We start from the raw sequence: 120613 nt of genomic DNA, 5'->3' as shown, positions 1-120613 counted from the left end.
CAGTGTCTGTAAAAAAAAACAAACAAAAAAAACATTTCTTTCCATCTCTTTGAAAAGACTTCAGCCTTCTTGTGTTCCCTGCTCCAGCTTTCCAGCATCTTAACCTGTTACTGTGAGTCACGTTGGGCCAAAGTGACTGGTAAGCCTCACCTACAGTCCCACTCCAAAGAGTTGGAGATTGGGATGGAGGAGGCTTTCTGGGCAGGAATGCACTGCTTGTCCCATAAGACACTAAATGATGTACAAGTGCATTTATTACAGCAAGCCCTATAAATCTGAGCCTGGCCTGAACTCCGGGGAGAGGTTAATGGATTACAAAGGGATGCGGTATCGAACCTTTGAGAAGTTTATACACCACATCAATATGTGCAAGGCTATTGATCATTTAGACCTTGACAGACAAATTAAATTCATAAACTTGATAATGCACTGGAATATTTGTATTGCTTACTACAGTGGAACGGGGCCTTTTTTACATTTTTTAAACAGTGCTGCTTTAGGATCAAGGTTTATCGACTGAAATTCACTTAATAGAGTCCACTGAAAACGCCAAGAAGAATGCTTATCTAATGTGAAATTTAGAGTAAGATCAAATACATAGTTATGCAGACTTTACCCACATTCTCTTTTAGGCTGGTGACCATCTCATGTAAAAAGTGCAAATTATTTAAAAATAATATTATTATTTAATAATTATTTGTACTCATGTAAATTGAACTACATATTCGAAATAATTAATTTGTTTTTATAATCTTTTTGCCTATTTTGGAACAGCACATTACTTAATAAAAAATAAATGCATGTATTATATATGAATAATTTACATCAATGAATAATTCATTAATACTAACCTCCTTTCTTATATCTAAACAGATTTTTGCTCTTTTTTGTTACAATAAAACCATTTTACCAAAGGTAAATTTATTTCTGATCAATAAAAAAAAATAATCTACAGAAAATAAACAGGGAAATTTGTGTTAAATTTATTACAATTATGTACATTCATCTTTTCATACCAGAATTTCTCTCAGACAAATACCGGCAGGGTGTCAACAACAGCAACATCAACAGAGCCACATACAGCAACAATGTGCAGTTCGTACAAATTGTTACAGACCTTTGACATAAGCTTACTTATAAAACTGATCCAGCGCGCACGCACGCACACACACACGCACACACACACACTCTCAGCTCACATAAATGAGAACGAATGCTTAAATCCCTAAACTGAGTTGCTGAAACTGAGCAGCAGGATGTAGATTCTTAACAAAAATGTCATAAAAACAGTTGGAGATGAGAATGCAATATTAAAAGAGATATAGGCACTGAATATGTGGCTTATATCATGTTTAATTCAGTAGCCCTCACAGCGGCTTTACAATGATTAGCTAAAATTAGCATATTATGTTGTTTAAAGGCCTCTGCCACCACGCTACCAGAAACAACCTGCCAGTTGCAGGAACTCCAGAATGTGGTTTTAAGCAAAACTGATACATGCACACACACTCACACTAAAGCGGTCTCATTCTGAAGCCGATGGCCTTCCTTCCTCTCACTTAAAAAGCTAACTTATCGGTAACTCTGCAGTGACACTTCTGACACCAATAAATGCTATTTACTTTCAAGATTAAACAGGCTTTACTGATTCCTTTAAAAGGATCGTTCACCAAAAAAAAAAAAACATTTTCAATTTTATGTCATTCCAAACAGCATTTTTTATGGGACAAACAATGTTATATTTTGAATAGTTTTTGTGTGCAAGTTATTTAATGACAGTTCATAGTGACCAGTTGAGCTCTAAAAAAAGGCAAAAACACTTTGTCTGAACAGTTCTAGAACTGTTACTTGAGAACCACTTTGGTTGTACTGAGTTTAACTCAAGAACCAGTCAAATCAGTCAAATTTTGTGAATAAAATGTATAGTGTGATTTGTGAACCGGATCAACCGGTTAATCAAAAACCATTCATTAATTGGACTGATCTGGTTCTTTAATGGTGTTTCTGGGGTCATTTTTGGAGTTTTAACAGACATGGTTGCTATGAACTGTGGTTGTATGGAAAGGAGCAGTTTGATTTTTTTTTCGAAATGTATCCTTTTGCATTCCACAAAAATAAAAAAAAGACCGTATAAAGGTTTAAGTAAAGCCGCAGCTTTTGTTTTTTTGGGGGGTTGAACTATTCCTCTAAAGTTCACTTCACATTTGGATTTTTAACTTTTCAAATCAACGCCAAAGTTTTAGAAAAAAAAAATCACTGCATATCAAATGAACACGCGGTTTCTCTTGACATTGCATCATATGAATATACGCTTTTCTTGTGTGGGTTAGTGTTAAACCAACCCTAGTCTAGGAAGTAAGAAGACGTACACACATGGCTAGACATGGCTCTTCCGTTGTGCCTTCGCATTGTGCCGCCACAGACCCACAATTCACCTGGCTGTGCTGTAATCCGGTTACTCAGAAGGTCATTTATTAAAAGTGAAAATGTCACAATGGATCTGACACTCTAGTTCTCACTCCAGGATCTCTGGCTTTGTTTCTCATCAGCTGGTGAGTGAGTAATTTCATTAGTTAAATATTCATACGTTACTCTCCATTTGCATCACGGGAAATTTTTTTTTTCACCTTTTTTTTTAATCCTCTCAGGACTTTCTGAGAGAAAAGCCCCCAAAGAGAAAACTCAACTGTCAGCACCTCCGCTGAAGCATCCATTGTTTTACACAGTTTAATTACAAAACCCCAGCACCGTTTCATGTTAAGATTATTCACTGCAGGAGGCCTATATAATTTGGACTGGAGGGTTTGTCATGTAATATAATACAATATAACAGGCTTTCAGTATTAGATTTCCGATTTTAGCCTCCTTGACATTTCAAGCCGCATGAACTAATACATCTGTTATTTGTCGATCATCTGATTATTAACATACTTCATAAACCAAATCAGCTACCCTGCTGGAGACTGGAGAGATACGACCAAGCAAACACATTTCTCTTTCGCCTCGTTGTCTGCATTCTCATACGTGTTTTTGCTCTCTCGCTCTTTCTTTCTCCCACAGAAATCTCAAATTCGCCATCACACTAAACACAAAATACAAGGCCTCGTTGTTCCACAGACTGCTGAAGCCTGGTGTACTACACGTCTGAAGGAGAGTTGGTTCACTACGACAGATTACAAGGTCTGACCCAACAATGCTGGGACTGTGTGAACTAGTGTTTACTGCTGAACAAAACAAAAGAAATGGCATAGAAACAGATCTCAGATCACAACTTTCTGACTTCTTTGGTGCCTCTGATTTGTCTATAGACCTTACACTGCAATTGATGACGTTTGTATTGACTATTGAAGTGCTATGGTACACTTAAATGGCCTTTTTTTTTTAATACTACAGTCTCTAGTAAAACAGCTTGCTAGCATTTAGGGGAAATGTATGGATTGCAAAAAAAAAAAAAAGTAATAATTCTCTTGTCGTCTTTCTAGAACTTTCTGTTGCTGTGCTTGTTCAGGCATGCAGAAGGTTTGTGCCTTCACTCTGGTTTGCATGTTGAAAAGTCAAAAGGGTAAAGAACTGCAGTGAAAGGAACATAATCCACCTCACCTGCCGCTTTCGTACAGTTTTAAATGATGCTCACGGTAGCCAAGGGTGTGATATCAGAACTTAAATTAACTCTAAGGAAACCGAGAGAAGCCAATGGACGGATGAAGTCCACAATTTCTTTCTAATCGACCTCGCTCTCGTTGCTCGCGCCTTCTGGACGCCGCAGCTTCTCCACCTGCTCGTTTATCTGTCCGTCGCCTCCTCTCCTGTCCTCCGTCTGCACGCTCAGGTGGTCTTCCTCATCCGCATGGGTCACGTCGTCATCCTCGTCTTCGTCCTCATCGTCCTCTTTCTTCTCCTCCTCGCCTTGGACTTCCATACGGACCTGGTCTTTCAGGTCCAGAGGGAGAATGGAGCCCAGGCCCACGTCTCCGTTCAGGCAGTGCGAGCTGGACGGGGTGGTGGTCTGGGAGCTGTTGCCCTCTTTGATGGGGGAGGAGTTGGCCGACTCGTTGCTGACGGGCGAGATGTCGCTACTGCTGTTGGTGTGGTTGACAGAGGGCGGGTTGGACAGCGATCCTGGTTTGAGAGGGATTTGCCAGGATGGGATTTTGGGAACGGAGGGTGAAGCGGGGAACTGTCTCCTGAGAAGAAAGAGGACGTGAATAGAAAATTACAAGCGTTTTCTTCGAACTCTTTGCTGAAATCTCTCACAACAGAGTACACATTGTGCCTCAGGCTTGTGTCTGCCTCAAATATGCACGAACGACTCCAGCTATTGTGCTTTGGAAACACGAGCAGATTTGTCAGTCTGAAAGTACATGAGAGATTATGTCCATATGTACTCCACACCTGGCATCTGATTCAAAACAAAGCAGGTCCTCGCAACAAAGGTAAAATAAATTCAAAAGCGACTTCAGGGCGGTTTTGTTTGAATATATGAGGCAACAAGTTGAGCAGATGGTGAGCTTGGTTTGTATTTACAGCAAAGATCTCACATCTTGAGAAGGACAACCAGACACAACATTCAGACACTGGAAGAAAAAAGTAATTACAGCTTAAAATGTTTAATGAGAACGAAACAGCAGACAAACGAAAGCTTTTATCTGTGTGAATTTCAGATGTATGAGATTACTTAGATCTTAATTTGCATGATACATACATAATCAAGTAAACATTAATGAAAGTGAGGGAAGATCCATCTTGGGGCATTGAGGGAACCTGTTGGATGCATCAGGCCTCATTAACCAGTAATGAGCCGGTTCCAGCTACATGCCCCGGTGAAGAGAACGATAGGACACATACAGATCAAATCATTTCAGACACATTTATCTGCCAAATCGTCCCAAGGCATACTAATATCAGCTGCCCTGAGTGAGAAACAATGCTCTCCACTCATTTACACAGTGATATTACAAAACATGCATGTTGGAACATCTACTAAAGGTCTCTTTCAGGATGTTAAGTACATGCATCTTATTAGTTTTCAAGCACAAATCTATGGAAGTCCGTTTCCGCCAATGAATAAAAAATAAAAAGGTAATTGCGACTTTTTATCTCACAATTCTGACTTTTTTTTCTCGCAATTCTGACTTTTTTTCTCGCAATTGTGAGATATAAACTTGCAATTCTGACTTTTTTTCTCAGAATTATGACTTTTTTCTCGCAATTGTGAGATATAAACTTGCAATTCTGACTTTTTTTCTCAGAATTATGACTTTTTTCTCGCAATTGTGAGATATAAACTTGCAATTCTGACTTTTTCTCTCGCAATTGCGAGTTTATATCTCGCAATTCTGACTTTTTTTCTTGCAATTTGCTATAGATGAACTATATATTATTGTAACACTATTATTAATAGCTCATCGGCAGCTTTATTTCCAGAAATGCCTTTATGTGCTGGTACAGCAGAATCCGACTGTCTTTCAAGAGCATAATACTTCATTCACCAGAACTTTTCTGAGTAACTTACGAGTAGATGTTGTTACTGATTATGCCAAACCAGAACATCACTAGGCCTACTCTGTATACGTCATGCTTTATTTCATCTAGCCATAATAATCCTATAATACTATAATAGTAGCCTAACTCGTTTTATACTGCAAAGTTTAGCATCAACCCAAATACACACGGTTCAGCTATAAATCAGAATAAAAAAAAACCCCCCAACAATAACAGTGTTTTTGAGCAGGGTTGGAACTAAACTCTGCAGGGCTGTGGTCCTCAAGCAACTGAATTTTGCACCCCTGAATTAGATGGCATTTATCTGGAATATAGGCTATAGGCTTCCTGTGTTTGGACATTTTCATAAACGTTTTCCTGCATATGCTTCTAAAATTTTACACTACCTAGTTTACAGCCAGAACTGCAACCAGAACGAGACCAACTTACATTATTATTGTCTATAGCAATGATAATTTAATCACAGATGTATATTATATAGGCCTATATATGAAGAGTTCAGATGCAAAAGCCTCTAAATGCCATCTGAAATTTTCTTCTAAAATGAGCATTTTTCTCAGGTACAGGTTCTTTTCATTGTCATTAAAGTGAAATAACTGAGCATAAAATGCAAATTTTAGAAGAAAATTTCAGATGGCATTTAGAGGCTTTTGCATCTGAACTCTTCATATATAATTGACTAAATAATAATAATAAAAAAAACTTAAAATAATAACTAATACTAAATAATGAATCCTTAATTTATTTATAATTTTCATCGGGGATGTCTTGCTTGGTCGATATCTTACAACATTAAATACAGGAGATAATTCTATAGCAAGAACATAGAGATGAAAGCGCGCATGCGAGAGTGAAGGAAATCAACCTAAGTACATTCATATATATCCACTCTCGTGTTACAATAATATGCTCTTTACTTGACAGCTGTTATTAAAATAACGCGATAGAAGCTGCCTCAAACTCAGAACTATAAAGAAATGAAGCATGTTGTGTCTGAAAGCCCGGCGGTAATATAGCCTACTGTCCAACCGCGAGCGCAAAACACAGAAATAAAGAATGAGTCATTTTTATGTTTGTTCAAAAATCATATTCGGACGCAACATTCATCTAGATCAATATATAGTTCATCTATAGCAAATCGAACAAAGCACTGCAAACTCACAGAATTGCGAGTTTATATCTCGCAATTGCGAGAAAAAAAGTCAGAATTGTGAGATAAGAAGTCGCAATTACCTTGTTTTATTTTTTATTCATAGGTTGTTTGCGAACACGTGATTCTGATGACGCGCGAAATGCAGCTGGAGGGCAGGAAGTAATTTTTTTCCCATAGGAATCAGTAGCAGAAACTCAAGATGCCCGTGTTTTGCGTTGTTTATGAATGCTCAAATCGGTCAAACCGAGAAAACACAAGGAGCTTTTATCGTGTATGAAAATGTGTTGTTCATAAGGAACGAAAAGTCAAGAAATTGACAGAAAAATGCAGGAAAAATTGGCTTGTAAACCTGCGTCGGCGGTCGGGAAGAGCCGATCGGATTATGCCCGTGTGTGCAAATTGTTAATATAAGTTATAATATATTAATAAAGACATATAGATACAAGGTGACCCAGTCCGAATTCACTCAGTGCTAAACGCCACACATAGACACGATGTAAATAAGATGATATTTGCTCGTTTTCTAGGCTATAATTAAATCAGAATTTAAATAAAAGTTGTTTTACGTGCTGCTAACAGGCCCCATGGCCAACAGTCGCTCCTGTTTATAACATAAGGATCACCTAACTGTGTTTTTCTGTTTATAACTTTCTATTGTTACAGCACCTAAACCAGTACAGTACGGACTTCTACGGAGATCTCATCCGTTCTCTTTTTTTTCAGTCACTCCTGACACTTTGCAGCATACAGGGTTTGTGTACGTTGGTCCTAGCAGCACGTAAAGCAAAACTTCAAATTCTGAATTGTTTACAGCCTAGACAGCGAGTAAATAGTGCCTCTATATAAATCACTCAAAAGCTGTCACTCACTTCAATTTATTGCAATCTCACAATGTTCCGTTATAATCAATGAAGCTCTCTGAACTGCAAATAATATCTTATTTACATCGTGTCTATGTGTGGCGTTTAGCAATGAGTGACTTCTGACTGTCTCACGCTGAATGCTTGAGGTGGCAGCCTTATCTATTTATATCTGTATTGATATCTTAATATTATATCTTATATTAACAATTTGCACACATGAGCATTATCCGATCAGCTCCTCCCAACTGCAGAGGCAGATTTACGTTACAAGCCACATTTTCCTGTGTTTTTCAATCAATTTCTTGACTTTTCCCCCCTTACGAACAACACATTTTCGTACACGATAAAATCTCCTTGTGTTTTCTCCATTTGACCGACTTGAGCATCAATAAACAACGCAAAACACAGGGATCTTGAGTTTCTGCTACTGATTCCTATGGCGAAAAAATTACTTCCTGCCCTCCAGCTGCATTTGCGCCACAGCAATGACATCATGTGCCTACCCGATCTCATGAATGTGTGTATAAATAGTACGCCAAATAAAAACGAAAACTCGTTGTATTGAAACGCAAAAATGGACTTTGGCGTGTATATGCTACGCGATGGGTAGGGTTAGGGTTGTGGGGTAGATGCGTATCATATGTGCGCGAAAACTGCGTATCATATGCACGCCAACAATATATATATATATATACGCCATATACGTATATATATATATATATATATATATATACACACACGTCATATATACGCCAAAGTCCATTTTTTTCATATCAATACCACAAGTTTTCATTTTTATTTTGGCATGCTATTTATACGCATTTTCATGAGACCGGGCTGCATGTGCAAACAACCTATTGGCAGAAACGGGCTTCCATACAAATCTGAACACACTGTAAAATAAAGAAATTCATAATGGCAGGAAATGGCTTTTGGATGTCAGACTTTATTATACACAAACAAAAACGAGGCTGTGCGGGAGGAAAATATTGTTTGTTCAGTATGTCATATGTATCAGAAAATAGGTTCAAGGTCACATGTAATTTTTGCTTTTTTTTGCAATTTGTTGAAAACCAATTTGAATGTTTAGCAAGCTGACAGATTGACACCCAAATACACAAGATTCTAAATGAACATCCTTCATAGCCACATTTTCTCCATCAAATCAAATCTATTGTTAGAGATTTATTAAAAACGTGAAAAGTTACCTGCTGAGAAGAAGACCCTTAAGAGATACAATCTCAGCCTTGAGTTCACTGATGCTCTGAGACTCCAACATGCGGTTGGTGGTGGATGAGGCCTGAAGAGACAAAATTACAAATGATCATCATCATCATTTTCGTTTTGAACACAAATTTAAAACACTTATTATTTGCTACTATAGGCTTTCCACACCTCAAACCATTAACCAGGGATCATTCTGACACCTCTGCAAACGTAATCATGGTTATCTTTTAAAATGCTGCTAAACTGACCTCTTACCTGGGCTTTAAAAAAGTTATTTATTCTCTACTGTTGTTAAAAGTGAAAATCGGCCGCAGAATGTGAAAGCTCTATCATATCAGGCCTCATTTACCAGAACCTGTTATATTAGTATGCAGCATATGCAAAAAACTTCACAAATGTCAGCGATCTGTTAAAGTGTGACTTTTCTAATTTGATTTGTCAGAGTCACTCAATGAACACAATAATTTGATGCATTCAAACTGCCAATACGAGACAATGAAAGTCTTGATATCAAACCACAACTACACTGACGAGTCCCAGCTACTGTATTTTCACCACATAGAAGGCCAGGATCTTTCAAAAAAAAAAAAAGGCTTAGGGAATTAATCATACCATTTTTACATATTTTTCCATATTGCAGACTGCTGATTTGAGCAGGACAGAGGTGTTTGATAAGAGGTCTCTGGCACAACAATGGCAGTATTCATCAAGTCAGGGAGGTTTTTATTAAAAGAAGCCTTATCGCCAACTGCTTGCCATGGGATGAATTGCTGAAGGGAGTGATGGCCAATTGAAGTGGCCAGCAAACATTTGAATAGCAAATGACTTCAAGGGAAAAAAAAGCCCCAAAAAAATCCATCCATCATTTTTCCCCCCAAATAGACAGGTTGTTGGTAATGTCAATTTTTAAAAAGATACCCTTTTCACGTGAAAAAAAGGTTTGAAGCCACTCTACATTTCAATTTCAGTTCTCCAAACGTTCTGACAGATTAACCCGGGCTCTCAAGCCTCTCTTTTACGGCTACACGGAGCCAATGACTCTTTGAACCGTCCACAAACAAACAGCTCACATCTACCCCATAATTCCATTCCAGTTCTTCTTCCCGCTGAGGGCAGGAAGAGGAAGTGAAAAAAGGGCTGGGGGGAAAAGGAAAATAAAAGTGTAATTAAGAACATCGGAGTCACCGGGGGCGGCTAGTTAGAAAGCAGAGACCCCCTATCGAGAGGAGAGGGATAACTCGGACTCTTTCACATGTAATTAAATCTATAGTAAATTAATTGAATCACATCTGAAAAGAATCAGACTCATTTACAGCGAGGGCTGGGGAGGCACAGCGGTTTTGTCTCCTTTCTGCTCCTAAAGCCCTCAGATAAGTGCGCCGTTTTCGAAGAGGCCACATCTGATCCGAGTGAAGACACTCTTATTACAGGCCTCACCTCATTATGGACATCTTAATCTCACACTCCCCACGGCACCCGGTATAATAAGGCTGGAATGTACCTCTTGCTCATTTTACCTTTGTAACGGAAAAAAAAAAATTAATTGCTTCGGAGGCTTAGCTTACACTTCTCGGACATAAAATCTAAATAATATTTTAACAGAGGCTACAAAGCACCTCTCAGCTGGCGGTGTTTAAAGTTATGCTGTTGCAATTCTTCATTTCGAGAGCCAAATGTGCGCACATACATTTAGTGATGACCGTTTAATTGCTGCTAAAGGCCTTTCTCTGCATGTCTTTGACTGTGTGAGCAGCCATCCAGTCAGAGGGGTCAGTGCAGTGTGATCGGGGTCCGTCACCCTCTTAAGTGTGAACAAAGCTTTGCTACAGTCTGGGTAATTATTTAAGGAGGTGGAGTGTACCGTACAAGAGAGGTATATGCACGTACTTACACAGAAACAGCAGTCAGACATGGAATACATTAAAGCAAATGTCTGTAGAACATTAACAACGGATAATATCTTAACAAGGCAAGTTAAGAAACATCTGAATGCAAATTAATTCACTGCTTCCCTCTCAGATGCTCTTTTCATCGCTTAATGCATGTATATTTATGGTGGAATTAGTTTGAAAATAAATCCCAAGGGAGTCTTTTCTAGTGAAAACACTAGTACAATTTATTTGAGCCTGTTTATTCACTTTCCCAGTGGCAGGACGCTCTGCGGTGGAAGGGGGGAAAAAATCGAAGCGCTCCTAATCTTCCATATGCAGCCACTAATAAAGACAGCTATCGTTATATTCAAACAGCACAGCAATTAAACTCAACCAGTCAAGATGATAACGCTTTATATATGTGGAGAATGAGATGCAACATTCTGCCTGCTATTCAGTATTAAATATTATCAAGGAGAACAAGGTGCTTTGGCTTAAAAAATAAGAACTCTTACATTTTAATGAACTGATACAATACAGTTCAGTGATGGCAAATGAGTGGTACAAAATCTGTCTAAAAAAAAAAAGTACATACACATACAAACACACAGACACACACACACACAGTATGTATAAATAAATAAATAAATATATACACTCAAAATACACCAAATCAAAATTCAAAACAGAAACTGTCTGACAAAGCTGAGGGCAAATTTTGGAAAAAAACAAAACAAAAAAAGGGTCAAAAACATTCACTGACAATCTCAAAATAATAACGTCATATTTAAGTCCATTCCACAGAGAATTAGCTCAGAAAATCAAATAACAGTAATAAACAGTTCATAAAGATATATTATGTGTAAACAAACTTTTATTTTGGATTCGATGAATCACGATTAATTAAAGGGATAGTTCACCCAAAAATGAAAATTCTGTCATCATGTACTCACGCTCAAGTAGTTCCACACCTGTATGAATTTCTTTGTTCTGCTGAACACAAAGGAAGATATTTTGAAGAAAGTTTGTAACCAGGCTGTTTTGGGGCACCATTGACTTCATAGGAAAAAAAACTAATATGGAAGTCAATGATGCCCCAGAACTGCTCTGCTTCCCACATTCTTCAGAATATCTTCCTTATTGTTCAGCAGAACAAAGACATTCATACAGGTGTGGAACTACTTGAGAGTACATGACGACAAAAATTTCATTTTTGGGTGAACTATCCCTTTAATATGGCAGTACTAAAACAAAAGTATAATAATTTACAGCACCTGATAAAGCACTCGAGTATTTTGATCGGTTATCGGTAAAAAGACAATGCAAAAAAATTGCACTTCTTTAGAAGTTCCAACTGACTTCCTTTATCAGTCGAAGACTTTATCAATCGCCATTTGAATAACAGCTTCAGGTGAGCATGAGGAAATTTAATCAGGTGAGCACTGAGGAAATACAAAGTATGCAGCCAATCTACTGAGATGAAAAAGACAATATTAAACTATGAGCACAAACATATCCACAGTTTGAGTGACTGCTACAGAGAAACAGGCCCACTGTGCTCATAACAGAATATACTTTATTTGTGTGGCTTTGAAAAAAAATAATAATAAATATATATATATATATATATATATATATATATATATATATATATATATATATATATATATGTTTACTTAGCAGCTGAGGAAACAGGAGTCACCATGTGTTTCGGGTTAAATACACATATCCGCTTTAGAGAATTTAATTGCCAAGCTTGGCGCATTCTGCACAGAGTGAAGAACCCCAAAAAGGCAATTCAGAAAACCACACAATGAAAATGATACGCAGCCAAAAGGCTTAACACGTGTCCTTAATTTCATGCTCTGGACCTGAAAATAATTTCCCGAATTTCCCATATGGCTCTAGACAACAGGGCCCCGCATCTCTCAAAACAAAATTTAAGATCAGCGCAAAGTAGACTTTATGATTTGTTTAATGGGTGTTTTGATGTGACGTATAGTTTATACACTGCTGCTTTCCAGCAGAGCACTCATGACAAATTAAGCTTTTTAATTCAATCTGGAATTTGACAGAGAATTTCAGCCATTTTTACTTGACTTAGGGCAGCTGTTGTGGATGATGACCTAAACTGTATTGAACAATAGATAGATGTGGTGGCATTTTTGTGGAACTAGCGGAGGCGAGTCTCTTTAACAGCAGAGGTGAAGCGGAGATTATTTGGCAAGCCAGTTTATGGATGACGAACTTCAAGAGGGCGACGGAAGGCTGCTGAAGGGGGGTTGTTGTGGTGAGTCTGCAATTCTTGCAATCTTCAGAAGGGTGAGAGATTCATATTTTCACTTCAATTTGTTGCCAGGCCAGATGTGTTTGCATATGTTTTCCTGCGGAATCCAGATGCTTCAGTAAAACACCCATGTGCTTAACAAGCAGTGGACATAAAACATGCCCTCAGTTGAGATTCCAAAGCTCTTTTTGGAGCTGTTACGAGATGATATATCACAGTATTGTAAGACAAAGTACGTAGAGTTTCACATTATGAGGTATGGCAATGTGTTTTCAGCAGGCGATTTCCCTCAGATGACTATTCTTTATAGATAATAAGCACATGTCTTCAGAAAGGATTTGAAGGCCATATTGTCATGAACATTCTTCTGAAAGATAATGACATCATAATGCATTAAATTAGCATGTGATAAAGACAGCAACATCAGCACTGCCACAGAAGAATAACAAAGACCTGACTACTTTCTGTATTTTTCTGAGCATTCTTTATTCTTTTGCTGTTGGCTATCACTGTGGGTTGTGTGGCATAATTGTAAAAATAAATAAATATATAAATTAGCTTTTGTTAATGTTTCTCAAAAGTGAAAAAAAAAAAAAAAAATATATATCATTTTTTTTATTATATATTTAGTGCTGTCAAACGATTAATCGCATCCAAAATAAAAGTTTTTGTTTACATAATATATGAGTGTGTACTGTGTATATTTATTATGTATATAAAACAATGTTAATATATTAAATACATTTATAATAAAAAACATAATATAATATATAAACGTGCATATATGTAAATATTTTCAAAATAAATACTGTATGTGTGTGCATTTATATATATATATAAACAGTACAAATACATATATTATGTAAACAAAAACTTATTTTCGATGTGATTAATTGCGATTATTATTTGACAGCATATTATATATATATATATATATATATATATATATATATATATATATATATATATATATATATATATATATATATATATATATATATATATATATATATATATATATAGTCTTCTAGTTTCAGTATGAGTGGGGGTTAAATGGGGTTCAGTCCAGATGAAATTAGCAGAAAGCTAATGACAGATACAAGAGAGATCAGGAGGGGGCGTCAGCGTGGGTTCACTTCCTGTCCCTGGATGGCTTGCTTGAGTGTTCTGGAGATGGCTGAACATGTTATTTATGGAGCTCCCATGACATGCCTTGTCCTGCTGATGCACATTTTTCTCTTCTGAGCGGCATATGAGTTCTGTCACCACTAATATTCACATCAGGGTGAGGGCATCAGTCTCAGTGTCACTGAAAAATGCCCCGTGTTGTTTAAACCTAAAGTGGTCTTGTTTTACAGAGGCTGAACCCCTGAAACAGAGCACTGCAAAGAGACTTATGAAAATGCACACAGAGGGCTTTATTTAAACTCAACAGATCAACAAAACAAGTGAAGACTATCATTCATAATACCTCTGACAGGAATGACATAACCAGGGAGTAATACAACCAGTTTAGACAACCAAATTCCTTTTTACGTTTTAGCTGTGATATCTGTATCTAATCTATTTCAGAGGCTGAAAGGCAAATTATGCATTTCTGACCTGTTGGTTACGCAGTTTAAAAATAGTGCTTACGTAATGTACATGGAATTATTTTCTCTGATGATGTCTATGCAACACAAAACACTGACAGAAAAATAAATATATATATTTTTTAAATCTATCACTCACATGCACTATAAACGATCACATTCTTTCCTTAAATACAGGTCTGTAATGAATGTCAAAAACTAGAGGAATGTTCAGATTGTATGATTTGTTTGCTTGTTTTTTTTCCAGTCACTTCTGTTGAATCAAACCCCATATGGAAACTTAATGCAACTACAGCACTACTGGACAAATTTTAAAGGGTCAGCTCACCCAAAACAAACAATGTCATTTAGTCACCCTCATTTCATTCCAAATCCATTTTTTTACACCAATGTACAAGAAGACTAAAACTGTTATTTACAGGTTACTTTCCGCCACATCTCTCAAATCTCATTTGCATTTACGTTTAATTCAAAAATGAACAAACCAGGTTTAACATCAATGATGCCAAATGACACAAGTTGTCAAATTTGATGCAATATGCCTTGCTGCATGTTATTTGAATTTAAGTTTAAGAGCTGTTGCAAAGGGGAAGATTATCAGTGAACTTAAATTTTGCCTTGTTATGGACATAAAACTATTGTTTGACTTCATTAGATCCCTCTGTTTACCATTGTGGCACATGTTGTGCGATTACCTGTGAGTTAGCCAGCTCTTGTGTCAGCTCCTGTATTTTCTTCTGTTGCTGGACCAGCAGCTCCTGCACTGAAGCCAGGGTCATCTGCAATTGGGTGACTGCATCCAAAAACACACAAATGAACATAAGACTTCACCCAAAACAATTACCAGAACTTCACCAGCAAGGAAGTTTTACAGCTTCACAGTTTTAGTCATGATCCTGCGCTAACTGACGTATCTGTTTGTTTGAAAGCATTACCGACAATCAACACGCAGTGGTTTTCTCTTTGATTTAGCCTTCAGCTCAATCAGTAATATAAGACACCTCTATTTGTACAAGATTAATCACCAACGTCTGCTCTTATATCAAATCAGGGTCTCTTAACCTCCATTAGCATGGGTTTGAAACGCTGGCTCTATCAAACTCTCCAAACAATCAACAAGATGGAAAAAAAGCCGCTCATTTGGGAGGCAGGAGGGCTAGACACTACTGTCCTCACTAATCTTACTAAATACAGCTCATTTTCCTCCCTCTCTGAAGATTGAATTATTGTCAGATTGTGCTGGTCCCGAGGATTAGAGAAAGCCCAAGAAAAACAGCCCTAGCAGGGCCAGAGTTGGTGTTATTAATGGGGGTATCATTTCAAATAACCCAGAGCACAAGTTGCTCTCCCCCTGTTTCCAGTCACACATGCATTCCCAAACAATGCATTAAGTTTCCAAACTGATTATGTTACAGAAAACCAATAAACGCCTCTATAAATCATGCTCTGTAAAGTGTTAAATCAACTCTAATTGGATTAACATCAGCAGATATTATTAGCTGCCGACTGTTGGCTCTCCGGCACACAGTTCCAGGGCTCTCCTTTCATAGAAACAGCCTTTCCACTTTCTGCTTAAGAGCCGTTACATGTTTCTTTCTCTCGCAGCCTTTGTCTGTCTCATTAGGTGACTACTTACAGAATAACAGACACTGAACACTTTTTCCTAGCTGAATAATAATGATGATTCAAACTGGTCCTTTCAGATGACTGTATTAATATTAACGAGAGATCTGACATCTGATGTGTTAACTTTCTCCAAAACATATTTGAAGAAACAGTTAACTGAAATAATTACATTTTGCCATCATTCACCCTCATGCTGTTCCAAACTAGTATGATTTTTCTATTTCTGTGGAACACAAAAGGAAATATTTCGCAGAATGCACAATCAAACCTGGTTGTGTGGTTCATCCTTTACAAGTTTGAATGTGTGCTTTAATTTTTCAGAAAATATCCTACATTTCAGTCCCTAGACAAATCAATCATAATGCTATAAAATATGGAATTCAGAACAAGTATATGACAGAATTGTTATTTTTGAGTGATCTACCCCTTTTAAAGAAAAAAGTGAAAATACTACTAATTATAAATCGGAGTTTGATCATGGATGCATTGAACATCACATTTAAAGTTTTCAAATATTCTGTAGAAGCACATGGTTAGAGATTACATTAAGCCACGGTGCTCAAATGGGCGACGCAGGCTTGAAATCAGCTCACAACATCATTCTATAATTTTCTGCCCATCATTTCCTGTTATCTTTGAACTATAACTATGAATAAAACAGCCAAAAGGTCTAAAATAAAGCAAAAATGTGTTCTAAGCAGGAATGCCACCACAGCTTGTCAACAGCAATTCCTACAATATTACACTGAGAACGAGCAGCAACTGCACCAGACCTCTCAACCCACAAACACTCGCTTCATACTCAAAACACAAGAAATAATGCATCATTTAACGTGTCTCGGGTTTCCACAAACGTTCTCTTTGAAGAATTTGAGATCCTGCAAGTGGCTTCGCAGCTGCTGTGAGGAGGCAGACAGTGTGTACAGCGTAAATTATTCAGTAAATACCTCAATATAATGTACACTGCATATGTCCGGGCCTGTCTGAGCCTTTATTGGCCAGCTGGTCACCAATATGCTCTCCGCAGACAAAGAGACCAAGCAGCTAGCGCAATTCCATTACAGCCGGCACGAGTGTGGGCGCGCGCGTGCGACGAAATGCTTCCAAGACCTGTTCATTAATTGCGTGTGGAAAGTTGTTGGGAAATCATAATGGGAGTCAAGGCCTACACTCAAAAGGCTGCAGGAGTAATGGAGCCACATTCAAAGGAATACATCATTCCAACGCACTTGGCACTAGAGAAATACACAAACTTTAACAAAGGAGTGCGGGCAATTGGCAAGAGCGGCAGTCACTTGCTATTACTCACGTTGTGAGAAGAGGGGGAAACTCACTCCGTAATTGCAACCCTCTCCCAAACTGTTAACTGAAACAGTCATTAACTACAATAGAAACTTGGCTACTGCAGCCACAGCAAATTAGATCAGCGGCGTGACTGACTGAGTGACTGGGGGTAGGTACGGCTCTTCCAGGAGAAAACGAGAGAGTGGCGGAGGGAAGGAGGGAGAGAGGGGGAAAAAGAGATTGTCAGGAACAAGTGTTTCACAAAGGAAATATGAAAAGCAGCTTCAGCCCGGAACAATATAAATACTCTTATCATCTGAATCTGACGCTAAACAAAACAGGAATCCTGCTAAAAACCAAACAAAATGAGGGCCAGACAGACAGCGTAACACAAAGGAGGGTTTTTTTTTTGCATATGTGAACCAAAATGGCAATGAAGAGGCTCATTTGATAATCAGATAAAGAAACCCACATCAAGCTTGCACGCAATGGCTCACAATCGACTGGCTCAGTCACTCTCCCCAAACAAAAAACTGGGCAACGGGCAATGTAATGCAGAGACGCAGCTGACTAAAATCACTCGCCTTTATCCTATATGCCCCAAATTTGCTTATTTTGATCTCCTGGATAATGAAAACAATACTACATGCACAACAGAAGACTGTTGAGATCAGAAATCCAGGCATAGATCCAGATCATTTCCATGGTTTTATGAGGCAAATATTAATATGACTAAATGGCAAGCATACTCTGACAGTTTATTTCATTAAATTACAAGAAATCTTTTGTCTATTATATATAACGAGTGCCTGCTTTGCATGTACTGATTCACCTTTATAGACTGTGTTCTACATCAACAATTTTCAAAATTCAAATGTTTACATGGTATGCGCATTTTTGTAGCAGAAAAATGTTAGGCAGCTGGGGGAGGTACTCTCTAACAGTACTCAACACTTACTCATTACACTCAATTTAGACTGAAAATTTACAAGTGAAAATAAAATGTAATAATATGTAATACGATTTCTTTTAATGTGCTACTAAACAATGGTAGGGGTGAGCGATACAGCCTCAAAATTGTATCACGATATTTCAAGAATATTTGCGATATTGCGATAAAACAATGTTTTATTTGGTGATTGCAGCTGGCAGGCAGCAGCATTTATTAGTGCAAACACAATGAAGGACATTTTCCATCCCTTTACAATGAGCTACTGTCATTGATGACAGACTACCTAATTCGAAGTGTAACTCTATTGTCTTAAGGTGGCAGAAGCAGCATTATAGTGCAATAGTAGTGACCAGTGTTGGGCAAGTTACTTTAAAAAAGTTACTAGTTATAGTTACTAGTTACTAATTGAGTTAGTAATTGAGTTACATCATTATAAAAGTAACCAATTACCAGGGAAAGTAACTATTGCATTACTTTAAAAAAAAAAAAAAAGTTCTATGTCGAATAACTTGGATGCCTCCAATATTAAATGTTAAATGACTGAAATGGACACTACATGGAATAAATTAATATTTTTAAACATTGTACACCAATACAAAAGAACAATTTAAAAATACTTAACACTGAACTTTTTTTTAGCATTCTAGCAGACATTATACCAACAAAGCACAATTTAACTTCAAATTAATAAGTTAGTAAAATTTATATTTTGTGGCCATTTTTGAGACCCCCTTCATGCAAATAAACGCAGCCTTGCTAAGCAGAAGGGAATTCTTTTAAAACATTAGAAAATATTACAGATCCCAATTTGAACACTATGTGTGAACGTTATAATAAATGTATTAATAGAGCGGTTGTAATTATTATCATTATTATTGTCTTTTTCATTTTATTTAACAGAACAACAGTAAAATTACAATACTAACAATTATGAATGTTGATGGAGCGTTTATTTTGACGGAAACCTGCAGGAAGTCCTTTTTGTTGGTTGACAGCAGCAGATTTATCATTTATTCTCTTTAATAATTTGGGTAGATGCACGTATCACATTGTCACATGCCTTGTAATAAATCATAAAAGTGTTACTGAGCAACTGACGAGTAACAGTTTCAGCGCAGATTTCCCTCGCGGTTTGGACTTTGAACCCTTGCTAACGAGACTCCAGCTCCTGCAGTGCTGTCTGAACACATGCAATTCATGCGTATATTAGAAAACTTAACGTTCTGCAGTGTATTTAATTGTTTAAGCCCATTTCACGATTTTAATCATCATACAGTAACCAGCAACAACCACCCCTTCCTCTTCTCATCGGAGACATGAAATGCAGTAGTAAACAGTCTCTCGCTAGTAAAACAGTCTTTCACGGACAGTTTTAAATGCTTCCACACAGTCGTCATATTTGCTGCATTAGTGCGCACCTCTATTTGATCACGTCACGTCATTGTTCGGTACAATTTATTAGATATTTTTGCTTATTTTCGGCCGAATAATTTCGGCTGCCAAACAATCAGTGCATCACTAGTAAATACATCATTGCGTCGCTATATCATTGATATCGCGATATGACAATTTTTTTATGTAAAAATTTATACCGGTATTATCATGGACGGTATGATATGGCACACCCCTAAACAATGGTGCAGGAAACACTTCTTTATAGAAATAGAAATAAAATAAAACTTGTTTTTTAGAATGTATGCCACTTAGAAAAAAAAAAAAAAAAAAGCCTGGTGGAAATTCAGTCATCAAAATGACCTTTACACTAGTCTAAATGCTCAATCTTCAAAAACATTAATAAATTAATAACAGTTAAATGTTATCTTTACAAATCTCAAAATGAGTATCCATTTTTAATACTGTACATTATTTCAAAATAATTATTTTTACCGTATTTATACAAAATAATAATTTTGATATTGTTATCGAGAATTATCAGCTTATGTGTACCAGACAAAAATTTGAATACTGGTGCATCCCTATTTTTATGGGTTAAATATATGTAAGGAAGACAATACCATCTATTAAGTATGCAAATAGACATAGGAAAAAAAAGACCAATTGCATTTCAGCATGAAAAACTTGTCTAACTTGTCTGTTACATTTTGAATAGTGAATATTCCATAGTCACTTCTTTTTTAAGTATCAAAACAATAGATATTACAATTCGATTTTAAAAGATAATAAAGCACAGCTAAATCTGAAATTATCTACTAAAACCCCTTAGAGTTTCATGTGAAGTAATTCAGTTCAAATTAACTGTGAAAGTTTAGAATAAAACCTTAACCAGAGGAATATTAGAGTGCTGCTTTGTAAAAAACTGTAAGAAAATAAACTGCATGAGTTGTCCTGCACTGTCTTGCTTTAAAATAAAATAAATAAATAAAACTCTGCAAGAGTGAATTGTCATTTACACAAAAGGAGCCACCCAGCTGCAAGTCGACTGCGGCACTAACGAGACAAAGTTTCTTCGGGAAGTGTCCCGCTTTCATGGTTGCTGGGATGTTTAATTACACCGGCTGCGTAGTGGGTAAAGAGAGGGGGAGGAGAGAGGAGGAGAGGCATCCCTCTCTGACAGACTAGCTGAGATTCCTCACCTGTCCAAGGCGGGAGACGCACCTGTCACCACACACTTAATCACCAGCGCGCTCCGGGCCCAACCGGGGAGCCACACCACCACGTCGAAAATTAAAATGAACTTTCTTGCCACGCAGTTAAGGCAGCAAAAAAAAAAAAAAACGCTGTCATTCCTCTTCCCCTCATTAATATTCTGAGGTTAAGAGCTTTTCAGCGAAACGTAATTAATTGAAGCTGAGCTGACAGTAAACAAGCAATTTCAAATTAAAGCAAAATGACAGGACCGTCATTTGTAAAATGTGAGCAGATTTTGGGGACAGATAAATGAAGGAAAATGTTAAGGAGGAAAAAGTGATGAAGATATTAATCTTCACCTGTCTGTGTCAGCGTGCCACTCATATCCGCAATGTTGCTCTCGATCCGCTGCAGATGCTTCTTGTCCTCTTTGCTGCCCATAATGAGGGGAAGGATGTATTTCTGCAATTAAAAACACGGCACGCTATTAGAATTCCACTCAGGAACTGGGAAAACAGGCCAGTGGATCAGGACGCGCTCTGTCGCTACACGTCAACAAATAGACAAAGGGCTAATCTATTAGTGTTAGCGTAGTCAAACCAAAACTCAACTAAAATCCTCACTGAAGGCTTCTTGTAGTCCAAAAATGTCATGATTTTTTATTATTTTTTTGAAAGCTTTACAACATTTGTTTAAAAACAATGGCAAAGCTGAATTCCTTCAGTCTTCAGTGTCACATGATCCTTCAGAAATGATTGTAAAATGCGGTTTTGGTGCTCAAAAAACATTTTGCATTATTATCAATGTTGAAAACAGCTGCTTAATATTTTTGTGAAAAACGCAAACTGTTTCTCGATTTTTTGCTGAATAGAAAATGAAAAAAGAACAGCATTTAATTAAAACTCTTGTAACATCATAAAGACCTTTACTTTAATTTTTGATCAATTTCCATGCTTAAAGAATACATTTCTTTAAAAAAATAACAGTACTGTAAATCTTACGTTTTATCAGGGTCAATATTTTGACAATCTTGAGCAAATTGCATAAAACACAACTACAAATTTTAAGAATATTAGTAGAATACAGCCTAATTTATATAACAGAGTCACCATTAATCTAAATATTTCCCTAAAATGAAGAACTAAAACGACAAGCAGAGATTGTTAAAGCTATATTTAAGAGAGGCTAAATAAAGACAGAATGTTTTATTAAATATTATAACATATCATTACAATTGGACATTAAACAAGAAGAAAAAAATGAAACAGAAAATACTAGTGTTTGTGTTTGATTTCGCAGTCTCCAGTTCAGTATTGTGTTTGGCAACAGTAGATAAAACATCATTATATGAATTATGATTAATAGGCCTGCATTCATGCTGAAAAAAACAAGACCTTTTGTTTTTTTAATCCCTCTCAAAAGTCTTGTGGTTTTCTCACTTCATCCAGAGCAATTTGCCTCAATGGATGACACAGAGGACAAGAATTAAGCATCGGGGCATGACTCTGGGTTCAACATCATTAAGTCTTTTAGCCCACAGGCTGGCTTCTCCATTTGAACATGTCACCTTCTGAGGACAATTGCTTGTCAGAGTTTAAGCCTTGTAGAACAACATCTCCAAACACTGAGAATAAGCGGCAAAGGTCAGACGGCTAGCACTTCCACTAGCTGCCGGTTCTCACACCATCGCTGTTTTATTTCCAAACGCATGCGTCGATTCGTTTCCCCAGACAGACAAACAAACAAAGCACATAGACGGGGAGATTAACATGGCATTTGGTGAATAGCTGGGTGCCGTAAAGCGTAATGTGCGTGTGCCGGCTCTCCGTCTGGAAAACAGTTGGCCTTAACAGGTTTTCACAGCGGCGCAACCGTTGTTGACACTGGCATAAGTAATAAACACTTTTAAGTTGAAAAAATCAGAATGAGTGTCAACACCAGGGTAGTTAATAAGAGAGCTGCTGTGAGCGCTGTTTACAATGTGCTCTATAGCATAAATAAAGTGGAGGACGAGACCAGGGCATATGGTGGCACCGGTGAGCCGTTCCTCTGACATGACAGCAGTGAGAGCTCTCGCACCAGGGAACAGCACCCCCAACCATGGGCACAGATCCACCGAACAGCAGAGACGCACGCGGGGGACTGGAGAACCACGAACTGTTTGTGTGTAAGTTAGAGACACAGAGAAACGAGCAAGAGAGTTATAGGATTATATTTTTGCATTTTCTTGCCTGCACAAAAATCAGTATTGCAAACAGCTGCCAAGGCATCACTACTTGGTTGCTAAAGTGTTTCAAATAATGTTGCTAGAACATTTCTAGTCAAAAAACCCACACCAAAGTCTATTACAGGTATATTGTCATCACTAACCATGTATATTTTTTGCCCATTTTATGATCTGCCAGGCAGAAGTCTTGGTTTAGTAAATTTGCTTATGTTCATGGGTATTATACTACCATTCAAAAGTTTAGAGTTGGTAAGATTTTTAAAGTTTTTAAGTTTAATGTTTTTGAAAGGTCTCTTATGCTCACCAATGATGCACTTATTTGAAAAAGTAAGACTAAATAAATAATAACAACTTTATTTTAATATATTTAAAAAGTAATTTATTCATGTGCTAGTAAAGTTGAATTTTCAGCAGCAATTACTCACATAATGCTTCAGAAATCTTTCTAAAATGCAGATTTGGTAATCTAAAGACATTTCTTATTATCGCAAATGGCTGTGCTGCTTAATATTTTTCTGGAAACTGCATTCTTTTAATTAATAGAAAGTTCCAAAGGACAATGTTTTTTTGTTTTTTTGTAACAACGTCTAAGTCTTTACTGTCACTTATGATCAATCTAATGTGTCTCTGCTGTTTTTGAACAGTAAGATTTTTAATGTTTTTTAAAGAATTATCTTCTGCTCACAAAGCCTGCATTTATTTGACCCAAAATACAGCAAAATCAATAATATTGTCCAATATTTTTACTATTTAAAATAACTGCTTTCTATTTGAATATATTTTTAAAAATTATTTATTCATGTGATCAAAGCTAAATTTTAGCATCATTACTCTAGTCTTAAGTGTCACATGATCCTTAAGAAATCATTCTAATATGCTGACTTGCTGTTCAAGAAACAATTAAACATTATTAAACAATAATATCAATATTTAAAACAGTTAAGTATTTTTTTCAGGATTCTTTGATGAATAGAAAGATCCAAAGATCAGCATTTATCTGAAATAAAAAGCTTTTGTAACATTATACACTATACCATTCAAAAGCCTGGAGTCAGTGTTTTTTTGTGTGTGTGTGTGGGGGGGGGGGGGTGTTATAGAAATGAATACTTTTATTTAGCAAGGATGCTTTAAATTGATCAAACGTGATGAGAAAGACATTTATAATATTACAAAAAAATTATATTTCAGATAAATGTTGTTCTTCTGAACTTTGTATTCATTAAAGAAACCTGAAAAAAATACTGTTTTCAACATAATATTATATAATTTTTTTTTTTTTTTGAGCAGCAAATCAGAATATTAGAATGATTTCTGAAGGATCATGTGACTGGAGTAATGGTGCTAAAAATTTTGTTTTGAAATCACAGGAATAAATTACATTTTAAAATATATTCAAACAGAATGCAGTAATTTTAATTAGTAAAAATATTTCACAATATTACTGCTTTTGCTGTTTTTTGGATCAAATAAATGCATAAAGAGAATTCTTTAAAAAACATTAAAAATATTACTTTTTGTCTGATAATATATATTTATTATTATATTTTTTGAGCATGAGTTATGGTGCTAGTAAACTGCAAGTTAAATACTTGGTGTATGTTACTATTACTATTTAAGCAAACCTAACTAGATTTTGGGATTTGTTTAAATAATGATAGCAACAATGAAATAGCAATAGCAACAGTAATGGCTTACTAAGCAAGCACCAGTAATGAGAATGAGTGAAAATGAGAGTTGAAGTCACATTCTCAAAGCATCGCTTTAAGTACTGAACCATCTACAGTTTCAGATTGTTAAACGCAGACTCGTGTTAAAGGAAAAAGTGACTTTTTCTGTTAAAATGACATAAGTTTGGCTCACTACATTAGTAAGAGCAGTCATGTGGGCTACTGGAGATGGAGACAAGCTTTATAGAGCGCGTGTGCTGTCTGACTGAAGTAGCCGAGTGCAGACGGAAGCTTAGGAAGCTAAACATGCGTTCCTAATCATTACATCATGGGAGTTCCATACAATGTCATTGTAAATGCTCTCTTAAAGGCCACCGCTCCATTTTCTTTCTCTGTGAAACGCTTAGTTCTCAGAATAATAAACACATTTTGAGAAATTAGATATTGGTGGCACTTAAACACATACCCGGTAGAGATGATGGAAGCCAAAGGCCATTCCTGCCAAGATGACAGCCAGGGCACTGTAGTCTCTCCATCTGTAACCTGAGGGACCTGCAGAGACACACACACAAATACAACAAGCCCATCTATTAGTCCAACCCTGGGAAAAGCTGTTGTGGACTTCTGGTAGATGCCATATTTAATTTGACATGAACAAAACAAAACTGTGGTGTACAGAAATACAGAATATCCAATGGCCTAATTCTGAAACACAAGCAGAATTTTTGTGCAACTCGCTCACAAAACCATTCTTGTATGAATCTTTTGCTTAAGATGGTGCTGGTAACCCAGATCATTTCTGTGAATCAGTATAAAGTGTCCATTTTAATGAATCAATTCAAAACACTGATTCAGTGATTCGTTAGCATCATCGCTCAAAATTTTTCAGGGAAGACCCCTAATTTTTTATATATATATATATATATATAGCAAAAATATATGTAGGTAAACACTGCAGTATATAAATGATATAAATCTTGCTTTACTAAGTTATACTATATTTTACTTCTATTAAACATTTTAAATCTTATGCTCTGAAAGTGTTTGACAAAACAAAAAAAAACAGATTTTTCACTGATCATGGGTGAGAAAATATCCAGATGCATATTGAATATTATGAAAAGACTGAAAAATATAGCAACATATATTTTATACAAAAATATTTATATTAAATATTTGATTACAATTGTAAATATGAATATTAAAATATTTAATAATATTATAAATCTAAATCTAAATTTCCACAAGACAAAAAATAGAAACCACTGACTGTAAACATTTTATTAGACTTGGGACTCTGTGACTGCAACACATACTGCCTGTACTTTTACCCCTTTACAGCTTTATTGTTCACGTCAAACTACTGTTAAAAAAATGTGTCTACAATGACTAAAGTTTATAGTCTAAATAAGTCTATATGAATTGGTGCTCTTGTTCCAAGAAGGAAAGGGAAAAGAAAAAAATATGAATTCTGATTACACACAGCTATGGAAGTGCAAACTAGATCTGAAATTTTAGATTAAGTACTGCATTACTGTAAAACAGAAAATGAGAAATTTTATCAGCTATGACTGCGCATAACGGAAACTCCCACTTACAGTATTTTAGGGGAAAAATCTCTATGTTAAGGGTAATCGTGATCTTGAAAAAATGAAAATGAGAATCGTTTAAAAGATCACTCGTACGGTTTCTGCTCAGGCCTCGCACAAGTGTTCACTAGCGGTGAGATGGGGTGTGAATGTCGCATAAGAACAACGAGTACTATCAGGAAATGAAAGACCACATCAAAGAGTCCCTCTTCACCCCTCGCACTCATTCTCAGAGAGAGACAGTTGACCTGGAAGGCAGCAAAAAAGCTGAAAAAAACAACAATTCAGTGCAGTTAACACGTCAACATTTGGAGCAGAATGATAATTAAAAATCTAATTCTCAACCACTTTGTATTCAATATCAGAAAAAGAACAATTACATTTTAGGAAAAAAAACAAAAGAGTCATTGGTTGGCAAAATAGATAGTCCCACCCCAAACTCACACCATTGGTTGAGCCAATGTGTCAGGCTGGTCAGGAACCTCAAACAATCAAGAAATATTCTAAAAGTGCCTTTTCAGAGAAACAACTTAATAATGGCTTACTTACAGTTGGCATATTGAGCCTGGACATGAGAGAGTGAAAAAAACTGATACACTTCAGTTTAAGTTAGGCTTTAAACAGCTTCTGATAGCAAGAGCAGCCGTTTCAATTCATGCTGAGGCAATCTGGCAAGGCTCAGCCAACAGAAAGGAGGTAGAAATTATCATGCAAATGTTTAACGGCACACCAAACAGAGAAGTAATTAAAGCAAGCCTGGCTCTGGCAGGTCAACATGTCAGATACAAAATGCTCCATTTTGTAACATAGCGAGGTCTGCGGAACAGGTGTGTTACTGTAATTTGTTTGAATCTGCTCTACTGAATACAAATAGACAGGCTCTCTAATAGACTAGCAAAGCAATAGTACTTTTTCATTTTTTTTTTTTATGCGTAACTGAACAAGCAGTTTTTATCTGATTAATTGTACTAGAGGTCTATTAGGGAGACCCAAATAAAATATGGCACTGATTCTTAAGACATGGAACAAAAAATGTCCCTTAATTGTACCTGCCATTAGTTTTTAAAATAGCAGATTTTGCATTAGATCACTATACTGTTCTTTACACAAATGTATCATTTTATTTTCTCTTGTATTAAATTATCTTGTACTACTCCTACACCATGTTTTAAGTCTTGATTAAAATAAATGTATAGCAGAAAATACAGATAAATTAAAATAAAAAATAAAGTTTATATAATTTCATATATAAAGTAGTTTATAAAGTAGTGCATATTTTTTGTTTCTTTTTATTACACGTTAACAAATTGTAAGGAAATTGTTCAGTAGTTTTAGATATTTTTCCTCATTTTAAGTAGTCATATAGAAGAGAACAGATTGCTCCAAAATAATTCAGATTAGGTGTGGGAGATATGACCAGAATCTTATATCATGTTACATGTATGAGTTATTTTATTTCACAGTAACGATATACACTCACCTAAAGGATTATTAGGAACACCATACTAATACTGTGTTTGACCCCCTTTCGCCTTCAGAACTGCCTTAATTCTACGTGGCATTGATTCAACAAGGTGCTGAAAGCATTCTTTAGAAATGTTGGCCCATATTGATAAGATAGCATCTTGCAGTTGATGGAGATTTGTGGGATGCACATCCAGGGCACGAAGCTCCCGTTCCACCACATCCCAAAGATGCTCTATTGGGTTGAGATCTGGTGACTGTGGGGGCCATTTTAGTACAGTGAACTCATTGTCATGTTCAAGAAACCAATTTGAAATGATTCGAGCTTTGTGACATGGTGCATTATCCTGCTGGAAGTAGCCATCAGAGGATGGGTACATGGTGGTCATAAAGGGATGGACATGGTCAGAAACAATGCTCAGGTAGGCCGTGGCATTTAAACGATGCCCAATTGGCACTAAGGGGCCTAAAGTGTGCCAAGAAAACATCCCCCACACCATTACACCACCACCACCAGCCTGCACAGTGGTAACAAGGCATGATGGATCCATGTTCTCATTCTGTTTACGCCAAATTCTGACTCTACCATCTGAATGTCTCAACAGAAATCGAGACTCATCAGACCAGGCAACATTTTTCCAGTCTTCAACCGTCCAATTTTGGTGAGCTCGTGCAAATTGTAGCCTCTTTTTCCTATTTGTAGTGGAGATGAGTGGTACCCGGTGGGGTCTTCTGCTGTTGTAGCCCATCCGCCTCAAGGTTGTGCGTGTTGTGGCTTCACAAATGCTTTGCTGCATACCTCGGTTGTAACGAGTGGTTATTTCAGTCAAAGTTGCTCTTCTATCAGCTTGAATCAGTCGGCCCATTCTCCTCTGACCTCTAGCATCAACAAGGCATTTTCGCCCACAGGACTGCCGCATACTGGATGTTTTTCCCTTTTCACACCATTCTTTGTAAACCCTAGAAATGGCTGTGCGTGAAAATCCCAGTAACTGAGCAGATTGTGAAATACTCAGACCGGCCCGTCTGGCACCAACAACCATGCCACGCTCAAAATTGCTTAAATCACCTTTCTTTCCCATTCTGACATTCAGTTTGGAGTTCAGGAAATTGTCTTGACCAGGACCACACCCCTAAATGCATTGAAGCAACTGCCATGTGATTGGTTGATTAGATAATTGCATTAATGAGAAATTGAACAGGTGTTCCTAATAATCCTTTAGGTGAGTGAATATAACAACATTATTATACTATTAGTATACTATATATAAGTATTTACCCTATACAAACTAAAAGAATAAAGGATAAAAAAATACAACTATACGAATGCTTCACATAAATATTACCCTATACAAACTAAAAAATAGAAGATAAAAAATACAGACTATACGAATGCTTCACAAATACTGTACATGTGCAAAGAGAGACATTTGAGTCAGCAGCTGGTTGGGGAACAGTGCAGGATGATTTGTAGTGCATGAGCATGTAAACATACATATATTGCTGAGTCTTTTGTGAGATTGTGCACACGCAGCAGTGTGTGTAAGTGTCCATAGTGCACATAGTGTAAAGTGTAGGTGTCCATAGTGTAAAGTGTCCATAGTGCACATAGTGTAAAGTGTCCATAGTGCACATAGAGGAGAGTGTGTTACTACAGGTGGTTTGTACAGGCCCACTCACCTGTGTGTAGCACACTTTGAATTGCACAAAAAAAAAAAAAAAAAAAAATTAAAATTAAAGCTGTTACATGTTAAAATTACATGTTAAAATTACATTACATGTTAAAATTACAGTTACAAACATGAACCGCGTCCAAAAGGTCAAGGGGGAGGTGTTGCCACAATTTATAGCAATATTTTCAGTATTTCTCAGAGGTCAGGTTTCAAGTAAAATTCGTTCGAAGTAATGGTGCTTCATATAACGTTATCCAAAGAAACTAGTGTTAATGATAAATGCCCTGCGATGTTTGTACTGGCTACTGTATACAGGCCACCAGGGTACCATACAGACTTTTTTAAAGAATTTGCTGATTTTCTATCTGAGGTAGTGCTGGCTGCAGATAAAGCCCTAATTGCTGGTGATTTTAATATCGATGTTGATAATGAAATAGATTCGTTGGGATCAGCATTTATAGACATTCTAAACTCCATTGGTGTTAAACAACACATTTCAGGACCTACTCATTGTCGAAATCATACTCTAGATTTAATATTGTCATATGGAATTGATGTCAGTGGCGTTTAAATATTGCAGCAGAGTGATGATATCTGAGATCATTATCTAGTTTCATGTATATTCCATATAGCTAAAGCTGTAAAGCCAACTCCTTGTTACAAATATGGTAGAACCATCACTTCTACCACAAAAGACTACTAATAATCTTCCTGACTTATCTCAATTCCTCAGCATATCCAATAGCTCAGAACAACTTGATGATGTAACAGAAACTATTGACTCTCACTTTTCTAGCACTTTAGATACGGTTGCTCCTTTACGCTTAAGGAAGATTAAGGAAAAGAGTCCAACACCGTGGTATAATGAGCACACTCAGGCCCTAAAGAGAGCAGCCCGGAAAATGGAGCGCAGCTGGAGAAAAACAAAATTAGAGGCATTTCGTATTGCTTGGCAGGAAAGTACCCTATCCTACAGAAAAGCATTAAAAACTGCTAGATCTGCTTACTTTACGTCTCTTTTAGAAGAAAACAAACACAACCCCAAGTATTTATTTAATACAGTGGCTAAATTAACAAAAAATATAACATCAGCAGGTGCAGACATTACCCAGCAGCACAGTAGTAATGACTTTATGAACTACTTTACTTCCAAGATTGAAACTATTAGAGATAAAATTGTAACCATGCAGCTGTCAGCCACAGTATCGCATCAGATCCCCTGAGGAACAATTCCACTCATTCTCTTCTATTGGAAATGAAGAATTGCATAAACTTGTTAAATCATCTAAACCAACAACCTGTATTTTAGACCCTGTTCCATCTAAGCTCCTAAAAGAGGTGCTTCCAGAAGTAATAGATCCTCTTCTGAATATTATTAACACCTTGTCATTAGGATATGTCCCAAAAACCTTCAAACTGGCTGTTATTAAGCCTATCATTAAAAAAACACAACTTGACCCCAAAGAATTAATTAATTATAGACCGATCTCGAATCTCCCTTTTCTGTCAAAGATATTAGAAAAGGTAGTATCATCACAACTATGTTCCTTCTTAGAGAAAAATGATAAATGTGAGGATTTCCAGTCAGGTTTTAGACCATATCATAGTACTGAGACTGCTCTCATTAGAGTTACAAACGACCTGCTTTTATCATCTGATCGTGGTTGTATCTCTCTATTAGTGCTACTGGATCTTAGTGCCGCGTTTGACACCATTGACCACAACATTCTTTTAAATAGACTAGAAAATTATGCTGGCATTAGAGGAAGTGTTCTGGCATGGTTCAAATCGTACTTATCTGACTGCCATCAATTTGTGGCAGTAAATGAAGAGGTATCATACCAAATCACAAGTGCAGTATATAAGTACCTCAAGGCACAGTACTTGGCCCCTTACTTTTCATGCTTTACATGTTACCCTTGGGAGATATCATTAGGAAACATGGGGTTAGCTTTCACAGTTATGCTGGTGATACCCAGCTCTATATTTCTTCGCGACCTGATGAAACTTACCAATTTGCAAAACTAACGGAATGTATAGTTGATATCAAAAACTGGATGACTAGCAATTTCTTACTGCTAAATTCTGAAAAAACAAAGGTGCTAATTATTGGACCAAAAACTTTTGCACGTAATAACCTAGATCACTGTCTAATACTTGATGGCTGCTCTGTAAATTGTTCGTCATCAGTTAAGAACCTAGGAGTACTTTTTGATAGCAATCTTTCCTTCGAAAACATGTTTCAAGCATATGTAAAATATATCTTAAAAATATATCTAAATTACGACCTATTATGATAAATAATAAATTATGACATTTGCAATGTCAAATGCAGAAACATTAATTCATGCATTCATGACCTCGAGGCTAGATTTTTGTAATGCTTTATTGGGTGGTTACTCTGCATGTTTAATAAACAAACTCCAGCTGGTTCAAAATGCAGCAGCTAGAATTCTTACTAGAAACAGGAAGTATGACCACATTAGCCCGGTTCTGTCAACACTGCACTGGCTCCCTATTAAACATCGTATACATTTTAAGATCTTGCTAATTACCTATAAAGCCCTGAATGGTTTGGCACCTCAGTATTTGAGTAAGCTCTTATCGCATTATACTCCTTCACGTCCGCTGCGATCTCAAAACTCTGGCCATTTGATAATACCTAGAATATCAATATCAACTGCGGGCGGGAGATCGTTTTCCTATTTAGCGCCCAAACGCTGGAACAATCTACCTAACACTGTTCGGGAAGCAGACACAATCTGTCAGTTTAAATCTAAATTAAAGACCCATCTCTTTAACCTGGCTTACACATAATACACTATCGCATTTCTATCATTCAAATCCGTTAAAGGATTGCTAGGCTGCATTAATTAGGTCAACTGGAACCGGGAACACTTCCCATACACCTGATGTACTTGTTACATTGTTAGAAGAAAGGCATCTACGCTAATATTAGTCTGTTTCTTTCTTATTCCGAGGTCACCGTAGCCACCCAGATCCAGACTGTATCCAGATCAGATGGTGGATCAGCACCTAGAGATGACATCTACAGCCAGGACACCTAGATGAGCCCCAGAGACTGATCCCCAGTGAAGACCCTGTCTCCAAGATGGCCATCGGGACAAGACCACAGGAACCAGATGAGTCCTTTTCACAATCTGATTCTGCTTTAGCCTAGATTTAAACTGCTGATTTTGTCTGGCCAGAGGAGAATGACACTATTTCGACAAACTATTTCCCCTTCTAAATACTGTAAAGCTGATATAAAGCCACCCAGTTTAATATCAAGCCGATGTAAAGCTGCTTTGACACAATTTGCATTGTTAAAAGCGCTATACAAATAATATTGACTTGACTTGTTTTTAAACTGCAATCCTTAAAAAGTGTGAAAACGATAAGTTTTCATGACCATGTAGCACAGCAACATCACGTGTAACCGCGATAGAGATGATAGTCAAAAATCTCTACCGGTTAATAGCGTCTATCGGTATATCACCCACCCCTAGTTCAGATTTACATTGACTTTTATTTTTACACTTTTAACCTTTCATCGGCTAAAGCCTGGGACACAACAAGCCGACGGTCGACCAACGTCAGGCCGTTGGCGAGCGTCTGTCAGGCTAGTTTGTTTGGCGTGTTACACACATCGGCTCTCATCGGGTTCATCTTGATTCAACATTTTGAATCGGCATCGGGGCCGTAGGGGAGAGTGAGAACTGGATGTTCAGTTTAGCGAATGAGTCAGTGCCCGAGAATTAAAGCAAAAATGATGAAAACGAGTAAGTAAATGAAAGCGGCACAGAGAGAAGGCTGTTCTAATGTTATGTGATCTTAAGAGGATTGTAATATGCAAATATTTTCATAACAACATGAGCTGTTTAAAATGGAGAAAGTTATCAACATAAATAGTAAGCAAGCGTTGCCTTGTTTACATTTTGTATATCTGCGTTTATCTCGTTATCCTTGTTTCGGTTCCTCCTTTTAAATGACGAATATTTACTATTGGTAGCTGCTGATATAGACAGCTAATTCCTCTCACGCAGGCACAGAACACACATGTTAGTTTGTAGTCTGAGCGGTGTGTTCAAGCACAGCTTTTCGGTCCAGACGCTGCTGCCAACGCAAGACAACAACACTGTCAGCTTTTGTCGCAGCTACTTCTTTGAAGTCAGCTTGGTGTGTCCCGGCCTTAAGAAATACCCAAGAATCAGTTCCTTGTCACTCACAGGATCAAACCTGTCTGAAGACTGAAGCTCTGTTCTGCTGAATGAAGGTGACATTCTACACCAGAAAGTACATCAAAAACCTCAGCAAACCTGCAACTTCCTAAAACTTCCATTTTAAGAACTTCTGACAACATAGCTTTTTGTGTCAATGGTAAACAGCACATTAACTGAAGTGTCCTTGCGGGAGCATGGCGTGCAGGACACGCATGATGGCAGCTTGGGTGATTTCAGAGTCCTTGAGCTTAGCTGGTGGCCCTGACCAATCTCCTACTTCAACTCGAGGTCCAAACGGAGGTCCTTCTTCCACATGGGTAGCCCCTCCACCTCCACTTTCCACTCCTGCTTTTTATTTGGTCACTTAAGGTGTGAGCATGGCCTCCATTCCCCTTTTTTCCAATCTCCATTCAAATTTATTGGGTTCAGAAAAGGCCCTACTGTCCTTCTGCTGCTTGAAAATAGAGATCAGAGTATCCATTACTCCGACAGAGATGGATGCAGGTCCAGACGCATCGTCCCCATAACAAGGGCATCAAAGACAGGGACTCCCTCTTTCCAACCTGACCCCTGCGAAGATCTCCTCACTCTCCCCTCATTATGCCATTCTCTCATAGCCGTTTTGATATAAAACCCCCCACTCTAGTGGGGCTGAAGCCTAACTACATGGCCATCCCATCAACATCGCTTTCATTACAAAACATGAGATGGCGGGGAGTCAAGGACAGGGTGGCAATAAATGAGGGTGGAATACATCTGGAATCATTGTCATACAGGTTAAGCATTATGCGAACTTCATTCAGGATTGGTAAATCAGCGGCTGGCCTGGAGCTCATAACCCACGGAGGTAATAAAGATACAGGCTGCAGAAAGGCCCTCAGTGGGCCAACCAACCAGAGATCGTCGTAACGGTGCGGACATCATATCGCAAGGCCGTGCCAGAATTAATTGCATGCCTACGCAAATGGGATGCTCTAAGCCACTCATTTCCTTTGAAAACCACTCGTCTAAGATAATAGTTATGTTCGGGTGCTTATAAAAATATCAGCACGATATTCCAAGGTATTCCACACAGTTGGCCTGTTTTGAATTGATGTACGGGCGAAGGTTTAAACAAGATTACGGGAGCACAGAGGAGCTTGGAGGACTCATTTAATATAGTCACGCACCATTTGGTTGAGAAAATCTACTAGACTAGACTAGAGTAATGTTTAAGGAGCACATGGGCTGCAAAAATATACCCCTCCACTCGCCCACCCACTGTTATTGGGTAGACCCCCATCCTAGTAAAAGCGACTGTGGTAATACTCACTGTATGGGGCCAGTGGAACAGGGTGAGCGATGTGCGCGGGCCCGGGAACAGCTATAGTGAGCGGCTCCTCCGTACTACCGGACCGCTGGATGGCCAGATCGACCTCCTCATCAGTCAGACCTACATGGAGAGAAGGTGGTATGATTAAACATATTAACATATTTATCAAAAATGTAAGAAAAATTATTTCAGGAATATATGACCTCTCGGTCCTTAGTTCCACAAAATCATAACGACATGGCAGATAGCCTTTTCTTCGTTCCGTGGTATATATACTACGCCAATCTCCACGCATACCCCAAATCACAAACACTTGACACATCAATACAAACATCACCAACATGTTTGGTATTTTTAGAAAATTAGACTACTTCCTCATTTTACGTAGTCTAGCTACTATATATTTGTAATACATGCTTGACATTACTTTTGTATCTGACCGTGTTGATTAATATTGAGTGATAGGCAAAGGCACTTTATTTGTATAGAAAACTGTAGATAAAAACTGAACAGATTGTTCCAAAATTAAATAGTTGAGTAAGAACTCAAGAATCAGTGCCTTGTCACTCACAAGACTGAAGGCACAATTCTACTGAATGAAAGTGTCTGAAAACTCCAGAAATTACTAGAAAAACTGTGTAATCTGAGAGGATAAAGTGGTGATAATATGTGGAAGTGTGTCCTTGACTGTCCTTTGGAACCTGCAAATAGATCTAAATGTTAAAACTCTCGCTAAACTAGGTTAATAGCACTATAGGCGGCAGATATATACCAGGAGAAGCAGCTCTGGAGGTCCAAAGCTCTGAGCTCTTCTCCATTACAGTCAGATCTCAAGAACAGAGCCTGTCCATTTCCTGCTGCTATATTTCCCCAGGTAGAGCTCAGCGGAACCCCAGACAGATAAAATGCATTATTTTAATTTCTTCATTGTAATGTAAATGTATTACATAATTTTGCAAATGCCAATATAATTTAATCTTCAGATCTTTTTTAATGATTTTAGTGGTGATTAAATTGCATAGAGGTCCCTGATGGAAAATGACAGGAGAGGGGAAAAAAAATCTAATATTAACATTTCCTTTTGTGGAAAAAAAAAAGCTGGTTTATTTCCAACACTGCACGCAGTCATTGGTCTGCAACTTGTCTTGATTAAGCGACTCTATGCGGGCCTAAACAGAGCGGCGATGGAGTAGACGGCAACAAGAGCCCAGAGAAATACTGGGAAAAGAAAGACAGAGGCGGAAAAAGCCTGTTAGTCGAATGTACTTGTGCTTTGACATTTAATGAAGACATAAAAGCGGGAAAACATTATGGGCTTCCTCTACAATTGGCACATAAACCCAAATGCTTTAACATCTTCATTTAGAGCCAATGGTTTAAAAAGGCTCCAGTTTCTATTAAACTGTAAGTTACACATATCGATTTAATAAATCTACTGTATCCTGCAACACACACACTCCCTCTGACCTTTGTTTGTCCACAGTAGACTGGAGTGTGTCACGTCTGTCATTGCGTATTTAGTCTCTCTCGCGCACGCTCTTGCTCTGTTTACTGGAGATATCCCCTTGGGCATTGCGCTACTCTATTCCACATGCTTTCATACGGCACGGCTGCCTGCCAGTGAGCCAAAAGGCTGAGCTTTGCTCCAAATTGAGCTGTTTAAAGAGCAGACAGCAAGCTGTTTTTGCGCTGTAATACACACATCATAAATGTGGCAAATGCCAGTGCCACATGTGCTTAAATAGAGCGGAGAGAGCTGGGAGCTTGGCAGAGAACAGAGTCTGAGCCTGTTCAGCCCTGTCTGCTGTCTGCTGGGTATGAAATCACAGTCACACTTCATAGAGCCACATTAACAACAGTGCAAAACAATACAGGAGAACACAAACGCAGCAGAGGTAGGGATGCATGGTTTATCGCACCATTTTATTGCTGCGTTTCATGGATTTCCAGTAAAAGTTTCAATTTATAACTGTGTGAGAGTTTAATTACAGCAATTAATCATATAAAAATGTAAGCTTTTTTTAAAAGAAAAGTTAATGTTTAATGAAAAACAGAAATACATTTCTTTATGACACAAAAATATCATGCAAAAATGTTTTTATTGGGGACAGTGCAAATATAGAAAGCAAAAAAAAAAAAAACAGCTTGTTGTCCAGAGTAAAAAAAAAAAAAAGAATTTATATTATGACAAATCATACCTGTTTATATCCATAGCAAAATTAATTAGTGGCTACAGCCAAAAAGTGACCTTTATAAAACATGACTGATCAACAAATCATATGCATATTAGTTTTTATTAACATTTATTTTTAATATTTTTAAATTTATTTATTTTATTCTTATTTTTTTTCTTGCTTTTCTTTGACTGTAGAATTATTGTTATGTCTGTTATTCCTCCTTACTTGACTGTTTATTCTAATGATGCTCTTATACTTATATTTGAAAGACAATAAAGAGTTGATCACAAAAGGCATATTAGAATGATTTCTGAAGGATCATGTGACACTAAAAACTGGAGTAATGGCTGCTGAAAATGTAGCTTTGCCATCACAGAAATAAATTTGATTTTATAATACAATAAAATTGATAAATTGTAACAAAGTTCCTGTATTTGTTATGTATTTTTGATGAGCATACAAAGTTTCCTCTTCCACAGCAGCAAAACGTTAACATCCAGAATTTATGAAACAGATCTCTCTACATATAACCATATTCTCCCTTACTTGTCAAGAACGACATTAACAAAATTTATACCACCCATGTAGCTGATTTGACCTCTCTTGCAGAAATCTGTAGGTTGAGGTCAAAGGTAAAAGGAGGGCAGGTTCTGTGGAGGTTGAAATGGCCCTGATAAATGTTGAATAATTTAAGGCAAATATTGGTCATCCTGTCTTATATGGCATTCAAAGTGCCAGGAAGCAGCCATGGCCATGTGCTGAGCTGGTGCAGTCAGCCTGTACTGCCCAATAAGCAATAATGTGTCCCTGGACTCCCTATTCATCTGACCACACCAGACTGCATGGTGGCAGACTATTGAATGAGACTTGGAGGCCCCCCTCTCATTTCCTCCCACTCACCTCGCCGTAAAGACGCTATCAGGAAGTTCATGTTTTCGTGAGTTCACCTCAGAACGAGGGGGTCGTTTTCTAAGGACGTAATGAACAAATATGTACATATTTCGTAACGTCATTTGAATTCTTAAATAGCACCCCCCCGCGCAACTACAAAGGGGTCCGGTGCGCATCCGAATAAGATGCATGCAAATTCATTAACGCGTTTGCTTTTCTTTCGGGTTTTCGGACTCACTCAGCTGTTTTGTCTCCTCTGATGCCTTTATTACAAAGAAAATGGGACGACAAATGAAAGTCCTTTGAGATCCAATTTAAAAGAAGGACAACAGAGTGAATTTTACATATAAAAGGAAAAGGACACAAAAAGGAAACACAAATTTATTAGTTTCCGAAACCTGTGGAATGACCCCTCAGACCTCCATTTCAGATCGACCTGCTGGTAGATGAATTTTGTTTAGACATAAATTACATCTAATGACGACACCGTAAAAAAGAACAATAATGGAAAGCTATTCTGTATTTCATTATACTGTATTATTTGGTGCACCTGATACACGCAGAGCCTGTTTATGAGTCACCATATTAGCAGATGCTCAGTCGAAGCATTTGCTTTGACCTTGCCATTCTCATTGGGGCATGAAATTACGGTGGTGGCACTGCGATATTACAGCTATAAATACTGTAAACTGCATATCTGGGCTACGTTTTCTATTGTCTTTCAACATAAACCTGATCGGTATTTATTTAAAGGAAAACCCATTGCTCTCTGTATTATTTATGGCTCTATTTTCTGGGCTCTTATTTTCAGGATGTTTTTTTTTTCTCCACCCTTTTTTTAAAGAGTGATGAGGCGACTCATCCAGCCATAAAGTGCAGTTCTCCTATTTTGGCACTTGTGAACTTCATAGGGTAAGAACAAGCTCACAGGCACAATTATAAAATTGCTTTTCTGAATGGCTGTTAAAGGTGGCTGCTCTTTTTTCAGCAGACCAACAAGGCTTGAACAAAATCGTTTGGTGAATATTGCTTATTATTATAATAATACCAGATTGAACATGAAGAAAAATACTTAAGGTCGTAAAGATGGAGGTCACCGAGAGCGTTTCTGTGAGACGTCACGTCAAGTCCATGTCCCACACGATTGCATGCCTTAAATAATGACCGCTCTCATAGCGTATTCATTTATGTATTAAAAAAAAGAGGACGACTCTGGTCATTTTCCTGCTTTATCACCTTCCCCTGATGACAAAGTGAAAAGCAGCTGGCCTAGGTGGCGCCGTGGAGTAATTTATAACCACATCAATCCCTTTGTCTTCTATGCAGGCCTTGGTCATTGCCATTCCTGTCCAAGAGGTGAGTCGCATCACCTTACTTGCAAACTCTTTCCTATTAATATTAGGGATGATGAACCATTTCTTTACCTTCATGACATGAGCGGTATTACACCTGCAGTGCACCAGTGTCCCTCATGGCCCTTTAAGCATAATGAAATGACTACAGGAAGAACACTAGTGAGGTCAAAGATCTGGGCACCGAATTCAGCACCAGTGTCGCACCAGACGTCCACATGCAGGCTTACTGGGAGCTGCTGGGTGAAGTTTGTGACAGGACTGGTAGACAAGGAAAAAACCATTCTCTGCTGGGAAAACTAAAGAAAACATTTTTATATCCCTGGTTACTCAACTTGGAGACACTAAATGAAGGACAGTAAATTCTGTACCGCTGCCAACTAGCAGTCAGCTGAAAAACTCAGCCCGTAGTTTTTTAAGATAGCGTATCAGCAGGCGCACTTCATTTTTAGTCATTTCCCCTGAGTGAGAACACAATTTAAATGTCGTTCATAATTAAAATATAATTTATTAGAAACAATACTCTGTTGAGAATGTGGGTTCGCTTAACTACATGTTGTCATGCACACACAACACAGACAGTGAGGGGCCGTTCACACAAAATGCATTTTTTGTATTCTTCGGCGCTGCTTCTACTTTATTTTTCAATTTTAAGTTGCGATAAATAGAGAGCTTTCATCATAAGGTTCAAACGTACTGAGACCTTCCATTTTTTCCCATTCCACCGCCCGCAAAACATGTTTTTCAGCACAAAAATGACTTCTGTGTAAATGGCCAGTGATGAGCAAAAGTAATGATTTGTGATCCAGTGAATCAGTCATTAGAGAGATTCAAAACGAAAACTCAAGAATTTAAGATTGATTCTTCAAAGTGTTTTTAGCTGATTTATTAAAAAGAACCAGCTTTTAAGAGTCAATAGTTTACCAATTCAATATACTGTCAAATGAAAACTAAGCTACAACAAAATGCATTTTGCAACGGTGCTGTGAATTTAGTAATGGTGCAGTGAATACTGCTTTGTAATGCACTGGTGTATCAAAAGTTTAACAAACACTGGTGTATCAATGTTTCATTTTTTTTATATAAAATATTTTAATTATACAATAATAATAATATAAAAATAATAAGTAAAAATAAAATAAAACTAAATTTGTGAATAAATTTATTAAATATTTAATATACAGTATCAAAAGATGAAACTGATGAGGGGGGAAAATATCATATGAAATAGTATGTGAACAGTCACCTGAAAACTCTGTAAAGTACTTATTATAAAAAACAAAAACAACAGTAAATTGATATTACTAACCCACATTTTGTGTACACCTAATAACAAAAACCAAGACAATGTGAAATAGATAGAGACATAACTGTCTGAAAACAAGTAAATGTGTATTCCTCGATACAATAATTTTGGAAATTATGGGTAAAATGGTACACACCGCAGCAATAAGACAGTGATTACATGCAGCTTCTTTAAGCTACCTTTGTTTAAGGACAGCACATACAGGTAACGCAAGCCTAGATAATAAGTACATACACACCCACATTTGGAAAGCCCAATCAAAGAGTGATGTAATGATGTGAGGTGTGCTGGGAGATGAGTAATTCACAATTTACACTGTAAAATGACCTGCTTAGAAAACATTAGCACATATCTCTGAATGCTTACCGAGACCAATCACATTCCCCTTGAAAAGAGAGGGAGACAGAAATACTGAGAGAGAGAGAGGGGTGGAAATCATGGAGGTATCCTTCAGCACGGATTAGAGCATAACGGCATGTAAATAATACGTGTAGGAGAGCTTGTTGTGTAAAGACGCTGCAACATGTAATCAAAGTGCTTCCTATTTTCCCCTTCATCAGCTGCCCGCCACTATGGCTGCTTGCTGCAGGAATCCAATTTAACTCCCCACTCCACCAGAAGATTGTATTGTTTTATTTTATGGGGGCTTTGACATTTCTCACCGTTAATATAGAGTAAAACTGGAAAATATTTACATAAATATGACATTAAACTGCTTTAGAGATTAAGATGGATGTATATTTAGGTGTCTTTGTTCAGGGGGAGATGACCTGACCTGAAATCTGATCTCTGATCTTTGTAACGTCCTCTCATTTACTTAAATCTTGCCAGACAGATCAACACCACCACCTTAGCGTTAAAACTATACAAACTATATAAATATACTAAATGTCAACCAGGAATCATATGGTAAGATTTTAATGTTGTTTTAACAATTTTAAAAAAGCAATCAAGTCCTTGATGTCTTTTCCTGGTCCTGATCCCCTCTTTCCCTTTTCTCAGAAATAAAGGCATAAAAGCTGAAAATATTTATTTTTTTAAATAAATAAACTACATAATAAAAATGTATTTTTAAAATAAATTGAAATATTTTTTAAATGCAATTTTCTGTTGGTAACAGCTTGTGTAGTTATAAAATTCTCAAATGTCCTATTAAATAAAGACAAAAAAAAATCAAAATAAATAAATAAATAAATATGGATAAATACAGGCATGCATACAAATACATTTTAATGCATATAATTTATATGACTTTTTAATTTTAATAGATAATTTACAAATCTATATTTAAGCTATTTTAGGTACCTTATGTTGTTATTTTTTAAGTAAATAAAACATAATAGTTGCATTTATGCAATTTGTGTGGATGGAGGTCAATTTCTGCAACAGTGCTCTTTACTCATCTCACACTTCACAACAATACACCGCTCTTTCCTATTTTCATCCCATCAAATGTCTCAAGCTATAAAACCAACCAATATCAAACTAAATGCAGTTATAAAATAACAGCTTCTAGCCTATATTCCTCATACTGCTTCAGTTTGATTGGAAGCAACTGGATGAGTCTATTTTTCACCCACAGTATTGATTGCTTTTCGTTTAAAAGTGACTCATTGTAATAATGCCGCTTTAATAATATTAAAGATAATGCTAAATTATATCCAGTATAATGAGAGTTAAAAGGAACACATTTCTGGTTTGGGGTTGACGAAGGGGTACTTGAGGCTTACTGATAGGGCTGAGGGCGTACCATACATATACAAGACAAAAAAACATTGGGAAAAACCGTTGTAAAGCATTTATCAGTGGCAAAAGCTGTATTTGCATATGAAATGCAGTGTAAGATAAAACGAAGCAGAAGAAGTTTACTGAAAAACTACAGTGTGGATTACAGAAAAACACAATCAAGACGAGTACATCAACAATTGCTATTGAAGAATTTGTGCCTGCATTTAGCAGTTATTACAATGACCTTGCCGTAATTAATAGGTATTAGACAAACACTGAAAATAAAAGGTCACCTTCATAACCACAGATCCGTCATTTCGGCTAGCGTGTTTAAGGCACGCTTTAATATAAACAATGTTAATCAAATTAAACTTTCGAGCAAACTCCAGGAATGGCACGGAAAACACTGCAGAAACAACACACAGAGCAGCACGTTAAAATTGCTTCTGTGAGCTCAGCAGGGCACTGGGAAAATGGTAAATTTCAGGAGAAATTTAATAAGGAGAAATTGTCTTAAGATTACTCAGCACTTTGCTTCTAGATTAGTCTCCCTCCTACCCTTCAAATTGCACGAGTTGCTTTCAGAGTGATACAACATTGTGACATAATTACATTGTTGAAGGTGAAGCTCAGTAGAAATGGCTCCGTGCTGACACAAGACGATTTTCCAGCACATGCAAATTTACAGACGGCTCACTTTAAAGCCTGCGCTTCACTGCCATTTGAGGGACTAGGCAAAACGAAAAACCGTTTGCATGTTGACAAAAGGTTTCTGATTGTGATCCACAATTAAAAAAAAAGGGTCATTGTGACTTTAATTCAAAAGCCGTCCTTAACAACAGGCGTTATGAACTGTACCTATACGCACAAATCATTCCCAAATCATACCGGCTTAATTAAGCCGTCTGATTGATGGTCTGATCGTCCCATCGGGGACGTCCATTGAGGATATTGAATAGTTGTCTATTCCAATGTTTAGCATATTTTCATAACTACGTGACAAGCGGCAATATCGCAGCAAAGTCATCCTCAGGGTGTAAGCAGCTGCGTCCCACCCAAAATTGCATGAGCGAGCAGAGGAAAAGAAAGAAATGAAACTTGAAGCGTTGATAACTCGTCGGCTGTGGTTGTAAACAGCTGTGTGCTTTGAGTTCTATCAATAACCTCTCGGTTACAAGGGTCGGTAATTAAAAGGCTAGTGACCTGGAAATAGTGTCCTCGTTTGAAGATCTCCAAATGTCCGCATAAAAAAATACAACATCAAATTAGAATAGCAATGGCACGAGGCCGAGTCTTCCAGCTATAGATCTATTGATGTTCAAACACACCCTGGGGGCACATTGCCATGATAGTCCTGAGTTCACCGTGTTCCCCATTACAACCTGGTTTCGCTGTTCGGAGAGGTCAAAGTCAATCTAAATATACATTATGCACACATATAAAACAGATACATGTATGTAAAAATGATAAATAATACAAACACACTAGGGTCCAAAAGTCTGTGAACTTGGGAAATTCTTGCAGCTTGAATAGCGTTAAAGCAAAAAGAGGACACATCAAATAGTAATAAATATTCAAATTCATGTTAATTTATTCCCTCAAATTGTTACGCTGATAAAATAAAATAATATAATAAAAAATAGCAATTAAAAAGTAATTAGAAAAGTATGAGTTTTATTATTATATTTATTTATATATATTTGTTCATTCGTAGTTAAATAATGTATTATTTATATAATTTTATTAATAATGAATATAGCATTATCAATTATTATATTTATTTATATATTCGTTCGTTCATCGATTCATTCCAAACTCTCCGTCTCTGAACATATTTATTATAAATAAATAAATAAATGTATATAGTTTCCGAAAGCATAATGAAATGATGTGTTCATGTGGATTATAGGGACCCATTGAACACTACTGACTTTTAGTTGGCATGGGGGGTTGATTTATTATGAAACAGTGGCATGCTGGCATATTAATACTTAATGTACCAGTAGACCCCTTTGAGAAATCCATGTGAACCTTTAAACACGCTTGCTACAAAACACAAATACAATGCATATCGCTCAAAACCTGCAAATCCCTGGATCTGGATACAATTTCACATTCACATTCGAAAGAACCACATTTCATCATAAACGTACAGCATATTAAGCCGCATAACCCAGCTGTGAATTATAAATGAAGCCGATCTACTGCTAACGAGAAGCACTGACCGAGGAAAATGCTAAAGATATTGAGACGTCATAATAGGCCACTGATGTGAACAACAGCAGCCGGCAACTATGGATTTTATCTCCAGTTACCTACACCGGTCATGGAGCTATTAGGCTCGCTTTCCTCTGCTGCTCTACTAGCACCATCGTAGGCCAAATCCACCTGCCTTTACCATTAATTAGTCCCGACAGAACAAATGTCATTTAAAAAAAAAAAAAAAAAAAACCCACGTCAGATAAGCACGGCTGTGCTAAGATTTACAATTATCAATAGCGTGCAGAGACAGATGAGTTATCACGTTATAAAGGACAGTGCTGACCTTGCTAAACTTAAATGTAGTCAAGATAAAACTAATCTGACCTTTGTGAAGGACTATATTTTATTTTAAAAAATGATATGCATTTCAGCGCCGAAGTGATCGTTATTTTATGTGACTGATTTTAAAGTTTTAAGACCTGCTTGCAAAACACTCAAATAAGCTATAAAGTGAGACAGATTACATTGTGCTTCTCGATTTCCATCACTGCCGCCCCCAAAGTGATTCACTAAAACATCACAATGTCATTTTCAGTGCTGGCTTTTAAAAAAATCTCTCGAAAAAAGATCAAAATACAGCGTACGGATTGATTTCTATCCAGCACACACTCAGGCCGGTGATCTGATCTGAAAGGGGTTTGTGCTATAGGAGAGATAGTGGTGGGTTATGCATCAAACACACATATTGATTGATACCTAAACTGCTCTGAATTTAGAGTGAATGCATATGTATGCTCACAACACGTTACTTCTCTGGTCGATAAAACTTTCCGATGCATTCCAGTGCTTTAATATTTATGATAACAGCTAAATTAAGTAAAAGCTTTAAAATGCTGGGAGGTAGCATAATTGACAATTCCATTGAAAGTGCAGGAGGGTTTGTCAATATTAATTTTCTGGATCCCAAAGAAGCGTCCCAACTGATAGGTCATTTATCCACACAGCTAGGATCAAGCTCTCTGCAGGCCGATCGACCCTTACCTGACCCTCCGGGGCATGCAACAATGGCCTCGACCTCTGACCCTTAAAAGCGAATGATCTCATCCCATGAACATCTTAGGCCAAAGTCCACTGGACTACATTCTGCTCCTAAAGCTAAGCTGTCTTTAAAGGGTTAGTTCATCCAAAAAAATGACAGTTGTGTCATTATTTACTCTCCCGAAACCTTTCTTTCTTCTGTCAAACATGTCATATACAGTGAATAACAGGGAATTTTCAGTGAATAACAATTTAAATTTCTGCCATTTTGTCACAAAAACTTATAATAGGGTTTCAGAAGACTTTAAATATAGTCATACTTCTTTAATGATTCACTTATGCTGCTTTTGTGTCCATTTTGGAGCTCAACAGCATCAGTCCTCCTTTACTTTTCATTGTAAATGAAAGTAAAAAGAGAGCAGCGTGAACATTCTTCACAGCTTCTCTTCTTTGCATTCTACACAATAAGTCATAAGATTTTGGAACGACACAAGGATGTTTAAAAGATTCTAATTTTGGGGTGAACTGTCCTTTTAACCTAACACTGCAAAAACACGGCTTTCTTTACTACGTCGATTCCACTCATGTTTGAAATGAATAACGAAAGCATTCAGCTGGTTAAATTTAAGGTCAAAGTCTTGGAATTGCGCCATCTCGTATCCATTCCGCCTGTAAAAATGTAACGTTTTTATATTAGGTTCTGGAACATGCTGATGGCGCTCACCTTTTTTCTTCAAGAACGCATTTCTGGTTGCCAGGGGGCTTTGACGAACTTGCTGGTTTTGTAGAAACTTGACTGCCGTGGCAATCTGCGAAGAGAGCAAAAAACAAAGACATCTTACATTTGCAGCGTGAAATGAGCTCATCAGTATAATAGAAAGTCATCAGTAAATGAACTTCACTAGAAATGAGAGGAAGACTCAGGAATTCTTGCAAGGCGGCTGAATTATTGTACATTTCCAACTCCCCAAGGTATATCATCAGCCAACAACAGGAACTTATAAAATAGCCCTCCCCTTCCCAATAAGTATATGGAGGCCAGACCACCAAACCACTTTAGAGATAAATCTAGGAAATGAGTGAATCAGCAGTTATAAAATTATCCCATCAAGGTTTGCTGAACAAATGGGGTATGGAGTTTAATTTGCCATTATCCTCTTTAAGACAAACTCCTAGCCTTAAGTGAGCAGGGACTGAAAATCTATACTTAATGCTGAAGTGCCCATCTGTATCTAATACCTGGCTAAAAACTTCAGCGATTCTTAAAGAAGAAAATGCATTATGATCAAATCACCTAGGCTGCATGTTGTAATGACTGAGTGTTAATGCACTAGAAAATTAAATATCATCAGAACACGTGTAGTCGGAAGTGCAGCGCTGCTCCCATCGATTCCATCGCGTTTTCCTTCGAGATGCACCTTGATCTGCCACTTTAGCTTGCTTCTCCTAGAATTAAAAAAGGGTCTCCTCCTCAAACACCATTATGGCATGAATTTGAAGTGCGGGCTCTGAAGTGGTGCTTTTAAAGAACAGATAAACATGAAATAACATCTGGAGATAGGGGGAAACGCACACTCAAGGATAAAGCCGAGCCGCCTCGTTATCGCACCTGTGGTCCCTGTGATTCAATTGTAAAAGTCATCCCTCTAATAGGTTGAAAGGTTTTGATTACTGTTCTTTTTCTTTAAGCGGCAAAAGATAAAAAGTGATTGAGAGCGCTGTCTGTGGTAATCCGTTTTAGGTAATGCATTGCATATACTAAAGACCTGTTTCAATCCAAAAGGATTGGATTTTGAAAATAGGCTGAGAAGAATGTGTAATAGTCGGGCCAGCTGTGTAATTCTGCGGTGACAAATCAAGACAGAGTGAGTCGGGGACCCGGTTTTCCTTTCAAAAACACATCATATTGATTTCAGCTTAAATTTATGGGGAACAACTTTAACTTTGTTGGATGAAGAAGGAAGACGAAAAGGGGGGCACTGCCGATTTAGGGAACGGCATGAGATTATGATTCCGATAATTGGAATAAGCAAGCAGGCAGGCCGCATTTGTCTTCAAATATATATATATATACACACAACTGAGTCAGTGTCTCCAAAGAACGCAGCCTTAGTCACACCTGGTTTCAGAACACATCAGGGACAACGTTTTACGGTAACATGATCTTTGCAAAGCTGTTACCCAAAGGGTAAGGACATTTCTGGATCTCTATATTAGTGTCAGGAGTTAACCTTTATTTAATGTTTACAAGGGTTTTTTTTTTCTAACCATCAATAAAAATACACTTTATGTTATCCATTTGTCAAACAGTTTATTTTGCCATTTTAAAACTGTTTGTACATGCCATTGTTTCACACCAATAGTTTGTTAAAACTTAAGGAATTAACTTATTAAAATCTCAATATGCTAAATTTTTACCTATAAATTCAATAACACATTTATATTTTGCATTATGCAAAAATAACTTGGCCTAAAATGTAAAAACAAAAAACAAAGAATCATTAAAAACAACATTGTAAAAAGTAATCACATTTTTGGCCTAAATTTTCACTTTCGTTTCATTTGTGCCATGGAAACCTATTATTTCTGACCGTGCTATATATAAGCTTAAAGCATAGTACATTTAGTCACCTAGAAACTTAATGACAAGAAAATGGCAAATTCCACATAGTCAAACACACTAAAACACTCCCACTTGAAATGAACAAGTTCAGCTCAGTTCTGGGAAGTGTTCAGTCTTCAGTATCTGAATGAATGAGATTTTTGAGTTGCTGTACAATGACACAATAAGAGCCTTTTACAATCCAGAAATGCTCTTTCCCCACTCTATAAACACCACGTAAACTGCATAAACCATCAATTTATTTATTCACTGCACAAAAACGATGTCAGGCACATTACGCGTACAGTAAATCACATTTTACAGGAAAAGAAAATTCTCAATTGAGTCACCGCCAGCATACAAAAAAAACAAAACAAGTGCGGGGATGTTTCATTTAAGATTATAAAGACAAAGGGGTCAAAATCGTGGCTCCTCGGCTTGAAATACGACTCCTTTTTGTGATTGAGACTAGCTTTTACTTGGATGGAAGGGGCACGGCATTCTTGTAAACACTCCTCTAAAAGATGGGATCAAAGTGGGATAACAAATGAGGGCGATGTCCATTTATTTTTCAAGAGTGTTACGTCTGTTCTTTAGGGAGAAGAAAAGTGCTTTTCTTTGCAGATGACACGGCTGCTTTATGCAAGTTCCACCCAGACATCTCAATCAATTATAACCACATTGCACAGATTTTAGTCTTGTCTACTTATTGACGTATAGATCACCCTCGTTGTCGTATAAGGTAGCAAGCATGCGATTGTGCTTTTAAGGGGGAGAGCTGCATGTCAGTACAAGGCACATTTGGTTTGGCAAGCAAAATATTAACTCAAATTAAAAAGGTGGGTGCGTGTTTCTTTGCTGAATACCAGTAAATACTCTTTGTTAATCAACCATTATTTTCTAGTGTTTCTTGTAAGGCTAAAATTGCTAATGCACGGAAAGTGCTCCCTGTTCTAACCAATAATCTTTACAAATGAGATGAATGATCAAGTGTCAGGTGCAACCTAAAAAGTGGTGAAAACTCAATCATAGGGGCCAAGCAACATTAAGCGTCATGTCTGGAGACATGCCTGCCGTGAACATGATGACTGGACAAGGTCTTGCAAATCGTGCCATGTCGGTTATTGAGTTTGGATCGGACCGAGTTTTAACAGCACTTTTGCCTTACGCTCGCCTTAAATTTGGAGGAGGTGATGATATTGATCGGGAAGGAAACATAAATGTCCTATTAGGGAAGCCAAATTTTTTGAGCCAACCTCGTATGATGCTTTCTTCATGTTAGTCTCCGTTAAACAAGTTAAAAGTTCAATATCTGGTCTGTAGAGCAGGACAAATTTAGATAAAATCCCCACATTTTGACAGTCACGTTAATGTCAAAAAGTGTACTTGAATTAATCTTACTCTTGCCCTAAAAATGTCATTCTAAGAATAACCAGTGAATTCTGATCAGATGATTTATTTTTCCTTTTTTAAAAGCATAGCTCATAAGAAATAAATTCTAACCTGTAAAAATGAAAGAAGAAGTTTGATATTTGCTATTTAACTAGCAGATATGAGAAGGAAGACTTCCTTAGCAAACAGGGAAATAAGTTTTTGCTCAAGGCAACACACATTTAAATAAAATATTCAGCCAAACACGATTAAATCAGTTGTAGACGGAGGAAAAAAAATATTTTAACATCACAAAAGTGGCCAAAGATGCCAAAAGTGCTTTAAACTGTGTGCAAAAAAATAAAATAAATAACATTATAAATTTTACATAAGTAAATATATATATAATTTATTATTTTATTTTCTATTTATATTTATTAATATTTTTTGAATAAAAAAAATTGGTAAAATGATTGTTTTAAACTCAAATAATGTAAATGGAAGAACAAGAGGGTCTTTTATACTTGGAGAATATACAGTAGTGAAAAGTGAATATAGTGATATGGCAAAATCTGACATAGGCAAACATTTTTGATGTATCAAGATATTTTAAGTAATGTCTAATTGCATATTTAAAACAAATACTTTTACAGTGTACAAGCTTTTGGTGTACTTTTGACGTTTTAATAATATTAATTAAAACACACACACACACACACACACACACAAACACAAGAGACACCTTGAACAACAACACAAATTTACTGTTTGTAGTAGATAACAGATTTGATCCAGTTTTCATTAGCTAAATAAATTTGCAATAAAATTAAATATTAAAATATTAAATTACATTTCTTCAAATTCTTTGTCAATGCATTTGTCGAAAGCATAATCAGGCAAAAAATAGTTGTGCGTAGCAACAAACAGCATTTAGAAAAGTTTTGTGGTGGTTATTTATATTAGAAAATAAAACAAAACCAACAAAGACTTTTCCCTCTTGGTACCTCAGGCCCAAATCATGCACAAACTTTGAAGAGGGCCGTGTAAAGACATGAAATGAAGTTATAGACCAAAATGCGTGTCTAACTGTACACGATTCTGATGTTAGGCTACAGGACTGTTGACAGTAATGACTGCTCCGTGAGAAAGGACAAGATCCACAGCAGCAGAAGGTGGGGGCCATCAGTTGGCACTTAAAAGGAAAGGGTAAAGGAAGCTAAAAGGAAATCATTAGCAGGTCTGGGGATCCAGTCTCAGCGTGAATCAATTCATTTCAAATTGCCCTGTACATTTGTGAAGAAGCACCCCTGATATAATAAAGGCCTAATAGACACTGATCCAATTGTGTTAGGTTGGTCTCAGATTCCTACAAAACAATGGTTTCAGAAGAAGAGAGAGGGAGAAAGAGATGGCAGTTGACTTTCTATATTAATTAACCTCTCTCGTGAATGTTTCCATGACATAGACGGATATCTAGGATGCTTTAAGCGCTCCGACTCTCTGAAATTGCAACGTTGGTTTCCATGCAGTCAGATTCCTTTCAACTCCTGATGGGTTGATGCACAAAATGGTGTTTTTAATCTTTTATAATTACATCTTTAAATGCCCTTCTAATTATGACAACTTCCGCTTTAAATGACCTTTATCCACGAGAGCCTACTGAGTACAGTCGAGCTTGAACCGTGTGCGCATGAGAGAGCGAGACTTCATCTAAAACAGCAGTATGAAATCAATTCTTACTGATCAACTCTACACCCACACGACACAGACATTACATACATCAATAAACCTATACCATCCTTCATAAAGCAGTGTTTTAGCCCATTTTTGCTTTCAGATCAGATTTGATCTTCTATGGCTGCCCTTAAAAGTGTAGTTCACCTAAAAATAAAAATTCAATTTCAAACCTGTTTCTTCTGCAGAACAAAGCAGATATTTTGAAAAAAAAAAAAAAAAAAAATTACATCTAATATTTTTTATACAAGGAATTAAAGTCATTTTTGAGACATTTTTCATAATATTTTCTTTTGTTTTCCAAAGAAGAAAGAAATCCATACCGCTTTGGAACAACACGAGTGTGAGTAAACGATGAGAGATTTTTTATTTTTGGGTGAACTATCTCTTTAAAATGTTTTGCCTGCCCCTCATCATAATCACAAAAATCTTGGCAGTCACTCCGATCGGTCTTCAGCATAACTGTGTGGTCTGTTTACGACTATGAACTACTGAAAAAAGTGCATGAAAAGGGAATATCTCAGTCAGTTATGCCTTTCCCCATCTTCCTTATGCAACCAAATCCACTTTCAAAAGGTCACATTCGTGATAAATAGATATATGCAAAAAGAGCCATTACTGATGACAAAGTAGAGCGACAGACATTTTCCATGTGCTGCGAGTGGATTGAGCGCAGAGACCCGCGATTACAGTACTGATATTCAAATCACGGTGGAGGCAATTTTTTTATGAATGTTCTGAACTTTGACGACTTAAAGGTCACAACGAATTGTAACATCAAAACAAAACAAAAAAATACAATGGATACAATAGCAGAGAAAAGGACAGTTGAGAGTGTTGTTATGTGATCTACAAAGGTTTGAAAAGAAGTATGACTAAAGTCTTCTGGACAAGATTCAGAATCCAGGGTTCTCACATTTTTTTCACGACTGTTCCAGTTGTTTTTGATGATTTAAATAAACTCACAAAGCCAAATTTCAGCTAAATAAACACTTCAGAATTAGGCAAAAAAAAAAAATAATATATATCACACTTATGAATTTCCATTATATTTCCAGGATTGTGGAAATCCTGTAAAACATTATTAGTTATCAACAGCATATCATGCATTTCGGAGACTGGGACTGAAAAGAACAAAACTAAAATATATCAACATATTATAATAGAAAGAAATACTATGAGTGCATGAATAAATTTAAAACTTCTAATGAACCAGAATATTATTTAAGCCAAATGTTAAGAAATTCAAATATTAAAATGCAGACACAAATTGATAAAGTCAGCCTTTTCACAGGTTTATGGTGGCACTGACACATTTGAACACACACAGACGCATATGTGCTCATTAAACATAGACGTTTGCCAGCAACTTGCCTCATTCAGCCCAGGCTAATCTGTAACACTAGCCTAACTAGTACTCAATACTTTCGATTACAGACCTGAAATATTTCCTCTTAACATGTAAATCAATAGAACACGGTAAAGCAGAGCATTTGCTGGAAACATTTCTGTTAATGTGGGGCAAATTTATCTTAATCGTTATTATTAACTGTTGGGAGATATGTCCAGCTTTCACATGTGATCATTTGTTTCCACTAATGAGAGAGCCAAAGCGGCTGTGGTGCCGGAATTACACATCCGACACACTTCGCCGGCTCACCGAGGTGTTCGATATAAGACTTTTTCACATAGCTAAAAGATACTAAAAATATTTTTGACCAAAAGACCGTTTTGGGATGCTCATTTAATGTAATCTCCTTTCCTATGGCCACAGAATTGACAACCTGCTTAATAAAAAACCCAAAAAGGGTAAACTTAGACTTACACATCTTGAGGGTTTTTTACAGTCATTTTGGACATTCTTCACAAAAACATCTTTTAAAAGTGTGAAATGTGTATACTAGAGGTTTTAATTATAAAGCAGAATTGTTCATATGGCTGATTTAATGTGATTTTGTTTTGTGCCCCCCAAAAAAAGTCACGAGTCAATTTAATTTAATATTGCTTAATAAATAAAAACACTTAAAGAAATAAACAGTAAACGTTTTTTGCCATTCTACGGGGGGGGGTGAGTGAAATATGTGTGTATGAGACAGAAAGATGAAACTGTGGCCCCTGGACTCGGCAGTGAGAGGGAAAAAAAAATTAAAATAAAACTGTACTTAGCTCGGCTCACCGCAAATATTCCAGCAGTAATCCAGTAATGGATACTTCCTCAGCTCCACAATTGGTCAAAATGTTTTCATACAATAATTTAATTCAGAAACACTTTTACAAAGCAAGAGTAATCAATTTTAATTAGTTGATTCCCCCCCAATTGTATAAAGTTTAATGTACTGCCATCGATCCTCTTTGTTCTTTAATGCAGTGCTGCTTTCCTGTAATTTGAGGCATTTTTTTTCTCTACTTTTACAGTCAATGATGACATTCGGTGACAGGCCTTGCAAAATGTCTCCGAGTTGCAAATGAGCAGGGCTTAACACACACACACACACACACACATATATATATATATATAATTCATAACAAAACCTGAGGAAAAAAACCCCAAACATCCGATTTCAAGAAAATCTAAAGGAAACGGAGCACAAATTAATAGCAGCCTATCATGACTCAGTGGCACATCCTAATAACACGTTGCGATCTTGCTCATAGATAAACACAAAGGCGGTCTTAAACCCGACGCTGGATCCTTGTCCTTCACTTTCAGAGACACTACCACCCTTCACATCCAATTAGCTAATTGAAGCAAAATGAAAACAGCACCAGTGGCAACAATGCCGCACTCGTGTCCAAACCACACAATGCGGGGTTTATGGAGACGAAGGAAGAGCCTTCTTGTCAGCTACGACTGCCATAACCCTGACGAGTGTCTTCCCTCTCCACTTCAAACGCCCACCTACCCATAATCTCACACACACACACACACACACACAAAATCAAAGTGTACAATTTTGTGCCAACATCTCTCACATTAAACTAGCTAACAGACGTAATAGTACATTGACAATTAAACAGGAAATGTGCTTGCTGCTGGTTAGTCGATTAGGCATAAGCACAATATGACACTGAAAGAGGACGGCCACGCCACCGGCAGACAGATTGTGACATTCCGGTGACATTATCATCTCACAACGGCTTGCATTCAATAGCTCGAGATGCTTATTGCATGTTGCGGATCAACAGTTTTGCAGTCTTCAAAAAGGTGAAGAATTTGTGGTGTGACCCTTTTGCTCGATGACCCTCCTCTAAATTACTCAGAGGGTGGCGGAGATGGAAACAACTGGATGTTGAGCAAAAAATGATGTGTCAAGCATAACAAAAACACACGGTACGATACAAGGAGGTAAAAGGCAGAGAAAGTTTAAAAGAAGTAAGATCAGACAAGGAAAGAGACAAAGACAGGGCAACCTGGCCTCCCACGGCTCTCTGAGTACATCTCAGAAGATGAATACCACCATCTACTGGCTTCAAAAGGAAGTTCAGCAACAACAGAGCTCGTCCGAATGAACCGTCAGGCCTCCCAGGCTGTGTGATAGTCAAAGCTGTCAGGAACGATTAGGTGACAATGGAGCTTGCATTTAAAGAGATACTCTGACCACAAATAGGGTCACATGGCAGAGAAAAGGTGTAAGTGTTTAATCCACCAATGAGATTAAGTCTTCTTCAAACCACAGCGGCACGGAAAACTAATAAAAAACAATTCAGGTTTCCAGTTTTAATTTAGTGCTTCCAAACAAACTGGAACATTTTAATTATCATAGTGACTGAAATTGCATTGAAAAAAATTTTAAAATAAAAGTTGTTTTGTTTTTCTTGCAAAATGGTTTGGAATGGGGTAGAAAATAAAAGCGTGGCAGAGTGATTTATGCTTGTTGACTCATATGGAGAATTGCTGTTACTCAACTGAAGCCACAGAATCTGAGAAATGCTTGTCAGTATTGAAATAATCGTACATTTCTAAAGGTTCAGCCAGAATGTACAGGTTTTACTGCATAATTGGCCAAAGCATGTCTGCGGTACGATTGTGCCACCCAGCCCTGTTCTCAAACCTGCGTATAAATCAGTTCAGCTTGCGTAAAAACCCTCTTGACCCGGCCCAAGCAACAATAACCATGAAAAACACCAAAACACAATGGAATGAACAAGCAGGGATCTGATCACACGCAAAAGTTCAAACAAGATTGACAGATCAGACTGGCTTTCAAACTGAAGTTTCATATAGACACACCTTAAAGGGATAGTTCACCCCAAATTGAATGAATGATTACAGAATTTGCATTCTTGTGTCTTTCAAAACATGTATGACTTTCTGTCTTCTGTGGAACACAAAAGATAGAATGGTTTTGTCCAAACAATGAAAGTCAGTGGAGTTTAAAACAATACTGAACCTCACTGCCTCATTGCATTTATAAAAAACACTGAGACAGGGTGAGGGTAACTTATGTCAGAATTTTCATTTTTGAGTGAAATACTCCTTTAAAAACAGTAAACAGTTGTGAACACATGGGTTATTGCAATCTAAAATTGCTTTGTTGCAGTATCAGATGCAATATGTGCCCAATACGTAAGACTGCACGTGAGTCTTTGCTGTGCCCGGATGTGACCCGCAATGGCTTTACGGGGCATGAGGATCCAGACGTGTGTGTGTGTGTGTGTGTGAGTGTGAGTCCTGCTCCAGTGTCACAGCATGGCGTGCTGGAGCTCAGGGGCTGTGCTGGCAGGCCACTCACTGACAGACACACACCTGCTCTGACATTTCCTGCCGACCTTGACTGAGAAAAACACATGACAATACCTCTCCGCTGAGTCCCATGGGACTGTTGTCCTTCTCTCTTGCTCTCTCCCCAACTCCTCTAAAGGAATAGTTCATGCAAATCTAAAATTCTGTCATTATTTCCCCCTCATGCTGTTCTAAACTTGTACGTCTTTATTTCTTCTGTGGGATACAAAACACATCGGCTTTAGGACCCGAATGAAAAAAATTTGACTTTTGTGAACTCGTTCATAATTTATTCACAAATTGGACATTGTTACTTATATAATTAAGACAAAACACATGATGTGAATAATTTTTTTTCCCAACAGCTTTGCATACAGCTTATTGAATCAGAATTCAAAAATCTGTTTTACAAAAACACACTACCGTTCAAAAGTTCAGAGCCAGGGTCGTTTTTGAAAGAAGTCTCTTATGCTCACCAAGGCTGCATTTATTTGTACAAAAATACTAAATATTTCTATTACAGTTTAAAAAGAAGTTTTGTATTGTCAGATATTTGAAAATGTAATTTATTCCTGTAATGCAAAACTGAATTGTCAGCAGTCATTACTCCAGATGATCCTTCAGAAATCAATCTAATATGCTGATTTGTTGTTCAAGAAACATTGTTTTAATATTATTTCTTAATATTAAAACTGTTGTGCTACTTTTTTTCAGGACATTTTGATGAAAAGAAAGTTGAAAAGAACTGCATTTATTTTAAATAGAATTCTTCTACAATAGTATAATTTCACTTTCGCTTTTGACTCTTCATCTTTTTTCTGAATTCTTCAGTGCCCAGTTACTGTAATTGCATGGGGAAAAAATAAACAATGCATTCTTCAAAATGTATCCTTTTGTGATCCTAGAAAGCAAGCCATACAGCTTTTGAATCAGAATGAGAATGAGTAAATAATGATTTTCAGAAACAACCTCATTTTCAGCTAGAAGAAAATATAGCAACAATAGAAGCAAGTCATTTAATTAAAATGACACAAAAAGGCTGCTCACAACTCTCACCTCTCCCCCAACTCCTTCACGACCAGCTTCTCCGCAGAAGTGACCGCCGCTGACTAACCAGGCAGCCCACCCAAAACGGTGACGTGCCACACTTGCCGCCTATCCTGAGTGTTTAGGCCTGTCTGCCATTCTCTTGTTGTCACAACACGTAAAGCCCTCGGGCCGCTGGTCCAGGTGTTTGGCAGGGCTGCCAGCAGCTAGCAGATACATGCGGGTTCCTGTTTCTTGCTGTTTGTCTGACTTGTAAGAAGTGTTAATAATACAACACTAATCTAATATTGGGCTCCTGTTGATATACAAAGAATAAAAACGGTGGTTTATATGGATACTTGCGAGTCCTCAGACGGACAGCGAAGTATTTTCTGGATTGTACAGCACACCTGACTCCGTCAGCATGGCAAAGACTCGTCATCAAAAATACTGCACTTACTAGAGCCCAGAGGCAACTACGATTTTATATAAACAAGTTCAAACAGCGCCTTTGCCCTTTTGAGACCTATAAAATGCATAGTTACAGGCCCTTAGAGGGGATTTACTTAGAGAGAAGCAGGTACAGATCTATAATACAGTCTCCAGCAGCCCCTAGTGCTCACAAAAGGGGCAGCAACAGGTGCCTATACACCCTTTTTTATTAAAACCCAACAACTTCAACTGCTATTTTTTTTAGTTCTTTAATGCTATAATTTTCTATCGTGTTTAATTACCATTTTTCCACAACGTCCTGTACGTTTACAGAGCTCATTCACTCCATAAGAACTTTTATATGCCATAATGCAGCTCACTTGACTGATTCCTGATTGGCTTGTTAAAGCTGCAATCTCCCAGCACCACACAGAGAGAAACAAGAAGCCTATTAGCATCTTCTCTACATTATTTTTCATCAAACTGGTTAAAACTGACACGTATTAATTAATATCTATTACTCGTTTTTTTCCCTTTGAGAGGGTAAGATGTTGGGTTTGAAGGGGGGCAGGCAATTAGTTGAACAAAATAATCAAAATAGTGTATTTGAACGAGCGCTGATAAATGTCCCATGCCGTCCCATCTCAGAGAGCGAAGTGCAATATATTCTTGCTGTCACGTTCTATTAAACAGCTATTACAGTCTTGATAGAACTATTAGTCACTTCATTATTAATAACATTAATGTATTTACATTTTAGTGTACATGTCAGGTTTTCAGCAATAATTTATGAAGTCGACTTCAAATATTTCATAATGTTCCTCCATCTGAGCCTTTTTGAGCTTATTATTGATTGTGAAAACAGACTGAATTTTTATGTTCTCTCTCGGCCGACCTCACTCACTCTCTTAATGTATTGGCGAGGGGGCCTCTGCATTAAGAGACTGAAACAAAGTGCATTTACATCTGAAGCATAACTTCATAATTTACATTCCAACATTTATTAGAGGTGACAAATGAGTGTTTGGTCCACTCGCGCTTTTCCACAATACGGCACTTATTCAATCCGCATAAATTACGGCGCGGGATTGAGAGTGCTGGTGCAAATGATTCTATTACATTTATGCGGCGGTACACGCGTGTGTGCCCGCGGAGGTTATTCGAGGGGCGGGCGTCCTGTTTATGAAGTAATCCATAAAGTGACTACCTATAATAAGAATAAAAAGTGTGGAATAATGTATAAAAGGCTGTGTCGGCATGCAGGCTTGTATGGGAATCCTGTTAGAGTAGAGCAAAGAAGACTAGAGTAGATTAGAGTACAGTACACTGGAGAGAACTAGAGTAGTAAGCACTGGAGTAAAGCACAGTAGACAAGAGTGCACTGGAGTAGAGTACAATGAAGTAAAGCAGACTAGACTAAACAACAGTAAAATAGACTACACTTGAGTAAAGTAAACTAGGTCAGGATTTTTCAAACTTGTTTACTTTTCTGCATTTATACTGTGAGAGACCATAAAAATTGAAATAATTCCTACACTTACTACACTTTAGAACGTAACCTCGAATTAAATATATTACCAGTACTTGTCTAAAACATGTAATTAATAAATAAATAAAGTCTTAAGTACGCAATTATACAGTTATAAAAAATTGGTAATATTTTCAAATTTCAAAGATTTGGTCATATAAATAAATATGAGTATATAACAAAAGATAAAGATAATAATTGGCAAAAATATTTACAAATATTTATTAAGTTCACATCTATACAGTTATCAATTTATTTCAAAATAATAATACATTTTTAATTTATAAAAACAGTTAATTTTTTATTATTTTTTTCTAACTTTTCATGCACCCCCTAGTAGAGAAGGATGTAAATTAGCAATGTTGTAATAATCCGGCATATTTGCATTTCATATTTTATACTGAAATAAAATAAATAGCACCCCCTTGTGGTTCCCTGTGGGTCCCTTAACCCCAGTTTAAAGCCCTGGTCTAGACTAAACTTTAGTAAAGAACAGCACAGTACTCTTACAATAACAGACAAGTCTAGGCTGGTACAGTAAGATACAATGGAGTGAACTGGAGAAGAGTAGAGACGAGTTGCTTTATTACAAGTGTACTTTTCTGCACATTGACGTCTTGTTGCATCTACTGGATGAGAAGCAGGGGACCATCAGAGGGCTTTCCACAAGCATTTCTGTCTTATTGATCAGAGATGTTTCCATTCCAACACCTCCAAATCAGGCCAAATTTGAAGGAAATGAACATTTGCCATAGCATTCGAAAGCAGATAATAGCAAACCCATGCGCTCCTAAACACAACTCTGGCCCAAAGTCTCAGTCGTGATTAAACAGCCTCGCCTCTTCCAATGTTAATATTCCAGCACCGATAACCACTATAAGTCAGCGTGTAATGTTAAATAATTATAGAGAGGAGCATTTCAGCAGTGTAGTTACAAATGCACCATGGGAATCCCTCCATTTAAACAAATAACGGGCGCTGCAGGGGAGTTGGCAGATGAATTAACAGCTAATAGCTTACTGCGCAGGCAGATAAAGAACAGTCCCAATGTGTCAATTACATTGCATTTTTCTCTGATTTCTAGACTTCCAAACATAATCACGCACTTCAAAGAGGTACAACTAGAAAAATGTGGCTTTCGCAGTGCACTGTGGAGACGCTCTTTTCCTTTTTGCCTTATTCATTTGATCAAACGCTCCCAGAAATCAGAGGAGCCACTGTCAGCACTAGGCGTTTCCAAACTAAATGATGCCTGCCGGTCGGTCCTGCATGCCGTCCTCCCTCCTGACAGATCATGGGAGTCAGAAACACAAGGCTTTAGTCCCATTCCTGTTCATTAAAATCACAGGGACAGGGCCTGCAACGAGAAAGATGCTGACATATCAAAGGCTCTCTGTACCTGCATTACCATAGTCATTTACTTATTAAAGCAGAGATGTTTCCTGTCAATCAGGGGGCCATCATGTCTCCTCATTTGCAGCGGAAAAACTGGCATAATTGCTTCTTAGACTAATCAACACAACTTGGAGTAATTATGCCTTGAAAGTGACATTGGAGGCAGAGGGGGACGTGTGCGTGTGACGGGGGAAGGCAGTCGCTGATTCGACCTGATCGTCAGTCATATGGCGAGTCTCTCTCTTTCCATCACATGCTATGCTACTCTTCGTATCTGCCGCCAAGGAGAACCTTCACATCAAACGGAAGTAATTACAAAGCGCAAGCCAAACTGGTGTCACAGATCTCCTTCCATGCTCTTTAAAAACACGGCTACGCTATAATTAAAATCCTGTCATATTTCCATCATCGTGTCGGGCGAACATATAATGACACAGTTTGGCAGGCTACGGCAAAACTAGAAATTACAGATCTGTACTTGCCGTTCTGTTAGCATTAATATATTTGCCAAGATTTTACAAATTACGGAGCAAGTATACATAATGTTTTATTGATTTCTGGCTAATCATAGAGTTCAATTAAAGCCTGCCTTCAAAGCGGTTGGCAAACTGCGGCCTTCAGAAGGAAAGCGCTGAAAATAAACCATGCATTCCCAGGCAGTGCGGCCCAACCTCATCAGGTCACTGAGCAATGTGAAAGGAGGATAGTGTAACGTTAAACTATCTCATACAAAATTAATCTAGACACATGGAAAAGGAGCAGACGGAGAGAAATATGCGCTGACAAACAGAGACGCACATCATAAAACAGGATTTAATTAAGGAACCTTGGAGAATTTAATGGACTATAACCCACAATTTCCTAAATTCGAGACATTCTCAGTCATTTTGACAGCCCGTAAAAGGAAGTAAGATGAAGCAAGTGGTATTTGGCTTGGAAAATCTTGGCTTCGAGAACAATGACACAGACTGTAATGTTTAACAGGCTAGATGTCAACACAATTTCCTAACAAACATTCTCTGCGGTCAAACTGAAGACAAACTTTAATTAACAGCTTATACAGGCAAACACGAAACTATGAAAGCTTGTGTCTGAAGAATAGCAAAGCCTTGTTCTGATGAAATAGGCGGCCATCGGGAGAAATGGACAAACAACCAGAGACGCTGGTGACCCAGGCAGTTTTTTTTGAGCTGATAGCTTTGAGTCACCTGACAAACCTAATGATTCTTCCCACAGGAACGCTAAACAAACAAAATGCTGGATGTCAGAAACTACAGTTGAAGTTAAGAAACTACAGCCATTCAGACACTAATGAAAGAGACAAAAGCGAATTGCGGAATCCGATCATAAAAACGGAATTTACTGTATAACGCAGAATATCTCTGTGTTAATGAATAGCTCAGACACGGGTTTTGTTTACTACACACATACTGAAGTGCACAAGACGTAGTGTTTTCAGCCTCTGTACATAAACACTCTCTAGAACTGTTCTGAGAGTCACTTTGTGAGCATTTTACTGTTTCTTTTGAGAAAAACTATTGTCATATCATATACAAACAGAAACTCAAAGGTCTTCACAACAACCAGTTAAAATAAAAGTTTGGTTTAACTTGAAGAAACTGTGACAAAAATACATTACTTAATGTGCTGACAGTATTACTATTACTATAAACATTATTTAAGGAATATAAATATAAAAAAAAGTTGTGACGTATTGTCAAGTATGGTGACCCATACTCGAAATTGGTGCTCTGCGTTTAACCCATCCAAGTGCACACACACAGCAGTGAGTAGTGAACAAATGCACACACACACACACACACACACCGTGAACACACACCCGGAGCAGTGGGCAGCCATGCTGCAGCGCCCGGGGAGCAATTGGGGGTTCGGTGCCTTGCTCAAGGGCACCTCAGTCGTGGTATTGAGGGTGGAGAGAGAGAGAGAGAGCGCTGGACATTCCCTCCCCCCACCTACAATTCCTGCCGGCCGGGGGCTCGAACTCGCAACCTTTCGATTACGAGTCCGACTCGCTAACCATTAGGCCACGACTTCCTATATATATATATTAGAGATGCTTTTGATTATTGAACTTTAATGAAACCATTAAAGTGGAATCCAGAAAATTGATGGAAAACAGAATGAGGAAAAAAAATAAAAGTGAATTTGAGAAAAAAATAGGGCCTTAAAAATGAAAAATCAGAATTAGGGAAAAAAGAAAACCGATTTCATATGGCCCTATGCAAGGACTTCAAACTACAACTTATGTACTAGATGATTCCAGAGAGAAAATCAGGACTATAATGCTGCCAACATTACACACACAGAAGAATGCTAATGCTATTTATGTTTTTCATATGAAATACATATATAAATAAATCAAAATGTTTTATAAAAAAAAAAAAACTGTAAGCTTACATTTTATAAAACATAGACGTGTATAAAATCAGTAAATTGTTTAAACCATTAAATAAATTATAATAGTCTTAACTGTCAATGTTGATCAATTTAATGCATCCTTGTTGAATAAAATTACTAATTTCCTTAAACAAAAAAAAAAAACACTACCTAATGAACTACCTAATATAAACAAAGTTTTAGAACTTTTAATTTTAATACATTTATGTATTCATGTATAATTCCACAAATGGTCTCAAATGCCTGGACCTCACTTTCTATCCAAGTATTTTATTTTCTTAAATATGTGGGTAGATAGTATTTATAGAGTTGTAACTTTTTAGTTTTAGTTACTTTTTCTTATTTGTAAGTCGCTTTGGACAAAAGCGTCTGCTAAATGACAAAAGTAAGTAAAGTAAAAGTAAGTAACATGGTATTAACCATCTGTTACCATCATTGCACTGTTGCAACTTGGACAGTAATCATTAGGAGGCGACAGTCACTATGATGTAACGTAATAACATGTTTGGAAAAATATCTTAAACTCTTGATGCTGAGATCGGTTTATTTGCTGATATCTTTGAATTATGACTTTACCTAATGCCAAAAGTCTTTGGCAAGAGAAACATCAAAAGAAAGAAACAAGATCTGATATCAGTAAAGACCCCCTTAACAGATCGTAAAGCAAAATTCACTCACACAAAAAGAAGAAAATTAAAAGAAAAGAAATGGGCTTTTCATGTGGGAAGATGTCCAGCCATAAATCTGTTGAATTTGGCCTCAGGGGGACCGGCTCCAGAAATCTAGTCCAACAGCACACATGAGACCAAAACCACAATGTAAAGAAATCTGGGCGCCAACCGTCTTTATCTTCTCTGCCTTTTCAAAGAGAACCAGGAAGAAAAAAAAAATATATATATATATGACCAACATCAAAAAAGGAAAACTAACCGTTTACAGTTATGGAAACTACAATAAAAGAGGCTAAATAACACAGTCACTCAGACTAGTGTCATAGAGTCAGGCCGAAAACAAATGAGGATTGGAGAGACGCCATTTCACGGTTCAAACGCAAAACTGGGATTTCTGGTTTGTGTTTTCCCTCAGTCATTTAATGAGCATTTCACAGCAGTAAACAAACACATTCAGTAGGGGACTTTACAGATGGAGTTCTGAAATTATACACACTGGGGCTTGAAGAGGAAGCCAGGTCTCATCTATTCACCTCTAATCTGGTAAATTGAGTCAAAAAGAATGACTGAAACAGGAGAATGAGTCGAGCCAAGAGCTGTAAACACATTTTCCGAAGCCCCTGATCTGCAGACTTCAAGCATGCACAATAAATCTGACGTGAAATCATAATTATAAAAGCAATTAGCTGACCCTGTGCCGCTCGCCCTTGGATGTGACAGTGAAAATTCATACACAGCCCTTTCAAGGCGGCTGGGACAAGGTTGGTGGGGGGCGGAAAAGTGCAACACAGCAACAATAAAACCGCAGGCCTTTCCTGTATCATTAACCACACGCTCAAACGGCTCAGGACAAGACAGTGCCAATTGAAACAACACTAAATAAACTTCCACATCTCGCACAAACACATGATTTGAGGTCAATTCCTCAACATATTTTTATACATCTCCAAAATGCTTACTGTATGAGCACATTAATCATTCAAGCAAGCATTCTAAATTTTTTGTCAGATAAATGGCCTAATATTTTTTACAATATATTTTTTATATTTAATATTTACTTTTTTAATTTAATTTTTATATAATAAAAAATTATTCAGTTTTCAGTTGAATTTTTTCAAGATTCTTTGATGAACAGAAAGCATTTATTTGAAACTGAAGTCTTTAGTAACATTATAAATGTCTGTAATTTGTAAAAAAAAAAAACTGACCCTTTTGGAATTTTTACAAGGTAGTGTATATTTACATATATATAAAATAAGGTATATGTAAATAAGGTTTTGGTCATTTGGTGCAGACAGCATCGTCTTTTTCCAGCCAAAACGTTGGTGAAACGCGTGGAAGAGGAAACAGACTGGGCACCAGTACCTTTGGAAAATATGTCCTGCCAAGGTGTGCTGCTTCAATCAATCCAGTCAGATGCTCAAGACAATCTCTCAGGAATGAGAGACCCCTCATTTGCCCGCTCATGGCCACCTAGTGACCATCATCCCCAACAATCATGAAATATCTTTGTGGCCCGTGCCCCCATGCCAACCATAACTCTCCTTTACTGCAGACAGCTCCAATAAAGGATTACAATTACAATTAAAGTAATGAGCAAAGGGGGTGGGGGGGGGGAGTCCGAGGATGGATCCCCGGGCAAATTAAATTGCAGCACAGTTTGAAAGTGAGCACAGAGTAAGTCTTTTGGGTTATTACTGGCTAACCACCCCTCATTCCCTCAATAATTAACTTTCAAGTTTCGTAATCCGGAACCAGAGAAATTGAACAAAAAGTCGAAAGTCCCAAAATGTCTACAGCGACCGATAGATCAAACCTCACCTATAATGAATGCTCCTGGTGGATCACCTATACTTTCTACCATCCGTGTTATTTTAAACAAATCTCTGCAAGGTGGAAGAAAATTTGAAAACCAACATTTGAGCAACAGATGTGTTTCCAATACCTAGAGGGCTAGAGGCAACAGCAAGGTGTATGATATAAAAAAAATTAAAATAATTGTGTAAATGAGATTGAGCACCAAGTCAACGCAATGGCCAAAGTCAACATTGGCATCTCGTCAGGCAGACCCCAATTCCTAGGCTTTGGGGATGTTGTCTCTTTTTTCCAATGTGGTGGTGATAGCAGAGGGGCTCCGGAAATTCAGAGACTGCCGAGCCAAAACAGATCACTTCAAAGCGCCTTATTTTACGCTTGCTAAATTTTTCATCACAGTTGCTTAATATCCTGGGGAAGGGGAGCTTTTGAAGTTGCGGCGAGAGCGGGATGTTCTTCTGACAACTTTCCTTTTTTCCTCCCACTCCCTCCTCCTTTCACCTCCTCCCTCTGCTCCTGCATCCCTCGCTCTTTCCACAGGAGGCCAGTGATATTTGGGGCGCACGGTGGAGCCCCAGCGGGCAGAGCGAGGATGGGAGAGCGTCCCATGGAGCCGGCAGTTACCATGCCAACACGCTGAGTGTTACAGTCACTGGCGGTAGATCGCAGGAGGGTACCGCAAAACACCACTGGAGGGAAAAAGATTTAACCTTTCACACACCTTTGAGGCAGAAAGCTCACCACAGAAGTCTAAAAGGCAAACAAGAGAGCCGACAAACATGGTTCTCTAACAGCCTGAGGGGATTTGGTGGGTTGATTTTTAACTCCAGGCCTGAGTATATGGTTAAATCTTTGGCTTTTGCTGCTATATGTAAATTCAGGCATGTTACTCAGTTGGGAATTTATGGGCATTCTGTGATTTAATAAATAATGCATGGGCTGATGTGCCTATGGTTGTGACTGTCAGGTGTAGACTGGCAAAAAAGAAAGAGGAAAGGGGACAGGAAAAGGAAGAGGGACAGGAGACAAAGGGAAAAAGAACAGATGAAGGAAAAGGACAGTGAAAAGGCAAGTGAAGTGGAAAGGAAAAAGAAAGGAAAAAAGGAAATAGAATAGAAAAGAATGCAAAGGAATGGAAAGTAAAGGAGAGTAAATGTAAATGAAAGGGAAAAGAAACAGGAAAAATCATAGAACAAAAAGGTAATGAAAAAGTAAAGAATTACAAGAAAACAAAAGAAAAGAACTGAAAGTAAAGAAGGACATGACAGAAAAGGGAAATGTAAAAGGAAAACAAAAGGCAAAAAGAAAAAAGAAAAGAAAAGAAAAGAAAAGAGGACACAGGAAGGGGGGCGAGAAAAAGAAAGAACAAAGAAAAGTAAATGAAAAGGAGAATGAAAGTGAATGGGAAAGGGGAAAAGACAAAAAAGACAAGGAAAAGGCAATGGCAAATGTAAAGAAATGAAAGGAAAGAGAAATGTAAAAGGACAAGAAAATGAAGGTAAAAATTGAAGGAAAATAACAAGGAAATAAACAAGGAAACAAGGAAAAGAAGAGATAGAAATGTAAAGGGAAAAATACAAGCAAAGGGCAATACAAGGGAAAGGTAAATATAAAGGACATTAAAATGAAAGTAAAAAAGTAAATGAGAAGGAAAGAAAAGAAAAGAAAAAAGTGAGGGGGCGGTTAAATAAAGAAATAATGAATTAGGGCGCAGTGTGTGGGAGAAGGACAGGCCAGGAAGGACAACCCCTGGAGGCGAGAGCTCAACCCTGAACCGACTGGTACTGGGTTTGACTGACAGGCCAGAGTGCAGCGCAGGTCCAAACCTGCTCTAGCTCAGACTTCAGCCAGAGTCGCCTGCCACCGAGGAGCGAGGGCCGCCCATCCAGCGAGGTGAGTCAGAACCTGTTAACGTGACTGGTGTCCCCAGCCTGACACCCTGGCACTTGTGCTCAGAGCCTCCCTCCAGCCCTGCCGCTATTCCCCTTCCGCTCATCCACATCAAATCCTTTCAGACACAGATTTCAATTATTCACCCCATCCAAATAATGCCTTGTGACATGAATTATCCAGAGCTGTAATAATCCACTTAACTGGGAAAGAGCAGCTCATCAAAAAGAGAAAAGGAGAGGAAAAAAAGGGGGACTTGTCAAGCAGTTAGAAAGCCAAGAAGCCTTAATAATCGACATTTTTCCCCGCTGTTAAGGACAGTGCTTTGAGCATGGCTAGATATCATTCATAGCAGAAAATCACATCACACAAAACCGCACAATACAAAGCTTAATAGTCCAACGATAGTAAATGTGCCATAGATAATCCAAGCACTTCCTAGTTTAAGAGCAATAAAATAAAGAGAGCAGTTCCGCTACTGAGGGTGAATGAGGATTAATCACGTTCATATCCAGGCTGTTCACAAAACTGCCAGCTAGCAAATCTTATACTAATTGACGGTCAAATGTTTTCAGATAATCACAGTCAATGACACCTTTGACATGCTGAGAATTACATTCTATCAATGAAAAAATAATGATCATACACTGCGGTTCAAAAGTTTAGGGTTGGTAAGATTTTAATATTTTTGAAAAAGTCACTTATGCACACCAAGGCTGCATTTACTTGATTCAAAATACAGTGAAAACAGTAATACTGTCAAATATTATTACAACTTTATCTAAATGTAATTTATTTCTGTGATGGCAAAGCTGAATTTTCAGCAGTCATTTCTCCATTCTTCAGAGTCACATGATCCTTCAGAAATCATTTGTCGCTCAAGAAATATTTCTTGTTGTTATTAAATATTTTTGTGGAAACAGTGATTTTTCTTTATTTGATGAGTATATTAAGTAAAAAAAAAGTTAAAACAAACAGCATTTGTTAGAAGTAGAAATCTTCTACTGTCACTTTTGATCAATTTAATATTTCCTTCCTAAATAAAATACTAATTTCTAATTACACATTTACTTTTTATTTCATTAGACAGAAAGTCATCTTTTCTTTTAATTTCCCACTGAATTACGTGATCTGATGAGCATTAGCTGCTTTCAGTGCGGTCTGTTTTCTCTTTCGCGGTCGCTGTTATGACTCAGAGAAAGCTCATTTGTTGCTCAGATGTCACTCACATATGCGTTCATAACCTGCCCTGTTTCTTCCGATGACAAGCTTCTCCTACACTTCTGCATTCGGTTCAGTCCACAACAAACCCAGAGAAACATTTCAACACACGAAACATGAAGCTAATGAATACACAATTACGACAGTATATGATTAGTACGTGATTTTCATGAGATTTGGGGCTATGTTCATAACAATAAAAGGAAATGCAAAGCAGGTGCAGCGATTAACTGCTTATAAAAGGCTACAAATAAAATATTTCAGCAATATTATATGACCATTTGAGATTGCAATAAGTATAAATTGACTTATGTAGCATGGCGCTAGTTATAGCTCTAATGCATGTAACCCTGTTGTGATTATATTTCAAAAACATTTTTTTTTTATAAAGACACTTTATGATAAATGGATAAATGTATGTTGGGATCAATGTGGGCCAGAAGGCATTCATCTATAAGGAGCGGATGAAGAGGTTTTATAAAATGAAAAATAGAAGGCTGAAATGTTCTACCTGTGGTTGTGCACTATGTAGATTGAAAAATGGCTTCAATGCAATCTTATGTTTATGTTCAACTACACTGCAAAAGGGCCCCTTTCAGCTGTTAGACTGTATTTAATAATTGTTCAACAAGTTAGAATTTTGTAAAATATTCTTGAACTTGATAATTGTCCTTTTCTTTCACTATCGAATTATTAGAACGCCTAAATACACTGCTTATAAATAGAGTTTGAAGGCACGGTACAGTATGTGTGCACATGATCAGCATGGTACCACTAAAAAACCCATATATATGTATGTATATATAATATCACTGACCCCAAACATTTGAACAGTAGTGTAACTATAGGCCTACAAGACTAATACAGTGGTAAATTCTCTGTAAAATACAGCCTCGTCTGGGTTACTGCTTTTACAACAGCAATATGACGAAAGACACCAATGACCAAGAAATATTCAAATAATGTCCTTGAACCTGACTCATCCAATTAAATTTCAGAGCAGAGCATTCTTACAAAACAATCAATTAAAAAGCAGGCAATACAAAAAAGCAGAATCATACCATTTTTGCTAACAATTCTGTGTACACATATGGTAATAATAATGTTAATGCAAGCCAATTCATTCAAATGTTATCCAGTGTTTCAGTCTGTATCGACTTCTATAAACGGATGCTGGTTATTCAGACTCACAATCTCTTACCAGCGCTTCTCTTGGAGGCGTGTCTTCTCTGGCCGGAGCAGCGTTCTGAAAGAGAACAGTAGCTTTGTGTTACAGCGCCATCTAGTGGCAGACTTTATGACATACATTTGATTCTATTACATTACAGTACAGTATTTAACGTTATTCTGTGGCTCAGAGTATTATAGTTAGCTTTCATATCCATAAGGCCTTTTTATCATTTTAAAAGTGCACTAAGTATTATTTGAAAAATGCTTTTAAAGGGATAGTTCACTCAAAAATTAAAATTCTGTCATTAATTACTCACTCTCATGTCTTTCCAAACCCGTACGACCTCTGTTCATCTCCGGAACACAAATTAAGATATATTGAATGGAATCTGAGAGCTCTCAGACCCTCCCATAGACAGCAAGGGTCCTTACACGATCAAGGTCCAGAAAAGTACCAAGATGATCGACAAAGTAGTCCATGATACATCAGTCTGTCAACTGTAATTTTACGAAGCCATGAGAATACTTTTTGCGCAAAGAAAACAAAAATAAAAATTTTATTCCACATTTTCATCTCTACTGTTTCTCTTGTGGATGCGCGTACACGACAGTACATGCCTTATGTTCAACGTCATCACGCTGGATCTGGATCAGCGCTTGCATCATGTACTGTCGTGTAAGGACCCTTGCTGTCTATGGGAGGGTCTGAGAGCTCTCAGATTCCATCAAAAATATCATAATTTGTGTTCCGAAGATGAACGAAGGTCTTACGGGTTTGGAATGACATGAGGGTGAGTAATTAATGACTGAATTAAAATTTTTGGGTGAACTATCGCTTTAACCACAGTGTCAGACCAAGTCCCAAAACACACTTGTAGCCAATCATCAGTAAGGGGCGTGTCTTGTTATGACAGAGAGAAGAGAGCGCTCAATTTGAGTGCACAGGACGGATATTATCAGACCGACTATAGGTAGAGAGAGATGACAGATAAAAAAAAAACGAGGTTGCGTTGTTTCTTCTTGATAGGCAAGCAACCTTGATTTTGCATTGTTTCACACGACTTATCTGCGTTGGCTTTTGTTTGAATATGCTTGTGTGTCATCTTCGCTTATTTCCGCAATCATCGTTGCCATGGTTGTGTAACTTTACGTACGTGTGGGGCGGAGACACTGATCTATAATAGAGAACATTACATATAGATCAGCGGGCGGAGATATCAAAATAGGGGCGAGGTCCTGTTGGGGTATGGGGGTTTGTTTGGGTGCTTTCAAAAGTCAACATCGTTTGGCAAAACTCGCTTAGTGCACCTTTAATATAATCATGAACAATTCTTCACTAGAAATGCACACTACCATTCAAAAGTTGTTGTTGTTGTTTGAAAAAAAATTATAATAATTTCAACAAGGATGTGTTAAATCAATCAAAAGTGGCAAAATAAACATTTATAATGTCTAAACTCAAGTTCCACAAACCCTAACTGTATATTCACTGTAATACAATTCTTGATGGATTTTAGAGTTTACTGCATTGCTGATTGCCGTTCAATGCCCATTAATACTCCTGCCTTCATCATCATTGTGCAATTGCACCAGGCTTGAAGTCTCTTCACTGTTTTGATTCTGATAAGTGCATGATACCATTTGTTAGATCCATTTTAGAGCACTAAGTAAGCCTGCAAGGTTCCAATTAGGATATTTAGTTTACTAATTAGCCATTCAGTTGACTCTTTTAAGATAAACTGACTTACTGTAAACGTATTAGTCTTCTGAAAGCAGCCTTGCGGTAAACGTTAGGCTCAAGGACACAGTAGTAATAGTTTATATATCAGCGTTGTAAATTTTGGGGTCAGATTTTTTGTTTTTGAAACAAGATTCTTTTGTTCAACAAGACTGCATTTATTTGATAAAACAGAAAAATATTGCAATTATTATATAATTATTGAAATATTTTAATAATCCAAAATAATTGTATTTTAATATATATTTTTGTGTAATAGCAACGCTCCAATTTTAGTGTCTATGCTACAACATCTGCCATGTAAGAGCTGCAGATTTTCAAAACCTGATTGTAACTAAAGGCATCCCATTACTCCCAAAAACAGGCCAAATATCAGCACACTAAACTTCTTATCTAGGCTGCTTTAAATGGCAAACATTCTAAAGTTGGCAACAGATTTTGTTTGTTAAGAATTATAACTGTAATTTTCACACTGCGCCAACACACACCAACAGGGTTCACACACTGATTGCAGCCGTTCTTAACTTCAGAATACAGGCCAGGCATCCTAAACACACTTCCAAAAAAACTGATTAAAAATAAGCATATCTTAAACAGTCATAGCATTCTATGCAAGTATTTACGACAAACGTATGTTTCCATTAACAGCATTCAATAGATAAAACGCACAGGAATTGTCATGCAAGATTCACATCCTAACCTTAATGCGGAGATGTTAAATTAATTACAAGAACATTTAGCTAACAAGATTGCAAGCCCAAAAATTAAAAGTCTGTCACTAGCTGAAAAAAAGATACATTGGAAATGAAAAGTGATTGAGGATGTCATTCTGTCATTGTTGATTTATACAGCACATTTTAAGCTGTAACAATTAAAAGTACTTTAAATAATTTTAAGAAAAATATAAAAGTATGAGTCAAGTTTAAATTTTTAGAAGCTAAAGACGAGTAAAGAAAAATATAATTAATAAAGTTTAATTAAGTATTAATAAAAATAATTATGAAATATTGCCAATTAACATAATTTATAAAAAAAAAATATTATAAACTATTACAAATAAAACATACAAGCACACAGCCTGAAACAAACGTGAGGCATCATGTTCTTATTCTAATTCAGCCAAGAATGCAATTAAAATTAATGTGTTTGCATTCTTTGATGTTTTTTCCATTACTGATGATTTTATATCACCCCTGAATATATTAAAGTATCACATCTCTCTAGCATACCTTTATTTTACAAAGATACAGGCTTGGAACAACATGAACGTGGGTAAATGATGACAGGGTGAACTATACCTTTAATTCGTTGTTGCTGATAATATTTCAGAAATAATGTTTATATGTCGGGTGTAAACAGATAAAACTGAGGTCTTTACTGAGACAGATGAGCATGTGGAGGAATGAATGTGTCATGTTTTCAGGGTCAACGACCCCTGACTGAATAATACTAGATAAAGGTCCATATAGCGCTTATATTATTTCACATTAATATTAATAACAGGTGGCCTGCACCTGTCACACACATCTGTCTAACTGCATGGGATGAGAAAGTGAACAGGGCGCTAGCAAACCAGCTAAAACTTTTCCAAAACAACATGGGGCTGCCAGATTTTGAGCTTATCAACAATTAAAGCGTGACAAATCGTTTTAATTTACTATGCAGGTCCACGGCGGAAAAATCTAAAAATGTTGTTAGCTGGTTGAATGCTATCAGCTACCTGATTTTGGTGGTTAGGTTGGTCCGGGGATGCCATCTTCTCAGAGCTGTTAGCCAGAAGGCTAAGGACGCTAACACTTCACCAGAGCTCGATTACTTCAGTCTGAACTAGTCATACGAAGTTCGAGTCCTTTGCATTGATCGGTTCTTTTGAAGTATTCGTTTCAAAGAACTAGTTCAAAGTTAATATTATTTTACAGAGCTCGTTCGCTTTTGTGAATCAGTTCAAACGATTCTTTTAAAAGATTCGAATCAAAAGAACGATTCGTTCACATCGGAAGGCCACCGAGCTGTTACACATTTCAAAACACGGATGCCGACGTCTATTTGTTTTCAATTTTTGTGATACATTGTCAGTCATATGGAAACAATATTGCATGTAATAAGAGTTATGACGTTTTAGACACAAAATAACAACCAATAACAAAGTGTGCAGCTTTGAAGATACGAATTATGAACTTTGAGCTTTGACTATCTATCATCATGGCAGAAGTAAAAGCGTGTAAAGTGTGTAGCGTTAGCCGACACAAGTATTACGGACTGGCGGTAAACTCTCTGGATCAGCTCAAAATAAAAGGTTGGTGAATTCAGCCTGAATTGAGTAAATAGCCTTTTTTTTTAGATGAAATTATGAAACTACGGAGCCCCTTAGTACAGAAGTGGGAACAGTGGGAATTGAAAATGTTTTACGTACAGTAGGTATAATTTAAAAGACATGTAAGAGTCAAGTTTGAGATTATTTTAGAACATTTTGGCCCAGTTTCACAAACGGGGCTTAGCTTAAACCAGGACTAGGCCTTTGTTAAATTAAGACATTTAAGCAACTTTTACCAAAATGCCTTGGAAGAAAACATTAAGGTGTGCATCTTGACAGAACAATGACACTGACTTATTTTAAGATATGTCAGAGCAAGATATTTTCCGTTGAGACGGCTCAAACATGCATTTAAGTCTGGGACTAGAAAAGCCTTGTCTTGGGGGAAAGATGAGTATAGAAAAATAAGAGTAATAAAAGTTGAATTAATTGATTAAAGTAATAATAATAATATATATATATATATATATATATATATATATATATATATATATATATATATACACATACATACATACATGCATCACATTTTTGTAAATATTTTAATATATATTGTTATGTGACAACACTGTAGAAATGACACTTTGCTACATGTAAAGTAGTGAGTGTACAGCTTGTATAACAGTGTAAATTTGCTGTCCCCTCAAAATATCTCAACACACAGCCATTAATGTCTAAACCGCTGGCCACAAAAGTGAGTACACCCCTTAAGCCCGGCTCACACTGTGCGATTTTGGCCACGATTTGTTCGTCTGAGACAAATTTTGAAAATCCTAACATCCTAAAAGATTCCTATAATCCTAGGCTAAAATCGGTTGTCTAGATCGCTGGTTTGACATGTTCACCGACAGCCGATTAATGGCCGTTGCGATCAATTTTTTCCTCCGATTAAATTCTGGCAGTGTCAGAAGATTTCAGACACTTTCCTCAAGTTTCCTGCAGTGTGACATCTCCTACGACGACCGTCAAACCAAGAACCAATAGGAGCACTGAACTTGATGACGCAATTAGCGCAACAACTTCAAACCATTCATTATTTGTAAAAAACAATATATGTACAACGTAAAGTTTACTTAAAGTTTATTTATTAAGGGGCAGGATGTTTAAACTCGAATAACAAAATTACCTCAAGTTCGCTCTGTAGAACTGGAAGTCCATAAAGTCCTCTTTTGCCCAGCCATGACTTGCTCCACACACGTCGTCTTTTTCGTTTTTTTTTTTTTTTTTTTAACATCAAGGCATGTAATTAATAAAACTAACGCTACACGTTGCTGTTGTTTGCTAGCTACCATTATAGCGAGAGAACGCGGGTCACGTATTGATGACGTAAAACTCCGGACAAGTCTTCTTGAGTACGTCCGTTTTTGTCGCGTCTTGACTGTCGTACAGTCTGACATTAAGACAACTGAGATCCTACAGTCTGACATGGGGATCATGTTCGTACAGTGTGACAAGCAGCAATCGCAAAAGATTATTAAAAATCGCACAGTGTGAGCCTGGCTTTAGTGAAAATGTCCAAATTGGGCCCAATTAGCCATTTTCTCTCTCCGGTGTTATGTGACTCGTTAGTGTTACAAGATCTCAGGTGTGAATGGTGAGCAGGTGTGTTAAATTTGGTGTTATCGCTCTCACTCTCTCATACTGGTCACTGGAAGTTCAACATGGCACCTCGTGGCAAAGAACTCTCTGAGGATCTGAAAAAAACAATTGTTGCTCTACATAAAGATGGCGTAGGCTATAAGAAGATTGCCAAGACCCTGAAACCGAGCTGCAGCACGGCAGCCAAGACCATACAGCGGTTTAACAGGACATGTTCCACTCAGAACAGGCCTCGCCATGAAGTTCAGTGCACGTGCTCAGCGTCATATCCAGAGGTTGTGTTTGGGAAATAGACGTACGAGTGCTGCCAGCATTGCTGCAGAGGTTGAAGGGGTGGGGGGGTCAGCCTGTCAGAGCTCAGACCATACGTCGCACACTGCATCAAATCGGTCTGCATGGCTGTCGTCCCAGAAAGAAGCCTCTTCTAAAGATGATGCACAAGAAAGCCCGCAAATGGTTTGCTGAAGACAAGCAGACTAAGGATTACTGGAACCTTGTCCTGTGGTCTGATGAGACCAAGATAAATTTATTTGGTTCAGATGGTGTCAAGCGTGTGTGGTGGCAACCAGATAAGGAGTACAAAGACGAGTGTGTCTTGCCTACGGTCAAGCATGGTGGTGGGAGTGTCACGGTCTGGGGCTGCATGAGTGCTGCCGGGCACTGGGGAGCTACAGTTCATTGAGGGAGCCATGAATGCCAACATGTACTGTGACATACTGAAGCAGAGACTGGGCTGCAGGGCAGTATTCCAACATGATAACGACCCCAAACACACCTCCAAGATGACCACTGACTTGCTAAGAAGCTGAGGGTAAAGGTGGGGCATCCTCAAACGGAAGGTGGAGTAGCGCAAGGTAGGGGTGGGCGATATGGGAAAAATATCATATCACGATTTTTTATAGAAATATCACGATTCACGATTTTTATCCCGATTCTTTGTTAGTTTTACTATTTTGGTTTTACAAGTTGTCTGAGCATTACAGCCAAACTAGAAAGACAAAGCCTTTCAAGGTAACAAAAAAACAAAAAAACAGACATGGCAGATATTTAGGCCAAAGTGGGTGAAGATAAAAAATCTTTGTCATTATTTTATTTTTCTTATTAAAAAATAAGAACAAAGATACACATTACAAATACACATAATATACAAATAAAACAAACAGTGCTTTATTTCCAGGTACAATAGGTGTATTTAGCAGAGCATTCAATGAAATTGAATGAACAAATATAAAAATAAAACACTAGATAGACTGATTCCTAAAGCAACTGTATTAAAGTTTTTCAGTCAAGAATAGTGAGTGATTTTTCTCTTTGTGTTTTGTTGTTTTGTTAACGTTAAATGAATAGTTCCCCCACAAATTAATATTCTGTCATCTGTCTGTCAATTCTGTCATAATGTTGTATTTTTATATCATCATTTACTCAAAAGTTGTTTTAAACCGGAATGAGTTTCTTTCTTCTGCTGAACATTTATAAATGATATTTTGAAGAAGGTGGAAAACCAAACAGTTGCTGGTCCTCAGTGACTTCCATAGGATTTTTCTGTCCTACTATCAAAGTCAATGTGGACCAGCAACTGTTTGGTTTTCCACTGAGTAAATAATGACAGAAATTCAATTTTAGGGTGAACTATCCCTTTAATGACAGTCGACAGCATGTTTAGTGTCCTGTCCCTTTAAGAGCTGCACGCATCTAATAAACAGTACAGGCACGCATCCATTTCTCTCTTAACTATTTACTTTCATTTTAGAGATAACCAACTCAGTCTGTATGTAAACCTTGTGTGTTTTGACAGTATTAGCGCAAAATATAACTTAGTTGAGTAATCAGGCGCTGTTAGACAGGCGTTTTAGTGTGCGTGCTTCAGGTGTATGCGCTCAGAACAAGCGCACGTCAGACCAGCGCGCGAATGAAACATTTAAACAGCAAGGCTTGTGTGCAAATAATGTACTTTTGCGATCGCGAATAAGTGCAGTGTCCTGTCTGAGTAACTCTACTGCTGTATGTCGTGTTGTACAGTACATAGAGACGGCGGCGCCAGAACTGTATTTGACAATGTGCTCTGTAGCGCGATACTACGATATTTCTTCAAAAGCAGATCGTGGAGACATTTTTATCGTCCACGATCAAAAATCGTCATATCGCACACCCCTAGCGCAAGGTCTCTAACATCCACCAGCTCTGTGATGTCGTCATGGAGGAGTGGAAGAGGACTCCAGTGGCAACCTGTGAAGCTCTGGTGAACTCCATGCCCAAGAGGGTTAAGGCAGTGCTGGAAAATAATGGTGGTCACACAAAATATTGACACTTTGGGCCCAATTTGGACATTTTCACTTAGGGTGTACTCACTTTTGTGGCCAGCGGTTTAGACATTAATGGCTGTGTGTTGAGTTATTTTGAGGGGACAGCAAATTTACACTGTTATACAAGCTGTACACTACTTTACATTGTAACAAAGTGTCATTTCTTCAGTGTTGTCACATGAAAAGATATAATAAAATATTTACAAAAATGTGAGGGCTGTACTCACTTCTGTGAGATACTGTATATTGTCATTTGACACATTCTCTTTATTTCTGTCACTCACAGGTGGTGAGGCTCTAGGGCTGAATCCCAGTGCATCTGTCTCAGTGGTGCTAGAAGATGATGGGACCATTGTAGAAGATGAGGCTTACTTTTTGTGCCTGCCAGCAAATACAAAATTCATGCTGTTGCATGTTGACGAAATATGGATGCATTCTCATCAAGGTGAAATCAAACCAGGATATTCCAAGATGATTTTTTTTATTATTATTTGTTCAGCACACTAACTAATGTAAACTGGTCTGTTTTGTTAGTTGATGGAGGGACAGCGCAGTCTTGCAGAAAGTCCACTGATGTTGAGGTAGATGGAAAAGATGTTGTTGATGGGTTTGAATTTTGGCGCAGTTTGGCAGAGCAGCTCAGACAGGACCTGGCCAGTATTATCCTCATGTCCGAGGCAGATCTACAGGTCAGTGTGATTCTGGCTTATTTTGTGATGTAATTTATGATTATAGTGTGTAAATGGGCAGTGTTTTACTGTGATTTTCAGAGAATAATTGTATAAATGTGTTACAGAGTCTGATTGATGTGCCATGCTCAGATCTGGCTGCAGCGTTGGACTTCTCACAGCAGAAAACCCAGGTCCTACAGGACACTCTGCAGAGAATGCTGGACCGCAAGGAAGAAGAGAGACAGTCCAAAGACTTACTGAGGCTCTATTTGAAAGCCGTGGAACAAGAAGGCGCCTTGGACCCAGAACAAAGTAGGAATATGTTTCACATGCCAGCAATACAAGAAAAATCCCCGAGTAAAGTCACAGCAGTTATTTAAAGGAATAGTTCCACAGTTTTATTTTTTATTTTTTTTTACACTGAACAAATTTTGAGAAATTTAGCTTTACATCTCCTGCTCATCAATGGATCCTCTTGTAGTGAATGGATGCCATCAGAATGAAAGTCCAAACAGCTGATAAATACATCACAGTAATCCACAATCTATCCACATGACTCCAGTCCATAAATTAATGTCTCAATGAAGGCAAATGCTACGTATATGTAAGAAAAAAAATTCACCAAAAGGGCATTTTAACTTGATAACCATAGTTTCTTGCCAGAATACCAGCCCATAATCCATAATAATGTTTCCAACAGTGAAAAATTCCATCCCATGTTGTTCTCCCATATCAAAATCCACCGACATATTGGTTTAGAATCATTTTGATTTGTGCATGTTTCTCTCCAGAATTAGAAGACTTTTTTTTAATAGAGAAAGCAGTTTTATGGATAGAACACTCCTATTTTAGCCAAAAGCAACAGTTAGAAGTTAAAGACATCTTAATAATAGATTTTATTACAAACATGCATTTTCAGTTCACAAAATGTTAGTTGATGGACTGGAGTTGTGTGGCTTACTTGTGGAGTATTGTGATGTTTTTATCATTACTCTCATTCTGATGGCACCCATTCACTGCAGAGGATCCATTGGTGAGCAAGTGATGTAATGCTAAAGTTCTGCAAATCTGTTTTGATAAAATAAAAATAAAAAACTACTCTCATACATCTTGGGTAGCCTGAGGGTGAGTAAATTTTCAGCAAATATTCATTTTTGGGTGAACTATTACTTCACTGTTGCTTTGACTCTGCTTCCACTAGATGGCATCACTGAGCCATTTCTAAATATTGTACCAGTTCATACAAGTTCATTTTATCAGTACTTGGTGGAATAAAGAAAAGTAGCAGCTTGGATGATCAACAGCTTGTCTGTTGCTGTGATAGCCCTAATCTTTCCAGTGCTTTCAGGATGTTAACCACTGTCATTTCTGCAGGCGCTAGACTAGATGAGACAGATGGGGTGCAGGTGGAGGCCGCAGCAGGGTTCAGCTCCACAACGCTAATGGTCCTGAAGCACAAAAAATACCCAGAGACCAGACTGTCCAATGAAGAGCTACAGGTATGACATCTTACAGTGTTCTAACACCTCCCACAATTGCTTAAGAATGGTGTAAAAGCCAAGCATATTTAACATTATTTTGCACTAGACAGCGGAAGTCAGCGTGAACATCATTCAAAGCCCATTTTACCTGCGTAATACGACATTTCGGGGTGTTCAACAGGAAAAAAATAATGCAGTACTTGATTTTATTGGTTATTATTTAATTGGTTTTGGTTTGTGAGAACTAGATGTTGCACAGGGTTCATTTTGGCTGAACTTTCAACCATATGTCAGTAGGGGTCACTCGCTCTTTTCAGTGGAATGAGCACAAGCCACAAGAGTATAATCAGTCTATTATTGGTTTATAAAAAATTAAATTTTTTTGAAAACTTAATACTAATATAACTATTATATAATACAAAGTAATTATGTAATAAAAACAGGTATATTATTGTGTTTGGTTATTAAAGAGCATATAATCTAGTAGTATTGTCTCAAATGGATGTTTTTTTTTTTGTTTGTTTTTTTTTTTATGCAGATGGTGGCGGGGCATGGATTGGAGGTCATGATGATGGTGTTGGGCTGGGACGGTGAAAGGACATCAGCGCTGGTTCAGGCATGTGAAAGTGAGCTCAGTAAACGCCTACAGCGAGTTCAAGCTCTGCAATCCCTCAGTGCTCAAAATCAGTCCACTTCACAACCACACACTGAGAGAGAGACCCGAGCCAAATGCTGCAAAACACACACACACTGATAGACCTTTGCTCTTTATTTTTGGACCGCTTCATTACACTCCATCTAAAAAGAAAAATTAATTTAGACAATGTTTTTCGCAATTTTGGATAGTGATTATTTTGATAGTATGTTGTATAGAAATGCCAAAGCATAATGAAAGTCGTGTTCTAAGCAAAGAAAACAGACTGGTGCTCATCATGATTAATAAAATTCCATGTTTCTTATCTGTTGCCTGTAATTTGACCCATCATTCAGGAGGTCGATTGGTGATAATCCTATACTACATTCTTAAAAATAAAGGTTCTTTTATTGGCATCAATAAATCCACAAAGAACCTTTACCATCCATGGAAACTTTTCATTCCACAAAAGTTATTTACAGTGGAAAAAGTTTCTTTAGATTATTAAGAAAACATGGTTCTTTTAAGAACTGTTCACTGAAAGGTTCTTTGGGGAACCAAAACTGGTTTTTCTATGGCATCGCTGTGAAAACCCCCTTTTGGAAACTTTATTTTTAAGAGTGTATGTAATTTTCCAAGTTAATTGGTGAAAGGAAAAAAAAGTGAACATTTTAGAGAAGTTCATGTTTTTAGTACAGCATTTCAAAAGGGAGGTAGATTATTCATAATTGATTATACCAAATAGCTGTAATATATCCTGACAGGTATGACATTTTAATACCTATTACAAGCATTTCATGCTGCTTTGATATTTCTCAGGGAAGGTTTACTAAATGTGTCAAATTGGAAATGTTAGAAATTTAGCCCATGGTGTGCATTTTTTTTTCACTTGTTGAAACGTTGAATGATATAAAATATTTTTGAACTAATAAAAAGATTTTGACATTTCATTTTGGGCATTAATATAAACTGAGTTACATAATGAATGGAAATATATTTCAGCTTGTCAAAGAGCAATGTATGTAGATAAAATTTCCATATGCTGATAAACTAATGAAGAGATCTGCTGGTCTGTTCCTTTGCACCGTGAATGTCTTGTTAAAACAATCTATTTCCGTGCAGATGTAGTTCTACCTTAGATTGTAATGAGCATGTGTAGGCTTTGATTGGTGTTGGGCGGGTTTGTGAAGCCAGTCTCTGTGCTGTTTTGTGGCTGTGATGTACTGTTGATTTGAATTTTTGAATTCTGACCATTGTTAAATTATATGCCAATGATCAGAATATCACTTCAACAGGATGTAGAGATGTTCCTGAGGAATTCATTAGACTGGAATTACATATGCAGTCCCCAACTGAAGTGTTCTAGTAATGGGCTTCCTGTCTTGAAACCCTTAAGAGATGATTTTACCCATTTTTCCTTAGTATTGCAACAGTCATGTCTTTATTCTGATCATTTTACCTTATAATTTTTGATAAGCATCCTTTTGGTATGTGGTAATTATAACAGTAAGTCTGTTGTTCTTTATTATGTGCATGGGAAGTATTAGGAAATAAGCAGCAAGCTGTCTCTGATTGTTGGTATAATGTCAGTTTACTGGATCAATGCGTGACACCGCGACCACCCTGTCCTCACATCACTGAGCTCTGACCACCAGAAGCAAGCAAATCAACTGTGAATTATGTACTCTCTACCAGACAAGCGTGACCACAGCTTCAACCGGGGTCTGTTGTTGCATGATGGATTGGCTGTGTCATGCAGGGCAAAACCACAGTGCATTGATCATTCACTGACTCCTGGTAGCATACTGAGATCTACAGGTTAAAGAATATGTCTAAAAAAAGAACTAATAAATGAGAATACAGAATGAGTTGTTGTAAAACACACACACACACACATATATAACCTTAATTTAATAAAGCCTATTTAATACATGAATTTCTAAGGCCTGTAAATATACATGTCCACCTTCAGGTTGGGGTGCACTTCTTTTGCTGTGAAATCTTTCATAATCTCTTACAAAGCAAACATAATTTTTATATTGTTATTAATACTTCAAGATTTCAACTTAAGTTTACATGATTATCTATACATCATATTTTGGAAAATCATGTTAAAATGTATAAAATATGATACAACTGGCTTTTAAAGAATAGTTATTTATTTGGAATACTTAACATTACATTTTTCCCCCAACAGTTAAAACTACAGAGCTTTCATAAATGCATTTAGTTTACTAAAAACTATTATTGGGACAACTAATATATGCATTTTATGTATGTCTGTTACTGTTATTTAGATCTCATTCATTCACATTACAAGCTATCAGAATTTCAGCTTATTTTTGGCCATATAAAAATTACAAAACCATACCAAATTGCATACTTTTCCTTAGACCTGTTTTTTTCCTCCTTGAATGTGAGCTACATTTTCATTATATCATACCATATATGGGCCTGATGTTTCAAATATGATTAGACAAAATAGTCTTTTGTATTTTGTTTAAAGGTTCAATAAAGTATTACTTTTATTACGAGTTACGAGACTATTTATTGGCTTTACAGAGCTAAATATTTTTATATTAGCAACATGAGCAAGAGTATTTTTGAATGGATGATGAAGGTGACTTATTGTCACCTTCACTGATATTCTCTGCTCCCTCTTTTAAGTCATTTTATTACAAGCCAAGTAAAAATGATCACTTATTAAAGTGAAAGTACACTTCTAAAAAACAAGCGATGCTTGTTCATTCATGTCTTTAGTACAAAGTTAAAAAATCTGTAAGAGTTTGTTCAAACCCCAAGCAATAGTAATATCGATGCTTGTCTTAACCACCACTGTTGTTTGTGTTTAGTTAGGAATGTATTTAAATGGTACATGTTGGTCTGAATGCATGCATCATTTGCAGTAAACTTACAGTTGTTTATCTATTCATGCTTCAAGTTCGTGTGATAGGACACAGGTTTAAGTAGGCTTGAAAATGATTAGAACTCCACTGGGCCAAAATAGCACTGGGGAGGTAATTACACGGGGCTGGAGAGACCCTACGGTCCCCGTTGATAGAAGACAACAAGAGTAACTCTTGCATCAGATGCATAATGCATAAGAACCTAATGACTAAATCACGATGCCTGAGCTTACTTGACTTTTAAACAAACACCTCTGTATTAACACCAGTGGCTTTATGAAAATGAAACAAGTAACTTTGGGTAAGTAACTCATTATTTCATTCTTTAACTACAGAAAATTTGAATTTTGAATCGATGTAAAATAATTCACAATATAGCATAGCCCCTAGGGGAGTCACGTGACCTGTGAGTGAGTAAGGCGCCATCGTAGTTTTGTGCCTCCGCCAACTCCACTCATATTCGTCGATAATTTCACTCTCTTTAACGAATTGTTTGGCCAGTCTTTTATCACTTTGTATTTGGCAACAACGTTATGTCCACACGTCAAGTGAAATCGCATTGTGAACTTACCAGAAGGTGTGAATCTCGTGTCTTACATCTCGGATTCTCTACCAGTATGGTTCCCTTCGTTGACCGGCGTGAAGTCATAGATTATGAGAGCTCATCGCATCGGCCCTCCCAACAACACAAGCAGGCCGCGAACAGTCATTATGAAGATGCTGCGCAACACTGACTGAGATCAAATCCTCAGGGCATCTAGGAAATCGCCAGTCAAAGTCGACGGAAAAGAAATCCGATTTTCTGCGGATTACAGTGCATTTACCATGAATCTTCACCTCGCATTCATGTAGGTAACCAACAAGGCACAGAAAATGGGCTTTCAGACTTTCTTGCTGTATCCAGCACAACTCAAACTCACTCGAGGATCGACACACCACATCTTCAAGTCCCCTTTGGAGGTTGAGGACTTTCTGAGTGGAGTGGACACACAAGGGAAGAAGGATAATGTGACAGTTCTTAAAGTATTTTTTTCTTTTCTGAATGTTGGTACCGGTATTCTCCAGTAGCCTAAGCGTAAACGGAGTAATGTCAATATCTGATTATATTATTGGCCTATTTGGCAATGTTTTTGTTTTACTCATTAGGAATCCGTTAACAATGAGTGGGTGAGTGGTACTATCGAGTCTGCCGCCCTTCTCGGGGTCACGTTGTCCATTAGTTGGGCACTGGTCACCCATGTGTTTTCTTTTATTATTATTTATGTTTTTGTATTCATTAGAAGTGTTTCTTCTAAATGTTCTCATGCTTTTGTGGGAAGTTGGGTGTCCAAGGTGGGTGGGTATTTTTCCCTCTGTAATATTAGGTGTTCTTTGAAGAGTAATTTTATTAATTTATGCTTATTGATTTGTTTGTTAATGTTATTTTACAGTGATAATATATGGCATTGGAAAAACTTCATATAATTTCCTGGAACGTGAATGGATTGAATGGCCCCATTAAGCGCACTGCCTGCCTTGATTACTTATACATCATGTTGACCTAGCTTTCATTCAAGAATCACATTTGAGCAAACCAGATGTCCAAAGGTTTTCTAATAAGTTTTATGCAGCTGCATCATCCTCATTCAATAGTAAATCACGTGGCACACTTGTTGTGTTAAAAAGGAAGCTTTCTTTTAATATTTTAGAAACGTATAGGTGTGAGGATGGTAGAGTATCATCAAAGCATGTATAGAGGGTCATAATTTTGCATTTATTTCAATTTATGCCCCATCCCAGTTTGATTCAAATTTTTTCCCTGCTCTCACTAAAACTTTATTGCAGATTCAGGATTGTTTTCTTGTTCTTGGTGCCGATATGAATGCAGTAGTGGATGTATCTCTTGATCACTCGTGTTCCTACAACCTCTCAACTCAATCTTTATCATCCGCCGATCTAAGTAAATTTATATCTGATTTAAGTTGCAAATTGATGTATATCGCATTCTTCACCCCTCAGCGAGGCAGTACACTTTTTACTCTTCTAGACATAAAAGTTACTCTAGACTAGCTTATATTTTTATTTCCAATCCTTCATATTCAGAAATAGATAGTGTTGTAATAAGCCCATGTCCTTTATCTGATCACAGCTAAAATTTCAATTGCGTCTGCACCAATTAAGGCATCTCGCTGGCGTTTCAATGTCACACTGTTACAGAATAAAGATTTCTGTGCAATGCTCAAAGAGAAACTAAGATGGTTTATCCCCATCCCCTTGATTGGCTCGATCTCTCTCTCCTCTCCACCTGTAGCTGGTGTGTGGTGAGCGCACTGGCACCGTTGTGCTGTGGCTGCCGTCGCATTATCCAAGTGAATGCTGCACACTGGTGGTGGTTGAGGAGAGACCCCCTATATGATTGTAAAGCGCTTTGGGTGTACAACAATACACAATAAAGCGCTATATAAATGCCTCATTCATTCATTCATTTATAGAGGTGAACACGGGTTCGGTCAATGATCCTCGCTTTCTCTGGGATGCTATAAAGGGTTGCATAAGAGATTCTTCTATTTCTTTTGCATCCCGTTTTAACAAGTCTTGATTAAATACAATATGTAGTCTGGAAACAAGATTAAATAGGTTAGAACGTCTTCAGTAGACCTCACACACTGAGAATGTTCAACAAGAAATAAATGTGATACACACAGAACTTAACTCCTTGTTACGGTGCAGAGCAGAGGTTTTGATGCACAAGGTGAGAAGAACCTATTACTTCAATGGTACTAAGCCAAGCCATCTTTTAGCTCTCAGGTTGAAGAACAGTGACAAAATTTCAAATATTATGGCAATTCAAACTCCCAATGGCTTGACAAGTGAACCCATACGTATTAATAGAGAATTTGAAGATTTTTTTGATCAGAATCTATATAAATCAGAGGTGGTCTTTAGTGAAACTTTATGTAACAACTTTTTTCCAGGATTTAACCCTTGCTTCTCTTTCTGAGGAGGAGGCAATTTCTCTGAATGCCCCAATCTCTTTAGATGAGTTAAAGGCAGCCTTTATGGTTATGAAGAAGGGGAAGTCATCGGGATGGGATGGAATACCTCCTGAACCATACCTCGCTTTCTGGGATGAACATGGACAGCCGTTGTTAAATATGATTCTTCATTCTGTTGGTAAGGGTTCTTTCAGTAATAGTGATAATATGGCCATTATCACTGTTACCGAAGGCTGACAAAGATTTAACTTAATGTGGAAATCATAGACCATTGTCTCTTCTAAACAGTGATGTTAAACTGTATGCCAAAGTTTTAGCTTCCCGTTTAGACACTTTTATGACTAAACTGGTGCACTATGATCAACCCTGTTTCATCAGATCACGATTGGCAGCTGATAATGTCCGTCGTTTATTGCATATCATACATGCAGCTAGTGGACTTGACTAACCATGTGCCACACTATCTTTAGATGCTGAAAAAGCCTTTGACAGGCTGGAGTGGCAATATCTTTGGACAGTACTGGAACATTTTGGCTTAGGTAGTGACTATATTAATATGATTAAAGTTCTATATGCTAATCCTTCTGCAGTGGCTATGACAGGTGGCATTTGTTCTTCACAATTTTTCCTCTCATGTGGCACTCGTCAGGGATGCCCTCTCTCTTCATTGCTGTTCGCCTTATCTCTTGAGCCTCTTGCACAGAAAATCCGTCAAAACACTATGGTGAGACCCATTACTTTTTGTAATATTTCACATTGGATATCTTTATACGCAGACGACATCCTTCTGTATGTCAGTGACACAGCTAACTCAATTCCACATGTTCTTTCTGTTTAATTATTTTAGCTTACTCTCTGGATATAAGATTGATTGGACTAAATCTGCATTAATGCATTTAAATAATCTATCCGCTCAGTCTACTCTCCCAACTGGTATACCGGTAGTATCTAGCTTTAGATATCTGGGTGTTGAAATTTCTTCGTCTTTGCACACAATAGCCTTAAAAAAATTTCAAGATATATATGATCGTATAACCAAAGATTTGACTCGTTGGTAAACGCTACCATTATCTCTACAAGCTCGAATTTCTGTAATTAAAATGGATGTTCTACCTCGCAATAATTTTTTCTCTTCTATGGTACCGCTTTCACCACCCACAGATTACTGGTCCAAGCTTGAAACATTAACATCTAAGTTCATATGGAATGGCAAACCTCCTCGTATAAAATATGCAACTCTACAAGATATATAGATTAAAACAATAAAAAAATATGTGCCTCATTGGCGCCGATATCCTTGAGGGCAGCGCGCCAACATACAGCGCTGTTGCGATACAGGCGTCCCAAATTCGAATCCAGACTCGAGGACCTTTCCCAATTACCCCCCCCCCCCCCCCCCCCCCCCCATCTCTCTCCCACTTTCGTTCCAGTCAACTCTGATCTGTCCTATCATAATAAAGTAAAAAATGCCAAAATTAAATCTTAAAAAAAAAATTGTGTGCCTCTACTTTATTTATTTTTAAATGTGCTGTATAAGCAAATGCCTACCAAAATGCTGCACAAAAAAGATTAATAAAACAACAACAGAAGAAATTGTCTATGACTGTCACATGCAAAGCTGTTATGGTAAAGATAATTCTCATTAAATCAAAGTCAAACATTTCAACACTGTTCAACTGTTTTTGGACATGATTTCTTCAATCCATGAAAGATAATTGCTCACTTTAGTATAAACCCCATAATACCCAGGCTGGGCACATCCGTGACCCCATGACACAACACCGCCTATGAACCAACTTTTGCTCTGTGTGTCAAAAAACGCATAGGGCCCTCCACTGTCCCCCTGGCAGGAGTCTCTTCCTCCATCAGCAGTCCCAGCACAAACCATGTTCTCTGTCACTACTAGTTTCCCTTTAGCTGTCACTGTGGCGTCATATTTAGCCTTACAGTCCTCAAAATCAGTGATGGGTAAAAGTACGTACTGTAGATTATTGGAAAGTAACGTGGGTCTGTTTATATTTGACACACCCCATCCAGACACCTTCCCAACGTCATTAGCCTTCAAAACAAACCGCTCTTCCATCCCAGGCAAACACAAAGGCATGACGGCTTTACTAACAGGTACCTTATACTCCAGTTTAATCAGGGCAATGTCATGGTTGAAGTTAATGTTATCGTGATGGTACTGAGGGTGAATGAAGATTTTCTGTGGAATGCCAACTATAGCCTCGGTGCCATGTTTCTTGACTATGCCCATCTTAAACTGCAGTTTGGAAGTATCTGTGTAGCTTTTCAGAACATGAGCAGCAGTGAGGACCCAGTTGTCCGAAACAAGAGAAGCTCCACCGATGAATTGATGATCCAGTCGTATCATGACCTGCCAGGGAATCTCGTTCTTTTCTGCATTCTCCCCGCCAATCACCTTGGACAGCTTGAGCTCAGGCTGGCCACAAACTGAAACACAGCAAACACCAAATCAGTGTTTACACCTGTGTTTTGTCTTTTCTATTCTCATATATGACATTACAATTCTAACAAAGATATGACACTGATATAAACTACAAGTAAAAAAAAAATTACACACCTGCTAATTTCTTTTTTTTATTTTATTATTGCTATTTTCCACATTTTAGAATAACAGTGAAGCTTACAAACAAATGGTTCTCAACCTTTTTGACAGTTTTCAAAGTTTTATAATAAAACATGGTAGTGTAGTGTAGTGTAAATAAAACAGATAAACCATATGCATTAAACTCACTGGGTGAACATATCTGGAGTATTTTTGCACCCAGGGCATCTCTCCAGTAGCCGTCATGTGCACAGGTATACACTCCTAATTTCAGAGAGAAAAAGATTAAGGCTCCTCCACACTAAACCTCCAGTGATGACTGATGTGTTTTACAATGTATTGCTATCCAAACACTACAACTTGCCCATTACCATTTGTTCCTTCCTTCATTGCGTAGAATTCATTGCATGAATACTTGATCACAGATTTATATGTGGTTGTAGTGAATTTCACACTTGCATTATACACTTCTACAGGATCTTCACAATCAACAACTGCAAAAGAGAGATATTTGGTCATTGACACAACAAAAGACATGTTGGCGAAACCTAAGCATATCAGTTTGTTGACTTGAATGTCTGGTCATGAAAAAAAAAGAAATCTGTTAAATTCTGGTAAAATTCTGTTTACTGTTAACTATTGTTATTTTCATTTTGAGTTTAATGTATTTTTCTTTTTTTTTTTTAAGTCTATTATTTCAGTTTGTTCTTTCCTCACATTTTAACACTTATAACCTTGTACACTAAAAGATATGGGAACGTTTTGATCGTTGCATTGAAATCTTTTCAAATGAAATGAAAAGACATTCAGTTCACATAATTTAACTGAGCCAACTGAGAATTTGCAATGCAACATGTCATCATAAAATTTTGAATTTTGACCTCCAAAATATTTTAAAAGTGTTCTATCAGTCCTATACCAGTTGTTTTTGCATACTCCTGTATTTTTATGAATATTTAATTTAATCATCAATGTTTAAGCACATTTTCCCTTGCAAAATAATTTACTTAAAAAGAAGCAAATTTGAAAAAAAACACCTAAAAAATCTTTACCAATGAGGAAAGAAAAAATATTTCTGAATTTTATTTCTGAAGCATTGTTTTTAATTTACTTGCATGATTAGGTTTTTCATGCAAAAATGAATAAAGTTATTATTATTGTAGTGTTAAGCTTTACTTTCATTAATTTTACCAAATGCATTTTTTCATGGAAAACTACTAATCCTAAATGTATTTAAAATGTGCTTTCCATTATAGGTTTCATCACTATTTCATCACAGAGTTCGCAGTAGGAATTTCACTCACTTCAACTTGAAATAACACTTAGGTTTGAAAACGTACCTCCTCTTTGGTACGTAAGTAAACCCCCATTGACGATTATACACACTTCATGCTTATCTGGGATTGTTGAACAACTTACTGATGCAGCGAGGCATTGGTCCATTCCAAAATCCACCCTTTAGGCATGTGGCTTGATAAAAGGCCAACGTTTCTTCCCCCTAAAGATGCAAAAAGTCACTTTTAAGTCCATAAATAGGACACCAAGCCTCTTTTCTTAAATCTTTGAGAAAGTAAAAGGTTACCAGAATTAATTCATAGCCCAGATCACACGTGACATTGAAAGTGTCCGTCATGATGTACTGAGACTGCTGGGGTTGTATACGTCCGTGCTGAGGAGCCACAGGGTTTGGACATGGCTGCGCTATGAGAGCAGGGAACAGTGAGAACAGTGACATACAAGCTGGAAACAGCCTATTAACTTGTCATTTAAATGTTATTCTTCATGTATCATGTACAAAATGTCATTTCTGACAGCCATCAGATCTGAATCCTTTCACCAATATCTTTCACATTATCATTTTATTAAAAAGTTTTGCTCAACACTGTGCTGTGTAATGTAGTTTTTCTTAGTTTTTCCTTATCAAATAACAGAAGAGAAAAGGGTGTTGTAAACTACCTGTGCTGGTATACTTGATCTTCCAGCCTTTGTTTTTCCCCGAGTGGTCTGAGCGGAAGGTCACATGCACTTTGTGAGATCCCGTCTCTATTTTCCTTGGTGGGGTCTTGCCACAAAATGGTCCGTACTCCCTTCCACCTGCAGTGATCTTAAACAAAACAGTTTGAATTGTCAGTGTATACAAATGGCAACAGATAAACAAGTCTCTTGGGAGGTGGGAGGGTGATGAGAAATAATAGGCAGTTGTGGAGGCCATGAGAGAGCATACATTATGTATTCAACAGCCTTCAGGTCAGTGATTAGTGGCGTAGTCTGACAGTTAACACCACTGCTGAGGAGACCATAGGCAGCGAGGGAAAAAAATAATAAAAATGCTAAACTGAAAGACCGCAGCTATAACAAGCTGTTAAACGCCATAAAAAGGGATTGGATTTAGTCATTAAAATCAAATGAGCTTTGATGTAGAGTGTAAAAATCTGTGCTGAAAGTAAACACAAACACATATCATGCTTATTTTCATGGAGAGCCAATCTTATATGTGTAAACCACTCTAAAATCAATCTGTCTTAACACCCAACAAGGACACTAGAAGGCATATTCTATCTCTCTTCAAACAGTAACTGTACTGTAAACAACCTTCCTTAAGCTATAGATTATAGCTCAGTCTATATATATACATATAGATACAAGTCTTTGTGGGGATTCTATGAACCATATAAAATATTTTATTATACTCAATGCACATTAATGAGCTGTCTTATAGTTCTTTTTTGTTTATAGTTATTCTGTGCTTTAATAGTTGTATGTGTTAAAAATCTGGGTATTTTTATGGTGGGGGTCCCACAAAAATCACACTATTAAAAAATTAGTTAAAAATAGCAAATCTTTAGCATGAATACTTCTCAGACATTACAAAAAAGCATGAGAACATATGATTATATTTAATCATGTTAACTGTATTTAACAACCATTTTTAACAATTGTCTTATAAAATGCAAATGTTAACAGTATTATAGGTATTTTTGTAACATTTTAAAAACCTTTCAACATTTTAAACAGAAAAGTTGAAAAGCACTTGTTCTGCGTGCTTTCCTGAAGGTCAGAAATGATCATTTTTGGTCCATGCAGCTGCCTTTAACAATGAATTTAAATTGACTCACAAACAAAAATCAAAACCACTTCTTTTTTTTTTTTTACACATATTCCTCAATTCAGAGTGTTGACACTTTTCATGCATGTTCATCACCCTAAATGAGAAAAAGTCACAAAATGTCAAGAAAAACATCATAGGTTAGCCAAATTCTGTCATTCATGTTACAAACATGTGTTTCCAACATTCATCTTGTTGAAAATGTTTCAAAATATCTTCTTTTATGTTAAATAATGACATAATTATTGTTCCATATAATCTAAACAAAAAATGTAATGTGTCATTAAATTCTTTAAACTCTTCAATCTCTATTTTATCGGGCAGAGGTATAGAGAGTTCCCAAAGGACCCCATTAAATTCAGTTCAGCCGCGATGCAACAGCTGGCTGAACAAATATCTGAAACAGAGCAAAGGTACCCGGACTCTTTTTTAATCATTCTTGGAGATTTTAATAAAGCAAATCTCTCCCGCGAACTGCCAAAATACAGACAGCACGTTACATGTCCCACCAGAGACAGTAATATATTGGATCATTGTTACACAATAATTAAAGATGCATATCACTCTGTCCCACGGGCAGCTCTGGGGCTCTCTGATCACTGTTTGGTTCATCTCATACCGACCTATAGGCAAAAACTCAAATCTTCGAAGCCTGTATTAAGAACTGTTAAGAGATGGACTAATGAAGCAGAGCAAGATTTAAAAGCTTGTTTTGATCTCACTGATTGGAGTGTTTTTGAAGCTGCTGCCACCGATCTGGATGAACTCGCAGAGACTGTAACATCATATATCAGTTTCTGTGAGGATATATGCATCCCCACCAGGACATTCTTATCATTCAATAATGATAAACCGTGGTTTACTGGGAAACTCAAACAACTTCGTCAGGCCAAAGAGGACGCTTACAGAAGTGGGGATAAAATCTTGTATAACCAGGCCAGGAACAGACTAACAAAGGAGATCAGAGTGGCTAAAAAGAACTACTCTGAGAAGTTAAAAAAAGAACTTTCAGCCAACGATCCGGCGTCGGTATGGACTGGTCTGAGGAACATCACCATGTACAAGACACCACCCCCACAGTCTGTGGAGAATCAACAACTGGCTGACGATCTCAATGTGTTCTACTGCAGATTTGAAAAGGCCAGACTGACACCCAGCACCCGCTCTGATCTGCACTTCACACATTCACCTTCCCCCCCTGCAACCCCCCTTACTCCCTCCCCCACCATTCTACCTGCGTTTAAAGTCTGTGTAGAGGATGTGAACCGGGTCTTCAGAAAACAGAAATCTAGGAAAGCTTCAGGACCAGATGGTATTTCACCTGCCTGTCTAAAAGTCTGTGCTGACCAATTGGCCCCCATCTTTACACAAATCTTCAACAGATCTCTGGAGCTGTGTGAAGTTCCCTGCTGCTTCAAACGCTCCACCATCATTCCCGTCCCCAAAAAGCCCAAAATCACTGGACTTAATGACTACAGACCTGTCGCACTCACGTCTGTGGTCATGAAGTCACTTGAGAGACTGGTCCTGGCCTACCTGAAGGACATCACTAGACCCTTGCTGGATCCTCTTCAGTTTGCCTATAGAGCAAACAGGTCTGTGGATGACGCTGTCAATATGGGACTGCATTACATCCTGCAACACCTCGACAAACCTGGGAATTATGCAAGGATCTTATTTGTGGACTTCAGCTCGGCCTTCAATACCATCATACCTGACCTTCTCTCAGACAAACTGAGACAGCTCTCTGTGCCCTCCTCCATCTGTCAGTGGATCACCAGCTTCCTGACAGACAGGCAGCAGCTAGTGAGGCTGGGCAAACTCACATCCAGGACTCTCACCATCAGCACTGGCGCCCCTCAGGGTTGCGTTCTCTCCCCACTGCTCTTCTCCCTCTACACGAATGACTGCACATCAAAGGACCCCTCTGTCAAGCTCCTGAAGTTTGCGGACGACACTACAGTCATAGGCCTCATCAAGGACGGTGACGAGTCTGCTTACAGACAGGAAGTTGAGCAGCTGGCTGTCTGGTGCAGTCTTAACAACCTGGAGCTGAACACGCTCAAAACTGTGGAGATGATAGTGGACTTCAGGAGAAACCCCCCTGCTCTCCCCCCACTCACCATCATGAACAGCACTGTGACTTCAGTAGAGTCATTCAGATTCCTGGGCACCACCATCTCTCAGGACCTGAAGTGGGACAATCACATTGACTCTATTGCGAAAAAGGCCCAGCAGAGGCTGTATTTCCTCCGCCAGCTAAGGAAGTTCAACCTGCCTCAGGAGCTGCTGAAACAGTTCTACTCTGCAATCATCGAGTCTGTCCTATGTTCTTCTATAACTGTTTGGTTTGGTTCAGCTACCAAAACAGACATCAGAAGACTACAACGGACAGTTAGGACTGCTGAGAGAATTATCGGTGCCCCTCTGCCCAGCCTCCAAGAACTTTACACCTCCAGAGTGAGGAAAAGGGCTAAGAAAGTCACTCTGGACCCCTCACACCCAGCTCACTCTCTCTTTGTACTGTTGCCCTCTGGCCGGCGCTACAGATCACTGAGCACCAGAACAGCCAGACACAAGAACAGTTTTTTCCCCCAGGCCGTATCCCACCTGAACAACACATAACACACCCCGGTACTGTACATCTGTAAATACTCATCAAACCTTCATCTGTACATAGGACACATGCACATTCACAGTTCTGTCTATGGTCATGTCTCTTTTCTGTATATTTTTATTTTTATTACTATTGTTATCCTTAATCATTGTATATTCTCTTCATTAGTGTTCTTTATCACCTTAATTATATGTTGTCTGCACTATGTTTGTACTTTCTGTACTGGAAGCTCCTAACACCAAGACAAATTCCTTGTGTGTGCAAACACACTTGGCAATAAAGCTCTTTCTGATTCTAAAGTGACTCATACATGTGCACACACATACTATTATGGCTGTTGTTTTAAGTTTGAACTACCATCCTAGCTGGAGTGCTGTCGGTGCTTGTTGATTGTGAAATAACCAACCTTGAGGATGTCATAAGGGCAGTGGATTTCAGGATGAGTCTCCACATCAAATACATCCTGGAAATGGAGGGTCACTTGGAAGCCTTCCATCAAGTTGATAGTGTAATCACACTGGCTCATCTTGGGGTAAACACCTGGGTACTCTGGACTGCTCAGTTCTCCTGACCTCTCCTGAAACACCTGCCCACTGCACTCAGCTACAGTGAAAAAAAATGCATTTTCACACCCACTGGGAATTGTCAAAAGCACACACACACATACGTTTAACAGACAACTATCCATGCCACATTTAACACTGAGGGCCGCAGGAAATTGCAACATTGATTTGGGACGCTCAGAAGTAAATAAACCTTTCCACCTGTAAAATGGCCAGAGAAATGGCTTTTCGTCACTACTTTCAGAGTGACATTTATGAGCAGTTACAAACATTACATGTGTGGCAATTAGATACTTTGGCAAATACAAGCTTTTTACAGCTAAAAAGAGTTATCAGATAGAAACAGTCACTGCAGTAAATTCTCAGGTAGTAAATTCAGGTTGCTATTATTTTTGCATTTATTCTGTTGACATGAATGAGTGATGTATGAAAAGACAGAAAATTCAAATTTATTTATAAAGCACTTTAAAACAATCTTAGTTTACCAAAGTGCTGTACACAGTCACATTGACCCATCACACAATAGATAAACACATCATCAGAAAAACACAGTCAAAAACCATTAAAAGCATGGGGAAAAAGATAGGTCTTTAAGAGACGTTTAAACTCAGTCACTGAAGAAGCTGTTCTGATAGACAAAGGCAAGTTGTTCCATAGCTTGGGGCCAGCAACAGCAAAGGCTCTATCACCCCTACATTTCAATCTAGTTCTAGGAACCAAAAGCAGTTGCTTAGTCTGTGACCTAAACGATCTAGCTGGATTGTGTACAACAATCAACTCAGAAAGATATGAACGAGCGAGGTTGTTCAGAGCTTTGTACACAAATAGCAGAATTTTAAATTGAATACGACAGCTAACCGGTAACCAGTGCAATGAACGCAAGATAGGTGTGATGTGATTCCTTCTGCGACTGCCTGTGAGCAAACGAGCAGCCGCATTTTGAACCAGTTGTAAACGATGAATAGCTGCAACAGGCAGCCCATAATATAACGAGTTACAGTAATCGAGTCGCGAAGAAATAAAAGCATGAATTATAATCTCAAAACTCCTCATACTCAGGAAGGGTTTGACTTTTGCTAATCTTCGCAGGTGGTAAAAACTGGCACTCACAGTAGAATTAATTTGTTTATTCAGCTTTAGATCGCTGTCCAGTATGAATCCCAGATCCTTGACCTCAGAAGAGTAATACGGGGAGTGTGAACCCAGGTCAACAGTGCTCAGATCGGTTTTCTCATTAGGCCTAAACAGAATAATTTGAGTTTTATCGTCATTCAAATGCAGAAAATTATTAGTGAGCCATGCTTTCAATTCTTGGAGACAGGCTGTAAGTTGGTGTAAAGCAGACTTGTCATTGCGCTTAAGTGGTATGTAAAGCTGAGTATTATCGGCATAGCAATGATATGACACATTGAATTTCCTAAAGATTGAACCAATGGGTAACATGTACAGCGAGAACAATAACGGCGCCAAAGTTGATCCTTGAGGAACACCACATGAAGAATGTGCTACCGAAGAGGAATATTGCCCAATACTAACTAAAAATCTTCTATTGGATAAAAATGACTGAAACCAATCAAGTACAGTGTCTCTAATACCAATGCAGTGCTCTAAGCGAGATAGCAGAATACCATGGTCAACAAAATCAAACGCTGAACTGAGATCTAAAAGCACTAAGGCCATAGTATTACCAGAATCAGTAGATGTTAGAACATCATTAAAAAACTTCAATAGGGCAGACTCTGTGCTGTGTAAGCTTTTAAAACCAGACTGAAAAATATCGGAGATACAGTTAGTACTCAAATAGCTTTGCAACTGCATAAGTACAATTTTTTCTAGAATTTTACATACAAACAGCAGATTAGAGATCGGTCTAAAGTTTGAATAATCCGCAGTATCGAGAGAGGGCTTCTTACAAATTGGTGTCACAGAAGCTACTCTAAAACATTCAGGTCCCTGTCTTTAGGCAGTTGTTGATAATAGTCACTAGGTCTGAACCAATAGTAGAAAAAATTTGTTTCACAAATCGTGATGGAATAATATCAAAGGAGGAAAAAGTGGATTTTAATTTTAAAGTGATTTCTCTGCATGTCTGTATCGTAACCAATTAAAATTCACTCCATTGAGTAGCAGATAAAATGGGGTCTAAAACAATGTGAAATGATAGGATCTAAAATAAAAGGTTGATGAGCCTCCAGATACATATTTGAGAAGTCAGTACCTGATTGAGCAGTCAACATACGAGACCAACATACCTGAGTTGGTGTAATGCTAGGTAATGAAGGAAGAAGAGTAGTAAACAACACCGGTATATGATCAGAGAAAGAAGTACCACAGAGCTCAACGTCAGCAACAGATAAGCCGTAGGCCAATATCAAATCAAGTGTGTGACCAAGACAATGAGTGGGGCCTTTTACCCATTGTACAAAATTCAATGAGGACATAAGATTTAAAAAGTCCTTGGCTAAAACATTAGCAGCACAACAGACATGAATATTGAAATCACCCAGTAGTATGATGTGGTCATATTTAGTTAAAATGTCCCCCAGAAACTCAGCAATTTCTGAGCAATTTCAAAATGATCTTTACTCAATCATTAACAACTTTAGATGCAAGAATCGCAAGAGGTTTCAGATTATTGCTGTTTATATTCGCTGCTTGCTATTACTGTCACGAATCCTGTTCATGCACTTCTGTTCGCTCACCACCAGAGATCACCCACTCACTACTATGGACTCTTGCACCACACTAACTGTTGCACTTCACCCCGGACTACAGTTCCCATCATCCATTGCACTAATTACACATACACAGCTGAATGCACTGAGCACACATACACAGCTGAATTCAATCAGACATACTACATAAGCCATGGACTTCCTCTTTCTCACTGCTGAGTATTGTTCTGTGTTTATCACTCACCAAGTGATTGCTGCTTTACGGAGCCTAGTTCTAGTTAAGTCTAGTCATTTCGTGTTGTCTTGTGTCCTGTTTCCTGCTTGTGTATCTTGGATTAACCCTTGTCTCGCCGCTTGGACTGTTGTTTCTGGATTCCCCCTGCACTGTAAAAAAAAAAAAAAAAAGATGAGCCAACATAAAATTTTAAGGCAACCAGCTTCAGCAGATTTGAACTTGTTGTTTTAAGTTTATACAACAAAAAGTTGAGAATCTCCTACAAAAATAAGTTGAGAGAACTCAAAAATCTGCTGAAGTTGGCTGCCTTAATTTTAAGTTGGCTCAACTTTTTTTTTTTTTTTACCATGTGTTGTCAAGCCCTCTGGATTTTGTTGACATATAGTACACCAAAGCAAATTCATGAAAGAAGCAGTTGTGGCTGATTCAGGAACAAATCAATCTTTTGATTTAAATCTTTTAAACAAATCATCTGATTCAGTCTGAATGACTCACTCAAGAATTGGCTCAATGATCCAATAGTAGCAGTTCTCAAGTAAACAGCTTACTGGACAGGAAGATTTTCAGTGAATATTTCTCACATAAAGCTATCAAATGACTTCAGAAGACTTGAAATATCGCATAAATCATATTTAGATCAAATTTATCCTTTTGTGTTCCACCAAAGAGAGAAAGTCATACAGGTCTGGAACATTGAGGTTGAGTTAACGATGACAATTTTTACTTTTGGCCAAACTTTTAATTTAATAAATGAACCCCAACAAGTGCAGATGCTACAAATAATTGATATAAATGGGGAATTTCAGCTGAGTAGGGCAAAGGTCTACTAATTCATTTGATTAAATGATTCAGACACAAGTCATTGTTTCTGTCTTCCCTTCTGCACAATATGTTGTCTCTATCTTCCCCATTAGCAAAGAAAAACAATTAAGAGGCATGTCTAGGCTGGTAATTGTGATTAATTACCCACCATTAGCACAGTCTACAGCTCGAAACAGGTATCAATTTTCAACTGATCCCTATAACACTGTTCCCTCAGGAACCAATGGTAATTAACCCGGACTCGCTTAGAGTGACAGAGATCAACTGCTTTATACAGGCAGACTAGTGAGACGCTGCCCACTGTATCATCAGCCTGTTGCTGAAGCACGCTTCAGGCTAAAACCAGTTAGCGCTGTCCAGAACCACAGTAAACATTAGAACTTTAAATGAGAGGAGGTTTTTGGGACTAATCCATTTCTGCCCAAAGTTTTCACAACCTGAGGGGAAGTCGAAAATGTAAATTTGTCTATTCGAAACCCAAAACAAACCTTGTTTCTTTCGAAAAATGCCATGCAGTTAGTTGCATCCACCCTGTCAATGATATAACAAACCTCTATTTGGGGACTCTATTTCCTGCTCGATTATAGGCTATACTAGCTCAATTAAGAGCTGTTGACAGGGCTGATAGACAGTGTGTGGTGAGCCGTGGCTGCCCAGCCTGCTGCTGTGACCGCCGTTTCAACAGGTCTGTGATGTACACAAGTCACTACTGAAGCATAAATCAGTATTGAGCTTTATGACAATATTTCCTTAAAATATTATGATTTACATAATAACTTACACAGCTAAAAGTTGTTCTTCTTCAGAATTAATATGTTAGATATTATAGATAATGTATTATTATAGATAAGATTACAGACAAAGAGTCAGTCTTTATTACTGGATATAGATCAAGATCAGTGATAAAAGTACTATAATAAATTGTTAACAATTTAATTAAATTGATTATAATAATAAGTTTTATTTTTATAGCGCTTTCCGAAGACCAAGGTTGCTTTAGATTATGCTTTAAAAAGTATCATGTTTTTCTAAATCCTCATTTCCTTTGTTCTGTGGAACACACAAAATATATATTTTTTAATCCATACAATGAACGTATATGGAGTCCAATGTTGTTTTTATTGTATGCACATTGAGTTCTTCGTTTGTGTTCAGAAATAAAGTCATACAAGTTTGGAACAAAATGAGGGTGATTAAACGATGACAGAATTGTGAACTATCCCTTTAAGAGAGCTTTAAGTTGCACAATCAAAAAGTTTTTATAAATCAGGTAACTAGTAATGGAATCTATGCACAATCACTTTTGTGTTTCGCTTCATTGGCCACCACAATTTCTGATGCATAATTTAATTTTGAAATGTTACAAGACAGGACAAAAGCAACTCTAAAGGTATTTAAAGCTGCTACTTAAATGTTATAGTTTAATATACTATATAATAATATAATGTAATTATTTGTGATAGACAGCTAATAGAAATATGAGTTTAGAAATAAAAGAGTTTGCTACTACTACAGTTTACTATGTGAGAATACAACAGTTGTAGTGGAAATACATAGGCAGTCAGCATGCATAGAATCCATTGATGGCCTATCAAAAAACAAAAAGCAATTTTTACTGTCTCAGTGCTTATCATGCTAATTATAGTGCATTTATAGTAACTAGCCTTTTTGTGAAAATGAACATGTGCAACATATTACATAATGCCCAATACATTTTATAATGAATGAACAGAAAATCTACAGGCCAGGGGTTTCATCTGTTCTGTTCTCCGGGATCTTACCAGGGCAGTGTCTTTTATCATCGTGGAGTTGGTATCCCAATCTGCAAGTGCAGTAAAAGCCCCCCATATAATTATGGCAATTATGGTCACACACAGGCTCTCCATCCACAGTGTTCAGGCACTCATCAATGTCTGTAAAGAGTACAAAGAGGACGTTTAGCAACAGTTCTCACTTATATGGATTTGGGCTTCCACTAAGATCAACACATCTATGATAAAATGGTATATATATATATATATATATAGAAAATCTACTTCATTTTAGAATATACAATATTATAAACATTATAAAACGCATATATTATTATTAATTTTTTTTCGTATTAAATTTATATATTTTATATCTAGTTTAAACCTTAGCCTTTACAGCAAGAGGTGATAGCAAAAGAGAGGAACAATCATGCCGTGAGAGAGACAGTCATGCTGTAAATCCATTGTTTCCATCACCTTCGGCGGAAAAAAATGCCTGGAAGCCTGTGAATCGGTCGTCATTGGAGTAATCTGATCTGAAGAGCACAGACATGGTGTTGGTGGCAGAATAGATGACGGTGTTTTTGGGTGCATCACCGTAATTTTTCTCTGCCTCACCACAGAACCGGACTGTGTCATTTGCTTCTGAGAACACCTGGAAAGATTCAGCAAGTAGTAATTATTACAAGCACACATCGGCAGCTTAGTTAGCGTGCAAGAAACTTGATTAGGAATTATTGTGTTTCATTTCATGATAGAGAGGTTAAATCAAATGTTCAACAAGTATTCTGATATAATCTGGCAAATGGTGCAATTTAATGATAAAGCTCTAATCTTAAATTTACAAAGGTGGTATACCTTTGTGAATTTATGGATCAAGAAAACATGCTTATTAACATAAACAATACAAGCTGATTATGAAATAATTGTAGGCTCTTAGGGGGAATTATTTTAATCTGACAAGGACCTAACATTTCTAATAAGGTTAAACCTTGTTAACATTTCAGTCAACCATCTAACAGATTCCTGATTGAAGTCTTGATTTGGATTTGCATGGGCAAAGAATGCTTTAATGTTTTTCTCATTTAAAACTGCTGTTCTCTTTATTCAATTCAATTAAAGCATGGAAATACTTTTCCCACAGGTTGTATGAATATAATAGAAGCTTGATGGCAGTGATTGTAGATTCACTTTCACCAATTCACTAATTCATTGAAGTACTATCCAAGATATTCTGAAATATAAAATCTAATTTAGGACCGTAACTCGTGCACTTTGATATGTATATATTCCCCCATAAAATGACCCCATGTTTAAAGGGCAGTTGAAGATATAGATCTAACCTGAACATAGTCATATTCGCAGCGATGAGAAGGCTCCAGGCTAAAATATGTGAAGTAGAGACGTAATCTGTGTCCCTGTGGTCCTGTGATATTCCACACCATACGCTGGTTATTAGGATAGACATTTGGGAAGTTTGGTGAGGTGAAGCTTCCAAATAGTCCTGTCAGCTCTGAGCCAAATGCTAATGAAAGCAGGGTAACGAATGCCAAAGATTCTCTAAAACAGCAGCAAAACAAAAAGGTGTATTACTGATAACGTATTGAAGCTTACACAATCCCAACACATTAAACCGAAACATGTGGGGGAACTGTTCCCACTCCACAGTGAACACATTTGAACACTTTGCATACCTATTCATTATTCCAGAACGCCACAAACTTCAGTTCGTCTCACAAAAAAATGTCCTAATCACCTCTGCAGAACTCTAATGTCCTCCAGGTTAATGAACTAGCTGAATAAATGGCTCTGTGCAAACACAGCACTGAACAGCAACAGTTTTGGTTTTCATCACTGTCTACTCTGTCATATGTCAGTATCAACTATTGAATTAAAGACATATCAGTACAGAAGTTAACCTTTGTCATCATGCTTGACATCTCCTTTATTCTCCTTAAACACAAGATTTACAATAACCATAAAACAACAAGAAAACAGTAATCACATTTAGACCAAGAAAATTTAACATTTGATTAATCCTGGCATTTATGTTGACTATAAAAGTCAGAATTAACTGACAGTAAATGAAAGTGACTGACACCAAATTAACTCTTGTTTTTGCAATGTGTCCTTCTGACCAGTCGTCAATAATTGATTTTTTGTGTGTGTGTGTGTATGTACATGCAGATGCAACTTTGGTTAGTATAAAATAAAAAAATAAAAAACATAAATCCTCCCACTAACAAACTTTCTTTATAGCTTTCAAAGGTTTTCAAAAGTGTATGTTTATTTAAATATATAGAAGGGTGCAAAGTCTGATACTACATAGTCAACATTTGAAGAGGATCAAAAACGTTAATCAAAGTGGTCCTAAGACAAGAACGCATTTTGGTTTTGGGTTTTAGGATAAAAGTTTTTGATCCACTTCAAATGTTGACTAGTGTGTGTATATATATATATATGTATAAAATTAGAATTAGGCAGAATAGAATGTTTACTATAGTGATCTCAGACTCAACAAATTAACTCTTGTTTTTGCAATGTGTCCTTCTGACCAGTCGTCAATAATTGATTTTTTGTGTATGTATGTGTGTGTGTGTGTATGTACATGCAGATACAACTTTGGTTAGTAAAAAAAAAAAAAATCCTCCCACTAACATTTGCATTTATATTTAGTCATTTGGCAGACGCTTTTATCCAAAGCGACTTACAATTGGGGAATACAAGAAGCGATTCATCTTGAAGAGGCAATCAGACAGAGGAAGTGCTCGTAACACCAAGTCTCAGTCATTGTTCAAATAAGTACAAGCTAGCAAGGGAAGGAGAGAAAGATAGAGGTAAAGATTAAGTTTTTTTTCTTTTGAGTTTAGGATGAAGTCAAGTAGGCTACTGCCGAAAGAGGTGAGTTTTCAGTTGTTGCTTGAAGATTGACAGGGATCCAGCGTTCCGGATAGGGTGGGAAGATTATTCCACCAGCCAGGAATGGTGAACAAGAATGTTCTGGAGAGTGATTTTGAGCCTCTCTGTGATGGTACCACAAGGCGTCGCTCACTAGCAGATCTCAGACTTCTGGAGGGGATGTAGGTTCGTAATAGTGAGTGGAAGTAGGAGGGTGCTGAGCCTGTGGTCATTCTGTATGCAAGCATCAGTGTCTTGAACTTGATGCAAGCTGCCACTGGTAGCCAGTGCAAGGAGATGAAGAGAGGTGTAACATGGGCTCTTTTGGACTCGTTGAAGATCAGTCATGCCGCTGCATTCTGAATCATTTGTTGAGGTTTGATTGTGTTTGATGGCAGTCCAGACAGAAGAGCATTGCAGTAGTCCAGCCTGGAAACGACAAGGACCTGGACAAGAAGTTGCACAGCATGCTCTGTCAGAAAGGTCCTGATCTCTCTGATGTTGTGTAGTGCAAACCTGCAGGATCGAGCAGTCTTTGCAATGTGCTCTTTGAAGGTCAGCTGGTCATCAAAGATTACACCAAGATTTCTGACCGAAGTTGATGGGGCAATCATTGATGAGCCTAACTGAATCGTAACAAACTTTCTTTATAGCTTTCAAAGGTTTTCAAAAGTGTATGTTTATTTAAATATATAGAAGGGTCCAAAGTCTGATACTACATAGTCAACATTTGAAGAGGATCAAAAAAAAATTGGGGTTTTAGGATAAAAGTTTTTGATCCACTTCAAATGTTGACTAGTGTGTGTATATATATATATATATATAAAATTAGAATTAGGCAGAATAGAATGTTTACTATAGTGATCTCAGACCCCAATGTACATTTTGGATATTAATAAACAGATTTATCAACACATAGAATATTTGTAATATTCCAAACTTAATAAGCAACCGCAATCCAGTAACACTGAGATGACTTGATATTCATAAGGACAAAAATAAACATGGCATAGACACCAAAACCCCCGTCATCCTATCTGCTGAAAAAAAGGACCAAAATTGGTGTAATAAAACAAAATTTTATAATATTAAAATTACTTTTCTGACACCAATTGTTGATCACTTTTGGCTGTGTAGTGATAATGACTAGGAGACGTAAAATTGCAAATGTATGAAAGGCAAAAGTAGAATAGTCACACTAATACGGAAAAGTATTTACAGCTCTATGACATTTTCAGACATATGAACTGTGATGTGCCACAGGCAGATGTTTGTGATGAAAAAACAACAGGTGACACTGAAAGCCTGTCGCCGTCACATGTGCCAATTACCTTGAGAGCAGAATTAATTTGAAATGCCTTTGTAATGCTACAGTCCCTTTCAGTTAAACCTTTTGGCACAGAATGAGATGGTTATTTAATGATTTAAAAAAAGAGTGAGAAAAAGAGAGAGAAAGTGGGTGAGCAAGGGAGAGACAGAATGAATAAAGCGACAAATGTTCCATAAGCAAGCTTATAATAGACTCCTCATTTCCAATACACTACGCTGGTAATGCTTGATGTATGAGGAGATTACAATAATTATCCTCATAAACGACAATGGTAATTTCCAGCTGCACATACCCATGCTGATTGTGGCTGTCAGGTGTAATGCGCTGACCTCTGTCATCATGCCTGCTTGAGAGGTCACAGGTTGTTGGGATACAGCTGGAATGATTCTTAAAGAAGAAACAATCATTCACACTGGTTTATCAAACCCTCTTGAGTACTCTGACTGGAAACCTCCGAAGGCATCTGGGTAACTGCATGTTTTAGAGAAAGAGATTTATGACTTTTTAATGTAAGTTGTTGAAAAAATTAAGAGCAATAAATGGCTTAAATGGGTGGGGGTTTTTTTTCTTTCAAAAGAACCATAAGTCTGACAGACAAACAAAAAGTGGATTAAAATGATTTAATGCAAGAATTAAAATAAAATTAAAATATAGACATGTTTCCACTTGGAGATATATATATATATATATATATATATATATATATATATATATATATATATATATATATAATAGATTTAAGTTTTGAATAGGCTATATATATATATATATATATATATATATATATATATATATATATATATATATATATATATAGCCTATTCAAAACTTAAAACTTAAAAAAGCTGTATTTAAGGCAAAGCTGGGGTTTGCTGGGCCCCGGTGCAGGTTGTACCCATGGGCCCTGTTTGAAATAGTGTAAATAGCACAAGCAAATAAATAGAACAACAATACAAATTAAACAATGTTTAAGTTTTTTTTTCAAGTTTGTATGTGTCCAGGTACAGAAAAATAATAATCAAATGTAAAATATCATTGTAGTCAATAGTCTTCACTGTATAAATTAAATATATATATTAATTCTTGTTAAAACTACAAAGTAATTAAGTAAAGAGCAGTGAGTGATTTTCTCTCGTTTAATTTCTTGGACATCGACACCAGGTAGTAAATTAGGTGTATTAGGTACATCCAGTATAATGACATCCAATTTCTTTCTCAACTGTTTACATTCACTTAAGACACAACCAAAAGGTTTTTTTGAGGATACTCGCCAAGACGGGTATTTCGCTAATAATATTGTGTGTATTTATTTGTCAGTTTAAAAACAAGAGGAAGCAAAACTCAATTCGTTGATCAAGGGCTGTAACACGTGGCTCTCCATGTGAACGCTGTGCGCACAGAACATAGCATTCGGGTGCTGAATAAAGCGTTTCACTTCTTTTTGTGTTTGTATGTTTAAACTGGTGAGGTGTATTTGTTAGTTCAGGCGCAGGTGGACACGAAGAAGAGCTTGGTTTGGTGTTTGCCTGCTGTCTGTGAGACGCGGCTCTTTGTGCGCACCGAACAATGCGTGCGAGTACTCAGTTTAGTTATTTCGCATTTTGTGCTTGAATGCTTTACCTTTTTTGAATGTTTTAATGGGCAAGGCTTAAAAACACATGCAATTGATAGGCTTTCATGACGATGCACAACAGTGGCCTGTCAACTGTCCTGAACATCTTTTCACCCGAGTGTCCTCGGCCAGTTGGTTGAAATCACTGGGAGTCCCCCTCAGCCATGGTCCCCTATAATCGTCACCAACTAAGCGTTGGTCTGATCAGCTGTACTAATACAACTTCGACTTTAATACATAATTAGCAATTTATATGTTGCGCACAAAAAAAAAAAGAATGCATATTTTATTCAAATGGCTGTCAATGAATTTTTGGTTCCAGATGGTATAGTTACAGCATCTACTAGCAGTCAAACTGGTGTATATACTAACCAGCCAAATGTTGACCCCTTGGGAAACATGTTACATCTAACTTGATATTACTTTGTAAATCCACATGTAGTTCAGACCAGGCTACCTTTAGACATAAAAACATGGTTTTCCAAACTGTATGCTGTGCAAACTGCCAATTTTTTACAATGCAAAGCCTGTTTTTACTATCTGTACATTTGCAAATAATGAAACATGAGATATTAATGACAACCAAATCCAGTGAATCAGACAATCACTACACATTAATTTACTCGTAAGTGACTCTACGTCAGAGACCAGATACTTGTCAGTGCATAAGCAAGTGCTAAGCTCATGTCTAATTCGAACACTGTTTAGAGCTCTTTACTTCCTTTTATAAGTATAGATGAAGTTCATTTTGAAAAGATGAGTCACTCTTCAAGTACTTGCATCTTCTGTTGCAGAGTATGCACTACAACCCTGAGGACAGCTTGAAGCATTAGGTGAACTATAATTAAAACGGTTCATCATTCTATCAGGACGTGGTAGACATATTCCATCCCATTAGCCTTGTTTTATATAATTGACACTATTTTTGTGTAGCTTTGTATTTAAAACATCGGAAAAAGCATCTCGGTTTCATCCTTGATGCAAACAAGCACATGCATCCAAGCAACAATTAGCAATTGGCCACAGAATCCCAAAAAAATAACAAAAGGATATTTACATACCATATTCAGAGCCTTAGAACCTTCCTTCTGAGCAGCCCAGTAATGCTTGATGTACCATATGTAATGAAGTGCATCCTGATAAGACACTAGTCAGTATTGTCACTTTGATGTGAAACAGGAGCACTGTGAACACAAAATATATATCCAAGATCAATACCGATGAAGGAACAGAAGGGGACAGAATGACACTTGGGACTGAGACTTTAGACTGCGAGAGAAAAAACAGCTGAAATGTCACACACTAATGCAACCCTTGCAGCTAAATATACTGTAGGACTACAGTGTGTACAATACATCATAAGAAACCATAAACACGCTGTTGGATGTTTGTTTCAAGAGCAGGCTGAATCATGTGGAGGAGTTAATCAGATGTTTGTTAACACTGTAATCTTTTTTTTCCCCATTCATGCACGCCACTCAAGTGACCTAAAAATACAAACAAGGAACAATGTCAAAAATTATAATCGTTGTCAGCTTTGTTATTTACACCTCTCAATGGTTTCTGTAAAGCCATAGAAACTACAAACACGTATGACAAGGTAATCAATGGTATTGTCAGAGAAGTCACCACAGTCACAGCAGTCTCCACTAACGACACTCACCAGATCCCAATCCCCTGATTTCTGATCACTGCCACCTGTCAGCCCTAATCAGCAGCACTATATCCCTGCACTTCTCCCGTTCACTCACTGTCTGGTCTCAAACATTCCATGTTGACTAACCTGACCCACTTACCTTTTGTCTACTTACCAGTTGCTCCAGTGTTCCTATCCCTGTTCTCCACTGCTCCAGTTCTCCACGCTCCACTGTTACCTCTGGATCCCCTGGAAAAGGAAATTTACACTCAGATAAGCCCCTAGAGTCATTCCCATTCCCCGCCTGCTTACCTGGACATTCTGCTCATCTCATTCCCCTCTGCTACTACTCAATAAACCTGTTGATTGTATTACACTTACCCTTGAGTTCTGTGTCTATCTGCTGACAGTTATCACCTACCTTTCAGTTTGCTCAGCTTGAAAAAGAAATTACTACAATCAAGACAATCTGTTTCACGGCATTTCCTTTTCCCTGTGGTTTAACTGTCAAACAAAAAGAAACAGTCTTTGTAACCTCACGGATTTTCTGTAATAGAGCAGGATTTCTTATTTTCCAGAACCTTTGGGGTCAGGTGTCAGAAAGCAGAAAGAGGGGTAATCAGTGCATTGTCCAGGGGTCTCAAAATGTGCCATTTCTGACACGCCAATTATTTTCTGATTGCTCATCAAAAGTTTGAGTGCAAGGGTAGAATGAAACGTGGGTGTGTTCATGGTGTGTGTGTGTGTGTGTGTGCATTTGTTCACTATTCACTGCTGTGTGTGTGCACTTGGATGGGTTAAACGCAGAGCACCAATTTCGAGTATGGGTCACCATACTTGACAATACGTCACGACTTTACTTTTACTTTATAGACAACTGTACATGTATGCAAGACATGGAATAATGCATATGTGTTGTAATTCGTCTCCCTCCTTCTTCCTTTCTGAAAAAATAATAGACAACATCACAAAATTTGTAATAGTTTTACTAGTTATGATGGGAATTGTATTGGTTTTAATGGAAACTGTAATGGACCCTGTGGGTTTCTACTGGTAATTGGTCACCTTCTATTAGTGGCTTGTTAAAACCAGTAGGCCTAAATCCTAATGGAATAGGCCTATGTCCCAAAACACACTACAGAAAAGCATTTTTAATGGCTTTAATGGATAAAAGTTGATGGTTTGTAATGTTTGTAGTGGAAACCATTAGGATTTCTGTGATGGTTTATATAGTTTTTTTTCAACAGTGGGAACAGTTATATACATAACTCAAAGTTATTTTTAGTGAATCTAAATACATATAGCCAAACAATGAAGTCTGATTACTGAGCAAATGCATCTTATTAAATGGTTCTTTTTTAAGGAATCGAAAACAGGGCAACGAGTGCAGTCCGATTCCCAATCGAATAAATTGTTGGTTCTTTTTAATGAATCAAAACACATACAGCCAACCAATGTAGTCAAATATCTGAAAATTGTTTTGTTAATACACTTTATAAAATAATTTTTATATTTGTTCTATTGAAATTTAAAATTATTTCACCATTTGTCAACAGAAGTCTGTTGAGGACAATAAATGCAGCAGGGAATACATGTAATTTTCCTCCTCTCATCTGTTCCTGTCTTTGTGATACTGCCTGACTAGGCAAAGTCTTTGAGAATTCAGACAATTGGATTTATTTGACGTGGTTTGAAGCATCTCACGGTGGTGAGCATGCTTAATGCATTTTTTATGTGTTTTCCGTGTCTGATGATAACTGGGTGTCCTGTTGTTTAATCAGGGTAGATATTATTCAATAGTCTGTGGTTAAACTAATGTCAAGTTGAATTCTTTCCTGAAGGTGTGATTGCTGCACCTGGGCACCATTTCTCGTCATTGCCACCTGACTCTCTGTCATTGGCGCAGAGCTGCATGTCAGAGCCACTGATTTGGCAAACGTCCACAGACCCACAAGAGAACGGAAATGGCCATATGGAGACTTAAATCTGTGAAAGATGCATCAGCGGCTAAATTGAAAGAGTAATGGCAATCTGACATTGGGGCGAAACTCAGTGTGGAGGGATTCAGCCTCGATTTATCACAAGTAATTTCCCTATCATTAGCTGTACTGTTTAAAAGGCCATACAGCTGCAGCTGGAGACTCGTGGTGTTTTTCATTCGGCCTCACATCAAAACATTCCCTTTAATCTTTCTTTCTTATTGCCACCCCTTATCACAACCTCAATACCACTCATAATCATGAGATATGGATATGTTGTAGCAACTGATCACTTGATTTGCTGTCGCTATATGAGGTCCAAAACGCAAGGGAGAGTGTCCTTAATGCTGGACTGTGGGGACATGTCAGTGAAGACGAAAACTAAATCACAGTCTTTAGCTGTTTACAAGTGTCTGCTGATGTATTTGATATGGTAATGTCTGGAGTGGGATTTTAGGACTTTAAGTTTTAGTCAAGAAATAGCCAATCAGTAAGATTCACAGTCTATAACTACTACATTTAGGCTTTTTGACACATGCTATTTACAGTCAAGTTTTAAGAGAGTCTGCCTGTGTTTATCCTTGGCATTTCTGGTTTACACCCCTGATTTAGATTCTCAAACATGCAGAAATCTAATAAGGGAGCAAGAGACAGGCTTAAAATTGTGTATGAAAGACCTTCCTAATAATAAACCTTATCACAATATAATAATTTCTCACAAAATAATGTTTTTTATGCAAAACAAGTTTTATAACTCTGAATTATTATTCACATAGCAACCACACTGCTGACACAAAACTTATGGTGTTGTTTCTTTAACCTTCTCACATCAAGATTTTCTCATTTATTTTAACTCATCAACCTTAAAGCTGAAGTGTGTATTTTGTCTGTGTTAAAAGACTTTCCCATATCCAATCTTATGAAGAGACTATAAGTCATTTGTAGGGTAATTTCCACTCCAAATGTGTAAACAATGATGAGATATCACAATTGCTTTGTGCATTTAAGCACAAAGACCATTCCATCACAGCAGCATTGGCTCAACCAATAGTGTGAGTTTGGGGCAGGACAATCTGTCCAGTTGACCAGTGGCAGATAACATTCATCATGCTCAAACTATTATTATTTTTTTGTTTTTACACTTTACATGCAAGTACTAAGTTTATTTTGTTAGCTAGCTAGTTAGTTAGTTAGTTTTTTGTTTCAACTAAACAGCTAAATACGACTGATTTATTATAGAGTTGTCATGAATTTCAAAATACCCTCCACTAAATGTTGTTGAACAATTTTTTTTTAAATTAATTTCAGACCATTCAAATATAAATCCTGTCTTAATTTTAGTATCATTGTGATATTATTAGTTTATTAATATTTTGAACCTGTTTTAAGTATTTAGATTTTCTATGTAGTATTTATCCATTTATTTTAGTTTTAGTTATTTTAGTTCAACTAAATTAAAATTAGAAATGTTTTTTATATTTAATTTATTTCATTTCACACTTAACTTTTTTTATTTTAAGTAATGACATTTTTTTATGGTTTTAAATTTAGTTTCAGTTTTAGTTTAAACTGTATAAATATCTGTATTTAATAATATCAGTATTTGTAATATCTGTATCAGTTTAGTTAAAAATTTTGAATAGGTTTGAATAGGTTTCATCATTATTTGTGTTAATGAAAAGATTTTTTCACTGTTAATTTACATCTTTTAGTTGAATAATGCGTAAATAATGTCAATTTTGTGTCATGTCTGTTGCCCATTTAGCAATTCAAATGCTCAGCTGGTGTTCAGACATGCAATAGCCTTGTCAGACTTCACAATCCACTGGGAAGAGAAACAAACTATCCTGAGTCTAACCATGATGCATCATGAGGATTCAGTAGAGTGTCTGTGTCTGGAGTGTGATGACTTCATTACAGCAAATGACATGAAATTCTCATTCAGCTGCAGCAACGAATCTATTACAGCTCCCTAAAGGTGGACCATTTCTTGCTCTGCTCCACAAGTGGCCCATCTGTGATTGAGATATTTAAAGCACACGTCTCACAGGTCAATTCTGCGCTTAAATAAGACGGTCAATATTGTGTTTAGTGGCCTTCCCTCTTTCCACTGTCCACTCTCGGTAATTACAGCACAGAGCACGAGAGACAGAGTCAGGATATGACAGAGTCATTGCACAGCTAATGAGCTGCTGCTACAACAACCACTCTGCTTGTTAGCAGACTATCTGTGATACTGACTTGCACAAGCGCAATGTCAAAGGAGAGCTTTTAGCAAACGCTGCTTTACTTTCATTTCCCTTAATGCTGAGGCCAATGTGAATCTGGATCCATTCCCCTGATAAACACACTTAGTCAAGGAGTAATTATGCTAATTCTGGAGCAGCAAACAGCATGGTTTGCAATAACATGTCAACAGATTTGAGGCTCATCAAACAGGCTGTCGTTTTCAAATTATCACCAAAATAATTATCCAAATTTTGGACACCAGAGGTCCTCTCAAAGACAATAGCACACTGATGTAGGGAGCACTGCAGCACTGAACAGTAAATACACAGATGATGGGCTAATTATTGAGCTCTATGATTCAGGTTACTTGGCTAATAATTTCACAAGAAAAGTCATTTAAAAACTACTTTTTCACTCCTGCACCACACCGTGACAGTGTTCATATGATAAAACTATATTTTTACCATAAGTGCAATTAGGTCTGTTATAGGATCCAGATGAAATAATAACTAGATATTTGCATGTAAAACACATTAATATCAGCTGTAAAATCTTCCCAATACTCTAAGAAAATAAACTGTGAGCAGCTTATGCTGAACCAGACACAGAATCTTTTTTTTTTCTTTTATTCTCATCAGCACTCAGTTTAAATGGCATCGGAAAAGCCAAGATCGTGTCCTCTGTCCCTTTATAAGCCCCTTACGAGGACTCTGCCCCTCCCCCTGAACTGGTCCCCTCTGTGATGGGCAGGGTCTCTATGGTTACGGGCATCCTGCATCCCTTTTTCTTGTCTGTGACATCTAATTTTCTCAGCTCTCACTGCGGTGTAGGGTGCGCTGAGAGGGATAATGATATGCTTTTAGCCGTGCTGACTAGCAATGCAGTCACAACACACAAACACATCAGGCGTCATTAGTGGCTGTTAAGCATGAAATCTAAAACTTCATGTCTAGTCTTCTATGCAACCTATTCTGTCCCTCTCCAACTCGACCTGCCTTTTGAGATATTGAAAAGGGTTTGATTCTGTGGCTTGTTTCATCATTTGTGTTTATGAGAAGGCAATTACAGTTTAATTCTCACTCCCTTCAGACCTTTCAATCTGATGGAATAATACAGGCTGTGTATGAAAATGCAAGGCACAGAAGTCAAACCTACTGAACTCACAGATTGCATTAGATGTAAAAAAGAAAAAGAAAGAACAAAAAAAGCAAAACAGATTAAAGGTTTGTGCTTTATATGTTGATGTTTAAAGGAATAGTTAAGTAATATGAATATGCTGCCATTATTTACTCACTGTGTTATTATATTTTTTATATTCATAGCCTATAATTTTACCTTTAAATAGGATTAGTTCACTTCCAGAATGAAAATTTCCTGATAATTTACTCACCCCAAGTCATCCAAGATGTTCAAGTCTTTCTTTCTTCAGTCACAAAGAAGTTTTTTGAAGAAAACCTTTCAGGAATTGTCTCCATAAAATGGACTTCAGACAAGCATTTGTGGTTAAAAAGTATATAAATTTGTATTTTTTTTAGAAAATGACAAATCTTTTCACTAGATAAGATAATTCCTCGGCTGGGATTGTGTACAGCCCTTTGAAGCTGCACTGAAACTGCAATTTGGACCTTCAACTTGTTGGCCACCAAATTGTAAGTAAATTGTAAACTACTCCTTTAAGATAAAAATGGTAAATTAGAATGTATAAAACTGTGGCTCAAGCAATAAGACCATCACTTCAATCAATAACTGAATGCCAAATGGTGCCAGCTGCATTTGTAAAAGAATCTTAGGTCACAAGAGACATGAAAATATAGCCAGTTTCAGTTGCTGTGACTAAAATGAAATTGCTGCAAAATTTTGTGGGCTAAAAAGGGCAATTATTTACTGTCAACAGCGTAGCAATTTATGAAGCACAGCTCACAGAGAAGTCACTTTTAAGCAAGCAGGTTTCTGTTGGTAAATGCAGCATATTTGTGTGACCAACTTGAACAAGTTCTGCATGTGAGAAATCTTTCGCCTTCACGTGAAATTCACATTTGTTTGGAGTGACTGGATTTCATCTGAAAGGTGTGATCACCATTGCTTGGTGAAATTTTCCATTCGAAATCCAGTCATGTTAATAGGAATCCATGCCATCTCGTGAGAGCAAACAATCTCCCCAAGTTCAAGTTAAGGTCATTGCACACTGCCTCCAAAACGTTCGTCCATCATAAAAAATTCGAATCAGTTTTGATTTTCTGCATTTTCGCATCCATTACAAGCATTTTGATAGGAAAGGATGACAAAAAAAGATTCCTTTTTGCTATAGCAAATATAATCGTTAAAAGGAACAGTTCATCCAGAAAAGAAAATTTACTTGCCCTCAGGTCATCCAAGATGTAAATGTGTTTCTTTCTTCATCAGAACAGATTTGGAGAAATTCAGCATAACATCACTTGCTCACCAATGGATCTTCTGCAGTGAATGGGTGCCGTCAGAATGTGAGTCCAAACAGCTGATAACAACAACACGATAATCCACCAGTTATTAACATGAAACCAGTGGATCAATTAATGTCTTGTGAAGTGAAAAGCTGTGTATTTGAAATAAACAAATCCATCAATACGTTTTTAACTTCAAATTTTTGCTTCTGGCTAAAATATGTTTTATGTTAAGATTTGTTAGTTCTACTAATTTTAATATTGGTTTCATTGAAAAAGTTGTCTCATATGAACCAGGAGAGGAATATGCACAGATCAAGCACTGTTTACAAGCAAAAACAGTAAACAAATATAAGAGGACAACAGGGGATGTTTTTTTTTTACTGGAGGGAGTGTTATTATGGAGTCATATTTTGGCTTTTATCTTTTCACTTCACAAGATATCAGTGGTAGCCTCTAGTCTAAATCCATTCATGTAATGAAGTACTTTATTGCATAACAATTCATTGTCTGATTATTTTACTGCACATAAAATGTATAACCAACACTATTTTAAAGTTGCATTTCATGCTTAAATTACTTTCTAATGCCACTCGAATATGCCATCAACTTCCCACTCGCTGTTCTTTGCTCGTCAGAATGGCGAAGAGAGAGTGCTAAAACAATAACACACTGTTCAACATGAGTAAATGTGACCTACACCTGAGGGCAATTGCAGAGCCAACTACAGCACAATGAAAGGCAAATAACTCAAAGAACAATGATTTGAATAATTCAGAAACTCCAAATATAGATTTCTGAACACCAGTGGCAATATTTCTTCTTACACAAATGGCATTCAAGTTCCGCTGTGTTCTTCCTTTGTTCTCAAATGTCTTAGTTAGTCACCCATGGTATGTTTGCGTCTGTTCAGGATCCTACCTTCAAATGTCACCACAGAAGCAAATCAAGAATTATTGATAGTGATAGAAAACATTGCTGGTGGCAACAGGTAAAAGCAAAGACACAGAAAACGCAGAGCTAATGAAGTGAGAGTGCTCTCCGATGCCCTCTGACCAACAAAGATCTAACATGGAACGTAATGGCATTTAAGTAGCACTGAAACATTACTCACCACTCGCCTGCGGATAAATGAAAGTCTATCAAGAGAAAAGAAACAAGACATTTTGATTGAGGCCTTAGACCTTTTGTCTCAAATCATATTAGATTTGCTGGATAAACAAGGCAAACTGCCAATCATTTAAAAATGTACTTGTGTGTAATTTGAATGCCTGTTTCGATCAGTTTACAAGTCACATGGTTTCCTTCCACACAGACAGTGTTATTGCAACTGAACAGAACATTAGCATCATAATAAATGAGCAGCTTATGTCACAATCTTTTACATTTGCTTGGAGGGGAAGGTTTCAAAATTGAAGTGTGAATTTTTCTACTCTCACGTTACCTGCGGCAGATTAAGCGTTTGACATTTGCTTCTTTCATAGACACCATTTAACTGTAAGATATGATAATGTCTAAATTAAGAATGCATATGAAGGTGGCGATGTTAAGGTTGTGGGTTCAGCCCCCAAAGGAACATATATCACTGAAAAAAATGTAACATCTAAATTAACTGATTTTATTAAAGTCAAAAATATGATTTAACATCACTCAACCAACCTGTTTATACCAACAAAACTAATTTTATGGGTTAAATCAGGTAGAAATAGCTCTTTAAGGTGACGTGTCTTGAATGTACAAAGTTTCTTTGAATAAATTTGGGTCAAGCACTGAAAAAAAGCAATTTAAAAAAATATCTTATACAATATACTTTACTTGACAAGCAAAATGTGTAAGATATAAGACTTATTGAAATTATATTCTTAATTAAGTTCTTTCTTTAGCTCTTCCTCTTGCTTAACTCTATTTTGTTATATTTATTCTTTAAAAACAAGCAAAAATGATAAATATAATTTAGATCATTAGAGTAATAATAAATAATAGATATACACTCTAACTCTTAATATCTTGTGCAATTTTGCTTCTCAGTTACATTGCTTTTAGATATTTTATTGGAAAATGATCATGTAAACGTAAAACAGTCTATAAATTTCAATGTTTAAGCTGGATGACTTTAGTGATTTGTTGAGTTTACAATAAAAACCAATCCCAATAAGTTCCAATCCCGGCTCGACCTTTCCTGATCACGCCCCCCTCTCTCTCCCATTTTGCTTCCTGTCTGCTCTCCACTGTTGTGTCATAATAAAAACAAAAAAATATTAATGAATCATAATTGACTTTTTGAGGCAAGCATCTCAAATAATTAATGTTGATAAATAGAAAATAACCCACAAAAAAGTGCTTTCAAAAATACTAGACTTAATTTTATTTTAAATAGGCCTATTATTGTTGATGAGACGGCCCTTCTTGTTTTTCTGTTTTTAATTCATTAATTCCAATTGTTTATTTTCATACTTACTAGAAGTCAGTTGTGTATCTCTATTTCCCAAAGATAAATATACAATGCATTACATATGAATTTCAAATTCACATTCAGGTGGGAGCATGCCTTCAGATCAAAGGCAAAGCAATCAAAATGCTTTGCTTACCAGCAGCAGCTTTGATGTACCCTCACAATGCTCTCATTGTAGCTCAGGGCACTTGTATAATGGACAGTTTTTCTTTCGCTTCCCACAAATCTTCATGCAAATAAAACACATCCTAGAGTCATCTATTTGAGTCAGTCCATCCATCAATTGGCCAAAAAAAGACAGAAAGAACAAAAAATGGATTAAACTGTAATAGAAAACGCGCCGTCAGTCGTTTGTCATCTTGTGGAATAACCTAAATTATATTGCATGATTACGGTAACATTGAATTTCTCATGTGTACTGATGTTTGTTGTGTCTTCATTCCACTGATTATTAGGTGGTCCCATGCTGTACTGGGCAAGACCAGCATGTTTATTGTTCCGTTACCTAATTAAATTTGGCCCCATCTGACTTTTTGAGCAAACTGAACTGACATATGAATGCCATGCCAGTGTCTCAGTTCAATAAGATATTGCATTATCAGCCGCCACAGTTGAATAACATTAATGATCTTGGTGTTAATTACAAGTGATTCAATTATTTTACTACATTTCTTTATCACATTCAAACAACTGATGGCCTGTTAGAGTGCATAACAATATATTAAGAATTATTCATATATTTTAAGTACTTTAATACGTGAAACAAGGTTAATATTTTACTTCATTAAATGTTAATATACAGCGCTGCTTGAAAGTTTGTGAAATTTTCAATATTTCTGCATAAATATGACCCAAAACATCAACAGATTTTCATATAAATCCTGAAAGTAGACAAAGAGAACCGAATCAAACAAGTGGGAGAAAAATATTTTCTTTGTCATTTATTTATTGAGAAAAACGATCCAGTGTTACATATCTGTGCATTGTAAAAGAACACTGTAAAAAAAAATAAAAAAACTTTTTGTTGTATAAACTTGACAAGTTGACAAAACAACAAGTTGACAAAACTCAAAAATCTGCTGAAGCTGGTTGCCTTAAAATTTTAAGTTGGCTCAACTTTTTTTTTTTTACAGTGTATGTGAATCTTTGCTTTCAGTATATCGTGTGACCCCCTTTGACTGCAGTAACTGAAGGTAAAGTTTCTTGTAAATGCTGATCAGTTCTGCACAATATCATGTAGGAGTTTTAGCCCATTCCTTAGTGCAGAACCACTTAAACTCTGTGATGTTGGTGGCTTTCCCCCTATGAACTGCTTGCTTAGGTCCTTCCACAGCATTTTAATTGGATTAAGGTCTGGACTTTGACATTCCAAAACATTAACTTTGTTCTTTAACCATTCTTTGGTAGAATGACTTGTGTGCTTGGGGTTGTTGTCTTGCTTCATGAAAATTCTAAAGAGTGCAAAACTTTCCAGCAGCACTGTATATGTAAAATATTAAATAGTTTTTATTCTCTACACACAGATGAAAGTGTCAGAATGATGTCATTCTGAGAAAAGAGCAGACAGATAACACCATGAAGCACTGAAAATGTTGTCAGTATCATCTGGATTTGACCTCTGAACTCAATAAAGAACTGAAGAATATTGAGGTCAGGGTGACCCCAGCACTAGAGCATCAAATATCTACTGCAGACATCATTTTCTCTTTCAATTTAGAAAGTGATATCTTCAGATGTGTGTAAATCAGGCAAACAGGCATTTGCACACACACACACACACACACACATCAAATGCATTTCATACAGTCATTACATGAACAAGTAAATTGCTCAGGTTGGCCTGTAGTGACATAAAGCAGATTTTGCATCTTCTTTACATGTAGTCATTCATACTTTTAACTTTGAGGCTAAAAAGACACATAGTTGTAAACTAACCTAACAATAAATTAACTTTTTTTCTCACTACATTTTTATTTAAACTTCATTGAGATTTGAAACTGAACATTGAGTGGTTATGTGCACGATGTTTACACACACACACACACACACGTTTGTTTTTGTGAAAAGTGGGGACATCCCATAGGCGTAATGGTTATTATACTGAACAAACTGTATGTGCTATTGCCCTACACCTAAACTTAGCCCTCACAGGAGACTGTGCATTTCTACTTTCCTAATTAAAAACTCACTCTGTATGATTTATAAGCATTTAGAAAAGTGGGGACATGGGCCAATGTCCTCATAAGTCACCTTCACCTTGTAATACCTATGTCATACCTGTGTCATTATACAAATTTATGTCCTCATTTGTCACAAATGCGCGCACACACACAAATATATATATTTATATACATTTGTGTGTGTGTGCGTGCGTGTCTTAGACAAATACTAAATTTTGAATTATCTTTAACTATCTATCTATCTATCTCTACATATATACATCTACATACGTTTACATAGATAGATAGATAGATAGATAGATAGATAGATAGATAGATAGATAGATAGATAGATAGATAGATAGATAGATAGATAGATAGATAGATAGATAGATAGATAGATGATAGATAGATAGAACAGTTCATTATCTAAAATTTGTCTTAGTTGCTAATGATTTAAAGAACATAAAATAATTACCCTTTTTTTAATTTTGGACATTTTCATTGAAATGACAATAGAGAAGTGATAGGAAATCAGGTACATGTGCTAATAATAGACCACAACTCCAACAAGTTTTCCCATTTTCACTGTTATGTCATGTATTCGTTGTTATATATATATATATATATATATATTCATGATGTTAACTAGTTTCACATTCAACAGCAATGACGCACTGACGCAAGTAACTCGGGACTTATGCAGATACAGTTTATATAACCATGTATGCCTACATTTGGAAGACAAATAATTAAAGTAGACTGATGGCCTACTGCATACGTTTACATCTAAATATTAAATCTAACTTGCTTTAACATGTTTTCTTTTAAAGCTAGCTTGTCTTTGGCAGTGTCGACAAATACAAGTGCCATCAAGACAGGACAAATACATGATGTACTTGAAGAAGTGGAGCGTTCAAAATATGATCTCCAAATTATTTTTCCTAACGATTTTTTCCTTTCCCATGTGACTCATTTTGTTGAACAAAAGGGCAAACCGAAATAAATACTGGTAATGCCTTGAATTGACCTGAAAATAATATTAGTAATAATAGATAATATTAGTCAAGGGTTTAGTTTAGAATAATGACCTCAAGCACACCCTCTCATCAACTGCAATTACATATAATTCATTGACAAGGAAAATG

At 37.2% G+C, this 120613-nt stretch overlaps 3 protein-coding genes across 3 annotated transcripts; 1 reads left to right on the top strand and 2 right to left on the bottom strand.

Moving 5' to 3' along the window:
* Positions 1 to 909: 909 nt before the first annotated feature.
* On the bottom strand, positions 910 to 73507 carry LOC306860577 (peroxisomal membrane protein PEX14-like). Its single transcript, XM_079402339.1, has 9 exons — positions 73250 to 73507; positions 69823 to 69867; positions 46520 to 46604; positions 35102 to 35221; positions 25307 to 25392; positions 21306 to 21408; positions 15191 to 15288; positions 8727 to 8818; positions 910 to 4184 (listed from the first exon to the last, which is right to left on the bottom strand). The coding sequence occupies exons 1-9, from the start codon at positions 73283 to 73285 to the stop codon at positions 3722 to 3724; spliced, it is 1128 nt and encodes a 375-aa protein (XP_079258465.1). The 5' UTR covers positions 73286 to 73507; the 3' UTR covers positions 910 to 3721.
* LOC306860578 (DNA fragmentation factor subunit alpha-like) lies at positions 73492 to 83064 on the top strand. Its single transcript, XM_079402340.1, has 6 exons — positions 73492 to 73825; positions 78032 to 78190; positions 78280 to 78434; positions 78542 to 78728; positions 79791 to 79915; positions 80436 to 83064. The coding sequence occupies exons 1-6, from the start codon at positions 73732 to 73734 to the stop codon at positions 80649 to 80651; spliced, it is 936 nt and encodes a 311-aa protein (XP_079258466.1). The 5' UTR covers positions 73492 to 73731; the 3' UTR covers positions 80652 to 83064.
* Positions 83065 to 87908: 4844 nt separating this feature from the next.
* Positions 87909 to 102527, bottom strand: LOC306860550 (mannan-binding lectin serine protease 2-like). The gene is made up of 11 exons (XM_079402292.1): positions 102445 to 102527; positions 102094 to 102310; positions 101228 to 101405; positions 100781 to 100912; positions 95111 to 95307; positions 90938 to 91085; positions 90564 to 90682; positions 90401 to 90479; positions 89353 to 89475; positions 89171 to 89245; positions 87909 to 88866 (listed from the first exon to the last, which is right to left on the bottom strand). Exons 1-11 carry the CDS (start codon positions 102450 to 102452, stop codon positions 88085 to 88087), a joined length of 2058 nt encoding a protein of 685 aa, XP_079258418.1. The 5' UTR covers positions 102453 to 102527; the 3' UTR covers positions 87909 to 88084.
* Between the last annotated feature and the right edge of the window lie 18086 nt (positions 102528 to 120613).

This window comes from Barbus barbus (assembly GCF_936440315.1).
Source record: "Barbus barbus genome assembly, chromosome: 41".
Classification (NCBI taxonomy): domain Eukaryota; kingdom Metazoa; phylum Chordata; class Actinopteri; order Cypriniformes; family Cyprinidae; genus Barbus; species Barbus barbus.
This window is presented reverse-complemented; position numbering and strand designations above follow the sequence as displayed.

What these genes read in the sequence shown, in the direction of transcription:
- LOC306860577 (XM_079402339.1), bottom strand. Translation starts at nt 73,285, where the DNA reads ATGGCATCCCCGGACCAACCTAACCACCAAAATCAG. An exon ending in GCTTCCATCATCTCTACCGG is followed by an intron (nt 21,409 to 25,306) that starts GTATGTGTTTAA and finishes TTTTAATTGCAG; the next exon opens with AAATACATCCTTCCCCTCAT. An exon ending in AAGAGCTGGCTAACTCACAG is followed by an intron (nt 8,819 to 15,190) that starts GTAATCGCACAA and finishes TTGTCTCTTCAG; the next exon opens with GCCTCATCCACCACCAACCG.
- LOC306860578 (XM_079402340.1), top strand. Translation starts at nt 73,732, where the DNA reads ATGGCAGAAGTAAAAGCGTGTAAAGTGTGTAGCGTTAGCCGACACAAG. An exon ending in TGTCCGAGGCAGATCTACAG is followed by an intron (nt 78,435 to 78,541) that starts GTCAGTGTGATT and finishes AATGTGTTACAG; the next exon opens with AGTCTGATTGATGTGCCATG. An exon ending in CGCCTTGGACCCAGAACAAA is followed by an intron (nt 78,729 to 79,790) that starts GTAGGAATATGT and finishes TCATTTCTGCAG; the next exon opens with GCGCTAGACTAGATGAGACA.
- LOC306860550 (XM_079402292.1), bottom strand. An exon ending in ACCAATGCCTCGCTGCATCA is followed by an intron (nt 89,476 to 90,400) that starts GTAAGTTGTTCA and finishes TCTCTTTTGCAG; the next exon opens with TTGTTGATTGTGAAGATCCT. An exon ending in ACTCCAGATATGTTCACCCA is followed by an intron (nt 88,867 to 89,170) that starts GTGAGTTTAATG and finishes GCTGTGTTTCAG; the next exon opens with TTTGTGGCCAGCCTGAGCTC.